The 144,179-nt window shown below is 33.8% G+C and overlaps 4 protein-coding genes across 10 annotated transcripts; all 4 read left to right on the top strand.

The window, feature by feature from the left end:
• The first annotated feature begins 23,184 nt into the window (after window positions 1–23,184).
• LOC126771851 (protein spaetzle 3) lies at window positions 23,185–68,130 on the top strand. 2 transcript variants are annotated; one of them, XM_050491991.1, is made up of 7 exons: window positions 23,185–23,539; window positions 34,473–35,457; window positions 41,985–42,106; window positions 61,213–61,337; window positions 61,732–61,929; window positions 62,574–62,699; window positions 67,676–68,130. In XM_050491991.1, exons 2-7 carry the CDS (start codon window positions 34,668–34,670, stop codon window positions 67,830–67,832), a joined length of 1,518 nt encoding a protein of 505 aa, XP_050347948.1. In that variant the 5' UTR covers window positions 23,185–23,539; window positions 34,473–34,667; the 3' UTR covers window positions 67,833–68,130. The 2 variants fall into 2 exon arrangements, with proteins under 2 accessions (XP_050347948.1, XP_050347947.1); XM_050491990.1 differs by having other exon boundaries at window positions 23,186–23,438.
• A 6,250-nt stretch (window positions 68,131–74,380) lies between these two features.
• LOC126771868 (NFU1 iron-sulfur cluster scaffold homolog, mitochondrial-like) lies at window positions 74,381–76,387 on the top strand. Its single transcript, XM_050492030.1, has 5 exons — window positions 74,381–74,540; window positions 74,642–74,868; window positions 74,941–75,126; window positions 75,328–75,515; window positions 76,131–76,387. Exons 1-5 carry the CDS (start codon window positions 74,473–74,475, stop codon window positions 76,260–76,262), a joined length of 801 nt encoding a protein of 266 aa, XP_050347987.1. The 5' UTR covers window positions 74,381–74,472; the 3' UTR covers window positions 76,263–76,387.
• An 873-nt stretch (window positions 76,388–77,260) lies between these two features.
• Window positions 77,261–96,874, top strand: LOC126771826 (piwi-like protein Ago3). The gene is made up of 17 exons (XM_050491946.1): window positions 77,261–77,264; window positions 77,342–77,485; window positions 77,646–77,727; window positions 77,862–77,949; window positions 78,335–78,473; window positions 79,748–79,919; window positions 80,254–80,381; window positions 80,915–81,078; window positions 82,051–82,248; window positions 84,240–84,389; window positions 84,585–84,762; window positions 85,157–85,414; window positions 86,696–86,923; window positions 87,701–87,884; window positions 94,626–94,791; window positions 95,221–95,439; window positions 96,433–96,874. Exons 2-17 carry the CDS (start codon window positions 77,348–77,350, stop codon window positions 96,695–96,697), a joined length of 2,757 nt encoding a protein of 918 aa, XP_050347903.1. The 5' UTR covers window positions 77,261–77,264; window positions 77,342–77,347; the 3' UTR covers window positions 96,698–96,874.
• A 17,953-nt stretch (window positions 96,875–114,827) lies between these two features.
• Window positions 114,828–142,620, top strand: LOC126771895 (protein drumstick). Of its 6 annotated transcripts, none has more exons than XR_007669572.1 (4): window positions 118,434–118,667; window positions 133,738–133,998; window positions 140,589–140,665; window positions 141,049–142,620. XR_007669572.1 is itself a non-coding variant. In XM_050492060.1 (3 exons), the coding sequence occupies exons 2-3, from the start codon at window positions 133,781–133,783 to the stop codon at window positions 141,095–141,097; spliced, it is 267 nt and encodes an 88-aa protein (XP_050348017.1). In that variant the 5' UTR covers window positions 114,828–115,153; window positions 133,738–133,780; the 3' UTR covers window positions 141,098–142,620. The 6 variants fall into 6 exon arrangements, 4 of the variants coding, with proteins under 4 accessions (XP_050348017.1, XP_050348016.1, XP_050348015.1 ...); XR_007669573.1 differs by lacking the exon at window positions 118,434–118,667 and adding an exon at window positions 118,747–118,997; XM_050492060.1 differs by lacking the exons at window positions 118,434–118,667; window positions 140,589–140,665 and adding an exon at window positions 114,828–115,153.
• The last annotated feature ends 1,559 nt before the right edge of the window (window positions 142,621–144,179 follow it).

Genomic DNA, 144,179 nt, shown 5'->3' with positions numbered 1-144,179 from the left:
TAGTCGTGATAACAAACAAACTGAATTACTATCTAGCGTTTATAATATTACTCTAAATATTTCAAGCACCCGCTCAATTGTCAATGTCTATTATTTTGAAACATATGTTAAACTAATCCTACCGTTAAATAAAATGTCTACACAATACCTTATAGAATTATCTGTTGTTTACTCGTGTTACATTTTATTTATTATAGTTATTTATAAAGGAGTTCGTTATAGATAATTTATAATATTTTACTAACAGAATCGACACTTAACAATATCGCCTTGCACTCTTTAAACAACGCACTTCAAAACTATGCGTCAATCAATTCTCCTGTATAATTTTACAATGATTCAGTAAGAAAATATGTTCAAGAAATTGATTTTGTATTTCATTAAATAGCCTGCAGCTATAAACGAAACGATTTATTAAACTGTATACATTTGCTCGGCTTACTGTGGTCCGATTAGGTAGGCGAGTGAGTCAGTCGAGTCTTTGATCTCGTTATTATCTGGGCATTGGGGTTCACCTTCCACCACCTGGTATAGGTAATTTGAAAAGAGAAGTCGTTGGGACGTCACATTTGTTTGCAAAACTGATCCAGGGAGACGTCTCACCATGACGACGTCATGATGACGTAGATGAATTAATTTAAGTAGTCTAAATGTATGCCAGGAGATGCACATGTACATCCCCGCACCTTTACAATACAGGAAGGATGTACGAATAATTTCCCATCCATGATCATAAGTTGGTTATATTGGTTCTTCGTGTTCTTTTTGTAACTGGCGAAGAAGACTTTCTATAACTATTTACAGTTCGTTTTCTATCTATAATACAAACAAAGTACCTATTTTGATTTAGTAGGAATTACATTTTTAAATCCTTACCTTAAACTATTTTAAATATATCATTTGTATATCTTTATACTCAAATAGATTTCATAAAATCATGTGCATATTTTTTAAATTAAGAAGAAAAAAATTTACAATAATTAATTTTTGTTATAGATGAAAAATTACTAATATTACGGTTTGATAATAATTAATATTTACTTTTAAATCGACACTTTTCCGATAATTATAACCATTCGATTATCGTTCAGATATAGATAAATTTATAATCAAAAGTCGTTTATAGTAAATAGAATGATTACAAGGATATTCATTTTTATAAATATTTCTGTTATCAGGTGATCTTATAAAAAATATGGATAAGCGTGAGTTTTACTGTAGCATAAAACATTCCGTACTACATCATGCTGCCGTCACGATATAAAAATATATAAATACAAACATTAACACATTTACAACTGAGATTATTTTCCATTTGTCCCACTAGAATCTACACAGCGAACCGACGGTAGTTTTACATTTTATATAACCTCGTAGATGACGACTCAAAAGTAGCTTGTAAGAACGAACTTGAATAAAATATATTTTCTTATTTTCAGCCAAACACACACAGTTATATTTTTAACTAATATAATTGCGGCTTCGTCAGAGTGGAACTGGCTTCGTGACTAGAATCTTTCAAAATCTGCCATTTTAATGTACACAATGCCTATTTGAATTATACATAAATTTAAATTATAAGACAGCAGTGGCAGTCTAAATTCCAAAAAAATGTTATAGTGATTCGAAAATAGCCATATTAACTTCAAAAATACATATTAATTTTATTTATTTTTATATAGCATATATAAGCCTAAAATAGGGTACAATAAAGATACGTACGTAAACTTTAAAGTTATTATAACTTTTGCTAGACTCAACTGATTTTGATGAAACAAAGACTAAGCAGTACCTTGAATACTCATTATATATATAATTCAGTTATTTGAGTTTGTAATGTTCAGCCACTTGAAGATTACTTAAGACACACAGACTGATAGAAACTTTAATGTATTTTTTGTATGGATGTATAAATTATATGTAAAAAAACAAAGGTAGTTGTGTACTTCACAGTGATAGTAATTAATAAATCTGTTTGAACATGGCAGCTTAACACAAGTTGGTGTTATTCGTTGCTATATACAAGTGTATAGTAAATAATAAAAAAATTTATTTATTTTATCAACGAAACTTTATGCTGAATATCTCCATATTTATTTATTGATTTTCTGTAATTACCACACATTTGCCGGGCGCACAATGACGGTTATATAAGAGAATGAAGCATTTATGAACATTATATGCACCTTTACTGAGTACCGACTATTGCGACTAATCTCAAGAACTACACAACTGCGATTGGAGATTTTATAGTGTTTAAGTGTGTGCGCAAATAAAGGCACTTACATGCATATTCCGATAGGACCGAGAAAGCAGAAACAACGAAAGAACGAAGACTGCTCCGCTGAGAATTTAATGACAATAAAACTAAATTTATTGTGGTCTGATTCTGCCCTGGGACTCAAAGAGTCTCGGGATCATAATAAACTAACAACTAGGCCTTCTACTTAAAATGGTTTTAGTCGACAAGTGTGCTAAATATCGAATTCTTAAAATTTGTAATTTTATAAAAAATTGATATTAATGTAAAGTTGTAGAACCTATGGTACTCAACATCATGCAACAAGGATTCATATACATAATAAAGGTGTAAATGAGTCATTGATAAAGTGGTTAAAACACGGAAATATTACCGAATATTGTGGGTGTAATCCCGGCAAAAGCACCACCAAATTTTAATTTAATCATTTCGACTTTATAATTTATTCATTCATTCATTCAAGCTCGATGGCGTAGAAAACATTTTTAGAAAACCTCCATGTGTGGTATTAAATGTGTATCCAACTCACTACATTGGAGCAGAGTGGTCGAATAGGCTACAATCACCTTAAAAGGAGAAGAGACACCAGTAAAATTCCAAGTCCTGTAGGAAGGCATACGTGAGAGCGGATGCACAGCGCATTGTACAGATTGGTCATGACCTTATTTCGCATCCTAGGGGCTCTCGTAGCTTCTGGCGTCTGACCAAGTCTGTGCAAAACAATTTCTGCCAACCTTCGCTGCCACCGCTCAGAAATCCGGACGGATCGCTAGCTCACAGTCCGCAGGAGAAAGCCGACCTCCTGGCTAAACTCTTTGCCGACAACTCTGTGATCGATGATTGTAGTGCGCAGCCACCAACAATACCTTCATGTGGCCACACGATGCCTGACATCAAAATCAGGCAACTTGATGTGCGTGCGGAGCTGCAATCACTCGATATACGGAAAGCTAGCGGTCCCGATGGAATACCAGCCATTGTGCTGAAGAAGTGCGCGGCGGAGCTGTCTCCTGTGTTAACGCGCCTGTTCCAACTTTCTCTCTCTTCGGGATGTGTGCCGGAGGCTTGGAGAAGAGCTAATGTGCAAGCGGTTCCCAAAAAAGGGGATCGGTCTGACCCGGCAAATTATCGGCCAATAGCTATCACCTCAGTACTTTGTAAGGTGATGGAACGGATTTTAAACAACCAACTGATCCATTACCTAGAAGATCACTGTCTAATTAATGATCGTCAGTACGGGTTTCGACCAAAACGGTCCACAGGTGATCTTCTAGCGTACGTAACGCACCTCTGGGGTGAAGCTATCGACAAGCATGGAGAATCGTTGACTGTCAGCCTCGATATCTCCAAGGCTTTCGACAGGGTCTGGCACAGAAGTCTTCTCTCCAAGCTACCGGCATATGGTCTGCCTGTTCAGCTATGCACCTGGATTGCCAGCTTCCTACACAAGCGTAGCCTTCGTGTTTTAGTAGATGGTTGCGCTTCACAATTCTGTGTAGTGAATGCTGGGGTCCCCCAGGGATCTGTGCTATCTCCCACACTCTTTCTTTTGCATATCAATGATATTCTCTCTTGGGAACATACATTGCTATGCAGATGATAGTACAGTGCATGGTGGATACCACGGACGCGCAGTAGCTGGGCGGGCGGAAACTGAGGAGAGGCGGGAGAATCTTGTCATTGAACTCGATAGGACATTAGAGCTCATCGCCAAATGGGGTTCTGATAATCTTGTTGAGTTTAATGCCAAGAAAACACAGGTGTGCGCTCTCACAGCGAAAAAGTCACCATTTTACCCTCATCCCTCCCTCTGTGGCACACCGCTGATGATACAAAGCAAAATCGCCATGCTGGGGATGGACGTTCGCTGCGACCTTAGTCCAAGGGATTACATCGAGGCTATTATAAAAACAGCTTCACGAAAACTCGGAGTTCTGAACAAGGTGCGGCGTTTTTTCACGCCACAACAACTGTGCCTGTTATACAAAACACAGGTACGGTCTTGCGTTGAATATTGCTCGCACCTTTGGGATGGCTCCTCTAAGTACTTAATGGAGGCCTTGGACCGGTTGCAGCGACGTGCAGTACGCATTATTGGCGACGTAAAGGTCACAAACACCCTTGAACCTTTACAATTGCGTCGCGAGATAGCAGCACTGAGCGCTTTCTATCGTCTGTATCACGGCGAGTGCTCTGAGGAATTATTCTCTCTAATTCCTGCTTCCCCCTTCCTTCTTAAGTCCACGCGAGCTGGTTCTCGATGTCACCGCCTAACTGTGACATCAATTCCATCGCGCACAAAGAAATTTGGCAACTGTTTTCTTTGCCGCACTACCAAAGAATGGAATTCCTTACCAGCTCACGTGTTCCCCTCCTCTTACAACCCGGGTTCCTTCAAACGAGGCGTGAAGAGGCATCTTGCGGGCCGGCAAGGCGGGGACGGCTAGTACAGAACATTCTTCCCGACTGTACTGGCCGTCGTCGCGTTTGGACTCTACTACCACTTACCATCAGGTGGAGTAGAGTCATTTGCCATCCCGGGGCATATAAAAAAATAAATAAATACGTATATATAAAGTTTTGAACAAGACCACGGAACCCTAAAAATAAGGAATGTAAGAAAAAATGCAGTTTAATCTATCAACTATATTATCGATGCCTTTATATCCAATCAGACGTCACTGGTTAAGTATGACGTGAAACGGCATAACCTTGAACATTTTCGATTACTGTTCTGCTAATACCGTGCCTTGGTGTAGTTCTAGGTATTGGTTTAATATCGTGTAATGTCGTGAAGTGAAAGGATTCAGTGTGTTAACATTCGTTAGGAATGTCGGTCCAGAATGAATGTCATGAACCATTGTTAGAAATTAAGGAAAATATAAGTGTTCTGTATTCTTTGTTTAAATATCTATTATTGGAAACCATGGCAAATATATGATTAAATAAATCTGATAGCATCAAAACCGTCAACAACCAATCGTTATAAAGTGTCTTAAACATACAGAATGCTCACTTTTTGTGTTTAACAATTTCTTTATAACTGACAAAACTATTTAATTAATTATTTATACTTTATATTAAGCAAGGTATTTTATAAAGAACATAGTTTCGTCATTCGGTTGCTCTTATTCTATAACACTGAAAGACACAGCCCGACAACAGCCCTCTTTGAGAATGCTCTTATTGGAGTTGCTGGACTTGCGGAGTTGTTTGTCCGCCAACATGGATTGTTGAAAGCTTGATGGTATTGACTTGGTCGGTCACCACGAAATCTCTATTTCAGATCCTATAACACGTGTTGACATATAGAGGTTTAGCTGCCATGGACACATGCATGCACATTCAGGCGTTTCTTAAGTTACCTTCTTAACTTTTTTTAAAAAAGGCTGTACTGTAAACGTAACTTTGATATTTTATGTTTGTTGTAAACTATTAATATTAAGTATTACTAAATAAACATAAATCCATAGCATCACTAAATGATGCGAAACTCGTACCAAATATGGCGACCTCATTCTATCAAGAGATTAAATTAATCGCTACAGTAAAGTTGCGAAACGATGTGATTTATTTTAAAATAAATAATAACGCCACAGTTTTATTACACTTTTAAATCTCTTAAACTATTTTTTTTATCATTTAAATGTTTAATTATTATATGTTTTATTTTAAAGACTGTATTATGTTTTAAAGATAATTTCCTGTTTAAATAACCACGAGTTAATCTCAGGCATCCTTATTGCAAGATATTAAATTACAATTAAAAAATCAGTAATTCAAAAAAGGATTAAGAACATGATATCGTTTAAAAGATAATGCATAATGGTTTTGACACTCATTAACGTAATTGTTTTCAATGAATGTTAAAAGGTCAAAGCTCTTAAATGTTAACTTTAATTTAAGGATAATTTTATGTGACATAAGACCGTTTGGATCTACAGTCTTTTATTGAATATTTTCAGTATGAAGCTATGTAAGGCATTTGAGATTTCTTGTTCACCAACCATATGACCTTAACTGTTGCCCTACTAACTATTATACAAAAAGTCTAATTCCTACATTATTTTTATAATTGCATAAGTGCATATATGAATAACTAGTTTTCGCTCGCGGCTTTATTGTAGTTGAAGAATTTTATGAATAAAGAAAACCAATAACTAAATAGGGATAAAAGCATACTTTCTTTTATAAAATAAATATATAATTATTATATGTAACAATGAAGTACAAAGAATACGCGTCACGTACACACAAGAGAGTATAGAGAGACGGCGGAGAGAGGCATGACGGCATGCCGTTTGCCAACACGGCACGATGGCAAATAATATCGTTTTAACAATAATTTGTACGATCATCAATCAAATTCTAAATTCTTTCATCAAAAAAGCTATTTAACTAAGGTAGCTAATCGTTAAAGTAAAAATTTATATTCCCATTCATATCAAATGGAGACTTACAATGAGTTGACTAGCAGTTTTCTATAAGCTCTCGTGATTTATGATCGCTGACTTATAGATATGTAGCTCTGTATACGTTTATATCTATGGTTTAAGAATTTATTTCTCAAAAAAAAAAAATACAATTCACTTTAAATATTTGAGAAAACAAGATTAACATACTTAAATATTATATATACAACATACGGACGGTACACAAAAATAAAGAACAACAAATTAGACTTTCACATATATGTATATGGTATGACAAAAACAAGATCTTAGTTACTTTATCTCATTTTAAAATCATATTATCGCTAGCTAGTCCTATATAATTAAAGGAAATAATTGAATAACGATAAATCATAAATATCATGAAAATATATTTTAAAATAGTTAGTTCATTAAATTTAAATAATAATATATTTTCGTTACGCTGATTAACAATTGTCAGTTTTAATAGTTTCAAAACTAGACCTCGATCAGTTAACAATTAAGCAATTAACTTACCGGATCAATTCCAATCGTGTTGATATTCATATGAGATATGATTAAATATTCATAACAGGCGGAAAACTGACTGACTGTCGCATTTAGAAGAGAGAAAACTTTGGAAGTGGGATATAAACTTTATGATGTGCAATTTTATTTATAAGTTTATTTTGTATATGTAGGCAGCATGGAATCTAGATAATGACTATTATGGAACATGGACTCCTCTGATAAAAGAACACAGTGTAATAACTGCGTAAAAAGTATCAGCCTGCAGGTTTCCCGCGATGAATTCCTTCATTGAGCACGAGATTAATTATAATCACAAATTATGCATATGAAAACTTATTGCTCGCAGTCTTCAATTACCGTATGACTACCATATAATTAATTTGTTATTGCGTGACTTTAATTCGAAAAGTCTAATACAATACGAAATTAAATTACAATTAGTTTTCATTATATGTTAATGTTAGGAATTATCATTATGCAGTATTACCCAACACAAGATGAAAGCGTAGAGTAGCATTGATTGATTTCCATACAATATATGTAAGTTTTATGATATTTAGTACGGTATTATATTTAATTTGAGAATCTAGTAAATATTAACGGCCTTACTTATAAACGCTGCTTAGCGAATAATTAATTAAACAATACTGTGTTTTCTTCTTTCAAATGTCAAATCAATAATGACAGAAAGAGCGAAATCAGAATTTAACTAAAATGCCAATAAGCAGCGTTTATAAGTAAAGCCGCAAATTTATTTTTAGTTTACGTCGAGAGTATCTAAAATTCGATGGTACCGATCGGCATCGGTGGTCCCTTAACCTTCAACTATATGTGAAACAAACTGACAGTTTACTAGACTTAATTTTATACTCAACACTTAAAATATACATATATATATGTATATTTTAAGTAAAATTTATAAAATTAAGAATGGTAATACATTGAAGTACAGTACAGGTAGTGGACTACCAAGTCCCACCGTCGGACAAAAGCCATTTATTTTTGAATTTCTTTCGACACATACATATTTCTTCTGAATAAAGCACACAGGCTCAAATATTCTTTCTTGATTTGAACTGAACGACTAAGCGGCTCTGAATCGTTGAGTAATCGTACTTATAGTAAAACGAAATAACCATAATTATTACATGAAATAGTGTCATTTAGTCGATGATATACCATCACTATTTCTTTTTTTATCACCTGTTTGTTCTAAGGTCGTTCGCGTAATGTCCATTGTTATGGACTCGAACGGGTTATGTAATCAGTCATTGTGTTGTATAATTAAACAAAGCTAACATGCCAAGAATAATATAAAAAAACAAGGAAGAGAAATAAGAGCAATGCCCAATTCGATGACAATCAAGAACTTTTTTAAAGGCTAAGAATATAAGACTCAATCGCTAAACCGTATGGCGATGAGCAATGAAAATGTCACAAATTAATCATTGCTTTTAAGATATTATTTGAGTCACAGATTTAATATTGATTCGGTATATTTAATACAGATTTTTGCTAGTAATATTTCGTTTTTATCTTAAGTGCCTCGCTGATTAAACCTTACGTATAAAAACTTAAGAAGTAAAAAGCTTAAAATGTACAATTTAATTAAAAGATATCAAATATAAAATAAGCTGTTAGCTTACATAAAAAGAAACTGTTAGCTTATATAATAAATTGTTTTGTCCTTTAATGATTATCATTAAAGGACAAAACAATATATTCCATTAACGATTATATAGATGATAAAAGCGTGTAATTAGTATTCGGTGATTGTCATACAGGATATATAAAATTAATTGTAAGTAAAAAAATATGTGTATTTAAATTATTAGCACAAAGAGTGACATTGAGGGCATTGTCCTCGGACTATGAGAGTGAGGGATTAGAGAATGCGCCTGTGCTCACACGCTTGTGCATTACAACTCCTGCTTAGAAGACTAGTCTGGGTCGTCTGCCATGGCCATAATTTTATGAGGAGGACATTATAACATAGTTATATTGCAGAATATCTCACCCATTTTTTTCAACATTACCTACATTCTAAGACGGTGGTGGCTGTACTAGGCATACTAAATGCTCGTCCCGAATTTGTGTTTTTGTTTACACCAAACCAAAAATTATTTGTCAGCGCATGCATTCATAACGTATATGAAATAAACCTATGTTTTTACTTTCTAGATTCAGTTGTTTTGTAGTATATAAAATAACCGGTCAAATTACATTTTTAATAATCTCCAACTTTGGAGTTATCTGCATACGTGCATGCGTACGTGATTGCTTACGGGCGTGTGTGTACACATACACACGTGTGTGCGTGTGTGTGTCTGTATGTGTGTGTGTGTGTACGTAAACGTATCCTTCATATCTTTAAAACAGATGATAATTGAACAGAATTGCTTTTTTTATGTTATTACGGGAGTCTAGTTAGAAATTGATAATACGCACAGAATAACTCATTGCGGATAATAAAACGAGTCATGAAAACTCGTTCCCGAACAGTCATTATATAGAAGTGAAAACCCAATAAAAAAGCACTGATAAATTGCCAATGAGTCATATAAATGTATTGGTTCTATTTTTAAAAGACGCAACTCGGCCGGTCTGACGACTTTTCAATTCTGGGAAACAATTTTCTTGCTTCAGGGACTCGGATGCTAATTACAATGCTTCGACGATTCGATCTTTAACACTATAATATGTTAATATTAAGTAATTAAAGTATCATTTCTTCAACTTTAAAAACAAATTCTAAAAAAGAGAGATATAAAACATTTTTAATATTTCATCGTTTTTTTTTTCATAAATACGCTTTAAAGTTTCTTGAATAAAGTAACCGGGCCTTATTAGTGATCGAACCGGGTATAAGAAAGCGAAAGATAGCGAAGAAAAGAGATAGAAATACATATATAAGCGTTTAATAACGCTTACTAATTAATATTAGTCGATTGACCAATTAATGTAATTCATTAAATTTCCGCATAAAAACTGTCACATTAGAATGACATAGATACATTTTTAATTGATTACTAATTTGACTTAATCATAAATGAAGATTATTGTACAATAGCCTATTATACATTAGGCTAAGCCACACTGTTAATTCAAACATGAATAATTTAGTTTTTGTATTTTGAATTCGAACAACAACGTGTATTTCTTTTTATAAAAGGCAGATTTTAATACTAAATAATACTGTGACCAATGAGTTACATAAATTTATTGGGAACTTGACACGTCAGTAATTGGGCGTTATTTAAGCTTCCTTACTATAGGTCTACTCTATACTTACCGAACTGATTTCGAGTATAAATTACTTTTTCCTAAATATATATGAATATAAAATGGGAGAAACTAAATGTATATCCCACTAGGATAGTTAGGCTATGGGGTTTTTCCTTTTAAATACAAAAACGTTTGCAGCTTATTTCATCACGCTGCTTCAATGCGAATGAAAACAATAAATATTTATCATAATTAATATAAAAGTTATCATAATTATTCAACATAAATTAAGCACATACAAAAACACAGTTGGGTTGCCTGAGTTTAAGCCTAATGTTTTCTTTTAAGATTCACCTTTTTTTCATTTGTTTGGCCACTGGACTATAAACCCAGAGTTCACACAATCGACTTCTTAAGACGACACGAATCGACTATTATTTGTGATAAAACATTCAGACCTACAAGTCACCAGCTTCGAAATTGACAAATTATGTTCAATGCTAAAATTTATTGGCTTATTTTATAAAATATCAATAAAATTTGTATACAAATAATGGTTTCTTTATATAAAATAAACCGCAAACAAACAGGATCATCGCATGCTTTATCCTACCATTAAAAATTTTCTACTATATTGATGGTTGATGAATGAAACTTTAAACTCAACTTACATAAAGCAAAAGGTCGAAGATTTTGTAATCCGCAGATTCATGTTCAATCGTTTTTTTTTCCTGAAAAGGCAACACAACACTATTAAATAAGGGATATTTTCCTTTTGAGAATTTAGAAATTCAAATTAATTACAATAGATCAGTCTATCAGAAATCCGAAGACAGGGCGAGGACACGATGACACTAGATGCCTGTCACTTACTCTACTTCCGAGAAGGACACCAACCATCCCAAGGTGGCGTCGGCTTTTTGATCCACAAGTCACTCAGATGCAATGTCGTGGAGGTTGGCAGTGTGTCGGCGAGGGTGGCATACCTTGTCTTAAAGATAACCGAGAAGTATGCCTTGAAGGTTATACAAGTGTATGCCCCAACGTCTACATGCACTGACGAAGAGGTCGAAGCCATGTATGAAGACATAGTGAAAGCTATGTCTCGTACCTTCTACACAATTGTTATGGGTGACTTCAATGCCAAAGTGGGAGTACCAGAAGATGGTGAATCGAGGGTAGGAAAATTCGGCTATGGGCGCAGAAATCATCGGGGACAAATGCTGGTAAACTTCCTCGAGGCTCAGCGATTATTTCTGATGAATTCATTTTTCCAGAAAAAGCCCCGAAGGAAGTGGACCTGGCGAAGCCCCGATAACATAGCGATGATTGAGATCGACTTCATTTTATCCAATAAGCGCCAAATATTTAGGGATGTCTCCGTGATCAACAGGGTAAACACTGGAAGTGATCACCGCCTGGTAAGAGGCACCCTGAATATTAACACTAAAATAGAACGATCGCGGTTAATGAAGTCGACTCTTAGACCAACTCTGCCTCAGGTCGAATCTGGTTGCGAAAGCTTCCAGCTGGAACTACAGAACCGATTTGCCATGTTGGAAACCAGGCAGGGCATTGACGACGCCACCAATGGTCTGGTGTCATCCGCGAGGTAGGCCAAAATTACTTTCGACAAAAGAGCAATGGACGTAAGTCGAAGCTCTCAGGCGAAACTCTGAACGAGATGACGAGGAGACGAGAACAGCAGAACATGACGCCATCTGAGTGTCAGGCACTTAACAGGAAGGTTAAAAAACAATTAAGGCGTGACACAAGACGAGCGAATACCCGGAATATTGAAGATGCTATAGCACTCAATAGGGGCTCAAAGGTTCTTGCAAAGTCACATACCTCCTGTTGTCACCTGACAAAACTCAGATCCATACAAGGCACAACCGTCACCTCAAAACCAGAGATTCTAGCTGAAGTCGAAAAGTACTATGGCGATTTATACTCATCACGAGTACCTCCACCTGTATCCCACAGTGCGGATGACCCACGAGCCAGACTAACACGCCATCTATCAGACGATCTTCCCGACATCGATTTGGGCGTGATTAGGATTGCTCTCGGGCAACTTGGAAACAACAAGGCTCCAGGATATGACGGAATTACCTCAGAGCTTCTCAACGCAGGAGGCACACCAGTTCTGAGAGAGCTGGCTAACATCTTTAATTCCGTCCTCCACACTGGTATAACACCGAAGACATGGAGCAGAACTGTGGTGGTGCTGTTTTTCAAGAAGGGCGATAAAGCTCTTCTGAAAAACTACCGCCCCATTTCACTTTTAAGCCATGTTTACAAGTTGTTTTCGAGGGTAATCACGAATCGTCTTGCCCGAAAATTCGATGACTTCCAACCCGTGGAACAGGCTGGGTTTCGAAAAGGCTTCAGTACCGTAGACCACATACACACACTAAGGCAAATAATCCAGAAGACCGAGGAATATAATCAGCCTCTATGCCTAGCGTTTGTGGACTACGAAAAAGCCTTCGATACCATCGAGACCTGGGCTGTTCTGGAATCCATGCAGAGATGCCTAATTGACTGTCGGTATGTCCAGGTGGTGAAGTGTTTGTACGAAGCCGCAACCATGACCGTCCAAGTACAAGATCAGAGCACAAGACCAATCCAATTGCATCGCGGGGTAAGACAGGGAGATGTAATATCACCGAAACTCTTTACCAATGCATTGGAGGACGTCTTCAAGACGCTCGATTGGAACGGACGCGGCATTAATATAAATGGCCAACACATTACACATCTGCGATTTGCCGACGACATTGTCATCATTGCGGAGACTCTGCAGGATTTGGAAGAGATGCTAAACAGCCTGAGCGATTCTTCAAGACAAGTAGGTCTCGGGATGAACATTGAAAAGACCAAAATTATGGCAAACCGTCATGTATCCCCGAGATCAGTGGTCGTAAATGGCTCTCCACTTGAAGTTGTGCAGGAATATATCTACCTGGGCCAAACTATACAACTTGGCCGGCACGACTTTGAGAAGGAGGCTAAAAGAAGAATACGTTTGGGCTGGGCGGCATTCGGGAGGTTACGTCATATTTTTGAATCGTCGATCCCACAGTCGCTTAAGACCAGGGTCTTCAATCAGTGCGTCCTACCTGTAATGGCTTACGGTGCCGAAACGTGGACACTTACCGTAGGACTGGTCCACCAATTTAGGGTCGCTCAGCGAGCAATGGAACGCGCGATGCTTGGGGTTTCTCTGGCAGATAGAATCCGAAATGAGGACATTCGCCAGAGAACTAAAGTCACCGACATCGCGCTTAGAATTAGCTCGCTGAAGTGGAAGTGGGCCGGTCATGTCTCCAGGCGCATTGATGGCCGATGGAGCCGACACGTGTTGTCGGCAGGCTTTTGTCCAGCAGTGGACGGCAAAAGGATGAAAAAAAAACAATAGATTCAAAAGGTAATAAGAGTATTTAATAGTATGAACACAAGTTACTTGTAACTGATAAAATACTAAGTCGCAAACAACGACATTATAATAAAAGTAATTAACGATTCCAAATTCCAGATTTGCACACGCGCGAACGGCGAAGGCGCCGCCCCGCCCTGTCAAGATACAACTCTACCGGTTTACTAACCATTATTAAGGTACAGTAATATTATATATTTCAATATGCTACTGATTTTTGTAACAAAAATAAATGATAAATCAGAATAAGCTAGGCTAATTTTGACGCAGGGGATACTCTTACAAGGCACTCGGAGTGGGGGGTTTACCGAGGCAGTCAATTTCAATGTAACAAAGCCAAAATTTTGCTCCAAGCCGAACTTAAACTGCTTGTTAAGCCGCGAGAAAATCCGTTCAATAGTGTCGAAGATTTGCGTGTACATACAGACAGACAAGACAGACGTTCAGACATGCAACATTGACAACTGTAACTATCCTTTTCAACTTTAGCGCTCACGATTGATTTTACAGTACAGTAACAGCCTGTTAATGTCCCACTGCTGGGCTAAGGCTTCCTCTCCCTTTTTAGGAGAAGGTTTAGAGCTTATTCCACTACGCTGCTCCAATGAGGGTTGGTAGAATACACATGTGGCATCATTTCAATGAAATTAGAGACATGCAGGTTTCCTCACGATGTTTTTCTTCACTGTAGAACGATATGAATTATAATCACCAATTAAGCACATGAAAATTCAGTGGGGCTTGCCCGGGTTTAAACCCACGATCATCGGTTAAGATTCACGCGTTCTTATCACTGGACCATCTCGGCTCCATAATCTCCATAAGTATCAAATTACTATTAATTATTTAACAGCAAATATATATATATACTGTAATGGTACCTTTTTAATCTTCTTAAAATGAAAACCTTACAACATTTTATACAACGTAGCATATATTATACCGCCAATCTACATACTGAGCCGGTGGGAGCTTTACATTTGATTCAATACTGTAAAATGATTCAAAATTACCCTTATGAGCCTACTCGAAAAAAGAATTTGACAACGTCTTAGTTCCCTAACATGTCGGCGCTTTGACCATGTAATAATTGGTATCAGCGTATCTATAGCTGTTGGTGACCATTTACCACCAGGCGGCCCACTTGTTAGTCTGCCTACGTGATACAATAAAAATATTATAATAAGAAATTATTAAATAGTCCTCATCTTAATATGTCACCTGTCATGTCTCAAGACTAGGCGTGACACAGTATACATAAGTTTTATAAACTCTTATATTACTACTATATTATAATAATTGTTATAAGCAAATAAATAACAGGAAATTATATTGCTTAAACGATGTTATGTTGTGTTATGTGTTATTTAAAAATGATTAAAAAAAAAGAATACGAATAGATCAATTTTATGGATAAATGATCGCCTTATTCTTATTAATAAAATTTTATTTAATCAATATAAAGATTTAAACGCATATTTTAAATTAATGAAATTGCGAAAACTGCTCTCTTTCTTAATCAATTGGAATTGTATCATCATCACCATATCAGCCGAAAGACATCCACTGCTGGACAAAGGCCTCTCCCAAAGATTTCCACGATGGCCGGTCTTGCGCTGCCTGCATCCAACGGTGTTGTTTAATTTATTATTTTCATATTCAGATTGTTTTTATTCTTATATAATTATTATATTCAGTCCTCATTAATCCACTACTGGGCAAAAACCAATTCTCACGGTCCTGTGCTAAGCACATAGATTGACCACCTGCCATTTTTTAAAGTGATTTGGCAAACTAGCTTCTTCGCTTCTATATACAGACAGATAAAACAGACAGTCAGAAAAATAATAAAAAATACATTTGTTTTCTATTTGGCTTTTTTTATCACACAAGCTCGTTTTATTGATAAATATATTCAATAAACAGATACACAGCTTTTACTGCTTTTTATTAAATTAAAAAACTTATTGATAGTTGGAAAAAAAATCTATTAATATTTTACAATTTAAAAATAATCAGAATTAAAAAGAATCAAATCAGATTTAAAAGACATTATAACACAGTAATATAGCAATTGTGTTAATTAAAAACAAAGCTAAAATACTTACGTCATAATGATACTCTGTCATCTTGCAAACAAAATATTTTAGGGAACCAGAATAATTAACCGTATTAAGTGTACGAATAATAATTGTGAATAAAGCTGCTGAGAATTTTCGACAAAAAAATCCAAAAACTTTTTATTGGTCCGATCTGGGATTGAAACCTTGGACCTCGGGATCTGCGGTCTTATATCTAGCATATCAACGAGGCAGTCAACCAAGTATAACAGCATGAATTATAAAATTAGATTATAAATCTAACTGTGATGTGATGGACGATAAACTTAAAATACCACAAAACAAATATACCAATTTAACTACTTCAATTCAATGAAATGTCAAGTACGCTGGCCGGTACGCATTGTCAAGTGGTATCGGAAGGTCACTGATGTTTACCAAGTCTCAAAATTCAAACACACTACCTTAGAAATGAATACCAAAAAGAAATGTAATCGGTGAATTATTCAGCGATTTTTCAATTTTTTGTTTTTTTTTTAATTTAAAATAGATTAGCATATTTTCAAATAAGCTACCTAATGGTAAGTGGACACCACCGCGCATATACAATGGCGCTATAAGAAATATCAACTATCCGTTACATCGCCAATACGCCTATTTAATACATTTACAGTAGACTTTTTCGAGTAAAAAGTATGTAATATATTTTGTTTCTATAAAAAAAGGCAAACGTGCCTTCCTTGGCACCTGATGGCATGTGGTTATTAAAATCCATAGACATTGCCACTGTATGAAATCAATGCGCCACCAGCCTTACGAACTAAGATTTTATCGTGCTTGTAGTTAAACTGGTCCACTCACCCTCCTAACCGGAACACAACAATACTAAGTATTGCTATTTTTGTAAGTAAATATTGTGTATGGGTAGTTCCTACCCAGGCGATCTTACACAAAGCTCTACCACCAAATTAAAAACAAAACGATTTTTCTTTGTTTTCAAATACAATCAATCAATCAACAGCCAATCGTTGTCCACTGCTGAACATAGGCCTCTCCCAAGGTGCGCCAAAGCTCCCTGTCCTCCGCCTTCCGCATCCAGTTGGTGCCCGCCACCTTCTTAAGGTCGTCGGTCCACCTGGCTGGAGGGCGCCCTACGCTGCGCTTGCCGATTCGCGGTCTCCACTCTAGGACTCGTCTGCTCCAACGGCCATCGGTCCTACGACATACGTGACCAGCCCACTGCCACTTCAGCCTGCTAATTTTGCAAGCTATGTCGGTGACTCCGGTTCTTTTCCGGATAATCTCATTTCTGATCTTATCCTTCAAAGATACTCCGAGCATAGCTCGCTCTATAGCATGCTTAGCGACTTTGAATTTGTGGACTAGTCCCGCAGTTAGTGTCCACGTTTCGGCACAGTATGTCATGACAGGTAAGACGCATTGGTTGAAGACTTTCGTCTTCAACCAATTTCAAATACAATGTGTTGTCAAAATTATTGCACAATCAAAGTTACTTAGAACGCATGGACTATGTAGATTTAATATACATATTTATAATAAATCAATATATGATTGATAGCATTTTTAACATATTTACTTTTCTGTGGATAACACGACAGAACAAATATGAACGTAGTGACATAACATCAGACATCATTTACGAAGTACGCCAGTCTCGATATCGTCGAAACGCATGAATATTTAATGTAATCTTAACATTTCGTATTTCTTGTTATTTAGATTAGTCGATATAAATTATAATTAATTAAAATCACAGTAATCTTGTTTGTGACACAAGTGAACGAACAATAGTATTCAATCTCGTTAACTCCATAACCAGCCATATTATTGAGGGATGTTGCCCGCAACTGGCCAAAGTCTCCTTCCTCTCTATAGGAAAAGGTGTGATGTAATTAAAAAATTAAATTAATAAAAAAACTTAAATGGTCAACACCAACCTTTTCACGTATCTATATAATTTCAATTAAAAGTATCACACAACCCTTTAAGAATAAATATAGCTCAAAACAAAATCACACATAATGTATATGAAACTATTAATATTCATAAAATTTACCTGACACTGGTTTTTGAAAATAATTCAAAACATGAAATATTTTTTTACTAACCAAGTTAATTTTGCAAATATTTATTATCTATTAACAAATACGAGCATATATTAAAATTCTCCAAGTACACCAATATTATCCAACATCCTATATGACTTTCCGTTAAGAGGATTAGATTATTTATAAACGCCTAGATTTAACATCCTGTTTAAATTAAGAATAAAAGCATAAAAAGTGTAACACGACAAAGAAAACCCCGGTTAGCGGAAATACGGAAATCCCAAACAATCAATTAATGTCATAACGAGATGTAACTAAAATGAACTAACGATTAATAATTCATCCAACCGCACGTTTTATGTATATTTGACATAAGGCATAATTAATCTGTGCTATGTAAAAAAATGTCGTGTTGACCAAGTACAAACAGTTGCAGTTCTAAAGAGTATTTAAAATGTTTGGTAATAATTTAATAAAGACATGATATAAGACTAAAATATTATAAGGTTAGTGTCGGTAATAATTTTATGTACACATAAATAGATTTGTGTTGCTGGAAATTTAATTATTTTATTGAAAAAAAATTGTTGTGCGAAATCACTTACTCCCCCGCGGGACTTCGTTCGTATAAAAAAAACAATAATAATTGTATATATTTTGTTCAATTCCGATATGGAGTATATAATATATCTCGTCCACCATGTTCTGTATATTATCCCCCCCTCTTAGTCTCTTCCTTTAGAAAAATAATTTACTCAAGATCCAATAATTTCTCAGCTAACATGTTTCTATAAATGAATACAAAGAAAGTAGATAGACCGACAGACGAATATTAAAGAACACTTTTTGTGTGGATTTGTTTTCTTACTATCAAGTCGTATATTTTATATATTTTTTCAATTAGCGTCTTTGTGAAAACTTACACGTTTTAAATATTTGCTTTTATTTTTTATGGAAACTTTTTTAAGGCAAATAAGAGGAAATTTTCAAGGGCCAACTAACGATAAGTGCAATAATAATCTATCGAATAAAAGTTAGTGTCAAAATCGAGAAAAAATGGTGCAAAAATAATCATCATCTGTCGCTTTATGCATAAGTGAGGGTGTGCACTTCCGGTTCTAAAATTAAATTCAATGAGTGACTTGTTAAAACCACCAATGGAATAGCGTAATGAAATACTCTCTAAAATCTTTTCCTAAACAGGATACAGAGATACAGATATCCTTTATATATATTTATTACCACAATGATAGCAACTTTCCATTATAATAAAGTAATTATTAATTAATTGAATGATTGAATTTTGCGTACATCCTGTATATTTGCGACTTATGACTCATTTTTTGCCACCACTCAATACTAAAAGAGGATTAAAAACCGACGTCAGCATAGAATGTTTTGAAATAAAACAAACGTTATAATCAAGAAAAAAACGTCATAGTTAGGGATTTTGAATTTAGATAATTAAATGCTAAGATACTAACGACAAAGAGCTCTTAGCTGTTTCCAGCCACAGCGACTATTCTCGTGACAGAAAATCTAAGGGCGTAGGACGTACTGTGTACGCGACAGTACACTATTTCCCTTCTCAATATCGAATTTTTATAAACTTTTAAATTAGAAAGAGAAAAAGAGAAAATATTCTAAGACCGTAAAATTCTGACAATAACAGAAAAAAACCAGAACGATTTTATGTTACCAACAAACATACCCTTTACGCAAACGTGCCCTTTACGCAATATCTGATTCTATATTTAAATCCAATGGCAAGCACCACTAAAATTTCATGAGGTTTATATGTTTTTAAAATTCATCTTTTGCTCGTCAAAAGAAAACATAATGAGTATATCGTCTGGTGAAAATCTGCCAAACATTTGTGTGGACCACCAAACTGCATTTGAGCGTAGTAGAATGAGTTCCAAGGCTTATCCACAAAAGACCTTAACTCAGTAATGGAACATCACAGTCTGGTACAGCAAAACTGAAGTTTCCCTACCCTTGAACTAGGCGGTTGTCAAGAACCTTGGATAGCCTTATATGTAGTGTGTTACAATTGTCTAATATACATGCATAATATTTATAAACCTTATATAATATATCGCAGCAAATAAGGTAGGCACTCCTGTTAACTTTGGTTTTCCCAATGTCACTATACGTCGCGGATGTCAAAGTCAACCTACAGTAAGGGTTGACACGTCTAGATTAATCAAATTATTATTTCTTCTAATACCAGTAGCCAAATTGCAAATTCATATTCATTTTAGTCATATCGAAACTGAACATCTGTAAAAGTCTAGTATATAGTCGTTAGCGAAGCGTTTTACTTGGTGGTAGGGCTTTTGTAGTATTGTTGTGTTTCGGTTTGGGTGAAGGGTGAGTGAACCAGTGCAATAACAGGCACAAAGTTCCCAAGGTTGGTGGCGCATGGGCGATGTACGTAATTCTTCTATATTTTCTATATGCTATATTTTCTATTTTCTTATCTTCTATATTCATATATTCTATATTTCTGACATCGCCAACATCTATGGACAGTAGATTAGTTTATTAGTATTAGTATACCATTGGTAGTGTAGTGGATTTTGAGCTAAAGTATATTTTAATTCAGAAGAAAGAAGCTTTTCTTTTCCGATAATTGATTACTCTTTTATATATATGTCGTGTTATGTAGTTAAAATATATATTTAGAGTAGTAAAATATATTCGACTAATAATTTGAAACTAGTGTCAGCCCTAGCAGTTAAAGTCTCTTGTATAACAACGGATCTGAAGCTTTTATGAGCGTCATTAACTGTTACAAATGCTTTAATTTTAGCCTAATGTTGTAAGCATATTAAATATGAATTCCAAAACTGTACATATGCTTAAATATATAGAGACAATTACTGGTTTTAATGTTGATTTGTTGTTTTAACTTTAATCAAACCACCGAACTCGATCAAAATAATAGAGAGATACATCAAAGTCACGGACCACATATTTTCAAAAAATTGTTAATTAAAGAAAAATAATATTAAAACGGGTGATTAATTGTTTTTATATTACTTCAGCGTTTTAGGTTTTATTTTTTGATTGATGGCTTTTTTGGATGATGATTATGTCCTCCTGATCAATTTCGGCCATATCTCGGCATATTAAAGTGCACAAGTGTGTGCGCAAACACAGATGCACTCTCTATGCCCTCACTCTCATAATCCGATGTGACGGCAAATTCGAAACGACCGGAGAGATTCATGTGCAGGACCAATGACATAACGTACTTTCACACATGTACAGGGTACAAGGAGGTTTACACACTTCAAATTTCCATACTCCGGGCTGCTAATGAGAATTTTTCACAGAAACACCCAATTTTTTTTTTACTGACCTGACCTGGAATTCAAACCCAGGACCTCGGGATCTGCGGCCTTATATCTACCGAATCAACGAGTGAAAGATCTCTCTCAGGAAATGGCCTTGGAGCAGATTATTGAAGTTATCGTTTAATATGGTTACATACATATTAATAATGGTTATCGTGAAAGAACATAATCATTGCATACTTTGTAAAGCATTAATGTATATAATACTAAGCAATACTAAACTTTGTACAAAATAATGATGTAACAAGTGTACAAAAATAAAAGGTAAGGCATCTATAATTCTATACTAATGTTATAAATGCGAAAGTAATTCTGTCTGTCTGTTGACGCTTTCACGGCTAAACCTACTTAAATTTGATTAAATTTTGTATGTGGCTGGTTTAACCCTAAGGAAGGACATATATATACATAGGCTACTTTTTTTAAACCTAACATCTACAAAAAACGCGAGCGAAGCAACGGGCGAGAACTACCATTACAATATTATTTCAGCAGAAATAATGTCATTCGACAGTGTTTAATGTACTGTTACGTTGTCCATTCGTTGATGAGTAAAACAATTCACTCTCTCATACCTTTATAAACAAAATATTTTATTAATATAATTATTTTTTTTAATTACTGAAGTCTTCGTGGCATTAAAACGAGAAAATATAGTCCTCGTGCGTATTGTAGTATAAAAAATAATAATTTCGAGTTTTTTATACGAACTGAACTTGTAACCTTGTAACCGCATTGGAGCAGCGTGGTGGAATAAGCTCCAAACCTTCTCCTCAAAAAGAGGAGAGGAGGCCTTTAGCCCAGCAGTGGGACATTCACAGGCTGTTACGGTTACGGTTACGGAACTTGTAAACTTTACATTTACAAGTTCAATTCGTATAAAAAACTCGAAATGATTATTTTGACCTTAAGCAATCAATTACTTTTGAATAAATAAAATTAAACTAAGGTTATAATTAAAGTACAAAATAAACTAAGTACGTACTTAATACATTTATTGTAAGGCTTTGCCTAAATAATAAACCAAATCTCATTGAGGGCGGGGAGAGAACACCCATTTGTCACATTTTTTTAAATTATATATTTAGGCTGACAGGCGAATGAGCCTCCTGATAGTAGGTATTCACCACTACCTATAGACGTTGGCGCTGTAAGAAATATAAACAGTTCCTTGCATCGCCAATACACTACCAACCTTGGTAACAACGATATTATATCCCTTCTGCCTGTAGTTATACAAGCTTACTCACGCTTAAAGCCGGAACACAACAATACTAAGTACTACTGTTTGAATAGGTGGTACCTACCCAGATAGGCTTGCACAAAGCCCTTCCACCAAGTCGTGTTATCAGGTTTAGTGTTTGAAAAATGTTCAGGCTGGCAGCCTTTTAAAATGGAATTATGACATTTAAACATTATTATAGTATTATGAAATAAAATGTTATCATTACGTCTCCGTAAATTATTTAATAAAAATATTTTTTTTATATATATTATTAATAGTGTAAATATAACTATTTATTAATAGTGTAAAGGTGTACTTTAACGGGTTGTGCGCATTGTGCATTACAGTTTAGGTATAGAGCGAACTGCAAGCGGATCACTGAGTCCGGGAAAATGTTCAGATGACCATAACGTAAAAAATAGCGTAATTCCCTGACAGCCATACATTCATAGCAATGCTAAAAAGAATTCGATCCGCTACAGTTTCCGCGTCCACAATGAAACAATTGATACCAGCCGGAACACATACATCATCGGAAGTTTGAAGGCTCTCTGTTGACTGTTGTACAACGTACAGCTGACTGCTGACCAGTGACAATAAGACAGTCAGAGTAAAAGGTACACGGTGAGCGTCATTCTAGTGTACGCGCGACCGGCTACCAGTACGCACGCGTTTACCATTAAAAATAAAGCCCGCCAAATTGTATATAACGTGAACTTATTCGAAATTCAAATTGAAAACATTCCTAAGAACAGTTACGTTCTCTTCATTATCTGTGGACAATTATTGTTTGTTAGGGTATATAAACATTAAGGTTTAACGATTGCGTGAAGGCGTAAACGAGGAATAAAGGTAAATATATAATTATGAGAATATAGTTTATTTAATTTGCCGGTGCTTTATATACTTGTTTCGTCACGTAGACTAGACGATCTTCTGTTTAATTTTATAAGGTAAGGTTTAATTTTATTCTCAATTTGAGGACAAAGTTTAGTTTGCAAACTTACGAAAAAAATTATTGTAATATTCTTAATATAAAATAACAAGTGATAAATATTATGCAATATCAAAAATGTATCCAAGCATTAATTTTACCTTAATTTAATGTCAAATGTTGTAATGCATAAACAAACTTACGTCTTAATAGCTATGGCCTTATGTCATTGGCGAAATTTGATTGGATCGGAGATTCGTGGTTTGCGTAAAAACATGTCATCAACACATCTCCAAGGCTGTTCTAAATTGATCGAAAGAGTTAATAAGTTCAAACGGATGATAAATTTGAAGTGATAGTTTTTGTTAGAATTTTTAATCAAGCTTAACAACGATCGTCATTTATTTACTGGTTAATGTAACAGTTTTTTATAATCTTATATAGATTAGATTGTATTAATCAACGTTTCTTTGTTTCTGTCATTGTTTATATTAAACTTATTATACATAATAATTTATGTCCCGCTGCTTAGGCATGGCGTTCTTTCCATAGCTCAAACCAAAACCCTACTCCAGTGTGGGGTGGCGAATTTCAACACAGGCAAGTTTTCCGAAGGATGCCTCACCGTCAAGCTTTTAATTATAAATACAAATTAGTCTCACGTGTACTCAGTGGCATTTGACAGAGAAACGATCCCAATTTATTATCCACTGATCTATATCACGGCTCACCCAAGCAAAGTATTTAAAAATAATTTAAATTTCATATACGACCTGATATGTACTAAATATTATATTCAATACATACATTTTTGTGGTCAAAACCATTTAAACAAATGCTTCGTATGTTTGCTCATAGGTAGGAATATCATATTTTATTTGTTCTTAACGAAACGATCGATGAGTTTTTTTATCTTCAAGATTGCTTAATAAATAATTATAAATCCATGTTTATTATACAAACATAAATTATAATATGGTAATTAATTTCAAGTAACCACATTTTTTGTAAGGATTACATAAAATAGTTTAATATTTTAAATATATATATATTGTATAACAGTAATTTGTACTCTAAGATATAACACTAAACTCTTGAAGGCTCTTATGTTCTATTTCAAGTTTTTATTTTTGTTCATTTTATATTTATTTGTGTAAGATTAGCAAGAGAATATGAGTACTGAATATTATTTTGTTTTTTAATTTTGAAAACATTACTCGTCTCTGAAATAATGATGTATTTAAATAGTATACAAATAGATTATAAGGTGTGTACCGTTATTTTAATGTTATTTGATAGAGAGCCTAGATAGATAGCATCATGTATAATATTCTTGTGAATCTGTACCAACAGCTGATGCATTTTTCATATAATTTACCTAAATTCCTTTACATTTACGATTACGTCTCCGCTTATTCGAGCCTGATGGCGTGGTCGGTAGACACTTTCGTTTCGCGCCGCAGTTCGTGGGTTCGATTCCCACCCAGGACCGACATTTGTGTCTATAATCATGTCTGTTTGTCCTGAGTTAGGGTGTAATTATCTATATAAGTATGTATTTAGAAAAGAAAAGTAATATATGTAGTATATCAGTTGTCTGGTTTCCATAGTACGAGCTCTGCTTAGTTTGGGATCAGATGGCCTTGTGTGAATATTGTCCCAGGATATTATTATTATTAGATTCGTATTATGTAGTCCATAACATTATTAGTTTTTCTCATAAAGAGACTGTCTAATGACTTTTTTTATTGAAATCGTACTTATCGTTCAAGAGTTCAACGCATCCAATCATAAAACTTTGTCTACAGATTATGTAAAAAAAAAATACGTTTTGTTAGTAGGTAAAATATTCATATGTATTAATAAATTAACGATTTACAAATATCATTTAAAACTATTTCTTAATAATTTAAAATATTTCCTAACAATCAGTATCTGATGACGTTGATTGATTTTACTTATTAATATTTCATCGCTTAATAATAAAACTATGCTGAGGACCAGGAGATATTCTGTAAGAATTAACTCGGAACTCACCGCAGAAAACAGTCGTGAAATAAGAAAGTGATATGCGACATTTATTCTAATAATTATATCATTTGAAGGATACTTGCATCAAAATAGCGTATTACTGAAATTCTGCTATACAAAGTAAGTTTATAGACCACTATTGATTATTTACACATAATAATGGTAATGGTAATGGTACGTCACCTATGTATACCTTTTGTCGTTTATGTCTATTTTTACCTCATGCCTGTTAAATAAAATATCAATGATATTTATATAAATGTTAAACCGTAAAGAGTTCATACGTTTCAAAGCGTACACGACGTCCATCGCTTTCGCGGTATTTTCCTTCGTGTTTCGTGTCCATTTTCGAGTACGAGCCTTTCGAAAATGAGGTCGGATATTTTTTTCACTCCACTTTCTCTGGCCAGTCTCCGCATTGGCTTCATGATGTCCTGATTGTTGTCTGAGCATTTACAATACGCGCCACCTCGTCCTTTCCCGCCATTACCACGACCTTTCATTTTGCTGGTAAATTTTGAATTGGCCTTTGTACCAAATCTTCGTATTAAAACAAAATCATTCGTGGCAATGGTGTTTGAGCATTAAATAATTTATTTTGACAATCTTATTAAGATCGCCAAATTTACAGATGGCTCTATAATTAATATACTTTGGGCTAAGATAAACGGGAGATGTCTATGTTAGTATAAAATTGAACTTTAACTTATAATAAGTCCATATATATATAATAAAGTCCATATATATATAATAAGCCGAGATGGCCTAGTGGTTAGAACGCGTGAATCTTAACCGATGATCGTGGGTTCAAACCCGGGTAAGCACCACTGAATTTTCATGTGCTTAATTTGTGATTAAAATTCATCTCGTGCTTGACGGTGAAGGAAAACATCGTGAGGAAACCTGCATGTGTCTAATTTCATTGAAATTATGTCACATGTGTATCTACCAACCCGCATTGGAGCAGCGTGGTGGAATAAGCTCTAAAATCTTCTCCTCAAAAAGGGAGAGGAGGCCTTAGCCCAGCAGTGGGACATTAACAGGCTGTTACTGTTACTGTATGTATAATAAAATGCTTAACATAAATTATTAACGGAGCATTTAATTTACAATAAAATGGCTAAATTTATTATTATTAAAATAAAATTGCTAAATGGCTTGTTACAATAAAAACAATTTGCGCTGTTCATAATTTTTCGACGGCTTACAATTATATTATATGTTTGTGTTATAATTAGTAATGATGATAATGACGTCCTTCTGACATAAATCGACCATAGCAGTCATGTTTTGTTGTCTCATCTGGGCAGGTTACGCTATCGTTCACAAGTATGGTTGTAAACATTGGAACACCGTTTGTTTTCAAACTTTTATAATCCCATGGGACGGGACTCTCTCCAGACAAGAGTTCTGGAGAAAGACCCGTTGGTATTTTATGTGAATTTTGACTGCCAATAAGAGTTTCTTAACAGAAAACTTCTTTCTTCGAGACTTCGAGATCTGTGGCTTTATAAGTTAGACCAACGAGAGAACGTTAAAGAGTTAAACTTAAATACTTTTATTTATACGTTGATTTCCATTCGGGATATATAACAATTCGATTGTATTTAATTATCTTTTATTACTTAATGGTCGAAAAATATTAGGTAACTAATCAGTTTCTTATTTATTTATACTGGGTTTTTAACAAAGAGTAACAACACCCTTACGAGTAAATTACATCGTGGATTAATGTTTTGAAATATATGTGCTCCTTTAATTTTCGGTGACCACATCAAGCACATTAAATAATGACTAAACAAAATTAAAAAAGAAATGTTACACAGTGGCACTCAATAAAATTAATATAGGAATTATAAAAAGGGTAAACAATGGTCACCTTTAGTAGTTCTTTTTGCAAAATGACAATAAAACAGTGATCGCAAGAATCTACTTGAATGAGTAAGTTTTGTCTCAAGTTGATATTAAAAAACAGTAAATATTTGATACATTATATTTTTGAAACAGTTGATAGTAAATAACAGGTAACAGTATTCCCTTTTCGAAGCATTCTTTTCGACAATTATCGGACTATAATTGTTTATAATGTTTTAAAAATTTTGCATTTCGCAATTTAATGATTACTATAAGGAAAACAAATATAAAAAAACACTGTTAAAAATTATCAACAAATTAAAATAAGAGAGAATGATAAATATTTTGGAAGGGATTATATGGATAATCGTTTTTAATAAAACAGATTTTAGCATTGCTAAATTGCCAAGAAAAAAGTCGTTTACTATCAATAAAATCCAATTCAAAAGTGACTAACATTTAACAATAAATAGTAAATATAAAGGGTAAATTATTTATCCTCAATTAATGAAATAACTTTTTGTGAAATAAAAAGTATTAGTAATGCTAGTAATAAAACGGATAGATAAAATAAGAATATAAGTAATTCTTTAAATTTATTATTATTACTGGAGTTAATTGTAAATGTTGTATTCGGAGTGGATCAGGACCGTCCGGATCAGGCCTCCGACTTCCATGACACGATTCCCCTATACTAGTTGAGCTTTAGGTGACATTGTTATTTTAAACTGTTCTTTATATGTTACATTAATAATATTATATAATGGTGAAATGTCAATTGTAAGTTCAAGAGAAATATTAACTAGGACAAGTGAGTCTTAACCGAATATTGCAGGTCACAAGTTCAAATCCCACACTGAGTTTTCATGTTTTTAATTAATCTCCTGCTCGGTGGTAAAGGAAAATAAAAGTATTGAATGAGATTTCGTCATATATGTATCCACCAACCCGTATTTTAGCAACGTAGTGGAATCAGCTGCAAACTTGTGTTTTACAGGTTTAACGTCTTTAAAGTAACGTCTTACTTTAGCAAAAACTAAACATATACATGGTATACAAAGTATTATATGTTATACTTTCCCATGAAAAGAGGAACAGTCGTAATCATCAATCGACTATTACGTGATTCTGATTGGCGGAACAGGGTCACAGCATACTTTGGCTCACGATCAGTCGAACTAAATTTAAAAAAAAAAGATTTATCTCCACAAAATCGAACGAACTTTCTAGATGTATTAATTGCATATAACACTTTTAATTTTAAAATACAGAAGTGTTTTATTTCGTTATACCATAGTTTTATAACATTATAAGTTTTAAGCAAAAGGAAAATTTAAGGTAGAAATATTTTTAATTGTTAAATAACGTTAAAAAAGCATGAGTAAGAAATTGAGCTTTTCTTTGTTGTCTGTTTTCTTTTATATATAATTATAATAAATAATGATAATATACTACACAATAAAAAAAATGATTTTTTTTTTTAATTTAAATTTCTAATTCACTGGTAGTAAAACCTTGTTCCAGTATTTTAATAACATAGCAGTCATCAAGTGATTCTCACCCACTTACATTTTACCCTACTTATTTTGTGTACAACGTAAATATCTAGAACTGGGTAGATTAATGCTCGTTCTTTTTTCAATGCAATCTATGAATAACTCCATAAAAATAAATTACTTATGTCTTATTACCGTTCTATACTACTTAGAAGAAATCAACATCATTTTGTGACGTCACGGGATTGCTTGCCCATATCAGTGACGATTCTACCTCTACAGACAACCTTAGGTAAGTCTCAGAGTAGTGGATTAACTGTTAAGGCTAATCATATATATACATAAACAATCTTTACTTTACTAAAGTCTTAAATCTTGAGAAACGCTCACACTATTTGAGCATGTGTCACATTAATTATAGTAACCGTATCCTTTCCAAATAGATCACACAATATTAAAAATTTTTAGTTTAGGTTTTATACACGAACAAATTCAAATTAATATGATTGGAACGCAGCTAGCTTACCATTTTATAAATGCGTTCCTGCATAGTCCTTTGTCTCACAAAATGTATTCTACAGATATTCTATAGTCACATTTTATTACCGTATAGTATTACAAGCAATAACTTATAATTTTTATGTCTGCAATAAAAAATATTTGAAGCATTCGTATTCACGGTCACTGTTACATTCCAATGAGTAAGTATTGCTCGAAATAAAGTGACGAGGTCGTTATCTGACTAAATTCTTGCTTATTCGTATAAAAAAAGTATGAATATTTATTTATTGCCCAGCTAAACATCACAACTTTACATAATTAAGGAGATATTTTTGACAAACTTAGACTATAATATTGTGAGAAAATTAAAATATTCACTTTCTACTCACAGTTTTATACAATACCACATAATCGGAGATACTACTCCTATTTCTTATAGGGACTTAAAACGAATGACAGTCTAGTAATGATTTACAACTCGCGTTAATTATTATCGTCCTTTGGAACCCATGCAACTCTTCAAGGTGGTATGATAAAATAATAAAATAAATAATACACTTAAAAAAAATTATGTATAAAGTGATTTATCTTTTATTTACTTTTAATAGCCTTTAATATATACAAATAAAAATAGCTACTGTACAAATCATGGCCGCGTGGAATGGTGAAAAAAATTAATGTTTATTGTACTTATCTCGATAAATTGTTCTTTAAAAAATTAAGTTAACATACTATTTACTTCTGGCAACACTGGGTGCTACTCCATTGTAGTAGTTCATTCATTCAGATACTATATCACGTTTCGTTATTTATCTAAATAATTGTGTTTAAATTTTTAAATCAATTGTTATATCTAATTTAATCCTAATAATGCCGTTGACTGCAATAAGGTACATTAGCTTTTTGTACTGATCAGGAACAAACGTTAATTAACGTTAACAAAAAATATCAAAGTTGACAATCTGGTTATTAATTGAGCTGTTCATAGTTGTGTCATTGTCTATTGTTGTATTTGTATTGTTAAAAATTTTAATTCAATTTTATTCGATTTTCAATTAATTTTAAAATCAAATCGAACACTTTTAAATGCATTTTTTGTACAATAATTATGTATTAATCACTTCAACGATATATTTTTCTTATAATTAAAATCATATTCACATCACAGCAAAAAGTTATTACTTGTAAACTACTACAGTAAATTTATATAATTATAAGCAATTACAACCTTCAGATTGTTCGTGGCGCTAAGAAAATACTACATGTAATAAAAGAATGACAGGCATTTTATTTATATATTAAATATTGTTATTAAATCAATTACCGAGGAAGTGTTTGGATTTGAGTAGAAGCGATATATATTTTTAAAGTTTTGCCTATCCCTTTGTCATGAAGTGCGTGAACACGTTAATTCTAACCAATAATTATAACCTTTGGTTGATCTAGACAAAGTGATTAACGTGTGTTTATATTTCATGTCTTGTTCAATGGTAAACATAAACATCGCGATGGATCGAATATGTTAAATGAAAATCTGACACAGTGTATTTCTCCAAGCTTTGGATTTGGATCGTGGTAGATAGGCTCCATTCCTCCTTCTTTCGTCTCAACAATCTCAAAGATATCGGGAAATTAGCTCACTAGCGAAATCATTCTAAATGTTTGGCAAGTCAGTTGATTAAAATTGTGTGAAAACATTTCCATACAGTTTACAATTTACAAAGATCTTGAATAAATTGAATATGGGCAAGTGAATGAACGCGACTATCTACAAGAAAATGAGATATACCTGCAATACTGGCATAACCCCTTTGTACGGCCAACCACAGACATTGGCCAAAGTAGCTCCTAGCTCTTAAATCATCTGTTGACTTGAAAAATTACTTTTTATAATAATATCAAAACAAAGTTATGGTTACAGACATAAGCCAACCATGGGACTTAGAACGTTATATATCTTGTTTTTTTTATTATAAATCGGTAGACGGACGGGCAAATGAGGTAAGTGTTCACAACCACAGATATTGGAGCCGTAAGAAATTTTAACCATTCCTTAGATCGTCAATGCTCCATTAGCGTTGGGATCTAAGATTTTATGTCCCTTGTGTCTTTTATACTAGCTCACTCAATCTTCAAACCGGAACGCAACCGGAATTGATATACTCAATAAGTATTGCTATTTGGTGGTATAATATGTGACTGATTTAAAATGGAACAACAGGTGGTAGGGCTTTGCGCAAGCCCCACCACAAATGTCCCCAAGTACACAGTATACAGCCATACAAAATAAGATAATAGAATAGTAAATGATTTGAGATACCAAACCGAATGGGCTTGCACAAAGCTCTACCAGTTTCAATCTAGCAAAAACTATATTACGCGGTATTGAATCTGAAATTTTCCCACTTAAATATAAATGAAAGAAGGTTATAAGGTAAAAAGTACGTATTCAGAATACTTTATAAACAATGTGATCGATTATGAAACACTATTGTTTTCTGTATTTGTCTGTTTATAACTTATATAAGTAAAATGTAAGACAGTTTTGATGTCACATTTTGAAATAAATCCTCGGTTTATAAAAATGTCTGTCAGAGCATAGAGAAAATAATTTTATTTTTATTTAAGAAGAACAAAATTTATCTTCTTAGAAATATGAAGCAAAATGTCGCAAAGTATTATAACAATTTTCATGAATATATTATATTATAAATAATGAATATATATTATAAATAATGAAATTACTGTCATAGTGTTATAACAAGAAAAATTTATAAATCATTTAAGGAATTTTAGGAAGCATTCTCGATTTAGATTCATTAGAAGATAATTTTATACCATTATAAATTGCTTACTTTATCTCAATATATAACGATGATATTGAAAACACATATACAACTAACTAAATAATGTCTAGTATGCTTTGCTTAAAATGTTTTAGAAAATTTTCGGTAAGCAATTATCCGAATTCGTGCGCCACCAATTGTCCTATTTATTTGTTTATAATTTTTGTACTATGCCAGAACTCACGACTGTACCGAATAACTGTTCAAAGTTTCGATTCAAATAGATGAATGGTATAATACCTAATAGAAACGCATAGAATACGAACATAGTCTGGGTATTGACATATAATATCCCGGGACATTTTTCACACACGGCCATCTGATCCCAAATTAAGCTTGTACAAAGCTTGTGCTATGGAAACCAGACAACTGATATACTACATATACTACTTTTTTTTTTTGTAAATACATACTTATATAGATAATTACACCCAGACTCAGGACAAACATTCATGTTCATGCACACAAACGTCTGTCCTGGGTGGGAATCGAACCCACAATCTTCGGCGTGAAAGGCAAGTGTTCTACCAACCACGCCAACCGGCTCGTCAATATATAAGGTAAAAAATTGTTTGACTAAATTTTATAGATACTCCCTTGAAATTAAATTAATTTCGGCGAAGTATCTATACAACAGTACAGTAACAGTAACAGTGTTAATGACCAACTGCTGGACTAAGGCGTCCTCTCCCTTTTGTGGAGAAGGTTTGGAGCTTATTCCACCACGCTGCTCCAATGCGGGTTGGTAGAATACACATGTGGCAGAATTTCAATGAAATTAGACACATGCAGGTTTCCTCACGGTGTTTTCCCTCACCGTCAAGCACGAGATGAATTATAAACACAAATTAAAAATTCAGTGGTGCTTGCCCGGGTTTGAACCCACGATCATCGGTTAAGATTCACGCGTTCTAACCACTAGGCCATCTCGACTAAAAAAGTATCTATAAAATTTAGTTAATTACATTTCCTTCACAATGGTTAAAGATAACGCCCTTATAAGTTTGTCAGCTAAACAAAAATAATTACTTTTTTAAATGGAAGGTTAAACACATCAAAAACAAAACAACAATTTCGTCTAAGTTTCCTTCAAAAAGTGTGCTACCGTGTCTATGACACATACATTTTGACAAGTACATGCCAAAACATGTACTGTCGTGAAGCTGATGCTCTTCGGTGATAGTGGTAGCGTCAGACGTGCGAGGACAACACGAATATTACACATACGAAAATTTATAACTATATGCGCTGTTCATATTATTGTCTTAGAAGACGTGCAAATTGTACATACGTGTTTGTAGATATTGTTCTTACAAACTCACTTTTCCATAATACAGGATTCTTATATTAAAATGCCTGTATGAACTATAAGACTTGAGGATATTGGCTTGATGCGTGCTTAGTACAACGAGGCAATAACAATTGAATAATTTATGTTTTATTGATGGAAAAAATCCTTTTAGGATCACAAATTTTGCAAATGATAGAAAGGTAGGTAGGTATATAGTTAAAAAGTTTGCTACAAATTAAAATGTGAGAAGTTATATTAAAAAAAAATTAAATACACTCGTAGTTAAAAATGATTGCATATCATACTATATTTACTTACAAAGCTTTTTACATGTAACTTTTCACTACTTTTTTCTAAATTAAACAAGCACAATAAACATGATGTTAAAATATTTAAAAAAATAAGTAACGTTAATGTCCAACTGCTGGGAAAGGTTCTCTTCTAAGGCTAATGTTTGGAGTCTATTGTATCGTACGTTTTTCAAAACGAGCTAGTAGGACAAAATATTGAAATCCATAAAATTGATAAAAAAATGTTTGGATTGATATATCAGTTCGTAACAAAAGCAAACGAAGCAACTGTCATAAGCATTGGTGAAAAATTAAGAGTAAGTGACTATTGTACGTACAAGGACAAAGGCGAATGTTTCGTCGTCTTAAGATCGGTTTTTCCCTATTTCGGTACCAAAAACATCTGCAATCGTCGTTCGTTGATCACGACTTGTGCCTTTAAATACGAATGCCATTTGTATCACGGAACGAGGGAAATCCAACCATAAACCTTTGTATACAAACTGGTTCAGTTGGCGCCGGTATCATAAGTTAAAATCTAGGTAATATTATCATTCAAGAATAGATTATAACAGAATTTAATTCGCAATACTATAATATTATAATATAAACTTTGTAAATAATATATATTAATTTGTTGCAGGTAAACGCGGTGCACGTATTTGAAAGTGATTCAGTGAAATATAGTGGCAGTGCAGTGTATTCTTTGTTTTTACAATGAGAAGACGCTCGCGCAGCTGACTATCCCACGCTGCTTACATTATTATGCAAGCGCGATCGTAATAGCGCATAAATATTTGAGTTGACATTTAAGGCAATGTCGAGCGAATATTGAATCATGGCTTTGGCAAATTTTACGGTGACCACTCTTAATGCTGCAACACCTGCGCTCGCGGCAATATCGTCTGAACCCTTGCGAGTACAACTAGATGATCTTCTTTATTCTCCTGAAGAACAACAACCAGAATATGCAGCACAGTACACTGGCAACGAACCCTTCATACCACCCCCTAATATACAACAGCCAAGAAAATCAAAAGTTAGAAAACGTGCTGGAACAGCGTATCTGCCCCCACCCAATCAATTCACACATTATCCACAACAAAATAATGTTCCTCAAAATCCTTTTAACAGTCAGCTACATACGCAAATATACCAACAAAATACGAGACTCAATCTACAGATAGACAATCAGCGAGTTCAAGAAATCAATGCAAATTATGATAATACGGGACAGTATGTTCATGATCCTGCAGGAGATTACGACTATGCGCAAAGAAAAAATGCAGCGCAGCGACCACCTTATAATCCAGGTTATGCGGATACACCTTTTCTGCCAGCGACCACAACTGGTCCGCCATCTAGTCGAAGGTTTGACGGCGTCTCAAACCAAAACTTTAATATTGTAAGTGGTCCTGCGACACCGCCAACTCAATCGGCATCGCGGAAGCAAAATGAGGCTGGAAATAATATTAGTGGTAATAGTGGTACAAATGGACAAACACCTCCAGATCGCCCTCGAGGCTTTACTAAAGTTGAAACAGGCGGTTCAGGAGGTAAAACACAACTACACGCTATACTCGACTACGACGACGAAGACGATTACTATGAAGACGTACCGGGATCAGGTAATTGTTAAAATAATTTCAGTCATTATATTTAAGTTATTAAGCGTTCATTTATGTCTTATTATAAGAATAGTGATTGATATAAATTGCTTATTTACATTACAATTAGATTGTTATCCGCTAAATGTTTTAAATACCTACCTACAAGACATTGAATTTGCACGATCGGTCCAATTACTTCCACTATCAGTCGATAGCAGGCAGCCTTCGGAAACGGCCTAAGATCAAAAATAAGAGCGAAACTTAAGATTTTGTTATATAATTATGATATAATATCGAATGCAAAAATGTATATTATACAAATTCATTAAAAGTTCGATCACTTACTATGTTTGCCCAAGCACTATTCTAAATCCAAGGCTATTGTAGTTAGACGGATCGCTAACTCTTTTGCCTTAACTTTTACTCAAAAGCCTTCAATCGTTTTAATACCGACTAGCCAATGCCACACAAACAATGGATAGTCTACCGTAGATGTTGATACATGATTGTTTACAATGTTCTAGAAAAGTAGTTAAGGCTACGAATTATATAACACGATAAATATTTTCCATATTGCTGATAACAAATGAGACGGTTGCAAGTTAGATTTACATAATTATGATTGGGTCTAGTGTGTCGGCGACTTTATTCTTATATTATTTAGAAAGAAAGAAAGAATTAAAGCTGTCTTAGTTTCATTACAATTCGTTTTTGGTCATAGCTTTGTACAAAGCTAATGTTTCGAGAAGGAAAAGTATCCATTATTATTTAGATATTGCTTAACCAGCAGCCAGTTTTCATCAACAGCACAAACGGCTATTAACATACGTGTTTATGTGTTAAATATTGCGTGTAAGCGTCTTTACTTTTAATACCGTGTGTGTAAAAACGTCAGTGCCGACCTTGGTTTCACTTTCAAACGTATTATCTTCGAGAGGACGGGTTAAATTTACGTCACTTTCACATGAAACTGTTAAGCTGGTTTCACACAAAGCATAATATAATATACAATTATAACAGTATAACGCTTTCAATCTTTATAAACGGTAAATTTCTTACATGTCTCATATTTAATCAAAGATCTATTCGATTATGTTAGGAGCTTAATTTTAATCTTTCAAAGTTATTTAAAACTAATGAATAATTAAACAACATATATTTCATATAACCTCTATTTATACATTTACAAATGCTTGAACCCTTGACATAGGCTACTTTTTTATATCTAACACCAACAAAACACGCGGATGAAACTTAGTATCTCATTTTTTTTGTATAAAGTACAGATACAGCTTAATTTACATAAGGCATATTCTACCACATTGATTCGCAGTAAATTGAGCAGACATTTATAGAATTTCACTATCACAACATGCAGAATTCCTCACGACTTTTTGTATAGAAAACATAAATATTTGTTATTTACTATTCAAAAACATTGCTATTGACTTGTCTATTTAAATTGTTAGCTCCGTGTGGAATATTAAAATATATTTTGTATTTTATTTGATACAAAACAATGGTTTGAATTTTTTATTATAAGACTTTCTTAGAAATGCGTTGTAGCTTTTGAATAACAATTTTTTTTTTAATTTAATTGATAATTAATAATTAAAAAAATGAATACGCACTTGGCGTATTCATTTTTTTAAAGTGCTTAAGATCAATTACCTCGTTGTAATGTCCGATAGCTTCGTGGAATCCTGGAGCCCTGACTTTTTAGACAGTTAACTTCCCTTTTATGATATGATGATATTTACGGTTAGAAAGATTTTATTTATTGAAATATAACTTCCATAGCAGCCTGTGAATGTCCCACTGCTGGGCTAAAGGCCTCCTCTCCTCTTTTTGAGGAGAAGGTTTGGAGCTTATTCCACCACGCTGCTCCAATGCGGGTTAGTAGAATTCACATGTGGCAGAATTTCAGTGAAATTAGACACATGCAGGTTTCCTCACGATGTTTTCCTTCACCGTAAAGCACGAGATGAATTATAATCACAAATTAAGCACATGAAAATTCAGTGGTGCTTGCCCGGGTTTGAACCCACGATCATCGGTTAAGATTCACGCGTTCTTACCACAGGGCCATCTCGGCTTTTTTTTAACTAATAAAATATAACTTATTATGTATATATTATGAAAATAAAAAATAAAAAAATATTGGGTTTTCTGTCGAAAAATTCTCAGTAACAGCCCGGAGTCTGGAAGTTGGAAGTGTGTACACTCCAGTGCCTCGGAAAGCACTCAAACTCTTTCCCATCGGATTATGAGACTTAGGGAATAGAGAGTGCACCTGTGTGCGCACACACTTGTGCACTTTAATATGGCCTGCGCAGTTGGCTAATCGCTCTTGAGCTTGGCCGCCGTGGCCGAAATCGGTCCGGAGGACATTATGAGAGAAAAGTGACAGTAACCGATATTATTTCCACTAACAATGACTTGATTGAAAGAAAGCGCAAATCCTATTACTTGTAAATATCTCAAAAATCATTTCTAAGATTTCGGCTATTCTCAACGAAAACTACAATACTGCACAAGATTGTGCATATGTGCGAAAATACATATGCTGTCTCTATGTCCTTACATATTTAATATTTTTTATGTGGCTTATTGAAATGTGCAAGACCATCTGGGTAAATACCATCCACTCATCAGAAATTTTATTGCCAAACAGCAATACGTAGTATTGTTGTGTTCTGGTTTGAAGGGTTTGTAAGTCAGTGTAACTACAGGTACAAGAGACATAACATTCTAGTTACCAAGGTTGGTTTCGTATTGGTGATGAAATGGATGGTCAATGTCTCTTACAGTGCTGAGGTCATTTAACGGTGGTGACCATTTACCATCAGGGAACCCATTTGAAACGTCTTTAGATTAAATTTTGATAACCAAAAGTCCAATGCGATAATTAATAGAAGCAAATAGGTAAAAATGCAGTACGCACAGACACCGCCTAGATACAGTTGTATTATATATATAGATTAAAATGTCATGACAACGAGAATAATAGTCTAATTTACTCACGAAAACCGAATGACCAACGAATACAAATAACTTATTTGACTAAGAGCCCTTTCAAATACCGACCTTACTGTTGGTGACTATACTGGACCTGTTTCTTTATGTATTATTATTCATTCCATACATATAGATACAAAATAAACCTAATTAATAAACATATTGATTTAAGTATTTCTATTATATTCTGCCATTCGTTTTAGAAATAAATAACATCTTTACCCGCAGTTTCGTTGGCCTCTTAATTAAGAATTGCTAAATACCATTTCATACAAACTTTTTCATTTTCATTTATATCCTCTACCTTAGGGGTATAATTTTCAAAATCCTTCCTTAGTTCTAACCTATTGCGTAAACACGTATGCAAATTTTCATTGTGCTAGCCCCAATAGTTTGGGTTGTTCGTTGATGTGTCAGTAAGTCAATTATTATTCTTTTATATATAATAATAGGATGCTAAAAAGTAATTAAATAAAAAATAACTGGAGTTCACGTTATTAATAATGTCACGTTATTAGTAATGTCATGACCATGTATGTGTATAACTCATAAACGGACCGAAACGATTCAGTTTCGGTTTGATCGAAGTAGAATCGGAATAGAATGAATACGATCCTCATTCTTACCGCTATATATTTGTAGAAGTGGTTCATTATAATCCTATCGTAAGTGTAATTAACTTTGCCGCACAGAAACATAGAAACCTTCAAGAAAAGACCGTTCTCATTCCATCTAATCTAGGCCGGCAACGTACCTGGCCAAGCCCTCGGGTGTTGCGGGTGTTCACGGTCGATGGTAGTCAATTTTCATCAGGTGAGCCTCCTGCTCTTTTCCCCGATTTACATATATATATATTATATTAAATATAGATAAGTCATACCCCATTTGTAATGTTTACCCTTTAACTCACAGCTTAAGATCGATGTTACAAATTAAATAATATATTACTATATTTTATATATCAGCTCGCTATACACACCGTCTTCACTTCGCGCTAATTCCAATATCTATTCCCGAGCTCCGCGATGTTGTCAGCCGAGGTGACAGATTGATAAATGCACAGATGATATATATTCATATAATAAAAAACTAATTAATATATTATTGTAGATGTGTAAACCCTACACCATTAAGTGTTTTTAATAAGATGCGAACTGCATTGATAGAAAATATATAATCATTAAAAATATCAAACCAATAGTCATAAATTAATTTCATATTATGTATCATTTAAGATCAGAAACGACCGATGTTGTTCTACGAATATCATAAGATTTCACTCTCATTTACATCATTATGATAATGAAATGTGTTGTAATATCAAATGGCATTGACCGGTGAATCGGAAGCTAGGTCATATAAATATCACACGACTTATAAGATTGATTTCGATATATATCCAATTTTATTTGTAAAACTAAATGTGATTAACAATGTATGACCATAGCAACAATATATTCGTCATACTAGAATTATAATATTGCCTTATATAAAGTGTATATTTACTTTAGCCTTTATACACATATTTAAATATTTAATTATGCTTTACCGTATATAGGCGTTAACTTTTATTAAAGGCTTCGGGTATATCAATTTAAATTTGAAGTTTTTAGTTCGCTTAATTTTCAACATTTTATTAAATTTGAGAATTTGAATGATAAAAATATTGAGGTTTTTTCTCTTGTGCATATATTCAAATATCTTTAAATATAAAGGCACTGGAAATTAGTAAATCGCATAGTGTTAACGGCAATTTTTGTTCAGAAAAATGCTTCAAATTAATTACTTATTTAATTGTTTATTTTTATACATGGTTTTTGTGATTTATTAAATTATGCTTACCATAAAATGCATTGTCATCTGAACTTGATGAACATGTTAAATTTCAATTCAATTAAGAGAGAGCGGGTTTTTTTTTCACGCAGTGGAAACCTTCAGAAAGGTACCCGGCTCCCATGAGGGGGGGGGGGGGATTGGGTTATGTGGGATTCTTAGCCACTAAAACCACCGCGATGGCCGTCCTCCGCACGGATCGGAGAGGCTGCGGGATCGTGTTGATATAATGCATCTGCGGCCCCTCCCGTACTGTCCTCCGCTCGTGGCTTGGCGGAGCTCTCCATAAGGGGCGAAGGTAATCTCGCCCCTTGCACTCCTTACTAGTGCGTATAGCAGGCCGAGGCCATCCTGGCTGCCGTCCTCATAAGGGCCGTCTGAAATAGAACACGCAAGACCCCCACCTCACGTATCCACAGCCCCAGGGCAGGGCCCGGGCGTCTGGGCTGTGGTCGTCTCCGCCAAGCAGGATCGGTCCTTTCCTGTTCCCGCTTCGCCGTCTCTTTCTGGATCATGACGGTCTTACAGAAGGAGGCTACTGCCTCCATGCCGATTCCCTGCGGAGCATCACTGACACAATGGCTCGCAAGGACAGGTCTTGTCCGACTTCACAGACCAGGGAGCAACTTGTAGATTTCGCTTAAGCTAACAAAGACTGCAAGTTAAATAAAAGCGTTAAAGAAAAGAACATACTACACGAGTTAGGAGGCCTTTCAATACTATATAATGCATAATACATCGTACACTTACCATTTATTTGAAATCGGCAGATGTATGTATGCTTTTGTGTGTGTGTGCGTGTTGGTTTGTGTTTGTGTGATTGAGTGTATGTGTTTATGTGGCATACTTATATACTTTTCGTTATAAATATTACCGCAAAAATAATGCAGACATTGACAACCGCCGCTTGCCTGGTGTCAACCTAGTTGGCAAAGCTTTTGCAATTTTTTTGGTTTCTAACCATCGTCCACTATAAAGATTTTTAAGCGCAGCTCTGATGTAAGGAACTAAGCTGGCGACTATGTATCCTAAACAAGATCTGGAACTTTCGTAACCTCTGACCACAATCTGACGCACCCATGTTACGAAACGTCTTCCAACCAATGACTAAGATGTCACACAATTTAGAAATAGCTTTTACTTATCGTCTAGATGTCTGTGATCTACTTAATCTGTCTAGCTTTATAGATTTCTAGTGTTTCATCATCGTAAAATCAGTATTAAACAACCTACATCGCCTTGAATATTATTCAGTTTGAATGTTATATGCATTTATTTTTAAGATTTTATTTTCTGCTAATAATTATGGAGAATTTAAATAAATAGTAATTGCAGTAAATTTAATTAACGAAGTAATTAAGATTAATTAATTAAATAATCTATTTTATTATCTATTCGACTGAATCTGATCTCTTTTTTTGTTTTTATGGTAGGTGGAAGAGCAAATGGGCCACCTGATGTTAAGTGGTCACCACCGCCTATAGATATTGGTGATGTCAGAAGTATTAACCATTCCTTACATCGCGAATACACCACCAACTTTGGGAACGAACATGTTATGTCCATTGGCGGTTATATATGTGATTGGTGGTACCCAGACGGGCATGCTCAAAGCCCTACGAGCAAGTTATTGTGTCCAATCGTAAAAATGTTTTTACAATAACCATTATTTATTGAATATCCATCATTTTCAGATTCTGGTCAGCCGGCAGTAACGCCTCTACAGGGCCCTATTTTATTACGCAATGGTTCCGTACCCGTCGTGCCTCTAACCTCCTACCCAACAGTCAACAATGGAACATTCTACCAAATACCTGTAAGCATTACACAGATTTTGTCACTTTAAATATTTTTAATAACATTTCAAAATCCCACCTAGACTAAGCATTTCCGAATGTTATATATGTATATAAGAAACAAAGGAAAATCTATCTAATCGACGCCAGGACGTCCTTTCGACCAAATCTTATACACTTTCTATGCAAGTCGCGATATGATGCTCGACTTAATATGAAAATATTGAATAATTAATATTATTGGAATAAAACAGCGCCTTCTAGGGACAATAATTAAAGTTCCATACAAAACGCAGTTAACGTCAACGCTATCGAACAAATAAAAGAACTCTCCTTAGGCAAATTGTTTCACGTTTATAGTGGTGGTGAAAAATTATCTAGCCTGTAACCTTTTGCAGCCAACGATCTCTCTTATTCAATAAAATAAAAATTAAATCATTATCAGTTTATAAAATTAATGCATTTAACTCTTCAGCCTTATATGTACAAATATTATTACTTCGCCCCTGTGGGTCATAGCGTGAAATTTATTTATTTATTATCATAGGTCATCAAACAGCTTGCAATTACCAATAACATTTTAGAATTGTATATAACATCAAATATTATTTTACTCATAAATAAAGCCAAAATAGGAATACACAAATTGTAAAAGCTAGTAACTAAAGTAATAAGCATAGTGATGTGTGGGTTTTTGTGTATGAGTGTATGTATTTTTGTTGTAGTAGTATTATGTTTTATTTTACTTTTTATTAATGATCACTTTTTTAAATGCTAGGTTAGCAATACAGAACAGATAATTATATAAATATTTTTTTTTTTTTATAGAATAGGAAGGCGGACGAGCATATGGGCCACCTGATGGTAAGTGGTCACCAACGCTCTTAGACATTGGCATTGTATGAAATGTCAACCATCGCTTACATATCCAATGCGCCACCAACCTTGGGAACTAAGATTTTATGTCCCTTGTGCCTGTAATTACACTGGCTCACTCACCCTTCAAACCGGAACACAACAATATCAAGTATTGCTGTTTTGCGGTAGAATATCTGATGAGTGGGTGGTACCTACCCAGACGAGCTTGCACAAAACCCTACCACGAGGAAAACTAGTATATTATACAGTTTTTAAAATATATCAATAAATAGACGATCTAACGTAAAAACAGTTTTCAAATCGGACCGGCAGGTCTTGAAAAAAGCACGCTCTAACAAACTCTTCAGCTTTATTAGTATAGGTTTTCCGAATAAACAAAACTACATTCCATTGTTCCATGTTATTGTCGCTCAATTAAATTTAAATTAATCTCATCAAGCATTACAATTCAATAATAATCTTTGAATCTGACAAAAGATTGCAAATTAATAATCTATAGCAACTAAGACACAAATAACTGTTAAAACATACGTAATTACTGCGCTAGTTAAAAACAAATTACCGTCTATAACAGAAGGTCTACTGCCTTATATCGGTCAATGAGTAATTTGCAGAATCGTTAAAGTAAATGAGAATTGTTTATGCTGGGCTTAAACAAACACCTGTGTTAAATAGAATTAACGTGAGCTCGTTACTACGTAAAACATATAAGACATTTCAAATGAAGTCTCGTGCCCAACAAATGTTATACTGTCTGGAAAATTGGTTGCATTTGGTTTACCTATAACATTAACAAACAATTAACGACCTTATCATAAGATCGTAATGACCATAATCGAATGAAACGAATGAACGAATGTGCTATTTTAATAGTGTACGTGTAACTGGTGGTATTTAAGTTATGATAAAAGTCACAGATCGAAGCCCAGTAGGCAAAATCGAAAGTAATGATTCGAAGTCACCTTTCAATATCACCCGAGCCCAAACGTAGTTGTACCCACTTCATGGGCAAGAATCATGGTGATACAAAGTCGAAATCAAAACGTTAGGAAACTCGTGTGGATACGTTATTATTTTAAATAGCAAATCAAGAAAATATCTAGTATTGCTATCTACAACTATCATCACAGTATATCATTATCGTTCTAATAAAATCAAAGTCAGACAAGGAAAGAAAGTTGAATTTATGAGGCGCGTTAACCACTTAACATCAGGTGGCCTATCTGCCCATCCGTCTACCTAAATAATAAAGTAAGTTAAACAAAAAATGTATTCAATTTACATCATTAAAACAAAATTAATTTTGACGATCTAAACAAAAAAATATAATATTATAGTCTATAGACTTAATAACACTCAATCACTTTACTTGTTATGTTCAAAATAGCAACCTCATACAGGCTAACTTGAGTTTAAGAGTAACGCTATCAATATCCCATAGCTAGGTATGGGATTTGTCAATGTAAATTTCCAAATTGGTGGCGGTTCCCTCCTTTTTTTCTTTATCTATGAAGATTGATTATAAGAATAAATTAAGCAAAGGAAACCTTGATACACGATATTCGGTTACATTAAAATTCACATAGTCTATCCTCTGGGCCCATTCGGCTCTTAATTTTAGTACCTATACTATTTTTCGCCTACCTTACTCTAAAATTTATGTCCGGAAGGACATTGACATTTTGGACATTGTCCCAAAAGTATTGGAGTTCAAGCTTGCTTCACATTAAATTTCATCAAAATCGGTTTAGTTGTTTAGCTGTAAAAGCATAACAGACACGCAGATGTGCTTTCGTATTTATAATATTATAGTATAGTATGCTATAACAATAGTTACATAGTATTGGTGTAGCGTAGGTGCTAATAATCGAGCGTTTAGAAAGCGCATTGACGGTGTTGCTAAATAATATTCGGTAATGTCACCAAAAAAACGCTTGTTTATATTATTATTACCAATTTTAAAATTACAGTAATGTTATTTATATATTGGTATGGTTTGCTCCGATTTTTTGGAAGTATGTGCAAATTATGACAAATTACAGTTTTGAGATTAACTGGAGTATGATTGTGTTCGTTAGAGAAATGTCTCTTGCTGTGAATTTGTGGTAGACAAGAATGAACCATATCTTAAGCCATGGCGTAAGAGCTAAGCAAGATATCCGTTTTGTTTCTCGATTAACTCAATAATATCGTCATGAACCATAACAACCCGTATTGAGAACCCAGAATGAAAAGTATGCCTGAGAAGTTTAATGTTAATTTACTGGCCGTAAAAACCGGCAAAATCTTTTTTTTTTTTTTGCAGTTTTATAAATATAAACCAACCGTGCTTACCAAATAAGGTCAGGCGAATGATGTTGGTGATGTGTCTGCTTGTGTATGCTATTGTACGCATGTTCCTGATTTAAAAAAAATACAGGTGGATTACCTGAGTGGCATAGCATGGGGGGGGGGCATTTGCGGTCCGTACCGGGCGGCACTTTACTTTACCAATACTATGCAATATTATATTATATGTAACTTTTTTTTTTATTTACAAATATAATATATTGTTCATATGTCAACAAATGTCATTTTCACTTATCTGGTTAGTGCTAACTAATAAGATTACTTATTTTATAATGCCCCAAATTTATTATATTAATTGCAAAAATAAGGGGGTGGCAAATTCGGGGCCCGCGACGGGTGTTAGTTACGCCTACCACCACTGCATTACCTACCTATTTTTTAATATTAATCCTGTAAAATTTCAAAAATATTCATAAGTACTTAATTTAAATGTATACCCATATAAAACTTATCTTATTATTCGATTACAATCGAGTTATTTACATAATGCACACAGATTTAATAAATTCGAATCAGCTTATTAAAGAGTAGATGAATAACAGTGTCAAAATAAAAGTTTATAGTGTCGTTCAATTGTATACGAACTTTAATACACCAAGAAAAACATGGCGTTGACCTAGTTATTTCCAGTTATTAACCTACTTAGTCTAGGGACAACCTTCAGGTCCCAAGTTGCTAGTTTCTTGGTTACACAAAAGGAAAACAATTGTTTTTTTTCTGTCAAGGAATTTCCAGTAGCTCACTGAAGTATAGTAAGTCTAGTAATTAGTAGTGTTTGCATTACCTCTTTTACGTTGTTATTGTATTTTTTTATATTTTTTTATTTATACATTTTTTTCTTTTACATATTTACGTTTTCACAGTGCCATGGAGGTAACGTCAGCTCCTGATATGTTGTCAGTCATATGGTTTTCTATCTATATTCTTAATCTAACGGCCAAATAGTGGTCCCCACCGTCCATAAACATTAGCGCTGTAAGAAATATTAACTATTCCTTCCATCGCCAATGCGCGACCAACCTTAGGAACTAAGATATTATGTCCCTTATGCATCTAGTTACACTCGCTAACTCACCCTGCAAACCGGAACACGACATTATTAAGTACTTCTTGGTGGTAGAATAGGTGATGATTGGTAGCTACCCAGACGGACTAACTTGAAGCCCTACCACAACGTTATTGCCCTTCTATTAGATAACGGAGTAAGGCAATAGATATATTTAAACCCCACGCATTTGCACTATATATCGCGTGCGCATTAGCTCAATCACCTATGAGAATGGCATCCATGGCCGATATCAATTACTAATATATTTAAATATATACATAACTATACTGGTCTAAAATAATACCGTTATTCTACTTCCAATGTAATAAAGCCTATGATATATAAAATCAATAAATCATTAGCGACCACTTATTATTCACCTTTTAAATGCTAACATGATCTATATTAACCATTTTAACGCTTAAGGAAAATCATTTATAGATTTATGTAAAATAAACAGATAGACGGGTCAATGCATTAATAGCTAATAAAATAACTACGACATTTAAAAATGGAATGAGATAAAACTATGTCATAGAAAAAATTGAAGGATTTTTTTTTAGTTTGAGGCAGAGACTAATGTATTAATGAGCTTACAACAATTGTGTTATTGCAATTCTGTTTTTGTTGTGTATTTACACTGGTAATCTGGTTGATTGATAGTATGATCTGTTATTCAGACCTTGCAACTAGAATGAAAGGTGTGGGTGTAGGTTAAACAAGAGTAAAATATAATTTATACCGGTTCGCCATAGCTCTAACGCGCCGCTTAGAATTACGATGGGCGTAGGACCGAAGGAAACGTCTGTTCGGACAACATCGACGACCACGCATTTTGTACGCTCTTTGAGTACATAATAATGAATCATATCAGTAGCCAGTACAATTATAAAATTACGAAATCTTCATATTTAAATCTATTCTTGCAAGAAAATTACTTTTTCATTCGCCTATACTGGCAACACCACTCCTAGCGTTCAACATTATTTATTCCGTTTTGGATATAATTGATTTGTGTGGTCATTTTATATTTAAAAATGTTGATCGTATATTGAATTTTTTTTATTTTTTTTTTTTTTTATAGAATAGGAAGGTGGACGAGCATATGGGCCACCTGATGGTAAGTGGTCACCAAACGCCCTTAGACATTGGCATTGTAAGAAATGTCAATCATCGCTAATAGCCAATGCGCCACCAACCTTGGGAACTAAGATTTTATGTCTCTTGTGCCTGTAATTACACTGGCTCACTCACCCTTCAAACCGGAACACAACAATATCAAGTATTGCTGTTTTGCGGTAGAATATCTGATGAGTGGGTGGTACCTACCCAGACGAGCTTGCACAAAGCCCTACCACCAGTAAATATATATTTTTTTATATATTTAGTAAATATATATTTTGATATATTTTTAGCAAGTTTTTTACATAAACATATTATTCTTAGAACAATATATCGGAACATGTGCATAAGTATATAGCTATAATTTAACTATACGACGTATATATAAGCCTTGATATTATGCAATTAATGTCAGTGAATCAACCTTAGTTACGATAATATTCTTAACAAACGTTTGACGCAATAATCACTGCACCTGGTTTCTGCGCTTACTGTCATAGGTTTGGTTCGTACTCGTGTCAAATATTTTTAAAGGTTACACATTATTGTAATATGATCTGGATGTATGTACACGCTATATGTAACACACTCATTATTCATGGTTATAATAACCGCATGTGTAGCAAGGCTTTAAAGATAACGATGTTGACACACATACAGCCTTGCCAGCCACATCTGCACTTTATCCGAACCGAGGCAGAAACTTGATTGTGGCGCGTTCCCATCCAGGATGTGTTCAAATGTCAACTAGGATGCATTTCAAATCAGATAAATATTAATCAATAGAACCGCTTGCGCGGGATGCTTAGCGCTTTGTGAAACATTTTTGTTTTCTTCAAACATTTGAATATTGAGACAGATAAACCGGATTGCCCGTCGAATTATAAGAGTGAGGGAATAGAGAGTACATCTGTGTTTGAGCACTCACTTGTGAACTATATATCCTGCGCAGTTAGTCTCAGGCTAGTCTATCTTGATAATGACCGCCGTGGCCAAAATAGATGAGTAGTACACCATCATACTTCAGCGGGATGTGCAGTTTTGAACAGGCATTGCATTATATGACTACAACCTGTCCAATTGATTATTCGCTTCTTGACAGTTGCCTTCGAACGTAACTATTCTTGATTATATAAAAGTAAACTTTAAATGCATAATAATAAATTATGTAAAATGCTTAATGTTATTTATGACTTCTTAGATACATTATAAAACCGTAAATGTATTACTTCCATTTTTTTAATGGGATAATTGCCATGATTCCTAAATATTATAACATTCTATGACACTTGTGGCGGGATCGAATTTACTTATTCGCTGTATTTGAATACATCGAAAATAATCGTTTTATTCGTAGGTAAATCATTATAGGAAAATCTTTTGCATTCACTAAAATATCAATGAAATATATAAATTAAACAATGCTAAATACATGCATTTATATATTAATGTTTTTAATGAAATTAAAAAAAATAAAACAATACGATATTATATTTTAATGTACCTATATGCTACGTATATGTATATACATATGTTACCTATTGGGTAACTAAACATTATAATCTAAGAATTATTTTAATACAAATTCTATTTGTGTTTTTATTTCATTGTGAAAAACGTGTGTCAGAAAGGAGTTATTCTTACTTTTTGCCCAATTAGCGTTGAGTTTGTTTGGCTAGCGTTGCGTAGGCAACTTTTAAAACGTGCAAGATTACGATACTAATATAAATGATATAATTTATCCTTATTAAGGTTTAATGATAGAGTGTTTACCTTGTTTCTCAAAGCCAAGGCGTTTATTAAGGCAGAGGCGAACTACGGTCATAATTTTCTTCACATTTTGTTTTTAAATGTACAAACTTGCTGGTCATTATCTGAGAACTATATTTTGGATAAAGATAATCTATTTGTGTAACGATATTTATTATCGTTGGTGCATTAAGTGACATAAATACTTGCTAGTAAAAGGCTTTGTGCAAGCTCGTCTGGGAAGGATCTATTCTACCGCCACGCAGCAATATTTACTACTGTTGAAAGTGAATGGTACCAGCACGAGGAAAATAACATCTCAGCTCCCAATATTGATGGCGCATTGACGATGTAAGGAATGATTAATATTGATTACAGCGCCAATGTATTTGGGCGATGGTGACCACTTACCATCAGATGGCCCATTTGCCCGTCCGCCTATTTTATAACAAAAAACAAACATTGCAACAGTAGTATTGACATGAACGACATAGATAGCACAGACGAATAATATTTTCAATAAATCAATTTATGTAATAATATTTCTTAACCATAAATCTTATAAAAAAACTCTACGTACAGATACGGTCAATTACATTCATAGTATATATTTATCACCAGTTTGCATCTAAGCGGAGGTATTTGCAAACCTTGAACTATATATTTACAGTGTAAATAAAGGCCTTTTTTAAACATCAAATTATATTTCGGGTGCTATGTTTTTGTAGGTTTGAGCACGTTTTAGTTTAAAAATCTACTTCCATCATTTGTTAGAATGTTTGACACAGTGGTCATAGTGAATGAATTTTGGGTTTCGGTTGGACATTTATTTAGAGGTTATCATAATAAGGCTTAAATTTTAACGATCGATTCATTGTTTAATGTGACAAAAGCATAGACAAAAATATATGTGTTACAAAAAAATATGAACATCGTAAATTATAATACTTGCTTAATGTCAGCTTAAACAGATGTTGAGCGCTTGTAGGAAAACAAATATCTTATATATTTTATTATAATATTATATAAAAAATAAACCAAATATATCGTCTTTTTTGTGTCAATGATATCAATTTAATTAATTCTGTTCATGAAGAAGTTATAAAGACATTAAAATAACATAGAACTAATAAGGAAATGAACTAATTAAAATATATTGCAACACGCGTGATAACAATCAATCAACTTTATTTACATACCTACACACGTCTACTATAAACAAAACATAAATATTCAAATAAAACGCTTTCTTCAATTATATAAAAATCTTTTGGTCTTGATATAAGGCCGCAGACTTGGAAGTCCTGGATTCAATTCCCAAGTCCAATAAAAAATTTTTGGGGTTTTCTGTCACAAAATTCTCAGTAGCAGCCCGGAGTCTGGAAGTTGCAAGTGTATACACTTTCGTGCCTCGGAAAGTACGTAAAGCCGTTGGTCCTGCGCCTGAACTTATTCCAGTCGTGTCAGATTGCCGTCCCATCGGAGTGCACCTGTTTTTGTGCACACACTTGTGCACTATAATATCTCCTGCGTAGTTGGCTAATCACTCTTGAGATTAGCCGCCGTGGCCAAAATCGGTCTGGAGGACATACTATCGAAATTTAATTTTTAACATAATTTAATATATATTTAACAAACTCACTGAAAATTACCGCAATTGGATTTTTGGTAAAAAAAATACTATACATAAATCTGTTACGGCGAGTATAGTAAATATATATATATAATTTTTTTAAGGTAATTACTATACAAGCTCACGCTGGTGTAAACTTTTTTGGTTAACTTAAACTTTTTCTGGGTTTTCTCATCAATACAAAAAGCATTCCTATTGATCTCTATTAAAATATCGTAAGGAAACCTGACGGTGCCACAACAAATTCTGACTCAATCGAACAAATCATGGAACGTTTTTTTGGGCAGAATTATTTCGAATTCATATTCATCGTAGGAAACATAACCCTGCTGTGGGACAGAAACGAACAATATTTGTATAAAAGGAAATGTTGGATGTAATGAACTTATATTAGGACCTATAGTCTTATAACTATAGTCTTGAACTTTTTTTTCTTACTTCTAAAAACCTTTAAATAATCTTAACTAATATTATTAATGCGAAAGTTTGTTTGTTACGCTGTAACGTCTTAACTAATCAACCGATCTTCATGCAAGTTTGCATCATGTAAGGGGTACAGAAAATAACATAAATCCCACCCATTCACACGTCGACGAAGCCGAAACTCACGCTGGTGTAAACTTTTTTGGTTAACTTAAACTTTTTCTGGGTTTTCTCATCAATACAAAAAGCATTCCTATTGATCTCTATTAAAATATCGTAAGGAAACGTGACGGTGCCACAACAAATTCTGACTCAATCGAACAAATCATGGAACGTTTTGTTGGGCAGAATTATTTCGAATTCATTGTAGGAAACATAACCCTGCTGTGGGACAGAAACGAGCAATATTTGTATAAAAGGAAATGTTGGATGTAATGAACTTATATTAGGACCTATAGTCTTATAACTATAGTCTTGAACTTTTTTTTCTTACTTCTAAAAACCTTTAAATAATCTTAACTAATATTATTAATGCGAAAGTTTGTTTGTTACGCTGTAACGTCTTAATCAACCGATCTTCATGCAAGTTTGCATCATGTAAGGGGTACAGAAAAGAACATAAATCCCACCCATTCACACGTCGACGAAGCCGCAGGCGGAATCTAGTAATATACAAATGATAATATGCCCGTATATTCAATTGAATTTATTGTGTTAGTTCAAACCAAGTTGTAGGTATATTTTAGTAAAACCTTATATGGATTTTTGTATAAATTGTATAATTTAAAATTTAATGTAAACGAACCCATTGTATTTATGAGTCACACACACGTTTTAAAAGCGTTTACGTGAATTGAATTGACACATAACAAGCTATCTACTCTGCTATACTATTCGCGAAAATAAACCATGTTTTTTTTAGTTAAATGTCAAAGTGGCTCAATTCGTTACGGATCGCCTTACTTTGTTTTAAATACTGTAATGTTTCGCCGATTCGCGGTCTGCATTTCAAAGAACTAATTACTAATAATGGAAAAGGATTGGTATACGTACAATATTTCAATTATATTTCTTTATATTTACTTAAAATATTGACGAGACATATGTAGACGAATAAGTAGATTATTTTAATTATAATGACGTGAAGTGATTTTTTTAGATAATAACTATAAAACAGAAAGTATATTTACACAAAGAATGAAGAAATAAGAAATAGAGATAAGAAGAATATAAAAATAGTAAATGTCATCTCGTCTGGGTAGGTACCACCCACTCATCAGATATTCTACCGCAAAACAGCAGTACTTGTTATTGTTGTGTTCCGGTTTGAAGGTTGAGTCGGCCAGTGTAATTACAGGCACAAGGGACATAAAATCTTAGTTCCCAAGGTTGATGGCGCATTGGCTATATAAGCGATAGTTGACATTTCTTACAATGCCAATGTCTAAGGGCGTTTGGTGACCACTTACCATCAGGTGGCCCATATGCTCGTCCGCTTTCCTATACTATAAAAAAAAATTGTTTTTTCTATATCTATATACAACTTGTCCTACAGCTGGACTAAGAGCTTTCGGTTCGAGGTGATGTTTCAGAGCTTATTCGAATGCTCTTCTCCAAAGCAAGTTGGTAAATACACATGTGGCAGAATTGCACCCGACACGTGCAAATTATATAAGAATGATAAACCCAAAATAAACACTTGAAAACTCAGAGATGCTTGCCCGTGTAATCTTCCTTTAAAGTTATATATTGTTTAATACAGTTGTATATATTGTATAATACAGTTGTATTTATTCTAAGAGTATTAAATCTTGCATTCATTATTTTATCTATACTCAATCACTAGAATATTGATATCGTACATTACGCTAGAATTAAATAATGGTCATTGGCATATATAAATATGATATTTTTATTGACTTTAACTATATTTCCGCTACTTTTTAAGTGATTTTCCTACCGGTTCTTCTAGGTAGAAGATTCTAGACAAGTCGTACGTACCTTTACGTATAATTTATCTTTTTAAATAATAATTTAAATAAAGTATATTTTTATTTATGGTTTTAAATATATTTTTTTTATATATATGCGCCGGGATGGCAAATGACTCTACTCCACCTGATGGTAAGTGGTAGTAGAGTCCAAACGTGACGACGGCCAGTACAGTCGGGAAGAATGTTCTGTACTAGCCGTCCCCGCCTTGCCGGCCCGCAAGATGCCTCTTCACGCCTCGTTTGAAGGAACCCGGGTTGTAAGAGGAGGGGAACACGTGAGCTGGTAAGGAATTCCATTTTTTGGTAGTGCGACAAAGAAAGGAGTTGCCAAATTTCTTTGTGCGCGATGGAATTGATGTCACACTTAGGCGGTGACATCGAGAACCAACTCGCGTGGACTTAAGAAGGAACGGGGAAGCAGGAATTAGAGAGAATAATTCCTCAGAGCACTCGCCGTGATACAGTCGATAGAAAGCGCTCAGTGCTGCTATCTCGCGACGCAATTGTAAAGGTTCAAGGGTGTTTGTGACCTTTACGTCGCCAATAATGCGTACTGCAACCGGTCCAAGGCCTCCAGTAGGTACTTAGCGGAGCCATCCCAAAGGTGCGAGCAATATTCAACGCAAGACCGTACCTGTGTTTTGTATAACAGGCACAGTTGTTGTGGCGTGAAAAAACGCCGCACCTTGTTCAGAACTCCGAGTTTCCGTGAAGCTGTTTTTATAATAGCCTCGATGTAATCCCTTCGAATAAGGTCGCAGCGAACGTCCATCCCCAGCATGGCGATTTTGCTCTGTATCATCAGCGGTGTGCCACAGAAGGAGGGATGAGGGTAAAATGGTGACTTGTACGCTGCGAGAGCGCAACCTGTGTTTTCTTGGCATTAAACTCAACAAGATTATCAGAACCCGATTTGGCGATGAGTTCTAACGTCCTATCGAGTTCAATGACAAGATCCTTCCGCCTCTCCTCAGTTTCCGCCCGCCCAGCCATTGCGCGTCCGTGGTATCCACCATGCACTGTACTATCATCTGCATAGCAATGTATGTTCCCAAGAGAGAGCATATCATTGATCTGCAAAAGAAAGAGTGTGGGAGATAGCACAGATCCCTGGGGGACCCCAGCATTCACTACATAGAATTGTGAAGCGCAACCATCTACTAAAACACGAAGGCTACGCTTGTGTAGGAAGCTGGCAATCCAAGTGCATAGCTGAGCAGGCAGACCATAGGCCGGTAGCTTGGAGAGAAGACTTCTGTGCCAGACCCTGTCGAAAGCCTTGGAGATATCGAGGCTGACAGCCAACGATTCTCCATGCTTGTCGATAGCTTCATCCCAGAGGTGTGTTACGTACGCTAGAAGATCACCTGTGGACCGTTTTGGTCGAAACCCGTACTGACGATCATTAATTAGACAGTGATCTTCTAGGTAATGGATCAGTTGGTTGTTTAGAATCCGTTCCATCACCTTACAAAGTACTGAGGTGATAGCTATTTGTCGATAATTTGCCGGGTCAGACCGATCCCCTTTTTTGGGAACCGCTTGCACATTAGCTCTTCTCCAAGCCTCCGGCACACATCCCGAAGAGAGAGAAAGTTGGAACAGGCGCGTTAACACAGGAGACAGCTCCGCCGCGCACTTCTTCAGCACTATGGCTGGTATTCCATCGGGACCGCTAGCTTTCCGTATATCAAGTGATTGCAGCTCCGCACGCACATCACGTTGCCTGATTTTAATGTCAGGCATCTTGTGGCCACATGAAGGTATTGTTGGTGGCAGCGCACTACAATCATCGATCACAGAGTTGTCGGCAAAGAGTTTAGCCAGGAGGTCGGCTTGCTCCTGCGCACTGTGAGCTTGCGATCCGTCCGAATTTCTGAGCGGTGGCAGCGAAGGTTGGCAGAAATTGTTTTGCACAGACTTGGTCAGACGCCAGAAGCTACGGGAGCCCCTAGGATGCGAAATAAGGTCATGACCAATCTGTACAATGCGCTGTGCATCCGCTCTCGTGTATTCCTACAGGACTTGGAATTTTTATTGTAGTTTGCTTTCAGTGAGTCAATGTTAGATGCCCCGCTAACGTAGACGTTGATCCACGCGCGATATGCCGCCTGCTTAGATGATACAGCGTCGGCACATTCACAAGTGAACCAACGGTTACGCGTACCCCTACTGATGAGATCTGAGCTAAGAATGTAGTATTCCATTCCTAACATGATCTCATCAGCAACAGCAGCGGCACTAGCTGTCGGGTCATTCCCACTGAAGCAACGTTCCTTTCAAGGGACTGACGCATAGTAATCGCGCATACCGTCCCAATCTGCCGACTTATAGTGCCAAACGCGACGTTTGCATACCGCTGATGGCGGCAGCTTGGCCTGTGACACTTTGGTAGATATAAGGCCGTGATCCGAAGAACCAAGTTACAGTAACCAATTTACAGTAGCTGTTTGTAAATATCCCACGGCTGGGCAATGGCTTACTCTCAAATTAAGGTTTTAGAGCTTTGTACTTATTCCACCACGCTGCACCAATACGGCTTGGTGGATACTCATGTGGCAGAAGCTCAATCAACACATGCGAGACGAGCTTGAACCCTTAATCTTCGGTTAAGATTCCAGTTTTCTAGCTACTTTAATCTTAACGTTTTTTTATTTCTATAGCAATCTCGGCTTCAACAAATAGATGTAGATATAAATGAATTTCAATAAATAGTATAGTGTCAAATTTTAACACAAGTAATCGATTTTATTAACGTTTCATACATACACTATTTACATATAATTAGTGCATGGTATATTGTATTTGATTAATTCTATACAATTCTGAACATAAAGGATAAATCATTAATCATTGATTTCCTTAACTGAATGGTCACACAATATTATATACAGTCATAACAAACAGTTAAATAAATAACTAAAGTAATACCTATTAGGAATACTAAAGAAACAGTATTTAATTTTAGGAGGAAAAATACTAACACTAAACTCAATTCACCTAAACTTTTATGATGTAGGTTTTATTTTTTTAAAGCATACTTTATATTTCTATTTCTCCCAATGTTCTCTCTATTTTGTTATGTGTTACTCTACTATTTTAAGAACATAAAAAGATAACATATTTTCCTGTTAATTTCGTAATTTATAGGCCAATATACTAATAAAGGCAACCTCCGTGGCATGTTCATTACAATCCGATCAGTGGTTATATCGCGAAGAGATATGATGATGAACAAATGTCGTCTGCATTACTTACTATAGCTGGCTAGGGCAGGCATTATTGATTTTTTTGTGTTTATAATTCCCGTGCTTCCCGTAAACGTAGAAGGAAGGAAGAGGGTGTCGTGAGGTAACCTTACTGTTGGATGAATTTCTGACATATAAGGCGTAGACGAATGGACATATGTATATATTACCAGTAACAGTAAATAGTTTGAAAATGTTTACTATTGTGCCATATGTTAATATCGTACTAAATAATAAAAAAACCTAAATTATATTCAGTCTGTTTAAATAATCTAAACTACATGTAATTGAAACGATCTCGTTTTTTATTCGCTCAGTGGCCAATGTTGAAGAATAATTGCGTTCCGTTCATTACGCGATCGTCACTGACAGGAATCGGCTACTATATTGCGTGTACACAAGTTGATATTTATCTCGAGATATACACAATTATGTGTTTGTGTTATATAATGCGGGTATTGAACTCTATTGGGATTTAATAGTATAAAGACGGTTGCACATGCTGAATACTTACTACAATACAAATAAATAATGGCGTGTTCGCAGTTTCTTCTGTCCACTTTAATTTCATTTGAAACCTTACGGCCTAAGGCTGCGGTTACATGTTACCTTAAATAGACAATACTATTTATTTTTATAGCGATTGTATTAGTTTAATTGAGAAAGTTTTGAAAAATGTAAACATATAAATGTTAAGTATAAAAAAAGACATCGACAAATGCTTTTTATTTTTATTAACTTTCAACAATTTTCAACTACCAAAGTATAACAAATTTAATGTAACATGCACTTGACTGTACATTAAGCTCTCTAAAGTTCTAAATGGGCGTCTAGAAATAATAAATATCATTAAATAATTAAAAAATATATACATACATATAACAATTAAGTATATAAAAAACATTTCCTCTACGCATAAGGTGACCGATGCAACCCCTAAACAAATAAACACTGCATGTTAGAAGCCTGTGGGTATAATTTGTTGGATTGTGATGTAAGCATCTATTAGGTGCGCTTTGGGGATAAGACTGACTCGTATATAATGACGTCAAAGTGTATAACGCTCTCATGCGCCCTCTTCGTCGCTGCATGATACCTATTTTAATATAAGTGAATAAATAAATATTTTTATTTCTTACTAATTGAATTGTATGTTTTTATTTATTTTACTTCGCATTTTCTTTCAATAATCATCAATGGTATTCGTATCGATCGGGCGTGTCGTTATGGCCACATTTCTTTGCTTATTTTTCTATGTAAATATACAAATAAAAAAGTGGTGGTAAAAAAAAATCGTTAACATTTTCTTTTAACACAACACACGAACATTAAACAGATAAGTAGTTTTATCTCGAACTAATTCCACTAATATAATATGAAAATTTATAATTGGTAGTTGAATACTTCTTAAAAATATAAATACATGAAACAAAATTATCATTAAGTGTGAAAAGGGTAAAATTTTTCATGCACACGTGTTTCCTTTAATGCAAACTCTTGATAAATTATTTATTGAACATATTTCCTTTGAAAAACAAATACGACACTTGAATATATTAAATTATTTTATTTTTATTACTTTGTAAAGTTTCTTTCCTTTAAAGAAGTGACGTCAGCGCATAGTTTGTTTTCTATTTTATTAATAGAAATAATTACAATTACGTAAAATCCATAAATGATAAAGTTAGTTAGATAATAAGTCTCTAAGCCACATTAAAGACTTTTTTCTAGTTATGTATGCAAATTTATTTTAGCAAGCAAGGTTATTCATAGACCTGACGCTAATAATATAGAGAATTGCTTTAAATTGCTACATAACAGCAACTTAACAAATAAATGGCTGGATCTAGTTTTTCATTTAAATTTCGATATCAAATATCAACAATATATTTAAAAAATGAGCACGAATTTAAATCTTGCAATCATTAATCATTTACGGCCATATTTATAAACGTTGTTTTGATAAAAACTGCTTTCGCTCTTTCTTTCATTATTGATTTGACATTCAAAATAAGAATACATCACTTTAACGAAACGACCGTCTATTGCGCACAAACCGTTGTTACAGTTCAATAAATCTTTATATGTATATATAATTCTTCAGTACACGTGTAGCTACTGTTGTCACTGAACTCCTTTCAAACGGCTGGACCGATTTTATAATAATAATAATAATATCCTGGGACTTTATTCACACACGGCCATCTGATCCCAAATTAAGCAGAGCTTGTGCCATGGAAACCAGACAACTGATATACTACATATACTACTTTTCTTTTGTAAATACATACTTATATAAATAATTACACCCAGACTCAGGACAAACAGACATGTTCATGCACACAAATGTCTGTCCTGGGTGGGAATCGAACCCACAACCTTCGGCGTGAAAGGCAGGTACCTACCAACCACGCTAAACGACTCGTCAAATTTTGATGTATCTTTCTGTATTTGAATGGGTCACTGTATGAGTTAGATTGGATTGAATGTGACGATCTTCGATTTTGCCCGTACGAAGTCGGGACGAGCAGCCGATTCATAAAATATATTTACATGCAATGTTGACGATATTTATATTGAGTAAGATATATCTATTATTTACGTATTCACTGTGTGTGTGTCCTGCTATTATAATTCTCAGCGCTTTAATGTTTCCTTCACACTGTTTTGATTTACAGTCCGATAGGAAGACGTATATGAATGTAAAAATCATTTTATATCAGTCCTTTTTGCGCAATAGCGATTCATATTTATTCAAATAGAGAAATACTTTGAAACTGTGCGAGTTAAAAAAACGTGAAATAAATAAAACTAACCTTTTTCTTTTATCTTATATTTAAATAGTTGCAAGCCTGTGAATCCCGTTAAACATATCAGAAGTAAACTTTTCTTCGAGCGTTACACATGAAAAGTTGCATTTAAATTAAAAAATTAAGTTACCTACAATACGACCTTGAAATTTAACTCGTGTCACTCAAACAAGTTTTTCTTTAAAACTATTTCTCGTAACTTTAAATATTAAATTCTTTAAACTAATTTCTGTAAATTAATTTATATTTAATAATATATAAGTGCAATCTAACAAAATAGAATGAACCGTAATTGCGTCACGGCGCGAATATCACCGGATGTGTCTTAGGATCTTAAGTTACTGTGTACAATGGCGCACAGCGAATAGCGTCTTTTTTTCGCGAGTTGCTTATGGCCGAATTGTTTTAGATTGTTTTATATAATTAGTACACTTTTAGGAAGCGAGACGTGTTAATTAAACAATAAAACCGGTAGCGAACATGGATAAACGTTATTTTACGTCGGTCAATGTGAGTATAGTTATATAATTTGAAATACTATAATAGACGACTGACTTACATTTTATTTGCTTATTTACGTGTTTATAGTCTTATTTAAATTATATTTATGAAAATGCGTGTCGAGTACTTGGTAAAATTAAACAGAAATCTTTCACGTCCCCACAGCTTAAATTCTCGAGATATAGTAAGTTCATACCCAGATTATGGATATATAAGCTATGTAGACAAGTGTTTATGAGCCCGGCGCTAAATTTTGTGTGTGGGTTGTGTCTTTCTCAGACAAGATTTTGATGACAAAATTTAATATACTACCTTTCATGAGCTATTTTATTGTATTAACGACGATATTTTTTTTGTTGGTTCCAAGTTTAAATTCTACCTACATGATATCTTTACAGACTTACTCATTAAATCTTACTAAATCTACCTACCTAAAGTGAGATTTGCATTGTCTGGTGATCTCTACTGGGCATAATCCGGCCCTGGTTATGGTCGCTATAGCTTAATATAAATTAAATTATATATACGCATATATTCAGTTATATGTTACCGACTTAATGAAAGAAAAACGTGCATTTGAACCGAAAGTATTGAGTTATGGTTCCAAGACCCCTTGGGAATTTTTGTGTAAAGAAAGTAAAGTTACCTCCTGTAAATATTACTATTGCTTGCCAAAAGCCTTTTCTCCTCTTGAGGAATAACTATCATTGAGCCTACATAGCTCGTGCGGGTTGATTCACATCTAGGATTTAACACATGCAGGTTTCCTCACGATGTTTTCCTTAACATTTACGAGACTAATTAATTATTAACATTAATTAAGCACCTGAAAGGTCAGTAGTGTTTGCCTGGGTAATGAGGTATTCCCGATGCTATTCCTTAATGTTTTCTTCTCCATTTAATTAATTAATTTACTTAGTTTAATTGGCAGAAAAGAGTACCTTACAACTGAGTTTCTTGCCGATTATTTTCTATATAAACCTTGCCAACGGATTAATTTAATCTTGTAATAAGTGACGATTTCAAAAGATTTTTTTTGTTATAAATACAATTTAAATTTATTTTAACTTATAATTTTTTTATGGCATAGTTTTAAGCTACTGTATTGAACATTGAGAAATATGGTACTGCTCTTTAATTTGCAATAATTAAATTGTGATAATTTATACGTGTACATAGGCAATATAAATGAGTATGTATGTATCAAAGACACCGCCGTCGTGCGTATTGTGCAAATTCTACTGTACTGTGTATAAATACCACATAAGTTCCACACGTACTACTCCATTCACAAATATCGAAATAAAATCATACTCTTTGATAGTTGTGCTAACTACATTGTATTTCACATAAATTACTGTTTTTTTTAGATCCTATGGACCGCCCTGTCACTAGCCTTGGGCTACGAGCTTCAAGGTCAAATTATCCGAGGAGTGCCTTGCGTGAAACGAAATTTTCAACTCTATTGTCCGACCGCCGGTAATACGTATCCTATGTAAGTATTGTTTCGCTAATTTATTTTAAAAAAATGATTAAAATAGGTAGATACTTAAGTATTTGGTAACTTTAAAATTAGATTAATTTGATTGTGTTTAAAAAGCTATTTATTTCTACCTTGATGTCGTAATTTTTATTAACTTGTCCTTAAAAATTTCTTAACACCCTATTTGCAAATTTTTCTTCCTCATCTTATCTATGAGTAGGGACAGATACTTAAAAAAAACATAAAGTTATTCGTTATACTACGCCTCTTATTCGACCATCAATTGGATCAAGTACAATCAAACAATGTTATTTTTTATATAAACATTTATACAAATTATATAAGACACACAATATAAAAACAAATTTACTGGCAGCGAGAACTCATTACCATTTTTTTTTTTCAGAGATAAAATCGAAACTTTCATAGATGAGAATAAAGCGTTAATAAAGCGAATGTACGGATCATTTACAATACCGGGGGGAAACAGAGTGCGTAGAGCTCCGGGTGTACCTGACATGCATTCTGGGGACTCCTACTTCCGACATGCTCGGCAGACAAAGCCTTCATTACCTGACACACAGTCAGTCAACAATACTGGGAGGTACGTAAACTAAATAAGTTTTTGCTCTCTAAACACACCTCACTCTAGAATCTAGAATCTTTCTTTTGTAATCAATCCCGCAAAACTATGACGTCACGCAGCACATGAGTCATTGTTAGTGACAATGAAAGATATTAAAAAGTATACCGTGTCCGTACGTGTTGTAAAAATAATTGGTATATGTATTTCAAATCATATCATGGTTAATGTCAAAATTCTTTCAAATTATAATAATATTGGTTCAAAGTTAAACGGAGATCTGAAAGAGAAGAAGCGACTCTTATTCCCAAAAACGGTTATGTGTGATGTCGGGAACATTAATTTTATTGCAGCTTGCAGGAAATAAATTGCTCAAAGTGATATCTCACGTGTTCTAAGTCCCAATGTCAAATCTATTTGTTGAGGCATTTCGCCGAGATATTTGAAAACACTTTGCTACTGATAGGTTCATAGAGAGGTATCACACAACCTCGGTTACTTTTACGCCAAACTGCAATATTATTTTCTCGTACTTATATTATCTGCCTAGCGATGTTATAAATCGCTGATTCGATCCCGTGCGCTTAATTGCAGGGGTAAATAGGAATATTAATCATTAAAAAAAAGTTAAACTGGAATCATAATATGAAAATATATTTTTGCAGGATAGACGCCTGCGAAAGTAAAACAGAAATAATGACACCGTATTGGGCGCTTAACTCGGCGAGGAAGTTACGAGCAATAGTCAACACTATGCATTTCGAACAAGCTATACATCAAGAAGTTTGCAGGTAAATCAGTCTCCTAAATATTACGTCCTGACGTATGAAATTGGCGTTTTGTACGGGAGGAATATTTTTTTTTTGTAAAATATATTTAATTATTCAAAGTATGCACCGTTGTTATCTATGCAGTTCTGCCGTCTCAAAGGTAGTTCATTGATCCCTTTACTAAAAAACCATGGGGGCGAGAATCAATAAACTCTATGAAGGTGGCTTGGACTGCCGCATCGGTGGCTGTCGCAGACATTCCAATTGAATCTCATCTAACTTAGTAGTTGTTTGTTGTGCAGTGTGTGGTCTTGCGTTTTTGTGAAGCAGCAGTGGCCTAGAAAGATTGACCAATCTCGGTTGTTTAGCGGCTAGTTCTTCCTTCATGGTTTACAGTTGCTGACAATAGACAGCTGTAGTGAACGACACCGGCGCTAGTCCACCAAACACTCACAAGTAACTTTTTCTGAGAATATTTTCGTTTAGGGCAGGATTTGGCTGGGTCTCCAGGGTTCAGCCATTGCGACGAGCGCTTCCGATTATCGTATAGTATCCACTTTTCATCACAAGTAATGATTGGATTTACAATCCCTTCATTATTGTGTCGGTTGAGCAAAGTAACACAGCAGTCGACGCGTGTTTGCAAGTTCGATTCACTCATGAGGTACCCATCGTTCAAGTTTTTTTACTTTCCCGATTTGCTTCTAGTGGATTTGAGGAGTGGACAGTTTTATCACTTACCCCGAAGCCTGCAGCTATATCTGAAGTGCTTTGTGATGGATCCGCTTCCACAATAGCCTTTAATTCTTCATTTTCCACTTTGGCCTCTGGCCGCCCACGGGGTTGGTTCTGAAGGTCAAAATTTCCAGAACGAAAACTTTGAAACCAAAAACGTAACGTTCTTTCTTTTGCAACACCAGCGCCGTACATATCATTAATCCTTCGAGCTGGTTCTGCAGCACTGGTGCGACGGTAGAACTCGTACTCGTAAATATACCGATATTTCATGTTTTCCATTGTGTGGTAATAAGCGACGCCAAAGAAAAAAATAATGAGGAAAAACAAATGAATGACTGTTTTCAAAACTCAAATGTACCAGCTAAATGAATTTATAAATTTGAATCTGAAACCAAAGAGGAGATATTTCAGATCAAAGTGGTCGGTACGACAGAACGCTAATTTCATATGTAAGGACCTAATATGACTGCCTCGTTAGTCTTGTGACTATATGTAAGACCACAGACTTGAAGGTCCTGGGTTCAATTCCCAAGTCGGGCCAATAAAAAGTTATTAGGTTTTTCTGTCAAAAATTCTCAGTAACAGCCCGAAGTCTGAAAATTGGAAGTGAGTACACTCCCTTAGCAGGGGGGTAAGGGAGTGTATCAGACGATCTTCCCGACATCGATTTGGGCGAGATTAGGATTGCTCTCGGGCAACTTGGAAACAAAAAGGCTCCAGGAGATGACGGAATTACCTCAGAGCTTCTCAAAGCAGGAGGCACACCAGTTCTGAGAGAGCTGGCTAACATCTTTAATTCCGTCCTCCACAATGGTATAACACCGAAGACATGGAGCAGAAGTGTGGTGGTGCTGTTTTTCAAGAAGGGCGATAAAGCTCTTCTGAAAAACTACCGCCCCATTTCACTTTTAAGCCATGTTTACAAATTGTTTTCGAGGGTAATCACGAATCGTCTTGCCCGAAAATTCGATGACTTCCAACCCGTGGAGCAGGCTGGGTTTCGAAAAGGCTTCAGTACCGTAGACCACATACACACACTAAGGCAAATAATACAGAAGACCGAGGAATATAATCAGCCTCTATGCCTAGCATTTGTGGACTACGAAAAAGCCTTCGATACCATCGAGACCTGGGCTGTTCTGGAATCCATGCAGAGATGCCTAATTGACTGTCGGTATGTCCAGGTGGTAAAGTGTTTGTACGAAGCCGCAACCATGACCGTCCAAGTACAAGATCAGAGCACAAGACCAATCCAATTGCATCGCGGGGTAAGACAGGGAGATGTAATATCACCGAAACTCTTTACCAATGCATTGGAGGACGTCTTCAAGACGCTCGATTGGAACGGACGCGGCATTGATATAAATGGCCAACACATTACACATCTGCGATTTGCCGACGACATTGTCATCATGGCGGAGACTCTGCAGGATTTGGAAGAGATGCTAAACAGCCTGAGCGATTCTTCAAGACAAGTAGGTCTCGGGATGAACATTGAAAAGACCAAAATTATGGCAAACCGTCATGTATTCCCGAGACCAGTGGTCGTAAATGGCTCTCCACTTAAAGTTGTGCAGGAATATATCTACCTGGACCAAACTATACAACTTGGCCGGCACAACTTTGAGAAGGAGGCTAAAAGAAGAATACGTTTGGGCTGGGCGGCATTCGGGAAGTTACGTCATATTTTTGAATCGTCGATCCCACAGTCGCTTAAGACCAGGGTCTTCAATCAGTGCGTCCTACCTGTAATGACTTACGGTGCCGAAACGTGGACACTTACCGTAGGACTGGTCCACCAATTTAGGGTCGCTCAGCGAGCAATGGAACGCGCGATGCTTGGGGTTTCTCTGGCAGATAGAATCCGAAATGAGGACATTCGCCAGAGAACTAAAGTCACCGACATCGCGCTTAGAATTAGCTCGCTGAAGTGGAAGTGGGCTTGTCATGTCTCCAGGCGCATTGATGGCCTATGGAGCCGACACGTGTTGGAGTGGAGACCACGCTTAGGCAAACGTAGTGTAGGACGCCCTGTGACAAGATGGGCCGACGATTTAAAAAAGGTGGCAGGTTCGGGATGGATGCGGACTGCCCAAGATCGGGATGGTTGGCGTTCTATGGGGGAGGCTTTCGTCCAGCAGTGGACGGCAAAAGGCTGAAAAAAAAAAACACTCCCTTGCCTCCGAAAGCACGTAAAGCCGTTGGTCTTTCGGCTGAACTTTTTCCGGTCGTGTCGAATTGCCGTCCCATCGGATTATAAGAGTTAGAGAATAGAGAGTTCACCTTTTGAAATTGAAATTTGGTATGAAGCATGTTCGAACATAGGCGCTGGCATATATAACAATACCTCAATTTAATATCGGTTGGTTTGTACGGCTACATATTACAATCTTAAAGACTTGAATTTGGTGCCAGCCAAAAAATTTCGTCAGGCTATGAAAGTGATATAGACACTGCTCCTGTACTTGTACATAGACAATTGCACTATTGCATGTTAAATATTGGTTAGTCTCTGTTAAATTTATAAGTATTATTTATAAAACTACGTCCATACATTATTTTGGGATAAGACGACAGCGTCGGAAATTTATATCGATATAAATGCCAGACATGTTCCCAATATCTTTTTTTTTATTTATTACATTCCACAACATATCCATTTGTATTTTTTATGCAAAATAAATTTAAAAAGTCATAGGTTTCTTTTTTAAAATGAGAATGCTTTGCTATAATCATACTTTTATAGTAACGATTTTAATTTATATACCCATAAATAGTTTTTGTCTATATATTAGTGCTAGGTATAAAAAATAGTCTTATGTTCTCCCTTGGCGTCCAACTTTGCTTCATACCAAATTTTATCAAAATCGACTCAGTGGTTTAACCGTGAAAGCGTAAGAGACAGACAAATTTCTCATTTATAATAATATTATAGATTTAAAAGTTTTTACCGAGAAATAAAATCTCATCTTAATCTCAGATATATAAATTATAATAACCAATAAATAAAAATAGAAGATTGAATAAGCGATGGTTGACATTTCTTACAATGCCAATGTCTAAGGGCGTTTGGTGACCACTTACCATCAGGTGGCCCATATGCTCGTCCACCTTCCTATTCTATAAAAAAAAGAATACGCACTAGTTCTTCTAAAGTTGAAATATTATAATCTATTCCAACGAAATACTACTTATAATGGCCTAGTGATAAAATGTATGACTAGATCAATTGGAATGCAGAATGTCAAATAAAACCAAATACGGTGAATATATTAGGTTTAGGATTATTTATATATTTAATGTCTCAAATACCAACATTGAAGTGTATTTTATTAAAGCTACCTAATGTAATTTGTTTTAACGATATGTATATTTTATTTTTATAATACTATTTAAGCTAAATGTTTTTTGTTTGTATCTAGAGCCCAAAGTTAACCATCAATTGATGTTATAAAACAAACCACCGCGTCTGTCTGTCTATCTAAACGCGATTAACTACCGAATGGATTTTCATACGGTTATCATCCATGGACGGAATGATTTGTGAGGAAGGTTTAGATGTCCTGATATATGACAATAAATGGTGAAGATGTCAGAAAAAATCATATAGAGTGGGCTGTGGAGCTTTACAGAGGTGTACCGCGTAAACCATTAATTACGATATAAACTTTTTTTACTAACAATTCTGCCCCCGTCAACTAGCTATCATTGTAATATCCTGGACGGTTAACTAGCTAGTATTGAAATATACGCAAGAATACATTTATTATTGCACCTATTTTGTTATTTTCACTTTCTTTAGACTTTCTCTTTGGTATAACCGGTTTATTTTAAGCAGGTCTGATTAAATGCTAAGAGCAACATTGTTTTCTGAAATGTCATTGCGTAAAATGTTTATGTTTAAGTGTACAAAAATTAAATTAAAAAATAATACTATGTCTGAATAATTTTATTTAACAATTACTAACTAGTTCGATTTTGATGCAGGCATTGCATATAATAAATAGCTATCGCGAATCCTTACATCAAATAGTGAATGCAGATAAAATATAATAATATATTTGTAATATTACATTTACTTTAAAATTTTTTCAAATGTGTTATATTATGATAATCACGAGATAACCTCTCAAACCTTTTTTTTTTAATAAATGATATGACGTAATATGTTAAAAGTGAAACGAGAATGTTAGGTGAACAATATAACACCAAATTATCTTAAAAATGTATTTTATATTAAAAATGTATTTTTTTAATAGCAAAAAATCTACCTCGAGATGTTCAGGCGATTGCGGGTGTGAACAGAAGTACAAATGGCATCGATTGCTGGCCTATGACCCCAATGACGACTGTGCTGGCATATTCATGGACTGGTTTTTATTCCCATCGTGCTGCGTGTGCCGATGCAAGCCATAGATTATAAATTATAGTAATATCAAATTATTTTTAATTATTGGTCAATATAATGTTAACATGATATTTTTTTTCTTGAAAAATAGGCATATGTTGAATAATATCTGCCGCCTTGTTTTAAAATTTAAAAAATATATAATGTATATTATATATATGAATTCTAAAATATTGACTTTATTAAACTGTTTTATTTGTAATTACTATATTAATGAGAGCTATTAATTAAATATTTATATTAAGTCTTAGATTTTTATAATTTTGTATACTTATTAAATAAATCCTTAAGAATATCTTAAAGAAATCTCCTATTGTTTAATTTAAATATATACTCCAGCTACCAATCGGTACCTATAGAATATATGAAAGTCCTAAATTTAATGTGTTCATTTACTATTAATGAAGCTATTTGATCAATGTTAAATATCTTATATATAATTTAATTTTAAACCCAATGTAGGTACGATGACTCCTTGATCAGGTAAAATAATAAAAATATGTTCAACAAAGAACACAATTTTTTCTGCTATGAGGTTAATTTTATTACTTAAAATAATATATTGCAATGACAGTGTAAAAAAAATTGACTTGTCGTATTATTCCTAACCTATATACACTGCCGTCTTGTTTTTTTTTTTAATTTTATTTAATCATAAGTAATACAAATATGAATCGTGATCGATATATATATTTAACTATAATAGCTACGATATATATAATTATCAGATTTAGGAGCATATTAAACAACGTATAAAAATATATAATATTTTTATATATTTGTGATAAATAAAAATGTTATAAATCCTTATTAATAATTTTCATTACAGAATTTATAAATGCAGCAAAGTTTCTATAATATTATGTGCAAATTATAGATTAACTAAATATATAACAAAATTATAACAGCATAGTTAATATTTTATATGTCATTCTTATTTCCGAATGGTACCTATTGTAAAAATATATATAATAGGCCTATTTAGTAAGATATATTCATATAAGATACTTTTTAGTTTGCTGTATTCTTCTTTGTAATTATAGACATCCAATTATAAAAAGTTGTTTTAATAAAACCCTATAAATATATTATGTTTATGACAAAACATGAATATATGATGGTATATGCTGGTTCTAAAATTTGACAAATTAGAATGGTTTATCAGTTACTCAAACTGTTAATATTTTTGATTAAAATTTTGAAATTTACTTATATAACTTCGTTCCATGTTACAAAAGAATTAAGTCATGATTAAAATTCTTTTTTGTTCTGATAAAATTGAATTCCACCTTTTATAATATTTTATAATTCACCTGCTCTACAAAACTTCAGTGTATAGTAATTAAGCGTATCCTAAGAGTGTTTACTTCCCTTACTTATTGTCTGAAGATTTCCTGGTATAAAATCGATATCAACTAAAATTTTAAAGTCGATAAAGACATCGATATATTTTCAGATTTGTTGAAGTAATTAATTATAGGTAAAATTCATTCCAACCTTAACTTTTTTACTTTGTTTTTTAGTAAGTCCCTCTGTGTAGGAACCCACTCATCACATATTCTACCACCAAACAGCAATATGCATTTCCCCCACATGAAATGGGGGAATGTAGGAAATGAAGGTATGTAGGACTTGCAGGTGTCAAACGTTGCATTGGATTTTCTACTTAAAAACCAGCGGTATCCTTTCCGTCACATCACAGGATCGCTTGCGCATACTACTGTAACGTTATTGAAGATTATCTGCACCAAACACAATTGCTACCCTGCAGTTTTTGATTTGATAGTTCTGGTTTAATTTGTTTCTCCATAACTGGCCATTGACGTAAGGTTGGCTGTACCGTGTCTCCCCCACCGTACATAACATTACCTTCCATCATGAGGAATATGTGATTTTTCACTTATGTCTTTAATTTCTATATTTAAATACAAAGTGCATAAAAATATGTCATGAAAAAAGACGATTTCAAATAGTTTGAGGTTTTATGTTTTTTAGTTGATTATTCGTGTACATAGGCCATTTTTAAAACATGAGAGCTGAAGGTACCATTACTTATTATGTAAATGATGTAACACATTCAAAAAGTTTAAAAATGTGACATAAAACGTTCATCTCTTCATCATTATGTCTTCTATTATACTACCCAAAACTTATCATGATAAATTCTTGATTCATTTTTCTCCAGGCCTTCGGGCAGTGCATGAGAAAGCCTTTGTAAGAGTTATACTTGGCAACAAAGACATTAGAATTACCATCACTGTATCTTATAATGCTTTTATGACTCCTTCGTCAAAATTTATAATTCGTGTAACACAAACCCAACATTTGTAACAGAATAATGCTCCACTTGGAATCTAAAAAAAACTCTTAACAGCAAATTAATACACATAAATATGTATACAAATTAAAAAATAATAAATTAATATTATATATATATATATATATATATATATATATATATATATATATATATGTGTGTGTGTAATGTTAAATACTTGACTAATAAAATATAAAAACAGATTTTCTATAATAAAAAATATATGCGCATTGAAATATGGTCGTCAAGTTCAAAATCATAGGTGAAATATATTGTTATACCAAGTCAAGATTAAATATTTAACAAACAAAAATCAAAAAGAAAGCCGGGTCAACAAACATAAAAACAAATAATCATAAGTTGATCTATAACAACGTATAGTTCACAAGTTAGAGTTAAACTAATAAAAATTTGAGGTTGGTTATGTTTTACTTCTCTACCTCTTCCTTTCTTATAAAATTAGACCTCCTAGAGCTAAACCTAGAATTCTCCTGCAACGCAATTTCGGAAGAATGTGTGTGAAGCAATTGCGAGAGGATGCTGCTAAAATAAAGTGGCTAGAATAGAATAGAAGCTTTGTACGGTGTTACGGTTAATGAGTGGGTTAATATTTTTAACTCTCTTCTGACTCAATTGTACGACGTACATGCTCCTATTAGGCGTATACGTATAAAGCACTTACCAGCAGATTACTCCCAAAATTAAAGAACTCCAGCATAAGAAAAATTTGGCAAAAGTGAAATATAAGTCTAATCCATCTGATAAGAACAAATTAAATTATAAAAAATATCAAAGGCACATTTTTAAATCTGTTGTTGAGGACGACAACGCTTCCAGAGTCTGGAAATTTCTCAAGTCTCTTGGAGTTGGCAAGTCACATATCGATACCTCCACTAGTACCCTGGATCTCAACCAACTTAACCATCAATTTGCATCTTCAGTTACCATAAATAGTACAACTAAATCTAATACATTAATTCAACTTTCTGCATCATCATCTCCGACTTTTTTTCCCTTTATTTTTCCTGATTTTACCGAATGTGATGTTAAGAAGAATATCTTAGCTATAAATTCTGATGCCGTTGGTTCTGACTGCATTAGCCGTAAAATGATCCTGCCTATTATTGATTATTTAACTCCGGCTATAACATGCATATTCAATAATTCCATTAATTCCTGTACCTTTCCTGACTCCTGGAAAGATGCTCAAATAATCCCTCTATCTAAAAAAAATAATCCTTCGTTTTATGGTGATTATCGTTCTATTTCCATCCTTCCCTTTCTTCCAAAAGTTCTTGAGCGTCTTGTACATCAACAACTTAACCTCTTCCTGTCTTCCTACAACCTGTTAAATCTTTTTCAATCTGGTTTTAGATCCTGCCATAGTACGGTTACTGCATTAGTCAAGATTACTAATGACATCAGATTAGCTATGGATAACCAGGAAGTTACAATTTTATCATTGCTTGATTTTAGTAATGCTTTCAATACTGTAGATTTCGACATACTCCTGGCTATACTAAATTCTCTTAATATATCTCCATCGGTAATTAATTGGTTTTATAATTATCTTAATGGTCGCCGTCAACGTATTCGAATCCAGGATTCTTACTCGGACTGGTTGGCGGTAAGTGCCGGTGTTCCCCAAGGCGGTGTCTTATCTCCTCTTCTATTCTCAATTTTCATTAGCTCTGTAAGTCAACATATCTCTTCTTCCTATCACCTGTATGCCGACGATCTCCAAATTTATGCCCATTCCAAAATTACTGACCTACCACATACTATTCAATTAATTAATTCTGATTTAGACAAAATTTTAAAGTGGAGTCTTTCTTTTGGTCTCAGAGTAAATCCTATTAAAAGCCAGGGTATTATAATTGGCAGTTATAAATTATTACCTCGTGTAGACTATTCTTGTTTGCCACCTGTTGTCTTTAACAATACTGTAATCCCATTAAGCAGCAAAGTTAAAAATTTAGGAATATATATAGATGAAAATTTCTCATGGATGTCACAATAAGTGAAGTGAGCAGGAAGATGTTTCACTCAATTGGGTCCATTCGTAGATTACGTAAATTTCTACCTATTCCTACCAAAATTGCGTTAGCTCAAGCCATCCTCCTGCCCATCCTTGATTACGCTGACACCTGCTATGTCGACCTAAGAGAGGAGCAATTAAATAAACTCGAGCGTATTCAAAATCTCTGTATTGGGTTTATATTCGGACTCCGCAAATTTGACCACATTTCTGAATTTCGCAAAAAACTCGAGTGGCTTCCAATCCGTCTTCGCAGGAATACTCATATTCTTTCTCTTCTTTACTGTATACTTTTTCATCCAAATTCTCCGCACTATCTTAAACACCGTTTTGAATTCCTTAAGGACTCGCACGGCCGCACTCTACGATCTGACAATAATCTAATTCTTAAAATTCCTTCTCACTCTTCTTCTTTTTATACCAATTCTTTCTCTGTCCAAGCAGTTCGCCTATGGAATTCTTTACCACTCCACTTAAGACAATCTCAAACTATTAACACATTTAAAATCAGACTCAAGGCATATTATTTGTCTTTATAATTATCAGGCAGTGTTGTTTTATTATCTGCCGCACTTTATTGCTATTTATTATTCAGTAACAGCCTGTTAATGTCCCACCGCTGGGCTAAGGCCTCCTCTCCCTTTTTGAGGAGAAGGTTTGGAGCTTATTCCACCACGCTGCTCCAATGCGGGTTGGTGGAATACACATGTGGCAGAATTTCGATGAAATTAGACACATGCAGGTTTCCTCACGATGTTTTTCTTCACCGTCAAGCACGAGATGAATTATAATCACAAATTAAGCACATGAAAATTCAGTGGTGCCAGCCCGGGTTTGAACCTGCGATCATCGGTTAAGATTCACGCGTTCTTACCACTGGGCCATCTCGACTTTTTAATTATTATTATTATCATAATAACATTTTTTTTTAATGTTGTGTATTATATATTATATGTGTATGTTTATGTATATATTATTTATTTATATGTATGTATAAATAGCTATAGTACTGTGTATATATATATTTATATTTATTTAAAAAATAAAAATTGAAATGATTAGTACACCTCCTTACCGCTTTATTCATTTATTTATTTCATGTCCTTCACCCAAAGGTTGTCTGGAAGAGATCGCTCTTTTAGCGATAAGATCGCCTTTTGTACAAAATAGTTTTCGTTTCTTTTGTGTTTGTGTTTAAAATGTTTCTGTAACTCTTTTGGTGTACAATAAAGCATATTCTATTCTATTCTACTTTATTGTGTTAATAAATATTTATTATTATTTTAAACAATTGACAACCCATTTGGTTATTCACTTTATGAATTATTATGAAAGATTGAACTAACGAAAGACCTAATAAACAAAGTAACATTTTGGTTGTCGATTCGATTATAGGCACAAATTGATATTTAGTATCGATTACCGATATTTGCTGTTGAGAAAAAAAACTTTGTTTTGTTGGCGATTTTTATGCATCATGTTTATTATTATTAAATGTAAAATGATGTTTGTTGCTTTGTCAATGCCAACGCCAGCCAACAAAAAGTCAGACATCTTAAACTGGCTTCTCAGACTTCCATCATAGCACTGCCAATAAAATGTAATAATGAATTAATAGGTGCACAAAACATTGAAAATAATACAAGTACACCATTTTACAGCTAACGAATTGCTCAAATTATTAAATGATTCTTGTAATAAAGTGCGCGACGTCTCAAATTTGGCCAAACTTGTGAAAAGGGCTATAGAAGGCTATAGAGTGCCACGTATGATACATTTAACAATAATAAAAAATATTTTTGAACATTGTAAACAATAAAGAAAAAATTGAAAAATATTTTTACTAAGTTGAATGCTTTACACATTTCCTTAAAAACAATATATTTTATAGTCTCTCATACGGATGGCAGCCCTAATCTTCATTGTAAAATTTAATTAAAATCAATGTCACTTTGACTGCTCTTTAGTATTATCGACTATAAAAAAAAAACTACAATTGTGGTAAAACAGTCACTATTTTATTTTATGAACGAAATGATTTCATTCGTGTTAAAGAAATATAATATAAGCAACAACTCATTTATGTCCCACTGAATAACAAAGCCTCCTGTCTCGTTAGGGAGACGGTATTTTTTTGAGCTTTAAATCCAAAAAGTTTAATTTAAAAGAAAATGACTGGCAACATTACTTTTTGATATGTCATTTCAATTTGAAATATTTTTCTCGAGTTCATGAATTTTGTCACTAAGCGAAAAATAAATATCAGTGTAACGTCGCAATTTAGAAAATAAATATGTTACGAAATTCAATGCGATTTATTAGAATTTCGAATCAATGTAAGAAGTTATATGTTGTATATAAGTAAGTTTTACTAATAAATTAGCAGTAGATTTTCTCAATATTTTTAGTACCCATTACCGAATATATTTTTTATTTTTATTAATCAAGTTTTAATTTTTCAGTTATAATGATAATAAATTCTTTAGCAGCTTATCTCAGCTGCCTTTTTCCTCGAAAGAATATCAAAAAAGGCCTTCCTTAAATAAATGTAGTCATCGTACAATGTTTATTCAGACACAAGAAACACCAAATCCTAATAGCTTGAAATTCTTACCTGGCACAAAAGTCTTGGAGCCTGGTCAAACTATGGATTTTCCTAACATAGGAGCTGCACAATGTAGTCCTTTAGGTAAAAAAAATATTACTGCATATATCTTATGCTGAAATAATATGTATATTTTAATTTAATTTACCATTTCAGCTAAAATGCTATTTCGCATCGACGGAGTTAAGGGCATATTCTTTGGATCAGACTTTATTACAGTCACAAAACAGGATGATGATGTAGATTGGAAACTTATGAAACCAGATATATATGCAACAATTATGGATTTCTTTGCCAGTGGACTGCCCGTTGTCACTGATGTTAAACCTTCGGGCGATACACGTAAAGATTATTAATATTGAAATATTACTGTTATAATTTCTTAGTTTTTGATAGTATCAATTATATAAAGATTATTGATCACATTCTTATTAAATATTTCTTATTTACTTTAGTTTAAAAGAGTGAAGAATTAAAATTTTCCATATAAATTTTAATATTATAACAATTTAAAACAAAAAATATCCAAAATCCTATTTTCAGAAATCAATGAAGATGATGATGAAATTGTACAAATGATCAAAGAACTGCTCGATACTCGCATTAGGCCCACAGTACAGGAAGATGGAGGGGATGTCCTTTTTGTCGATTTCAAAGATGGTGTACTTCGCCTAAAAATGCAAGGCTCTTGTTCATCATGCCCAAGTTCAATTGTAACCCTTAAGAATGGTGTAAGTTATATAGTACTTATAACATATTAGTAATAATTCTGTACTTTTATAAACAATGGGATGTTAAAAATACATATTATACATGTTAAAATTTAAGTACTAATTTTGGTATAAATATTATAATTGGAATGCAATGTATCAGGCAATGTATTAGGCCCCAGGTCATATGGTTCGCTTGATGATCTGGTCATCTTTGCTAAAATACATTGCCACTAAACGAAATATAGACCATTCCTTACAGTTTTTTAATTTTGACCTTGTGTACACTCTCTCTCTTTTATCCTTGAAGGTGTTGGTCCAAGAGAAAACTTGAAATTTATTTCTTAAAGAGCTTACGCAATTAATTAATATTAATCTCACAAAGAACACATACACTTCATTTTGTATTCAAATTTGTGTATACATTGTTGAAGTCTATAAATTCCCCATATAAAGTATCTCTTTCATTTTTACCAGCATTTTCCAAAAATGGGACTATGCTAACAATGTTCTCTCTGTCTACAATTACGTCACATGTAAATATTAATTATATTAACATAGCCTATATTAATCTTCAAATTATAAGCTTGTCAATAAAATAATGTCTTACATAAATTTTTACTATCAAAATTTTAGGTTCAAAATATGATGCAGTTTTATATACCAGAAGTTTTGGCAGTTGAACAAATTGATAACGAAGATGAACAGTTGAGTGAGAAAATTTTCAAGGAATTTGAGCAACTCAAAACCAAAGAAAAACAGGAATAATATGAGAATCATTTGATATAAGAAATATTTAAGAAAAAATCTGTATTTTATTTATTACTTAACAAAGTTATTGATTTAGTAAATAAATAGATGAATTTAGAAATAAGTCGACTTAAATATTTCAATCCATTTTTTTATTGACCTTATTATCTTATTTTTTCACTCAGCCCGATTTAATTCCGTAATACGAAATAGCAGAAACGAAATTTTTCTAGATTATATAAACATTGATATTGTTCAATATAAATAATGAAATTCTAATTTATAAATTGTGTAGACAAAGTAAGTTTAATAAGTTACGTTAGACGGACTTAAATTAATTATCAGTGGTTTATTGGTTTTGCAGTTAGTTTTTAACTTTTTAGAAACAAAATTATATCAAGGTACAAGGTACACAATGATACATTTTTGTTAAGAGTTAGGAATAAGTATACAGTATCCCTTATAATCGAATCTAGATTTGCATTTTATGTTTTTTGTAATATTGTACAAACTTGTTTTGCAACAAATCTGTAAAACTATATTTTTTTAATATTTTCGTAGCTACAATATTTTTAATATAATCATACTGCTTAAATATTTATGTCGTCTGTGGAGTAAATAAAGTTTATAGTGTAGAATAGGATTTATGAACGAAGTTTGTGTATTTTATCTATGCGAATGTTATTCTAATTTTATTTATCGCGGGCTAAAATATTAACTTTGTTTTTTGCATTAACTCTAATTTTTTTTACGGTAAGTTAATTAAAAAATATTCAGAGAAGTGTATCGATATAGTTATTATTATTTTTTACAGTATACATTAATAAGGTAATCTGGTATTTCATTTACAAGCAAGCTAAGCATTTTGTTTTCAATAAGTGAAATGTTAAAAGTATATATGAAGGTATTCAAAGTTTGACTCCAAAAGTACCTACAAAGAGTAATACTAACCACCAATTTCTTAAATTCTATTTCTCGTTCTATATAGTTTCTCTTAAAAAGTTTAATACCAAGAACGACGTAAGTATAATTTACAAATATGTTATTTTAAACCATAACGTATAAGATATATCTGAATATTCTTATTTTATTTATAGATAATAATGGCAGACCCAGGAAAGGGTCGAGGTCGAGGCTTGGCCTTGCTTCAGGCCCTTAAGTCACAAATGATGGAATCGCCACTAGCATCTGAAGAGCCAACTTCAAAACCTGCACCAGCGCCAAGTATTGATCCTAGTCAAGTACGTTTTTAAAAATATATACTTAATTCCAAGTGATGTAGTTCTATATTTACTATCTTCAGATTATGCTATAGATATTAATAGATGCTATTATTTTAATTCATATTGTAATAAGCTTAAATACAAAAAGGCTAAGCTTAAAGTACTTATTCTCACGCAGGTTGGTTCACCAAGTCCTAGCTTAGGTGGGAGGGGTAAGATGGCAGCTATGTTACTTTCTAAAATACAGCAGAAACCTGGAGGTTAGTTTACTTCATAAATTTTTTTTTTTTTAAATTATAACTATTTAAATTAATTCAAATCATGCATGTGTGAATCTATAAACAGAAATCCATTTCAATATAATTTGATTTAAGTTCTAAATATTAATTTATAGAACCCACATTCACCCCAGCATCAGATGTAAGTCCCACCCCAGTTCCAGGAAGGGGTGTTGGACGTGGATTAAGCCTTCTAAAAAGTTTGTGAGTATATTTAAATAAAATTATTGCTAAAACTTTCATAAACCTAAAATGAATGTAAAAAATAATGTAATGTGTAGCTATAATACCCAGATAAGCTTAATTGCTTGTTATATTAGTAACAACATTAAGTATTATTGTTATTATAATTTGATACAAATCATATACCTTGTAACACAAATAATTTTCCCAATAATTACAAAGAAAATTTAAAAAAACATTACAGTCATGTCTCAGTAACATGCATTACTGAAAACGAAAGTATTGTTTCAATTTTTATAGTTATTTAGTTATAAAATATATAGTAGTAAAGTAATTTACATGTGTATAATGTTTCAATCGAACAAGTTATACAGCAATGTTTTACTAAATAATATTTATGTTGTAGGAAAGCTTCACAAGCTGCAAAACCAACAGCAAATCTTGGCAATAGCAGTGTTGATAGTTTGACAAAAAAAATGGCTTCTAGTACAGTATCAACTGAAGCAAATTCCTCACAAGCTTTAGTGGGGAAAAATAAATACTTTGTAAGTAATTATATTATTAGTTAACACTTTCAAATGCATATAATACCACATATGTAATTGGATCTATCCTACTACACACTATCTTGTATTTGCTGATCAAAACATATTTTCTGCAATACCAAAGGCAATAAGTATGAACATATTAGCACTAATGCACCGAGATGGCCTAGTGGTTCGAACATGTGAATCGTAACCAATGATCGTGAGTTCAAACCCGGGTAAGCACCACTGAATTGTCATGTGCTTAATTTGTGAATATAATTCATCTCGTGCTTTACGGTGAAGGAAAACATTGTGAGGAAACCTGCATGTGTCTAATGTCATTGAAATTATGTCACATGTGTATCCTACCAAACCGTATTGGAGCAGCATGGTGGAATAAGCTCTAAATCTTCTTCTCAAAAAGGGAGAGGAAGCCTTAGCCCAGCAGTGAGACATTAACAGGCTGTTACTGTACTGTATATTAGCACTACATATGAACATACTAGTTTTCGGCTGTGTGTTATGAGGGGTGTTAGGTAGAAAAAAATAGCGAATGTATTCCTCCTTGGGTTCTTGATACCAAATTTCATCAAAATCAGTTCAGTGGTTTAGCTGTGGAAGCATAATATAAAGACAGCCATTTTCATATTTATAATATTAGGGTAGATAATCATTACTAAAGAAATAGCTAAATGTTAGTACTGAACTGTCTATCTACCTCCATGACAGAACACAACAAGCTTAGTACTTAGTTTTTTTTAATATATATATCCTGTATATAAGTCACTATCATACTCGTATCCTTCATAAGCAATAGCTCTATACCTCTTTCGAAATCTAGAAATGACCAAAATTTGTATGTAAATTTTTATTATTCCAAAAAATATATTGGATTAATAGCATTTTTGATATCTACTAATTTCCTGTACAAATGATAGCAGTAGTAATTATTATAATTTGTTTATGTTAACTGCAAAAGCTTCTGTACTGACGATAATTACTATGTAGTTACATAATTAGAGATAACTCTTAAAACATACATACATAACATTACTTAACATTAAATTGCAACAGTTATTTTTTGTTAAAACTGTTGATTATTATTATGCCCAAATTCCATATAAATTAAAGTTTGTTTCAAATAAAATACTTTCTGAAATATATATGTATAATATTTATATTAAATACTACTGCTAAATTTGTATCTTCTATTTTAAAAAGTAGTAGCAGTATGTCACTTCATTGCGGTATAATAATTATTTTTTGTTTAATTTCTTGTTTTTATGTTATAGAAAGAAGTGAAAGATACTCCACCAGTGGTTAAGAAGGGTGAAACAGGGACGCCTTGCGAAGTAACAGCTAATTTCATCTATTTGAACTTTGAAGAGAACAATGTTTTCGAATACGAAGTCAGATATGATCCAGATCAAGATTATAAGCATCTGCGCTTTAAACTTTTAAATGGTATGTTATTTTCAATGAATCATTTTATAACCTATACATATTATATACCTTACTCTTCTTCACACTGGCGGGTTAAGCACCAGTCGGAATCTAGTTATTTTTAATATCTTAAATAGGATTTTTCTATATTTTGTTTATTTAAAATAAGGTATTTTAACAGTCTAAAATATATACTTAAAATTAAAAAAAACAACTGCCCCAATTGAATAAATGAATGAATAAGTTAGTGACATTTGATTCTAACAATACCCCATACAGCCAAATCTGTTCAGGCAGTTAGAAATATGTAGTCATTTAAAAAAAAACATGTTAAAAAATTATTTGATTTTTTCAGAACATAACCACTTCTTCAAAGAAAAGGCATTTGATGGTACAACATTGTATGTACCGCATATGCTGCCAGATGAAGCACTTAACCTCGTTTCAACTAACCCTTTTGATGAAAGTAAAGTGAATATAAATGTAAGTATGGAAAATCTTTTTAAGAATTATTTAATCTAACGTTCTCAACCAGTTAAAATTATAAGTATAGTTAATGTTTCTATTATACTCTATAATGAGGGGCGTATTACATTACTAATTATATATGAACTCTTTTTAATAGATATTGATATATTTATTAATCATAACATTTGTTGTACTGTCAGGCTTGGGATTATCGTTAGAGTTCCAAGGCTAGGGGCTCTTCATTGAAAAAGAGTGGTTAGATTAAAATTATATTTTTTTTTCTGGGTCTAGGGTCTAGGCCGGTGCCATGTAAGCCTAAGCATATGTTCGGCGCTGCGCCATACACGAATTGGTATCAGTGACTCTGGCGCAAAAAGAGCTGTTCTAAGCCCAGAAACTAATTCTCTACTGCTAGTAATTACTCACCTTTATTGGCTTAATATGTTGAAACCAAAAATAAGACTTGTTTATCTCGGAAATTGTAAAGGGTTCTTTTGTAATGGGAAAATGTAAATTGAAATGAGTGTAAATATTTTTTGTCATTTTAGATAATATTCCGCCGTACGCGACGCCTGAGCGAGATGATACAAATATACAATGTGCTGTTCAAACATATAATGAAAGATTTACAACTTGTTCGCTTCGGACGGCAGCACTTCAACGAGCACGCTGCGATACAGATACCACAGTATAAGCTAGAAGTATGGCCAGGGTAAAGCTTTTTTTTTTAATGCTGGAAAAACGTATTACTCGTTTCCCCCACGGGAACAGTTGGAGAGTATGTAGGGCTCGCCGGTGTCCAAGCCGCCGAGTGCGCTCCGAACATAGGAATACCCACTAAAAAAACCAGAGGTACCCTTTCCGTCTTAACTAGGACCGCCACGGGATCGCTTGTGCATTTTTTTTTATAGAATAGGAAGATGGACAAGCATATGGGCCACGTGATGGTAAGTGGTCACCAACGCCCATAGACATTTTCATTGTAAGAATTTTTAACCATCGCTTACATCACCAAATCGCCACCAACCTTGGGAACTAAGATGTTATGTCCCTTGTGCCTGTTATTACACTGGCTCACTCACCCTTCAAACCGGAACACAACAATACCAAGTACTTTTTTTTTTTATAGAATAGGAAGGCGGACGAGCATATGGGCCACCTGATGGTAAGTGGTCACCAAACGCCCTTAGACATTGGCATTGTAAGAAATGTCAACCATCGCTTACATAGCCAATGCGCCACCAACCTTGGGAACTAAGATTTTATGTCCCTTGTGCCTGTAATTACACTGGCTCACTCATCCTTCAAACCGGAACACAACAATAACAAGTACTGCTGTTTTGTGGTAGAATATCTGATGAGTGGGTGGTACCTACCCAGACGAGCTTGCACAAAGCTCTACCACCAGTAAACAACTACAATGACGCTCTGACGAAAGTGAAGCTACTTCCTAACTTAATGTATACAACACAATGTTTTGTTTTGAACATGATATCTTGCAGTCAGTTTAAATAATCTTTTATCTTTATTGGCTGACTTGTTTTATTAGTTCATTTTAATATCCATTCATAATCCACCAACTCACATTAGAGCAGGTCGGTGAAATAGGCTCCCAAATTGTTCTTTCTCTATTTACCATAGACGTTGTAGAATTCCAAGTTACATTTAAAATAATCTATTTCAGCTATGTGACAGCGGTAGATGAATACGAAGGTGGTCTCATGTTGACACTGGACTCCACCCATCGCGTGCTTAGGACGCAGTCAGTGCTCTCGCTGATCAAGGAGACCGTTCAAGCTGAAGGCGCTAACTGGAAGAGGGCAATGTCAGACAAGTTGATAGGCTGTTCAGTTATGACCATGTATAACAAGAAACTCTTTAGGTGAGTGTTTTTTTTTAGAAATACTAACCTACCCTCCTGTTACCAATGCGCCACCAACCTTAGAAGCTAAGTATTATCTATCTCATGCTGTAATAAGCCGAGATGGCCCAGTGGTAAGAACGCGTGAATCTTAATAACATCTTAACGTGGGTTGAAACCCAGGCAAGCACCTTTGAATTTACATGTGCTTAATTTCTGTTTATAATTCATCTCGTGCTTTTCGGTGAAGGAAAACATCGTGAGGAAACCTGCATGTGTCTAATTTCATCAAAATTCTGCCACATGTGTATTCCACCAACCCGCACTGGAGCAGCGTGGTGGAATAAGCTCCAAAATTTCTCCTCAAAAAAAAAAAAAAAGGGAGAGGAGGCTGCTGTAATTACACTAGAATAATTTGTAGGTAGTACCTACCGCCAATCTCTAAATCCTCTGATTTAATTAAATAAACAATTAACTTAATGTTCATACTGATGTTTATCGGAGAGCTAATATGATATTCTTTTACAAATGTAACACTGTCTTTAACGTGGGGCGGTTTTTTTTTGTTTCTTATTAATTTAAGACCAAAGAAACATCGTAATGAAAATTAAAATTTTTGCCTTTATTCAATTATTATTTGAAAAATTGAAATTTCTATTAATATATAAATAGGTTTTTTTTTTAAATGAACAATAAGCTATTGTAACACATTGAATGCTATGCCCTCTAGTCTCAATTTGAAACGTATTTCGTCCAGATGCCGAGGACTCGCCTTCGAGTCTTAACTTATATTAGAAATATGTAGCTCGAATCGAAATAAATATATTGTATAACCTTTCACGATTACATTACTTAGTTGTTTAATAAATACAGAATGATTATATAATTTTAAATTATTATAGTTACTATTTACATTGTATATAAATAATTAAGTTATTTATTAGAAGATTTTTATTTTATTTTGAAAAGTAAATGTAGCGTTATTTTTTTTTTAAGTGTGTAAATAAATTCACTTTAAATTAAATTATATTGCGCCCAGCATTGCGAAGTAAATAATTAAATAGTAACCCGTACCATGTAATAATAAATACTATTATAATATGGATTGTTTTATCTTTAAACTATATCGAATATTACTTCATACATTATTTCTAGATATTTTGAAAAATAGTATAACATAATAATATATATTTTTATTATTGTTAATAAATATAACTAACATAATATTAATTTATTGTTTTCATTATTGGAAACTCAGTAGATAACATGGGATAATGTTGTTACAGTAAAACTCTAAATAACAGAATAAAACGATAAAATTCTAGTAAGTAATTTTGGCAACCCGCCTCGCTGGGTCCGTCTCACGGGTCCTGTGGTGAGTGTTAAGTATATTCGTCAAATTTTCGGCATTAGTAGGGCTATCGTGTAAGAACTCGAAACTTACAGCATAAAACGGTCGTGAAATGTCAGAGAGTGATATACGGTTGTATATTTTTAAAAGTATTTAATTTGTCGATTATTTTTACTTTGTAACGAAGCAACGTCAATAGCGAAGCGCAATAATAGAGTAATAATAATAATAATAATGTCCTCCAGACCGATTTCGGCCACGGCGGCCGATCTCAAGAGAGATTAACCAACTACGCAGGAGATATTATAGTGCACAAGTATGTACGCAAACACATGTGCACTCTCTATTCCCTAACTCTCATAATCCGATGGGACGGCAATCCGACAAGACCGGAAAGAGTTCAGGCGCAGGATCAACGGCTTTACTTGCTTTCCGAGGCACGGGAGTGAAAACACTTCCAACTTCCAGACTCCGGGCTGCTACTGGGAATTTTCTGACAGAAAAACCCAATAACTATTATTGGCCCGATCTGGGAATTGAACCCAGGACCTCCCGGTGCGGCCTTACATCAAGCCACTAGACCAACGAGGCAATCAAATAATAGAATAATTATATCTATATTTAATATTGACTTATGTCGCTTATTATTATTATTTTACAGAGTCGACAGCATAGATGACACAATGAATCCAAGATCGACTTTCGAAAAGAATGAAAAGGGTGTAATGGTGAAACTCAGCTACATGGAGTACTACAAGAAGAATTACGGAATTGATATTTTGGACGTTGATCAACCGATGCTTATTTCGAGGTACGCTAGTTTTTGTTAAAAATTTTGCTAAAATTGTCAGTGAACTTTATACTAAATGTTTTATTTATAAATTATGCTGTCAGGCTATTAAGTATTTTTTATTATATTACTCTTTGAATTTTAATATTATATTAAAAATTTACATTTCGAATAACACATTAAAGGTACACATTTTCATAATAAACTACATTTTAGAGATTCTAAACGAATGCCAGGGTCAGAAAAGCCAACTGACTTCATGATATGTCTCGTGCCAGAACTCTGCCAGCTCACAGGACTCACTGATGACCAGAGGAGCAACTTCAGACTTATGAAAGATGTTGCCACATATACGCGTATAACTCCCAGTCAACGGCACGCAGCTTTCAAAAAGGTACTTGCTTAATTATTAGTATTAACCCATAATCATGTATGACTCAATAGGCAAATGCTAATCATTTATGTATGTGATAAAACTAAAAGAATTGAGAAATGTTAGTTAATGAAATTTATTAAAGCCTCTCATGTTTTAAACTATTAGTTTGACTTTTTTATTTTAATACGAAGCCAACGTTGCATACATTAACATAGTCGTATAGGTAACTTGTATATTAAAAAAAAAACATATTGTGCGCCCCACTTGAAGGTTAACACAGCATGCATAATCTTACAAATATACGTTAGTTGTGTTTGAAGATACTTTTTTACCCATTTAGTCAAGAATCTGATTCACCTGACAGCAATATAACAGCCATTTAATATTAATATGCAACAATTATTTTTATTAGTACATCCAAAACGTTCTTAGTAACGAGACAGCGAAAAATCGACTTAAAGGATGGGGTCTCAGCATAGCTCCGGAGACTATCAATTTGACCGCCAGAATTTTACCGCCAGAGCCATTGTATTTTGGCAATGAAGTTAAAGTGCCTGGCAAGACTAATGCCGATTGGAACGTAGATATCTCAAGGAATGCAGTGATGCAGGCTGTTGATATAATGAGATGGGTGGTCTTGTATACTGACAGGGATACACAAGTTGCAACGGTAAGTTTATTGATGGTTTTTAATATTTATCATGCTTCATGTTCGTTTAGATTATCACATCACATATGCAAACACCAAACACCTACTGGAGGCAGTAGATCGGTTGGAGCGACGTGCGGTCCGTATTATTGGCGACGTAAAGGTCACAAACACCCTCGAGCCTTTACAATTGCGTCGAGAGATAGCACCGCTGAGCGCTTTCTATCGACTGTATCATGGCGAGTGCTCTGAGGAATTATTCTCTCTAATTCCTGCTTCCCCCTTCCTTCATAAGTCTACGCAAGCTGGCTCTCGATGTCACCGCCTAATTGTGACATCAATTCCATCGCGCACAAAGAAATTTGGCAACTCCTTTCTTTGTCGCACTTCCAAAAAATGGAATTCCTTACCAACTCACGTGTTCCCCTCCTCTTACAACCCGGGTTCCTTCAAACGAGGCGTGAAGAGGCATCTTGCGGGCCGGCAAGGCGAAGGCGGCTAGTACAGAACATTCTTCCCGACTGTACTGGCCGTCGTCGCGTTTGGACTCTATTACCACTTACCACCAGGTGCTGTAGAGTCATTTGCCCTTCCGGAAAATATAAAAAAAATAACCAAACAGAAGTATTGTTTTGTTCCTGTTTAAATGGTGAGTGAGGCAGTGTAACTACAAGGCACAAGGGACATTACATCTTTCCAAGATTGGTGGCGCATTGTCGATGTAAGTCATTGTCATTTATCCGTCCGCCTTCTTATTTTATAAAAAAAAAATGCATGACTTTCCCATAGTAGTATCAGATATATTATCTATCTTTTAATATGATATGAATTTTAAAGTGAAAACATTAAACTGAATTGTTGTAAAAAAATTATAAAGGTGAATAGTCTTAAATTATCTTGACTAAGATGTATCTCCATAAATTACTATGTTTTGTAGTTCTTGTTGCTGGTATAAAAAAAAAAACAAATATGTGTTGTATAGAAGGTAACAAAACAATAGTAAAATATTCATGTGATTTAATTGCGTTGAAATTGAAAATGGAATTATACATTTACATATTTAATTTAACTGTTGTAGTTGTAATAAATGTGAATACATTGTGAATTGATTTTTGAAATTTTTAAATTGTATTTCACAACATCTCTGTTCAATAGTTCAAAATAGAGTATTTTTTCTTATTTAAAAGATGTTTGGACTATGACATTCTTAATTTAAAATAGGAATTTTGTTATATTATATGAATTTAAAAATTTATTTTTTTTTATTTTAAAATTTATATAGATAAACGTGCTTACTTTTAGGATTTCGTTGAAACTTTAAAGCGGTGTAGTCGCCCAATGGGTATAACCGTATCCAAACCGGACATGATCCGCCTGCCCAATGACCGAACAGACACCTATGTCATGGCTCTGAAGAAATGTATCACGACACATTTACAATTAGTTGTCGCCATATCGCCGACCATGAGAGACGATCGCTACGCTGCCATTAAAAAAATATGCTGTGCAGATAACCCAGTGCCCTCGCAGGTATGAATGATACAGCCAGTAAATTAAAAAAAAAAAAAAAAACAAAAATGTTCCACTTTTTTTATTTAAGAGATAAAAAAGCAAACGAGCAAGAGGCTCACCTGATGGAAAGTGACTACCGCCCATGGATATTTGCAACACCGGAGCTCTTAAGCACCACGATGTTTATGGGTTGGTGATTACAAATGTGACAGTATTGCAGGTTTCCTTACGATATTTTACTTAACTGTCGAACACGAAATGAATTATAACTAAAAATGTAGAAATTAAGTACTGGGTTGGTACCAGTAATACAAAATTAACGTTATTTTGTATCTGTTACCTACAGTTATAAAATTATTATGAGATACACGATACGATTTTATTGTTTTTTTTTTGAGTTTTTTAAAGTACTGTATATTTAATAATTCGTGGATGTATTCCTCAATGAACGTATTCGTTTTTTAAACGTAACATTTTTTATAAATGTTAAATTTGAATTAATTTTTGTGATTAAAATAATGTCTAAAAAAAAATTGGTGGTAGGGCGTTGTTTTTCGGTTTGAAAAGTGACTGAGCTAATGTAAAGTGTAAAGCACAAGGGGCTTAACGTCTTAGTTTTCAAGGTTCGTGGCGCAGTCGTTATGTAAAGGATAGTAAAGAATTGCAGCACCAATAGCTATAGGCAATGGTGACCCATTTGCCAATCTGCCTACCTATTTGAAATAAAAAAAAAATATCTCAAAACGAATTCAATTTTAAAACATTTTTAATGTCAGTATTTATAATTTCAATTAGGTCATCAACGCCCGAACTCTCATGAACAGTCAGAAGATTCGCTCGATAACCCAGAAGATCCTGCTCCAGATGAACTGCAAGCTGGGCGGTACGCTGTGGAACATCAGCATCCCGTTCAAGTCGGCCATGGTGGTCGGCATCGACGCCTACCACGACGCCGCCCGCAAGCGCCGCAGTGTGTGCTGTGAGTACTGATTGACCTTAACATTAAACGTCTAATAACATTAGAATTGAAGCTAAGAGAATTTAGAGCTATATTGCCATTAATGTGACCTATACATCAAATATATCGTCATGTCATCGAAGAATTTTCTGTAGATCACCTATGGACCAAAACGGTCCACAGGTGATCTTCTAGCGTACGTAACACACCTCTGGGGTGAAGCTATCGACAAGCTTGGAGAATCGTTGGCTGTCAGCCTCGATATCTCCAAGGCTTTCGACAGGGTCTGGCACAGAAGTCTTCTCTCTAAGCTACCGGCCTATGGTCTGCCTGCTCAGCTATGCACCTGGATTGCCAGCTTCCTACACAAGCGTAGCCTTCGTGTTTTAGTAGATGGTTGCACTTCACAATTCTATGTAGTGAATGCTGGGGTCTCCCAGGGATCTGTGCTATCTCCCACACTCTTTCTTTTGCATATCAATGATATGCTCTCTCTTGGGAACATACATTGCTATGCAGATGATAGTACAGTGCATGGTGGATACCACGGACGCGCAGTGGCTGGGCGGGCGGAAACTGAGGAGAGGCGGGAGAATCTTGTCATTGAACTCGATAGGACGTTAGAGCTCATCGCCAAATGGGGTTCTGATAATCTTGTTGAGTTTAATGCCAAGAAAACACAGATATGCGCTCTCACAGCAAAAAAAAACACCATTTTACCCTCATCCCTCCCTCTGTGGCACACCGCTGATGATACAAAGCAAAATCGCCATGCTGGGGATGGACGTTCGCTGCGACCTTAGTCCAAGGGATTACATCGAGGCTATTATAAAAACAGTTTCACGGAAACTCGGAGTTCTGAACAAGGTGCGGCGTTTTTTCACGCCACAACAACTGTGCCTATTATACAAAACACAGGTACGGTCTTGCGTTGAATATTGCTCGCACCTTTGGGATGACTCCGCTAAGTACCTACTGGAGGCCTTGGACCGGTTGCAGCGACGTGCAGTACGCATTATTGGCGACGTAAAGGTCACAAACATCCTTGAACCTTTACAATTGCGTCGCGAGATAGCAGCACTGAGCGCTTTCTATCGACTGTATCACGGCGTGTGCTCTGAGGAATTATTCTCTCTAATTCCTGCTTCCCCCTTCCTTCTTAAGTCCACGCGAGTTGGTTCTCGATGTCACCGCCTAACTGTGACATCAATTCCATCGCGCACAAAGAAATTTGGCAACTCCTTTCTTTGTCGCACTACCAAAAAATGGAATTCCTTACCAGCTCACGTGTTCCCCTCCTCTTACAACCCGGGTTCCTTCAAACGAGGCGTGAAGAGGCATCTTGCGGGCCGGCAAGGCGGGGACGGCTAGTACAGAACATTCTTCCCGACTGTACTGGCCGTCGTCGCGTTTGGACTCTACTACCACTTACCATCAGGTGGAGTAGAGTCATTTGCCATCCCGGGGCATATATAAAAAAAAAAAAAGATTATGTTAACACCTTCAAGCTCATTTACTTAAATCTCTGGTGGTAGAGCTTTGTGCAAGCCCGTCTGGGTAGGTACCCACTCACCAGATATTCTACCGCAAAACAGCAGTACATGGTATTGTTGTGTTCCGGTTTGAAGGGTAAGTGAGCCAGTGTAATTACAAACATCTTAGTTCCCAAGGTTGCTATCTCATTGGCGATGTAAGCGATGGTGACCACTTACCATCAGGTGGTCTATATGCTCGTCCGCCAATCTATACTATAAAAAAAAATTAAGCCGTATACCCCAAGAAATTTGACGTATGTATATTTTGTTAGAGTACACGAAGCGATGAACAATATTTAATATAACTCTATTATTTAATATAACTCTTGTAATATTCACCCGTGCAGTGACGGAGAAAGAATACATTTCACTGCCCCTCTCTTTCCCATGGGTGTCGTAAGAGGCGACTAAGGGATATCTGAGCGACCATCTGCTCATCTGGTGGTAGGATGCTAACATCCGCCTGGCTTGTTACCACCGTACGCATGGTGAAAAACTCGTGAAGTGGCTTGCAGCCGCGTTTCGAGGTCAGCCAGCGTACAGCCAGTGCCCGAGCGAGTATTGCCGCGATGGGTGTTGGTCCAGTGGAGACGGCTGTTGAACCAATGCCGGGGGAAACTGTATTGACCTGCCGGACAGGGAGACCCGAAGAAACGGCTGTTCCGCTGGCCGCCCGTGGCATAGTACAGGGGCCCGAGCGTGCCTAACCAGCTCTCGAGGCTGCCCCACCAGGCCACGCATAATCTCGGGGTGGACCGTCGTGCCGGTTGGTGACCGGAAGGTGGGGTCCCGGCGGCCACTTCCGGGGGGGTTCGGGGGCCCTTCCGTCCGGCGGATCAGTATATTTTCCTTTTTGGCAAACATTTGGGAAAACACGCCTCCATACTTTGCCCATCCCTATCGTGGCGATACGTCGCTCGCCTCACGTCTCTTTTCCTAATTTCCAAATGGTAGCGCAAATAAGAAATAACGGTCGTTCAGCGATGCACACCCCCACCATACCCACGCTGTTTGAGGTCGAGTTCTCTAACATCCGAGGACTCCATGCTAACCTCAACGCTGTCCACCACCATCTCGAGACAGCACGGCCAGCAATGTTGTTTCTCACGGAGACGCAAATACTCCGCCCTGCCGACACCAGCTACCTTAACTATCCCGGCTACATGCTGGAAGAATCTTTTAAAGCGAAAGCCGGAGTATGCTTGTTCGTCAGGGCGGATGTTTGTTGTCACCGATTGCGCTGCTTGGAGGACCCCTCCTTCTCCATGTTGGTGGTACGTGTGGACCTGATTCGTCAGAGTCGAGTCTACGTGTGCCTCTACAGATCCCACAATGGTGAGTTGGAGACAAGCCGATTATTCGACCATCTTAGTCGGGTGGCAGATGCTGCGCAAGAGCAGTTTCCTAACGCGGAATTGGTGTTTTTGGGGGATTTTAATGCTCACCATGAATCATGGTTGAAATCCCTCAAAACTGACCATGCTGGAAGAACTGCTCATGCTTTTGCTCTCACACACGACTTGACCCAACTGGTTGATCAGCCCACCAGGATCCCGGACATTGATGGGCAAGCGCCTTCTCTACTGGATCTTCTGCTGACTTCTCACCCGGTGAAATATCAGGTTGTGGTTCAAGCTCCACTTGGTTCTTCGGATCACGGCCTTATATCTACCAAAGTGCCACAGGCCAAGCTGCCGCCATCAGCGGTATGCAAACGTCGCGTTTGGCACTATAAGTCGGCAGATTGGGACGGTATGCGCGATTACTATGCGTCAGTCCCTTGGAAGGAACGTTGCTTCAGTGGGAATGATCCGACAGCTAGTGCCGCTGCTGTTGCTGATGAGATCATGTTAGGAATGGAATACTACATTCCTAGCTCAGATCTCATCAATAGGGGTACGCGTAACCGTTGGTTCACGCGTGAATGTGCCGACGCTGTATCATCTAAGCAGGCGGCATATCGCGCGTGGATCAACGGCTGCATTAGCGGGGCATCTAACATTGACTCACTGAAAGCAAACTACAATAAAAATTCCAAGTCCTGTAGGAATACACGAGAGCGGATGCACAGCGCATTGTACAGATTGGTCATGACCTTATTTCGCATCCTAGGGGCTCCCGTAGCTTCTGGCGTCTGACCAAGTCTGTGCAAAACAATTTCTGCCAACCTTCGCTGCCACCGCTCAGAAATCCGGACGGATCGCTAGCTCACAGTCCGCAGGAGAAAGCCGACCTCCTGGCTAAACTCTTTGCCGACAACTCTGTGATCGATGATTGTAGTGCGCAGCCACCAACAATACCTTCATGTGGCCACACGATGCCTGACATCAAAATCAGGCAACGTGATGTGCGTGCGGAGCTGCAATCACTCGATATACGGAAAGCTAGCGGTCCCGATGGAATACCAGCCATTGTGCTGAAGAAGTGCGCGGCGGAGCTGTCTCCTGTGTTAACGCGCCTGTTCCAACTTTCTCTCTCTTCGGGATGTGTGCCGGAGGCTTGGAGAAGAGCTAATGTGCAAGCGGTTCCCAAAAAAGGGGATCGGTCTGACCCGGCAAATTATCGGCCAATAGCTATCACCTCAGTACTTTGTAAGGTGATGGAACGGATTTTAAACAACCAACTGATCCATTACCTAGAAGATCACTGCCTATTAATGATCGTCAGTACGGGTTTCGACCAAAACGGTCCACAGGTGATCTTCTAGCGTACGTAACGCACCTCTGGGGTGAAGCTATCGACAAGCATGGAGAATCGTTGGCTGTCAGCCTCGATATCTCCAAGGCTTTCGACAGGGTCTGGCACAAAAGTCTTCTCTCCAAGCTACCGGCATATGGTCTGCCTGCTCAGCTATGCACCTGGATTGCCAGCTTCCTACACAAGCGTAGCCTTCGTGTTTTAGTAGATGGTTGCGCTTCACAATTCTATGTAGTGAATGCTGGGGTCCCCCAGGGATCTGTGCTATCTCCCACACTCTTTCTTTTGCATATCAATGATATGCTCTCTCTTGGGAACATACATTGCTATGCAGATGATAGTACAGGCATGGAGAATCGTTGGCTGTCAGCCTCGATATCTCCAAGGCTTTCGACAGGGTCTGGCACAGAAGTCTTCTCTCCAAGCTACCGGCATATGGTCTGCCTGCTCAGCTATGCACCTGGATTGCCAGCTTCCTACACAAGCGTAGCCTTCGTGTTTTAGTAGATGGTTGCGCTTCACAATTCTATGTAGTGAATGCTGGGGTCCCCCAGGGATCTGTGCTATCTCCCACACTCTTTCTTTTGCATATCAATGATATGCTCTCTCTTGGGAACATACATTGCTATGCAGATGATATTACAGTGCATGGTGGATACCACGGACGCGCAGTGGCTGGGCGGGCGGAAACTGAGGAGAGGCGGGAGAATCTTGTCATTGAACTCGATAGGACATTAGAGCTCATCGCCAAATGGGGTTCTGATAATCTTGTTGAGTTTAATGCCAAGAAAACACAGGTGTGCGCTCTCACAGCGAAAAAGTCACCATTTTACCCTCATCCCTCCCTCTGTGGCACACCGCTGATGATACAAAGCAAAATCGCCATGCTGGGGATGGACGTTCGCTGCGACCTTAGTCCAAGGGATTACATCGAGGCTATTATAAAAACAGCTTCACGAAAACTCGGAGTTCTGAACAAGGTGCGGCGTTTTTTCACGCCACAACAACTGTGCCTGTTATACAAAACACAGGTACGGTCTTGCGTTGAATATTGCTCGCACCTTTGGGATGGCTCCGCTAAGTACCTAATGGAGGCCTTGGACCGTTTGCAGCGACGTGCAGTACGCATTATTGGCGACGTAAAGGTCACAAACACCCTTGAACCTTTACAATTGCGTCGCGAGATAGCAGCACTGAGCGCTTTCTATCGACTGTATCACGGCGAGTGCTCTGAGGAATTATTCTCTCTAATTCCTGCTTCCCCCTTCCTTCTTAAGTCCACGCGAGCTGGTTCTCGATGTCACCGCCTAACTGTGACATCAATTCCATCGCGCACAAAAAAATTTGGCAACTCCTTTCTTTGCCGCACTACGAAAGAATGGAATTCCTTACCAGCTCACGTGTTCCCCTCCTCTTACAACCCGGGTTCCTTCAAACGAGGCGTGAAGAGGCATCTTGCGGGCCGGTAAGGCGGGGACGGCTAGTACAGAACATTCTTCCCGACTGTACTGGCCGTCGTCGCGTTTGGACTCTACTACCACTTACCATCAGGTGGAGTGGAGTCATTTGCCATCCCGGGGCATATAAAAAAAAAAAAAAAAAACTAGAAACAAGCGATTTTGTCTTACGAGTAACTTTTATATGAAAACATTTGCCTACATTAAGAGTCATATTGTTGAGATGACACCATGCAATAATATTGTTGAGGTCGTATTGTATTAAATCTATGTCTGAATTGGATTTTACTGTTTTGTATATTTTGAAATCGTCTGCAAACAATGAACACTTACAATACTTTTATCTCAGTTATATCGTTAAAAAAAAACGAAAAACAAGAGAGGACCCAAATGTGAGCCCTGGGGAACTCCACTTTTAGCAAAATTTATCTGAGATTCAAACCCAGTTACGGCAACTGTAAGAGATCTTTTTGTCAAATATGACTGATACCATCTAAGTAGAGTAGTTCCAAGGCCATACTGATGTAATTTTTTAAAAAGTATTTGATGGTTTACTTTGTCAAATGCGTTGCTGAAATCAGTATATGTCTGGTCCTCCCTGTTAGATTAGTTTGAAGTGATAACCCGTATCTAAAACCGTGTTGCGAATGTGTGATGATGTTTTTTTATTAAGCAAGGGATACACAAGGCTCTCAAACAGCTTAGGAAGACAGGAAAGGATGGAGATTGGACGGTAGTTCTTAATGTCCGATCGGTCTCCTTTTTTATAAACTGGTACTATTCGAGCTTTTTTCCATTCCTCGGGGAAAATACCGTTTTTTATAGAATTATTAAAAATTAACGTTACCCTACCAACCCTAAAGCGTCATTAAAAGACTTGATATTTTCTATTTCAAATTAAATATGTATAAATGTATTATAATTATGCAAATATCTTTATAAAAAAATCTTAAATAGTGGATAATAAAACTCATTGACGCAGTATAGAAATTACCGAAAAAATGCGAAACTCACTGTCAGTGTCCACGTCTCGTCTCCATAGATCATAATATTTAAACTTATTGTTTGTTTAGCCTTCATTGCTTCGTACAATCAGACCATGACCCACTGGTACTCGAAGGCCGTTTTCCAAGAGCGCGGTCAGGAAATCGTGGACAGTCTCAAGTCCTGCCTCATCGAATCGCTCAAACACTATCTACGAGTCAACGGAAGATTACCTGACCGAATCATTATATACAGGTGTGTATTGAAGTATTTTCTTTTAAATTTAAATGGAGGTAGGCTGTGCCTATGCGCTACCAGATAGGTCGTATAGACTTTGTCACTGTATGTGAAATATTAACAATCCTTTATTTCGTCAATGCGCCTCCAAGTTTGAAGAGTGCGTGGTACCTACACTAACCAGACGGGCTTGCACAAATCAAGCAAATAGTTAATTACACCTATTTGTAGTAATTTGTGTAACTACTTTAGTGTAACTACATAGGGGATAAGGCACAAGAGACATAAAATCTCAGTTCACAAGGTTGGTGGCCACTTAACATCAGGTGTTCCATTTGCTCGTCCGCCTGCCTATAACATAAAAAAAATACATATGGATATAGTAGTTTTACAAATTGCGGTAAGATTTTAGAATTATAAAATTATCCGATGATATTCTATACACAGAGACGGAGTCGGAGATGGCCAGTTGAAGCTCGTCCAGCAGTATGAGATACCTCAGATGCAGATCAGCTTCTCCCTCGTCGGGGAGACTTACAAACCGACTCTTACCTACATTATCGTGCAGAAGAGAATCAACACGCGTTTATTCATGAAGGCTGGACAAGAATTTGCTAATCCCCACCCGGGTACTGTCGTTGATCACGATGTTACTAGACGAGATTGGTGAGCTAACAATAAAAATAAAATATTTTTCAAAGGAAACAATTAAGGAAAAAAACTAGAGAGTTTGTAGATGTATAATGAAATGATATAAAACAAATTAATAAAAAAATGTGCGCTCGGGGGACTCCCGTCAGGAACGATGTTCTTTGCGATATTATTTCGAATTTTTGGCATTCGAAACACTGGGAATCAAATACCAAAAGGAATTCATGAAAAAATCCAAAAAGATAGTTTTCTTTGACATGACAAATATTTGCATTAATCTAAGAAAGAATTAAAATATTATACGTTATAATATCATATTAACCTACAAGAAAAGAGGCAAAGTTTTTTAGTATCTTGTTTATTTTTTTAGTGTCTAGAAGTTTAGATATAATATTTATTTTATATTAATGAATTTTGCTAGTTATACATGAAAAGAATATATTTTGTTACATTTCGCAATTTTTTTAATGTATAAGTAAAAAGTATTGATCATATACAATAGTTTGAATTTCTGCAAAGTACCAATATGCAAAAAAAATAATTATCATTTATATGGCTTGTTGATGTGTAGTTGTTAAGAAATATCTTGCAATTACAAAGTAGTATTATTGCCGCCGGAAATATAACGATATTATTGAATTTTATAAAACTTTAAAAACATTATAAATTTATCCATTACTTCGGTTTCTCTTATTTTGAGTATTTTTTTAAAGTTTGATATGCTTTTATCACTTTTTTATTAATTTTACTTTTGTTCACACATCAACCGTATAAAATAGAAAGAGAGTAATAAAGAGAAAGAGAAGAGTAGTCTCGCATATACAATCTCTGCCATTTCACTCTACTGTAAGCAGAGTAAATGTACATCGTTCCAAAAAATAAAAACAATATAATAATCATATCCATCTTTTTTCGGTTTTAAATTTTAATAATAGAAATCCATACCCAACTGTAATGTTATAAATATTAAAATAATGTTCTTTATATATCTATCTATATATATTCCAGGTATGATTTCCTGATAGTTTCACAAAAGGTCAACCAAGGAACAGTCACTCCAACCCACTATGTTGTAGTCCACGATGACAGTGGAATGACTCCAGATCAGTGCCAACGACTGACATACAAAATGTGCCATTTGTATTACAATTGGCCTGGCACGGTTCGAGTGCCGGCTCCATGCCAGTATGCACACAAACTGGCATACCTCGTGGGTCAGAACCTACACCAGCAGCCGTCTGAAGCACTTGCCGACAAGTTATTCTTCTTGTAGATTTTATTGACATTTTTTAGTAAGTAAGTATTGCATTTAATTATGTCGCTGTTATTGACATTATCAATACAAATTATTATGCCAAGTAAGAAAAGGTCTATAGTTCTTTCAACGTATGTCTAGAAATGTTATCTCAACAATGATTATAAAAGTTTTTGTTCTAAAAAATTTAATACAATTTAATATATTTCTGACCCTATAATATTATTTTTGTTAGTTTGAAATTGTTTTAGTTCTTAAAACTTTATTATTAAAGTTGAGATTTTTATTTGATATTGATTTATAATACAATTCGAATAACTATTATATAATTACTTAAATATATAGTAAGAAATCTGTCAGATTTTATATAGTAAATATATAAAGATATTTATATGTAGAAATGGTTAAAGCAAACCTTTATATTATTTATATGATTGATTTGTCAATAACAGGGAATAAAAACTAAGTGCAAATATATTGTATGTACCGAGAGTATTATATTTTTTATATAAATATTTCAAATAACAATTGTAGATAAGTATTTTATAGACAATATATTTGTAGATTAGCTGGTGTTTAGTTAAACATATCTCTATCTCTTTCTGTCACCATTGTGTTGACATTCTAAAGAAGAAGACAGCATTTGTTTATATAATGAAACGTAAACAACATTCAGAATTAAAGAAGTAACTATAGGGTGAATGATTGATGCATAATAGGCATGATGACTGATTTTGAAATAACCTTCTATAATGTATACGTCTACTATTACTGAAAATAATTTTATTTCAGTAATATACTAACTGTTTACGCAAATAATTTCATTTTAATTTATTTATTTTGAATTTCGCTCGAAAACACCCGCAGGTGTCATGGCGCCTGCACGTGACGTCACGCCTCAATAAACGACAGTAAATGTTGTATTATGTCTATACTCAACGAAGAAAAGCAAAAAAAATTGCGTATTTCCTAAGGTTAAATATTAATTCCAAAGTATACAAGTGGTGTGCGGTCCCTCTGGGTAAAAATACATTCGAATGCCAACCAGATCGAAGAACAATCTACAGAAGCAGAACGACCATATATAAGTAATCAACGAAAGATGATGGTTCTTGAATAATGTGAAAAGCAATTAAAAGAAAATATGGTTACAAAACATTTTGAAGAAATTGCAAATTGAGGCACAGATTCATAAAGATTTATTATATATTTATGATATATTTAGATTTATAAAAGTATTCGTAAATATGTAAATTTACAAATTCAGTATTAGTATAGCTAAATGAAATATTCTAAAAAAGTTAGTCTTAAAAGTTCTTACTGCTAAAAATATTAGGGCTCTTCATATGCGAGTAATACTATATGGCTAACAGAAAAAAACATATGATATCACTAAAGATAAATAAAAATGTACTTACTTACAAGTAAGTTTTCACATTTCGAAATTCAGATGAGCAAAAGTCTTTATTTGATGAAAGAAACTCTCCTAACATCAACAAATCCTGGGCAAATTAGAGGAATTTGCCTTAACGAAACCTTGTTCCATCATTGATAGACCTTGGATGTTTTATTTTCTTCACGAAAACGCGAATAATCAACGACTCAACTAATTAAATGATGCAAAATAATTTTGAAACGCGTAAACACAACAACTGTTCAAGAGAAACGGTTTTAGATACAGAGGCGTGACGTCATTCGCTCTTATTGGTGTTTCAAATAAAATGGCCGATTGCAGAATTTTATACTATTATTTTATTAAAAATCTTATTAATCTCAATGTGTATATTAAAATGGGAGAATTTTTTAGAATCCTTTTAAAAAAGTTTCTTCTCTAAAATCATTTATTTTTTAATTCTTTAATACTGTAATCATGCCTATTAAATATGGTATGTAAGTGAATAAATTACTTTCATTTTTGTTATAATATCATAAATGGCAACACTTAATACATAAATTGAAACTAGATATAAAATAATGGGACCCTTCTTATTCATTTTTTTCAAAATTCTTTAGTTTTCACTTTGTTTTTTTTTTTTTCATTTTAAACAGACGTAAACGCCAAATAACGTCACATACGGCATAATGATGCCTATACCTTTGATGCCTTTATTTGCCTGATGATATGATGCCTTATTATGAAGCATTTTTAAAATTTGAAATGTTGTCAATTGTTAACAGCAGTATAGCATTATCGTGAGAACTCGAGAAATTAATTTCTCCAAATAAATAACTTTCTGATGTTTTTCGATCGTGATTTGTGGTGTTTTTCGTGTTTGTTCTTAAATAGCTTTACTGAATTGTGGTATGCCTGAATAGTTTACCACACATTCATTAGCTATACTACTGAATACCAAATTTTTTGTAATGTTGTGTTTCATTTGGAAGGGTGAGTCAGCCAATTTCCCACATTACGTGACGTGTCGGCCATGTTAGGGATGGTTAATACTATAATGGCGACCACTTCACCATCGGTGTCCATAGGCTTTTCTATTTCTCCAAGGCTGTCTATTTATGTTAGTTGTATGTCACCAGCCCACCATTGATTTTTTTTTTTATTAGCAGTCAATTTTTTTTTTTTGTGCTGAAAAAGGGTGATATTTTAGTATCTACTAATTGGCTTGATAGATCGAATACAAAATAGTAAAATTTAATGTAGATAACGTTCGATGTCGTTACATCACTGTGAATTATTTTTGGTATTGTTATTATTATTAACGGGACGTTTTATCTTAATTGTTATGTGAGGCCGTAGCCTCACTGTTGATATATATACTAAGGTCCAGACTCGAATTAAGACGTTTTATGAAAAAAACATGGAAATAAAAAGATAAATAAAATAGAACGTCTTAGTTTTATGTTTAAATCAAGAATGTTGCCACAATTATAAATTTTGAATTACAATGTTGTTTCGTTATGCCATATTATCGAGAATCTACTGTAGACCAATATCAAATTGAAAATCGTGCTTAGAGTTCGTATATTTTGATGGTATTAGGAAGATAAGCGTTTGCTTAGTGATATGTATGGCGCCAAATAACAATAGTTACTATCGGCGCCGGAGCTGGTCCTTGATCATAGTAGAGCGGGATTGTCCTTCAGTGCCCTTTGGTCGATGCATTCACTTCAAATAAATTGCATTTCAATTTATGTTATACAATTTTTATAAAAATTTGTTTTTTACAAATAACACATGTACCCCCTGGATATTGTTTTTGACATTTTCGCGCCCCTTGCTTGGTGCCTGGAGAGATCTCTCCTCTCGCTTTACCCCAGGACTGGCTGCTTACTATTGTTGCGTTCCGGTTTGAAGGGTGAGTGAGCCAGTAAAATAATAGAAATCAAAAGAGGAAACATCATCATCCCATGGTTGTCGCATTGACGGAGCAAAGATTGATTTATTCTTACAGTGAAAACAGCTACGTGCGAAGGTGACCTAGTAATTTATTTGTCAATCTGCTTCCCTTCTAGAATTTTAAAATTATATAATTAACAAAATTAAAATTTCCAAAACAATAATGTCAAGTTTTTCCTCTATGTTTTAAAGTATAAGAAGTTTTATATTGTAATTTTAGGAATTATAAAAACGGACTGTGATTTTAAATCTTTTTTGTGTACTTGTTTGCTAGTAGGATGCTGGTCTCATGTATTTATTATATGTTCGTCTTAATAATAGCATCTTTACAGCGAATAAATGACAATTTGTTACATGAAGCCAGATTTGTTTTACTTATTCCTTAACCACATTTATTTACTTTTAAGTCCTTATGGTTAAAATTTATTTTAAGTTTGTGAAGTTATAGATTTTTTGTCAAAGAATTGTAATATTCAGTTACAGAGAAAACAATAATTATTTGTATTACATTCGTCTTAATCGGTAGTTACAAAATTATTGTGTGGTATTTTAAGTTACACATACACACTGGAATCACTACAATCACTCGTTCTCAAACATTATCCAAATGTTTGAGATGAAACGCATATTTGGTAACTATCCTGTATCAAACTATATTCGATATTTATTCTTATTAAAAACTCGAAATTCTTAATAGTTAACCTCTTTAATGATTTAAATGAATAAGACCTTTAAAAGCCTCAAAAAAAAAATTCGTGTTCAAAATTAAGTGCAAAATTTCCCGCTAACTTCTATATCATATCGATTTTTAATCAAAATTCATAATTATTCGATCAATTATTGAAATGATTATTACCTAGACTCTAATGGTTAATTTATACTTAGGTTACCTACCTACCTCTAACGATAGTTTAAGTTTTTAAATAGGATATATGTTCGTCCATTTAGTTTTTACGGGGTGAATGCAATCGGTTACGATTTTCCAGATGAACAAAATCATTTAGATAGAGTATAAAGCCAGAACCGTCGGATTTTGCTATTTTTAATAAAAGCAATGTAATTATATGAAACGGTATTTTTATTTCGTAAAAAAACAGCGTTACATTTCGTTTTTGTTCAATAATGAATAGTATAAAATGAGTTTAGAGATATTGCACAGTATAAAAACAGACAACATAAATTATGAATAATTAAATATACCATAATAAATTATATATATAAGAGAAATATATAATTGTGCGTGTATACGTGTATGAGACTAATTATAATTTTGTACTAGAGGTTAATAACACTAATTTATTTCGTTATTAACAAAATGAAATTATAAAAAAAAATCATGCCATCATAGGCGTGAAATCCAAGCAATTATGCAAATATAAAAACCAAAGTTTAGCGTTCCTACATAATTCGATAAAATAGCGGAAAAAAAATGTCTGACGTAAAAATAACTGCAATTACACCGAAGGTTAATCCTTAGACTAATCGCTTGTCGTGTCCGAAATATCCCTAATTGGGTGCAATAGAGTTAGCGCCCGCAGCGTTATTTGACAGAAGACGGGCTGTGCACGAGCTTTAGACGTTCAGGAATTAGACAACGCTTTACTGTGTCTGTCTGGAGATGTACTTACATATTTGAAAATCGCTCATACCTACAGTCTTAACAAATACTCACAAAGCAACATTAATAGATAATATAGGATTGTCATTATTTATACAATATCACCCACTGATTCATTTTATAATTTTAGTTAGGTATTAAAATTTATATTGTTGATACATAAAAAATTCTGGTTCAAAGTAACCACAGAAGCTCTTAATTATAAATTAGATTAGATATCTTAAAAAAACGAAATAAGTATTTATCAATGTTTTCTTTGTTTTAATTTGATTTAATGTTAACAATTGGAATTGATGCAGAAGAATGATCACAAGTCCACTTTGAATTTAAGCAGAATCCATACATTATAACATAAAGTTCATACATTTAAGAATGTTCTAGCTCACCCGTAAGCTGACGAAGCTAATCTATGTCGGTCTACCTCGGAATAATCTGAAATACCGACACCGTGTGTGGGTGTGCTTCGTTTAACGAAAGAGCGGCAGTCCATCAGGGGGAACGAGGACGGCGCTATACAGTGTGAGCGAGATAGAAATATTCGTAGCCCGTGGGAAATGCACAGTAGTGGTCAGATCAGACTGCGCGCGCGCCGGCCCAGTGCACGTATTATTGTAGTTGAATCTCCTTTGCTTACAACAGCTTATGCGATTATGCTACGTTATATGAGCTCGATTTTATTCGTATGGGTATAAGTCTCAATTTCTGTTATAATGCGTGGGCGGGTTGGTTGTTGTTTTCGGTTCAGAAGACATATAGACACGCGGCAAGCTTAATGCGATGGATTTTTTAGCGATCGATTGAGTCGGATTCTGCGGCGGGCTTTGGCTGGATGCAAATGCGATGTTTACGGAGAACGGCACACGCCTAGTCTCTATCATGAATATCTTCATGCTTTAATGAATGTGTATTCGTAAATTGAGGTCGTCTGCTTCTACTACATATTGTATAACACGATATTATATTCCCGTCAGAAAATATCTCTTAAAAGTATATAGGCTTATATAGGTTTTATTTATTCCTAATTCAATATTATTAATAATTACAATATATACCAATGTATGAATCGTGTTATTCAAAAATGTACAGAATGAAAATGAATTATAGAGCTATACCTAGTATTACAGAGTTGATACAAAATAATTTTAATAAAATAGTTGTAGTAGAAGTAGTAGTAGTAACGTAGTGGTTGGTTGACAAGTGTTTTTTTTATGTAATTCAAATATAATGAAAGCAAATAAAAGTAATATGTAGGTAAATAGGTATATTTCGTAGACTATATGTCGAAATATACCGTACAATATATTTTGTATAAAATATTTAGATATCACAACATATCTACGGATATCTAATATATTTTAATATATTTACAGGAAAACAAGTTAAATCTTACACCCCAATTCCGTTGTCATCACTTCTAAGTTGTCCAATATACCTTAAACGTAATATGTGACTTAATTTATTAAGTAGCTAGTGTATTTACATTAATTTGGACGAGAAACAATCGACAGGTGTTTAATATAGTATTATTTGCAATACGTAAAACTGCCCACCCATATCCAAATCACAATGGCCTATAATTCGTATCGCCGTCCCACGCTCGACGCCGGCTTCGACACATTCAATTAAAGAAAACCCGAATATTTATTCGTATTTACCTCACCATATATCCACTCACAAATGCATTTTAATCACACTTTTTTTACCAAACACTCCTGTGGTAGGTATCATGGCATTTTATGTGGGTTAAAGTTTTGTATATGTTACATCAAGAATATTTTATTTCCAATAAAAAAAAAAATGTAACATGAGCAATCGGATTTACAGCGATTGTCGTTTATGAGGTGTTTATCTTAATATATGAGAATTTTATTAGGTATAAATGAAAAAATATTTAGGTAGGTAGGTACATGTTGTGTCGCGTTTTAACGAAAATAAAAATAACATTAGGTAGACTATATTAGATAACATACATACGTACATTACTTTAGAATATATTCATCAAAAAATACTGGACAGCCGTGATGGTTTATTAAAAACATAAAAGTGTTTCATAATAAACTCAAGAACATACTGGGGTAAATATTAGAAAAAAATACTACTCACACAAAGCTCTACTTGGTGGTAGGCATTTGTGTAAGTCCGTCTGGGTTGGTACCACCCATTCATAACATATTCTACCGTCAAACTTCAATACTTAGTATGTATTTATTATTTATATTATATTTATTTATTTATATTAGTATTGTTGTATTCCAGTTGGAAAGGCGAGTGATCATTATAGTAACGATTCGTTATATAAAGGAACAACAATGTTATGAATCAAATGAATAATCGAACGATATATTATGATGTAATCATATAAAATGTAGGTACGTACGTATAAACGTTTTCATGGCTAGATGAAGAAAACAAGTTGATGTTTCGCAGATTGAAGTAAGTTCCTATGTATAAAAAGAGTAAAATATCATAGCGTAAAAATTTTAAATATAATTTTATGCTTGCGTCAGATTACTTTATAATAAATTAAATCATAATTATATCTCATAGAAATTGCTATGACATACTGTTATATTGCTATTTATTGAGTGTTGAAATGTATAATAGTTATTTAAACACATTTAACGATTTTATTAGATTTTTATTCCAGAGAATATTTTAAAACTTCATACTACGTATACAAAAAATTTTTATTTAAATAAATTATTCTCTAGCATATCTTCAACAAAAGATCAAAGTGGTTGAAATTATTTCAAAGAAAGCCTAACCGTCAGGGCTGAACCTGTAGTAGGTTTTATATACCTATTGTTTTTAACTTTATACCTATTTTTTTAATAATATAATAAATATATTAATATACAATAAAAAACAAAAACAAAATAAAGTAGTAGTAATGATATAATCCTGTATAGAAGTTCAGTTGTATTTAAACAATAAAACAACGGCTGTGCAAATAAAGATATACACAGAGGCAGTTCATTTTATAAGAACTCTGCAGGATATCTCACGTTTCAGATTTTATGGCTGCCTAGACTAGATCCTGTCTAAACATTGTCATTGAATACTAGTTCATATTGCAATTACAATTAATAACATATTCGCATAATAATTTTATTAAAGTAGATATATAAATAATGTTGAAAGTGATCAGCGTTTTATCATCTTCAGTTTGGAGATCAGCTTCTGATAATATCGTATGGAAATTATCTAAACATTTAAATAATATCGATTTATATAGTTATACATATAAAACGTTAACATTGTTAATTCGGTATGTTGGTAACATGACTGATTAATTCAATTTTCGTTAAGTATATAAGCTATGGTTTTAATTCGCTTCAAGTAACTAGACTTGTTCGAAGTCAAAAATTATTTTATGCGTATTTTCACAAAGCAATTCCTGACCAGATCTTAATTCATACCTTAACGAGTTTATTCATTCATAACTCTGTCATTAGTATCGAGCCAATAGCACGCGATTCAAACTTACAACGAGTCATTCGATATGTTTCTACTTGTTAAATTTGGACAAGCCATCTTTATATTTATTACCATATCGTATAGGCTATAATTGTTTGAGGAGTTTCAACATAATATGTCAGTTATGAATGTTACTCAGACATGGAAAAGGGAACAAGCTTGTCAGCGTTACTTCTAATTACAAGCGCATCTTTATCGCCAAGGCTTTTACGGTTCCATTTACAAATTTTGGTCTTTACTCCCACTAAATACGCATTAGAAACTGTTTTTCTTTTGATTATTTTATTTGTCCGTCTATACAAATATTCGTCACGGTCGCAGGCGGGCGGATGTAAAAAAATGAATCGACGGCCGCCTTGTGCGGCCTAATTAAGATATGTAAGCGATATCAACGGCTCACCGTTGTTAGTCGCACTATTGTCCCGGCAACACATTGTGTTCAATACATAATGTAAAGGTTTGATCGAAGATACGACTCTTATTTAGTAAAATTATTGTGTAATCTTATTCATGTTGAATATGTACTTTTATATAAATCTACATATCTATAAGAACTACCAACATAACCAAATATAAGACTGCAATTTTAACTCAGAAAGCGTTCAATTTGCTTCAGTTGATAAATAAAAAAGAAATTGAAATGGCACGTTTGCAAAATATTAATTTATTATATAAATAATGAGTTCATGGATGATATAAGTACCTACCTTAGGAATGAAACGATCTCCTCCAGGCTGTTTCTTAAATACATTGAAAATTATAAACATAGGTACACCTCCATTATTTTACGAAAAAAAAAACATCCGCTAAGTTTCTTTCTCTGGTTCTCAGGTTAAGGAATTTCCTTTACCGAACCGGTAATAGTTTTTACTTTATCTATCAATAAGTAATGCTTCATCGAATAAATACATACATTTGAAATTGATATATTAATTGATATCTACTTACCTGGTACATTATTAATAGTGGGATCATAGGATGACCTACCTACATTTTATATGATTACATCATAATATATCGTTAGCGAGCTTAAAGTAATAAAAAAGGATAAATGTAACTAAAGTTAAAAACAAATTGCTTGCGTGAGAATAGTTTTACTCAAACATTACACATGAAGTTCCAAAATTTGACCTTGAAATGTTATTTCCAAGAAAGCAAAAACAGTCTTACTTCGAAAACATTTTTATTTATAAATGTATAAGAAGGATTTGCTGATCTAGCTCAAGCATACCTACCAATAAGCATACCATACCTAGTTACTTATTTTAGTTTATAGCTCGCTTGGTTTCAGTGTCGGTTTGTCGGACACGTTTTCAGTCCGGCTCGTCGCCTCAGGCGTGGCGTGGGAACTAACTTACAACTCACTGCAGAGGTATCTATACATCAACTTGGAACGCAGCTCATTTTGATCTTTATATGTATAGGTTTATTTAATACAAAGTTTGCAAAACTAATTAACTAAGACAAGACACAGTTTTTACTGGCATATTTATTTCCCGCGCTGTCATTAACCTTTTTTTTAATTAAAAGAATGTAGGTAAATATATTAAATATTCTGTCCAGAGTGTAATCACACTTAAAATCAGTCGTTCGGCAGTACAAGCTTAAGATAATTAATAAGTATGATTGGAAATCACGTTAAATAATTTTCAGTCGGGGACGCCAATGACCAAAAAATGTCTGAAATCCATTTTCAGTGAAATCTATAAATTGCTTCGACCCTCAATGATGTGGAATGTCGATGATGAGGATAATGCTGATAGAAGAAGCTTTAAAACCCTTTCGTTGAACGATACGAGAGAGAGAACCAGCTGTGGGACATTAATGGGATAAAACTCGAATTTACTTTAATGGATTAAATATAAATGGGTAACTTGGTGGTACTCTACTTGATGATAGGGATTTGTGTAAGCCTGTCTACCGCCAAACGGCAATGCTTAAGATGGTTGTGTTACTAAGGGTGAGACAGGCAACGTAACTACATGCACAAGGTACAACATTTTAGTTCTTAGTTTGGAGGCGCATTGACGATGTAGTAAATAGTTAATATTTCATACAATGGCTATGTCTATGTGTTTTTTTCTGACATACCATCAGGTGCACATCTATCTATTTATTTCATACAAAAAACTCTTCATTTATATAAAATTTCGACAACTAAAAATCAGACCCATTGCTATAGCATATACTTGTAGAATGCAAAAATGGTGAAAATACGCATTCGGACGACGCATTTTCATATCAAAATAAATAAATATAATATCTATACTTTTTATTCGAATAAGTCCTACTGTAAATGTATTAAATCGGTTTTATCTTCAGGAACGTTGAGGAAGAAATTATTATTATAGTATGAGTATCGTTCTTCAAGAACCAACCTGAGATGAATGGTCGCTATATGCTCCGTACAATGGCGACCTACTATAGAGGCGGTTCGCTTTACAGACGTCAATATACAGGGGGCATAAATAAGTGAGCATGTCATGTATAGAGGACGGACGGCAACGTCAATGCTCGCCGTTATGAGCGTTTATTATTAAGTGTCTTGCATACCTTTAAGGCTTTTAGGTTCAATTTTAAGGTTAGATATTTTTCATTCCTGATTAATAAAAAATATTAAAAAAAAACAAACACATTAATGGCATAAAATGATTAAACAGTTACATAAAGTAAAAATAGATAGAGAAGGAATTTGAGTATTTTAATTAAAATAAATAATTAACGATAAATATATACTCAAAAAATGCATTAAATATGATTTTAAAACGATAAAACTCCATTACTAATTTGTTACATAAGAAATATGAGTTGGTAAATAAGATTACGAATGCATTTTTTGTCTGATAACGATCTATGTTGTATTGCTTTGATTGTTATAGATATTGATGTATTCGGAACGGACCGCCCGCAATCGACTAATGAAAGCCGACGGAGCGATCTACATGCGCACTTATTTGCAAAGTGTCACCAACTTACCACCAACGACGAACCATATACATCATATAAATTAAAACGCTATAAACTATTCTAAAAACAATCTTAAAAGCCAAAATAATAGGGCCCAGTTTCCTTTAACACGTAGCACATTTGAAACTCAAGTTTGAATTGAGGTTTTTACTTACGTAAAGTCATAAAGGCACCCTATAGTTTTTCCGCAGTGTTCCGAGAAAAAGTATTGATTCTGTATGTATTCCAATGGTTTGTTTCGTAAATGTCTTGTATCTTTGTCGGCGACAAATAAAGACTTCCTGTGTGTTTGAACAAACGTTTATCGTCGTTATACTTAGGGAACATCCTCTTGACATTAGGTACATATATGTATCTATAACAGTCAAGCCTTTCATATTTTTAAGTAACACTATACAAACCTTGCAGATTGAGCAATTTGTAGAATTAAAAATAAAATGTGTGTAATTATATATATTATATACTACATGACAAATTATAACTTTAATTGCATAAGGAACATTTTATTTAAACCCTTATTATAGAAACGCATTAAAAATCTATTTTTAAATTTTATTCTGAACGCACTCGGTGAAGTGAATCTCTTTAATTTTATATATATATGTATTTGCGGGTAAATCACCATATAGAAGTGAAATAGCGTATCTGTCGGTCTTCTATAGATTATCCTTCCGAGAATGTGGAGGAGCTACATGACTTAATACTTTCTTCGCCCTTCTACCATTGGACAAAGAGGCACCGTGAAAGCCCACACCCCTGCACCATTATCGTGTACCCATTCGCACAATGCGTTTTGTTCACCCATTTCTTACTGGTTGTAGGGCTTTGTGCAAGCTCGTCTGGGTAGGTACCACCCACTCTTCAGATATTCCACCGCAAAACAACAGTACTTGGTATTGTTTTGTTCCGGGTGAGCCAATGTAATTACAGACACAACAAGGGACATAAGATCTTAGTTCCCAAGGTTGGTGGCGCATTGGCGGTGTACGCGATGGTTAACGTTTCTTACAATGCCAATGTCTATGGGCGACCACTTACTTTACTTTCATATTCTATAACAAAACAGAAAAAAAACGCAGTTAGCGCAGATATGATATGACCTTCGAGCGTCTGTGTTTCCTGAACATTACAATCCATCAAATAATTAAAAGCAAGAATGAATAGTCATCTTCTAGAATCTAGACAAACGCTTACCATCTAAGACTGCATAAGTACTTACTATTAGATATGCTTACTTGAGAAAAATAATTGTAAATATACTAAAAGATATTTATAACACGAAAATAGACTGCTCTTTTTTAAAATATATATTCTTTTCGTAATCGTACCAATGTGTACTGAGACTTGTAACTGACATACAATGGTGTAACCTCGCTAGTATTACAAGACATTCTAGAAAGGAAATTGAAACTACAGTAGAACTTGCTGGTTGCGTGAAGGTAACGTCTGGTTGACATGTAATCTGATACTCTCTTTAAATAGGCGTTGTTGGCCTCTAATAGAATAGTAAACGATGTATAACACAATAAGTTACTCCAGTGTAAATATTAAACATGGCAGTAACTGTTTTGAGTCGTTTATTTTTCAACATTATTTCGCAAATCAGAATATTAATACTTTGGACTCTTTCATTTACCGTCTAGTGTACTATATTTTGTCTATGTCTTGTCAATTTTACCGTGCTTTCAAAGTTAAAAGTAATATAACATTCTTTAAATGTTCATATATCCGTTTGAGGAGAATGTTTAGAAATCATTCCTTCAAGCAGCTCCATTGCGGGTTGGAAGATACATATATCGTAGAAATTCATCAATCCATCCTCGCGATGGTTTACAGATAAGCTCGAAATGAATAATAAAAAAATGATAATCCACAATCTTCGGTTAAAATTCACGTGTTCTGACCACTGGGCTATCGCAATAGAGTTGCGATAGCCCAGCCCATATTTACTTTATTTGCCCATTTGTTAGATACATTTGTTTTTTTTTTTTAATTTTTTTATTCATTTGTTGGGTACTTTATATCACACCAAGAATCGAAATTCTGAATTGTTTAATGGTGTTAAAAAACTTCATGTATTATCTTAGAAGCACTTTCAATCGTCATTTTAAAGGTTAAATGATTGTAACGCTACCGCCCGTAAGAGAGTAGATTCTATGCAGAATAATAGACAAGATTTATCGACAATTATGTAACCATAAAATACGTAATATTCACAATATTATTCATTTTATTTGAGTACCTAAAGGTATACCTAATATACATATTGTTACTTTTAAAATTTGAAAGTTCACTATTACTTTTAAACTATAAAATAAATTGTAACTACAAAAATACATAATATTATAATATTATTATCAACAGTAAAATAAATAATGAGTTTATATTTAATATAATATTTGAATAATCGTGTAGGTGTGACAATATCGGATTACAAACCGATGAAATGTGTTTTACAACACCTAAACTTTACGTCTCAATGACCATCCAGGCTCGTTATTGCAAACAAATTATTATAAAATTTATAAAAATCAATAATATTGCATATTAAGAATCGGTCGAAAGAAGAAGCCTAATTAGTCTCGATTTGTCATAAAAATTCTGAGGGTTTTCTGCGGGAGATTTTGTATAATCTGACACCAATTTATTTAATTTTTGAATAATTCAGTAACTTACAACATAACGTGTCAGTTTTGGAGTTCCCCAAGGTAATGTTGTTGATCCAAATTTATATATATAACACATACATCAATGGCCACTTAAATAAACATTTTAAAAAAACGTCTTTATTGGATTAAAAATACTGTCTTTATCTAGGTTCAATGCTTTAAATTGAAAATATACAGCATACAGATTATTTCTACTATTATAATGTAATTTACAAAAACTTTACATTAAGTAAAATTGTGTTTAGAAATTTTAATAAAATTTTTATTAGAGCTTTTTAGAGCTGGCCTAAAGCTCTTAGAATGCATATTATATAACTTTTGTTTTAAAAGTATTGTTATCGTAAGTTTTAAAACGGTTTAATTTATGCCAAAATGTGTTCATAGACAAGTCAAGTCCAGTCAAGTATTTAGCTTCTATTTTTCAAGATATAAAAGAAAACTTGATGGATAAGAAAAATGAATAGAAATTAGTATTACCGGAATTTCTAAGAAAAACCTAGAACGGTAGAAACCTGTAACTATATACTTCCTATACACAAATACAATATTCAAAGAAGGTTGTACATTATAATTGCTACGGAACACCTTAATACGTTAATAAAAAAAATATCTTTCAATGGTCTTTTTTTGAAATTGCAATCCAATAATATTTCCATAACGCTTTTGGGTAAGGATCGAGGTGTTCGCAACGACGAAATAAAGCGTCAAACTGGTCTAAAACACGGCCACTAAAACGGATTTTTTTTATTTCACAACAAGTTGATTCCTGCATCGATATTCAAAATATAAATATTTTGGCCTTGTCCTTACCAAGTTTTCCAATGTTATGACTTATTTGTCTCGCTTTTATAGATTTATCGATATTCGAAAAACTAAATCGATGAAATCTGCATAATACATTCATTAAATAACTTGTAAATTGATTTTTTGGCATCTCGTTCTGATGTAGCCAATGGAAATAGAAACATCTGGGGTTATAGATTGATAAGGAAGGAAATAAGACAACAAAAAACGACTTTATAACGTTCTTGGTGACATTTCAATTATAATTTATGTAAGCAAAAAACATACGTGTCACTCGGTCTTTCGTTCGTTTCATAGATAAAATATCTATTCTTGTGCGGTATTAAAATAAATATATTGATGTTTGATATTATTAAAAAAAAAAAGGTTTTTGTACGTCTCGTTTGTTGTATAAAATATGTCAAGAGACACTTAACTTTATAAAACAAACGGCAACATCAAAAGGTGATAAAAATTGATACCTAAATGGTTCTGTTTTGTATCTTTACTCAATACCTATATATTTATTGCGTAATACTTTAACCGTGATAATATGTACACAACTTTTAATAATATGAGATATTCTGAAAGTGACGAGAATGGAATATATACAGGATTTTGTTTGTTTGTTGATAAAGGAAATGTTTAACTGAATTTGTTGTTTTGGTTTCCCGTATGTAGGTACCTACCTAAGTATTGTATTAAGATAATTCTCAAAATAGAAAGAATTAACTTTTATATTCTATGTTTAATTCTCATAACGACCAAATGTATTTTTTAATAGAAGAAAATATTGTAATACGTTACAAATATTATTCGTATTAAATTCAGACTGAGGTATTATTTTATTGATTTTTATATTGATAAAATGTGATTAAGTTAACAAGAACTTTAACGAAGGCTTGGCAAAATGAATCATCTAGGTATTACATTTTTTAATTATCTGTACCTTTAGGTACGTTTGTTTCTTGGAAACATACAAACCATAGACAGTCTGTGATGTCAGTGTATTTTTCTTTCTTTGTTACAAAAGAAAAAAAGCGACTTGGATTTTATAAATCGATATAGGTACCTAAGTTTAGAATTTAATGATTGTAATTTTTTAAAGTTAAACTTTTTTAAATGTAATTTGTAAGTGAAATTTTCTTTAGATACCTACCGTAACAGCCTGTGAATGTCCCACTGCTGGGCTAAAAGCCTCCTCTCTTTTTGAGGAGAAGGTTTGGAGCTTATTCCTACGTATAGAATATATTTATTTTATCTTCCGTTTGTTTTATCAAACAACCAATTGCAATTTATATACTAACACATTACTTAGGTATATTTTAAAATTTAGATTTTAATTTACAGTTACTGACGGACACTTCTATTTATTTTCTATATAATGATTTAGAAGACAGAGTAATCTGCTAATGATATATAGTACATAATAAAACAGGTTAATAAGCATACGATGTGTAGGTGTGATAGAGAATCATTAAGTATTCAATACACATGCCTGACCAAGCGAAGCGATAGATATCGCGATATCTATATAGTTGTTCGTAAAGCTGTCGTTATCACTTATAAGACAGGCGTTATAAGTGTTAATAGATACTTAATAGCTATTAAATATCACACCACTAGAGTCTTCTACTCATAAATAGAAAAATATGAAAGTTAATCTTCTCGGTATTTGACTTTGTGTTGGCGGATATAAATCCAAGTCTAATAATTTTTTCTGACACACTTACGATATTGTACCTTTTTTATATAGAGGGTATATGGGACTCGCCAGTGTCCAAGGCGCCAAGTGCGCCCCGAACATCGGAATACCTACTAAAAACCAACGGTACCCTTGCCGTCTTAACGATGAGAGCCACGGGATCGCTTACACATGCTACCGTGACTACGATATTGTACCTAGTCGAGCATGAGATGAATTTTACAAAAGTAAGTCAAATGCAGTTCTTGCTTGAAATAATCAAGCGACTAACATTTGAGAACACTTTAGTGGGGCTGACCAATAGCAATTTCAACATCTGCAAATGTTCAATAATATCAATTATCTAACTTTCATCTTTTCCCAATTTAATATCAGCATTGGTTTGTTTTACTTTTAACACCAAAAGAATGAGGAACATGCGTGGGTTTAATACAACCACAAATTGCCAATTCTACTAACAAATTGTCACTTTATCACAATCGAATTGAAGCGTAATCGTTGCCGTTTATCCGTTTTTCTATTCTTTCATTTGATAATAGACTATTGGCATAAAAGTTAACAATTAAGTTTGGTTTTGGCGTAAAGGTATATAGTGACACAATATCGATTCGGTTCTGATCCGAATAAATACAGAATAGTCAGCGTTGGATTGGAATTGAATCGGGAACGTAACGTAACCGTTATAGCTTAGTAGAATTGGATCCCAGTATATTAAGTGACGTTGAAGTTTTCTAGCTTCATAGTTCATGTGTGGCCTTATCTTTAGAAGTTCGCTTGCTGCTTCTGCTTCACTTCGCACAGGTGTGTCATGGGGACATTAATATGATTCTTCGTTTTATTTAATATTAATGTAATTAATATTGAATGATAAAATATATTTAATAATGTATGTTTATCATTCATTAAATAACGGCCTTACTCATAAAGTTCTTTAGCGAGTGATTAGTTAAACAATTCTGTGTCTTCTTCGTTCGAATGTCAAATTAATAATGACAGAAAGAGATAAATAAGTTTTTAACTAAACAACTAGTTTATGATGAAGTGTATCATATTATGTTAGTTTTCAATTATCCTTATATTTCCTAATAGTTAATCACTGAAGGTTTTGTAGTTAATTTGGCAATTGCGTGGTATTAAAACGACAACAATCTCAAATTATAAACGTATTTAAGAATTAAAAACAGAACAAATGGAACATGTAGGTCTACATATTAACGATAAAATATATACGGCAGCTATATCTCAATATGAAAGCAAAGAAAAACTGTTAGAAACGGTAAAGATGGATTTCTTCTTCAGCCGTTAATAATGTTAATAACAACTGCCAAGTGTTCGAATCTGAAGAGTGACGTCATAAAAATGTACAAACTAAATAGGTGTTTTATATAATAACTTAAAATATAATAATTCGTTCACCATCACGAACGGAGCCACAGCTAAGAACATGTATGAAATAAAAAGAATGGCAGCAGCCGGACAGCCGATTGTTTCAATGTCTCAACACCGTAAATAACAGCATCGTTGGTCGTCATTTGCATTTTTATTGTCGCCTGCATCATACGGAATGGATAAAGGCTGTAATTTAATCGCCGGACCGCAAAATTGAATTATTTATTATTCGCTCCGTTTGTAAAACACAATTATTCGGCGGCCGAATGTCAACTGTCGATGTCTTTTTTGTATCAGTCCGAATCGGTTCGGTCCCGTAAATTCACATATTTAAAGCTAAAAAAATCGCTATCATACTTTCCTGATTTCTTTTACAAGCAGTTGTGTCGCAGCGCTGATATTGTTCGGTCTCATTTATACGTTTTAGAGAATTTTTATTTTAACGCGGGGCCTTCGACGGTCGTGTGGTAATTTTTTTTTTCGACGGCAGCTGATAGCAAATCTGTACAAATGGGTAAGCGCTATGTTTTATTAAGCTTTTAATTAAAATGTTTTTCTGTACTAATTGAAATTGAAAACATTTTTTTTTTATAAAACATGAGCACGATATTATAAATTAGCAACTACAAGATTATAAAAGGCGATACTGTCGTATAATTTACTGGTTATGCGTAAAACCTCTTCTAAGGAATGTAGCGTGGAATTCAGTGGCAGATTGCAGATTAGTAGCATTAATCATTCGAAAATATTTGCATCGAAATACCATATTCTTTTTAATTGATTTTAATACGATAGAGATTTCTTAAGAATAATATTTTATTATTCATTTTTGGGTATATCAATAATTGAATTTTGTTTTTATTGAGATGTATCTCGTGTGCATATTTTTAAATATGTGCAACACCGTCTTTCGTTTAAGAGGAATCCTTTGAATATGTATTTTTAAAATTAATTTAATCCTAAGTCTTTATTATCCTTTTTTAATGAACGCTGTCATTTTATAACCTTATAATGTTTTAATTTTATTGTAACTTATAATTTTAAATCATAAATTAGTTATTTTAATATATATTTCTTATCCTAAATAGACGATGCAGCAACAAGTTAACTGCCATTATGGTCTTACAAGGCTTCGACTCATTTTAGATCGTCATACACTGAGCCGACGGGAAAATATCTGATAATCTCTTACGCTTCCTCCGATCCGCATTGTACCTTCGCGTTCGAAATTAACTACGAGTGTTTGACAAGCTAACTAGTAACTCCAAAGCTGAAATATTGACACAAAGACGGCTGATAGAATGCTCTGAATAGGCTAAAGAATTTAAGGCGCGACTGTACTCGCGGCTCGAAAGTTCTCACAGCATCATGAGAATGCTTTTTACAATCGATATTCAAAAAAGAATAGCATCGATGTCTCTGTTGTCAACGAACAAGCCTTTCTGAGATCAACAGTTGTCGTGTACAAGAAAGTTGCTACTCTAAAACTTCAAGTGTAAGTTTTATAATCGTGTGATGGGGTACTTTATTTTATTGTTCCGTTTCGGTATGAATTGCGTCACCGACTAAAAAGACAAAGCACGAAGCGATCGCGGCGCATTGTGGAGTTAATGATGAGCCAAAACATTATTTTTAGAAGAGGTTCGGCTAGCAAGCTCCGCTTTGTCGCTCGTCTGGGTAGGTACCACCCACTCATCAGATATTCTACCGCAAAACAGCAATACTTGATATTGTTGTGTTCCGGTTTGAAGGGTGAGTGAGCCAGTGTAATTACAGGCACAAGGGACATAAAATCTTAGTTCCCAAGGTTGGTGGCGCATTGGATATGTAAGCGATGGTTGACATTTCTTACAATGCCAATGTCTAAGAGCGTTAGTGACCACTTACCATCAGGTGGCCCATATGCTCGTCCGCCTTCCTATTCTATAAAAAAAAAAAAAAAAAAAAAAAAAAAAAAAAAAAAAAAAAAAAAAAAAAAAAAAAAAAAAAAAAAAAAAAAAAAAAAAATAAGGTATACAGACGATCTCAGTGAAGATACAATTCGCTTTTATGGTGCCGGTAGCACGCTAGTTTTTTTTTATACGAGTCAATAAAACAGAATAAACATCAAACGTTAACATTTCCTTGCCTACTTCAAATATTTTTTGTTTGATTTAATATCTATAATAATTATTCAGCAAGTATTCAGTGCTTGAGTAGAAACTTTTGAAATATTATTTAAAGTAAAGAGAAAAATAACAGCCTGTAAACTTCCCGCTGCTCGGCTATGGTCTGTTTTCCTTTTGAGGAGGTGGTGGAGCACATTCCACCATGCTGCTTCAAAGCGGGTTGAATACACAAGTGGTTGTGGTACGCCGGCTTCTTCATGATGTTTTTATTCATAGCCACGCACGCAAATTAAGCGCCTGAAAATTTAGAGGTGCTTGCATGATCTTGTAACCGCAATCTTCTTTTAAAGGTTCAAATTTTCTTAACACTGGGCAATATCGACTCAACAAAAATTATGAACTAAAATATAATTATAAGTAAATTTTAAATTACAATTCTATTTCGTTCGACGGAATTTGAATTAGGAAATTAGCAACGCCCGTCAACTCGGTGTGGTCGAATTTGGCATTCATTTTGTCAACAAAAGCATCTCTGATATCTTTTTGTGTTGCCATAAAAGTTGCCGATTGTTTCTGGTCATTGTGAGCAAACATTGTGTATTTGAGCGACAGCATTGTCTATGCTCGTGCGCAGTGACACTTTGCAGTCCATAATATAGGACAATGAGTGTATAAGCTTCCCGTAGTTTCGTATAATGAATTCCAATTTCGTACACAATAAATCCCTTAATATGTTTTGATGTTTTTGGTCATTGTCGCGTTTTGTCACCGTCCACGCTTGATTAGAAGTTAATAGTGATGTTTCTAAATGGAACATTTATTTGTAAGACCTTTTTTTTGGAAAAGCCTCCTTTGTTTGTTCAATTTTGTCTAACTGGATGTGTCATGCGTGTCGCGTGGTACCGTTATGTTAGATTTGTTGCCTTTTGATTGGTAACATTAAAAAAAATTTTGTTCTATGTAAGTTGTTTTAATTTTTTTAAATATATTTATTTATAGACATAACGCAATATTTTTACTTAAATTGTTATTTAATGCAGTTCATGAAAAAAACATAAATAAGTGTATGTGGTATAATTTATTTGTAACTTCAGTAAGTATGCAAATTAAAAACAAAAAATACTTAAATATGACGTCATAAATAAATGAAATTATAACTTTTTATATGTCCTTTAATATTAAAGAATACTATTTTTATTCCTGTCGGTTCTTATATACCTTACCCTTTAGGTATGATTGATGAATATCGAGTGGGAAGTAAATCGTAAGAGGCGGCGCGTAGCGCGGTAGCCGCGGGCGCACATAAATAACCGGCTTCACCGCAAACAAGCGACGTATTTACTACATTATTATATTTTATACATGCGCAGGCGCAATACACGGAGGCTCTAATGCGCGGGCAACCTACATAATAACGAGAACGCGCGGAAGGCGTAACTCGGTGGCAATCTGCCTTCTCGCTTCATGACGCCCCGGGCGCGCGCCTAAGCGAGACGAACAACCACAAATTTATTAAAACGAAAAAAACCTTTAACTGCTACTGCAATCCGCGTCGCCTCCACAGAACTAGATACATTTTTCCACGTCGATGTGCGTGAGCGAGAGGCAATTTCCTTGAGCAGGCGAGAGCGAGATGGATAGTGTTTCGCGAGGATCGCGCGCAGTTAAACGGCCGGTCATGTGGGCGCTGCCGGTGTTGCGCACGCGCAGCTACTTCGGCGCGGTCGAGTTCTACGCTCACGCTGCGTCGTCCGGCTCGCTTAGCCCGTGTGACCTTTACTCGGTGAACTTAGGAAGCGTCGTTCGGTGTAAAACGTTCATTAGACCCCCTTCATCCCGCATAATCGTGGTCTTCCAACGCAACAGCAACGGCAAAAGAGTGAAAAAGATGGCAGGTGATCGCCAGCGCCGTAGCTAAAGGTATTCGTAGAATGCGTGATCTGTATCGAGCGGGCGGTACGAGGTGCGGGGCGCGGGGTGCGTTCGGAAGCGGTGGCAGCTCCCATCGACTCCTGGGGTTATTCTTCCTCAGGCCACTGCTGCTCGAGCTACGTACCAAGCAAGCTAGTTTTTTCTTACCACCGCACCGCACGCCACACACTCGTTAAGCCCGTGCCAACACGAGAAGTCGCCACTAATAAATTACTGTTTTTTACTGCACTCGACCAGTCTACGCCGCGCAGCCGACTAATTTATACGTAAAAATAAACATTAATCAGCAATAAACGCCGCTGTTAGCGCCCGAACACAGTGAGTACTCTATCGCCTTCTTACTTATTCTTAATCTAATCGAAGCTCTCTTAAATTGCGTACTGTCGATTGCGAAGATACAAGTTAAGCCTCAACAGCTGCAGCCTTAAAATATATAGGTATCTATAAAACAAAATCTATTACATCCGACGAAGCGATTAAGGGAGAAAACGATTAGTGTTGTAAATGTATTTCTTAATAAGTGTTATGTTCGCCATAATTAAATATATCGCAATAATGTAATTGATTCGTCTCGAATTGTACGTCGAAATACTTTATATTATCTTTATGTATCTACGATAAATAATGTATTAACAAGCAAGCAATAAGGTGTGAACCACAATCATTCAAGTTTCGTCTGTATAAATAATAACCAAACATTCTTATTAGCATTTATGATTTTATGCAAATATTGTCTAATAGAACAGTAGGTGTAGAATTTGTCATGTTAATTTAGTTCGTATGTATGTTGAAAGAAAGACGTTTAAAGTAATTTTATTTGTATTGTAAATATAAATTCGTTTCGATATTTATAATTTATTATAATATTGTATTTAAGTTAGGTTCCGATGATCGAGTACCTATAATTAAAAATATCCAATCTTTTCTTTATTTGAATAGATAGGACTATTATCATGCAAATGGTGCTTAGCGCCTCGGCGCTTGAAAAAAATTATTAGATTTTTTTTTTTTTAAATCACGAGCACCCAACTTGAGCACCATTGACTGTCTGATCGCAACCATTTTATAAAGATTTATAGTTTATTTAACAATGGTTTCTTAAAAACGTTTCCCTAACGTTATTAGATATTTTGGAATTGTCCGATTTGTATTGTTGTTTATGAATGATTTGAAGTGCACGCATCATTAGGCACGGCTTTAGACGCTATTTTCTTGGTTCCCATGAGATTAAAAAAAATATATTTGACGATTCGATGATAACTTATCAAGATTTTGCCGCCAAATATTTGTGTGATATATTAAATAAAATGTCATTTAAAACTGCATAAAATTAATTTGAATAAAAATAATATTAATAAGGAATTTAAAATAGGAAAAGCTCTTTTATCTGTACAGAAAATCAATATTATTGGAATTTGAATAGATTAAAAAACGCAAAGTATCGTACCAAAACCTCTGTAAATGTAATAAAAAAAAGATACTTAAAAAAAACGATGGTGTTAATTTTTTAGTCATAAAGGCGAATAAAGATTATCGATAATTTATTAATCAATTTGATGGGTGCGCGTGTTTTATCCGTACACAAAAATTAACAATAAGGAAAATTACTTTAAACCTTTAATGTCAGACTAATTCACATACTTATACAATGCCGAAGGCTGAAAAACATACATTCGTAATTACTGACTTGCCTTTATAGACTGAGAGTCGGCGATTTTCAATAATGTTTTTGTAAATGAAAACTTTAATATACTGTTATTATAGGTTAGCTATATTTTTTTTAAATATAGAAATACCTAATAGGCAAGAGTAAAAATCACAAGTCTAAGTAACTCCTAAGAAATCTTCGAAAATACTTGTTAATTAATAAAATAAATGAATTTATTTCTTTAAATGGCATTGTCGTGGCAATTTTGATTTATACTTTAATAAAAGGAATATTAATTTTATCATATTAAAATTATATTTAAAAAAAAGTTAGTTAGTAATAAAAGTTATAAAAAACAAATACCACAATATTAATATTTATACGTGTATTGATTAAACTTGGTGTCGAGCTCTTTAATATGAGCGTAACTCGGTAGCATGCGATTATGCCGCTCGTTGCCAATTCAGTTTTAGAACGCAAATTATATGCTAAACGATTTCAAATCGCTTTTTTTATTGCAAAATTTGCAACATAAACGGTTTCCAGAACATAATAACTTATTTTATAAATATTTGCTTAAAATTAAAATTAGTATCAGAGATTTGGTACATTAAAAGTGAATTGGGAATACTTATTTATTTCAATTAGAACAATCGTTGTTTTTAAACAGTTAGTGTGATTTCTGAATAAATGTTTGTTCAGACCACAACGGGAAATGAAAATTTGCATTTAAGAAAACAAACGTTCGAAGTTTAAAATTTGAAATTGTGTTGGAATATTTTTGGAATGTCGAGGACGCGCGACGGGGCGTACTGCGCGCCACTTTCTTTTAACTTTGCCGAACGAACTCGTACCACAGACTAAAAAGACAAATGTCACATACGCGACCAGTAATAATCGAATGTAATATACCATGCTCCTAAGATTTTATTTTTGAAACGTGTGCAGTTTAAGTTTTTAAAGTAGAATTGATATTGCCTCGAATATGTATGATCTTGAAGCTATAGGTTTTTTAATATCAATGGCAGCAAAGTAGAGTTCATTGTTTTTCAATGATGAAAAACAATGAACTTCTTTGCAGTAATTAATTATAAGTAGGCAGTAAAAATAGTTAGTACTTGATACCGATATCAGTTTTACTAGGGTTGTTTTACATTAAATGTTTTTTATCTTTTGACTGTGTAGAACAAGCTATTCCCCATATTAACACACAACGTCGAGTTTATGAGCCACGGGGTGGAATAATATCCAAGACAATGATTATTTATGGTCAGAAACGCTTTTGTCATAACGCCGACCGAATCGACCGAAGTTGCATCCATTAATTTTCGAACGATGTTTAAACATTGAACGAGGACAGAATATTGATTATAGTCCAACAGGACAGACGATACTTCATATAAATTTTATTTACCATTATCTAATATACCTACTTAGGTATGGTACACTACAACAGAAGTCTAAATAAACGTTAAGTTATATATTTAATTATATATACTTATACAGGTACTTATGCTATTCCATTTATTTTAACTGTTTGTGTAGCGGATAGTTTATAAAGCCTTATAAGAGCAGATCTTGGGATCTGGTTCTGGTTGAAACCTCAACGAAAACGGTAATGGGTATTTTGGCAAAAAAAGTCTTAGTAGGGACAACTCGATGATTGTAGGCAGAAGTGGCTGAAAAGGCAGCCTGCTTTTCGTCCAGAGTTTGAGTTCTATCTAGATGGGTGTCAGTTTGTTCTTCTGATGGCTAATGGGAGTGAAGGAATACAGAATAAATGCACCTGTGTTTGTATATATGTGTAGGCATATCTCCTATACTAGTCACTCACTAGTCTCCGTTTGAGAGTTTCCACTCTGTCTAAAATCATTCAGAAGACCATCGGCATTTCGGTAGTAAAGTTACGGTTTATAAAATATAAATCGTATTTTACGATAGGTATATTCATTTTATACCTTTATGTATAAAATGAATTAAAATAGATATATAAGACACCCAGTGGAATTGGCTAGATTTTAAACCTACCACATTTAACTAAACTCCAAATTCCCTTAACTAACATTCCACAGCTACATAAATATTATGGTGATATGAATGTGGTTAGAATGCGTGAATTTCTATATAATTGCGGGCTCAAACCCAGGCAAGCACCACTGAATTTTCTTGTGCTTATATTGTTGTATTTCATCTTATGCTCGCTCTACCACACATATATATATATCCACCGACCCGCATTGTGGTGTGGTGGAATAAGGTCCAAACCTCCTCAAAGAGAGATTTACATGTTACTATTTATACATAAATGTATTTAAAAAAACATTACCTTTCAACAAGTTGCCAATATGTTTTACATACAGGAAACGAATACAAGATCAAACAATCATATGTAAATAATATGCTTTATTTGTATATAGCGTCCTTTTGACACATAATTTGTCAGTCGCAAGAATATGACAGGAAACTTTTATTTGTAGGAGATAAAAGACAATAGTCTGACGAACTTGGGCAGCGCTTATCTGACTCCGACCATAATAGATAAACGAATTCCTTTAGGTGTTAAATATTAACAAATAACGTTTGAAGTTTTCATTCTTGTTAACATTTCAAATTGCTTATATTCATAATAGGTACTTAATAGGTTTTTACTAAATTCGCAATAAGCCGATTGAAACAAAGTCTAAAACAAACAAAAACTCAAAAAAAAAAAATACGGATACATGACAAGTCTTACAAACAAATGTAACTAGGTACCGTTAGAAGAAAAATCAATCAATGACATTTATCTTAATCTAATATCAGAAAATTCCCGATAACTAAGTTCCATGGATATATGTTATTTTGTTATTTGTTTTTATTACTTTAAATAAAAATGTTAATATACCTTGTCTTATTATTATATTGGAGTAGAAAAAATAAAACCTTTGTATTTTGCCATATAATCCATATCTACTATGGAAATTCATTGTACAATAATAATCACTGCAAATTAACAGAAGAATACGTACGTACGTGACTATTGTGTTTTTTTTTTTATTTTATTATTCCTTCTTGGTAGGTGTGTTTCAGACATTGTTAACTAATAACGATAACATTATCTGTGCAAAACAATTACGTTACAACATTATGAAAGATAACAAAAGCTGTGCTATTCGAATTAACACACGCTTTTTAAAATTTTATCTGTATTTGGTATTATTGCGCTTCGTTTGCGCACGGGCCATTGCATAGTACGAGCTCTTTCAATATACCGCCACCTTACTTTGTTCAACGATAAACTTTACTGCAAACAATAAATTCACTTACCTAAACACTGGCCTTATCACATGTTTTTATGGTATACGTAAACGCGACCGTGAATTGATACGATTGTGTCCTGAAGATAATAGTGTTTATATTTGTATTGCAAATGCAATACAGCAACACATGTATTCACTCCTAACCGTCTGTAATTAAAGTAACTATAGTTTAGTTTGAGGTAATTTAAAAGTATGTTTTAATAGCTATTTTCATAATGAGTAAGAAGATAAATTGGTCACTAATTTAAATATTCTATTTAAATAATCGGAAAATTTTGAACCTTTTATCTAGATCGGCATCGGCTTAGCCATTAAAGCAAAAACAGACTCGCATTTATATTTTGTCATATTAGTATGGATTATTTAACGTTAATTTATACTTAAGTATTATGATTGAACGCATTTAATATATATGCACATGATATACAAGATGCGTCGCTTTTGTTTATGATTTTAAAATTGAAAGTAGGTTTTAAATATCGAATACCTATACAACGGCTTTAAAATGCTGGCAGCTTTCCGTTGCATCATAATTTCGCATCGACTCGGACTCCGATATTCAGGGGGCTAAAATATAAGCTTACCTAACATTTAATACATTTGAGCAAATAAATGGACAAAATTAAAAGTCTATTGTTTTTAATCGTCCATTTAAATTTTTACAATCTTTTAATTCAACACAATTTGATCTAATTCGACATGGTTTGTAATTAAGGGTATCCGCCACATTGCTTATAACTTTTTTATAGTCTGTGGTTGCGAAATTATCGTTGATGGTTCAAACTAACCATGAATTTTAAACGATCTATTCATTTACCTGATATTACCACTTAACACGCTCATTCAACATGTTTTACGTCCATTGAGAGATGTTTGTAAAGGCCAGTTCACACCGGCGCTTTCGTCTAACACATCCCATAGCGCCACAGGTGACTATACCTGACTTTTTATAGACATAGTGATCTCGATGCTTAGACGTGGTCTGTTTGCGGTCAGATTTAGAAGTGTTTAATGTTTACTCGTAGACTTTTTCAAAGCGATTAAGATTTTTGTTGATTTTATTTCCAAGCGAACGAAATACGCCCCAAAATAGGCCTTTGTTAATATTGTTTGCTGTATTTATAAATATTTTGGTAGGTAATATTTGTACAAAAAATTAAATAGATGGATGTTATTGTTTTTTTAATTAAATATAATAATAAAAGCATGACGTATCGATTCTTCTACAAATAATGTCACCAAGTAATCCAAACTTAATTGAACTCTGAAATAGTTAAGAGAATATTCGAAATAATAAATAACAAACATAAATGTTTCAGTTGAACAGCTATAAGCTGTATATTAAAAAGCTTATGAAGTTATATCAGCGTCCCACGTGAAAAAACCTTCCGGCTGTAGAAAGTTCCTCCCACGCTTCACTCGTTTGTAAATAAAAAAGTAAGAATTCGTTTTTTGAATGCTTCCCCAATCGGCCACCGAGTTACGCGCCACGCCCTCCGCGCTGATTGGTGAACAGTAGCCGGATTAAAATTTTTCACTGCGCACGCACATATCATTCGACTCTTGATAAATATTAAATCGCGTTAAAAACAATGTAACTCTTTTTTTTAAAATGAATTATTATTGTCCACAAAAAAGGTATTATTTTAAATATCATTGTCAGTTTTGTTAGGCACCGTTTAATCGATTGTAATCATCGATCATAAAACACTAGAGTGCAAAGCTGTAACGTTAAATACCATGAGATAAAGCCCTTAGGGCGAAGCCATGTTTTAATTATGTGTGTTTGGTCACGAACTCTAATAAAGCGACCTCCTTTGAGCCGATTGAGATTGAGACCCTCGAGTATTTTTAATCTGTATTCTGATTGTCTTTTTTCTTAAAGTAATAAATAAATCATAAATTGCTTACAAATACTAACGAAATTTAGATTTCGAATAGGAGGGGTACATAAAACAATTTTAAACTAAGCATTTAAATTGAACGATTCGAATTCTATTTTCAAATCGACCAATCACAAGTAATCAATTCGAAAGAGTTCACGAACTGTTATTAAAGATTTCTCCTTCGTCTTTGATTGGCCGCCGCGTAAACCAGTAGCGACACCCACACGTGAACACATGCACATAAATATGCATATGTTACCAGAGGGCATAAATATATAAAGGGAGTTAGGGTGGCGAGAAGAGAATTATTTTGAAGATGTTATTATTATACCTAGTTTATTTCTTGATTCGATTTTTAAATTGTTATGGAACTAAGTAAAAATATTTTTATTCGTTTTGAATTTTGAGAACAAAAATTATATTTTTTTAGATAATTATTTCAAAATTTATATAAGATTCCAATTTCAAATTGTTTGACGTTGACCATTCATTGTAAAGTAAAGTTTTAAATATAATTCTTGTACCTAAATAACTAATGAACTTACATGGTACAAAATTGTGTACGTAATAAATACATAATACATAAGTATATGTGTAGGTATCGCGGTTAAAAGTTGAAACATAGGCAATCAGCTAAAATGTACGGGGAGGCACTCGCCGGGGGCTACGGGCAAGCGCCCAATATATCAGTCGGCACAGTGAAACAGTGGAGTTGATATTGTTATGTATTTTTTTGTATCATATAATTAATTACAGTCGTTCGATATTACCATTATATTCGCGTTGAGCGTATCGAGGAAGTATCTCATAATGTCCTATGAATAAATAGGCAATTAAAGAAAAAAATATATATATACGTATATTTATCTAAATTATTTTTGTATAAATGAATGTTATCGTTATGTTACTTATAATTCAATTTACCAACATTTTCTTTTTCACAAGATTAAGACACCTAATATTAAGTACATAAACATAGGTACTTTTGTATATAACAATGAATCGAAGAAAAAAATTTAGATTTCCGGGGTGAAAGATATTAATCGACAGCTTCTCGTAACAGCTAACATAATATTAGCTTGTTATACGGTTACTTACTAAAATAAATAATTATTTGTTATTACCTAATGAATACATTAAGTAAATATAAATATTTATTTGTATTTTGACTTAATTATTTTAGTATTCGTATTCTGTTGTCGATAACAATAATAAACGATTAAACATGCGCTTATTTTTTTTGTTAAGGAATTAAGAATACAATATTTTTATGATTAACAGTCGTCTCCATTCGTTCCACTATTCCAGCTCGCGCATACCGTTCCTGTGGGAACGCGCAAGACGTTAACTGTTTCGTTATATCTGCTCACTCGCTCATTTGTATATTATAATTTGGCTGCGGAACCTGTTTCAATTTAAATCGATATAACTCGGATTATACGCTTTAAATAATATGTCCAAGTGATTGACTTATGAGGAATTTAAATAATTCTCTTCATTTGCTTCATCTAAGTTATGTAACTTAATTTAAAAAAAAAAAAAAAACCAACGATGACTTTATTTTTAGGTCCATTACTGTTACTCCCGCGCCACGTTAAACTGTAGCCCTAGAATCATTAAAATATGAGCGGGAGAAAAGAAATAGCGCGGACTTGAGCCGTAACCTAAATCTCGTAAATGGTCCTTGTGTGTGCTCTGGTATGTGTTAGAGATGTAGTGTTTTTTAAAGCCACAATTAGGTATAGAAAAAATCGCACAGTGCCCACAGAATTGGCATGCCCTTTAGATTCAATGTTAATGTCTAAATCGTTCTGACCTGAGCTAAGCTGACAAGCATGTACTTCAAAGTAGGTATTGATTAAATAAGTGTGAAAACTATAGATACCAAAAAAATATTCAATAAACTTTTCAATATTTTTATTTATCCAAAGTCTTTGCTCATACAGCCTTAATTTTTTGTTATAGTAACACTTCATTTTTATAAATAATTTGATTCATGAATTTGTACTCGCAATTTTATTAATATTTAAACTGCCACCATAACAAGGATCACCGACCATTACTAAAGATTTATTCATAAACGAAACCACATCAAGGTAATTATAAGAGCATGATTCAGCTCATACCAAGCATTTTATACTCATAACTTAAAGGACAAGCCAACAATTGCATTCCATCCCTTTCTATATTTCGTCGATTTTAATCGGTGGGAAAGAGACGAATGATTCATTGTTCGTAAAAATGTCAAACAGAATGATAAACATAATTTCGTGTTGAAATATAGAGACACGAGTTGAACAATATGAAATTAATGTTTTTTATTTATTTTCGAACGAACTTCAGCGCCTTATTTTTATTGTTGTACGTAATTATTATACATAATTACCATAGATTTAAAAGCCATACACAACGATAGTCATCCAAATAAATATTGCACTTTCATAACATAAATGTGTAATTAAGTCGACATTAAAATTACATTAAATCATATGATTATTATTTGTTTCACTGTACTTATAGTACGGATACATACAATACTTTAAAACAAATATAAAAAAGCACAATTATAAAAAATAACAATTGACAATTGCACAAATAAGACAAGGGATACAAGAATTCTTAGTAAGCCGACGCCGAAAGCCGTAATACGAATTGACTCACGCTGACTTGCATTCGGTCTCGTGAAAGACGCACAATAGTAACAAAGCTCAGTAATAGACCGTATTAGATGTGACTATAAAGGCATTGACACAATAACATGATAAATACTGCTTTTGAAATGTTTAAATCGTTACGAATGAACTTCAAGTGTTGTACAGTATCGTTCAATCGTTTTCAGGTTTTAATTAGAAGCTTCTTCATTCGTTACTTTCGGGTCTGAGGTGTGATCACAACCCCAATGCTATTCTGAAAGACCTCACTTGTTATGTCACTCGTGAAATGATGAAAATCGACTTAAGTGATACGCTATTTTGATCTGTGTACCTATTCTTTAAATTACATAATTAGTATTATAGTCAATGTCGCATATCACTTTCTGACATTTTAAGATCGTGTTCTGATTTAGATTTTGACAATAAGAAGAACACAGATATTCGCTTTTATGATCCATCCTACTTTATATTGAATAAAAAATATTTTTCTAGTATCAACATTTAAGGATTTAAAAATGGAACGTAGTACAAACATCATATTCGAATTAAATTGTATTTAAAAATAAATATCATAATTATTTAAGTATATTTAATGTACAACGAAAGAAATTGGTTTCTCCTAAAACATGTCCATAACACTTTATTTATAAAAAAGAACATTCAATCTCCTAAAAAGATTCAAAAGTAAAAAATAAAACAGTTGTTAAGTTGAAAACATTTAATAATTAAGACGGTAAAGTATAAAATAAAAAATACAATTTCTATAAATTACATCGGTGCGTAAAACATATTTTATTATTTACTCATATTTAATCTGTAATGTAAATGTGGTCTGTGGGAACAAACTAAGAGTCGTTTTCAATTTGTTAACAAAATGAAAAATAAAATCTCATAAACGTTATGCAAAAGCCACGACTAATAAAATAGTTGTTCAACTTATGAATAGAACTAAATTAGTAATTATTAACGATTTCTCTTTAACATGCGAGTGATAAAATTTAACAACGATATTCATATGAAAACGGCCATTACGTTTATAGCTTTGATCCTCGTTTTAATTGTTCAATACTCGAAGTGAAAATGTAAAGATAGATCGCCTGACTTTGTTGTCCATTTAAGTTCTTAACTAAATGTATGATGTACATTAACCGTGGTAACTTAATTTAAATGAATTTTAGACTTTAGTTCAACTTTATTCATAGTGAAATTGGTGCTCATTATATATTCGTAACTACCTCAATCCCTTTAAATGTTTTTTTACTAGCTCATTTACCATTCAAATTGAAATATTTTTGGATTAAATAATTGATGTGAGTTGCATCCCAGACAGGGTTGCAAAACCCTATCACCAAGTATTTTTCGTTTATGTTATTCCCCCGATTGCATCATCATGAAGCGTCAGACCATATATGACCAAGAAACATGGTGAGTTTTCAATATAATTCAGATATTATTATATATATTTTTTTGATTAATTTTTAATTACAATATTGTTGATTAATTTAGAATTTATGTGTTCAATCAAAATCCATCTACAAAGAAACAATAAACAAATAAAAATAATAATTGATGTACGATTAGCGAAATATTATATTAAACAATCAACTAAATTATTTATAGCGATAGTTACAAACATTTACGTGCATACATTAATGTTACAGTTTTTATATATGTATATTATTTGTGATGTCCAACGAAACGCGCAGTGTAAGGCAAACATTTGCAGACTATGTTGCTAACAATTGAATCTTTTACGCAGTTACTTATTCGTTTGTGGAATTTTACGTAATTAACTTTAAAGTGGCACTTTTTGTAGTGATCATTAAGGTGTATTATGAAGCTATGTTTACAATGATTATATTGAGGCCGGATAGGTACTATACAATGTTCTTTTTATTATTTGGATGAACGGATTGCATCCTTGGCAAGATCGAGTTAAAAAATGAAAAGTAGCTGGCCATGAATGTTCATAATATCGACGAGAAAGTATTTGATTATCCCACATTTTGGTGTTACTTATATGTAGTTTACTTTGACTAGAAATTAAAAAAAAATCACCTCGTTTAAAGTGTCATACATTAAACGCTTTTATTTAAGTTCAAGTATTTGTATGTGTAGCTAAAACCGTGTTTCTGAATTTAAACATCGATTGAGCCTAAAATGTTATGCTACTTATATATACTGTTATGCAATTAGACAGACAAATGAGAAATTATAAATATAACGCGATGTGTTTTTTTTAAATTTCGAAGGGAGAAGCAGTGACATGTTGTTAAATTATGTTAATTCCGGTTAACAGTTTAACCACACTATCGGCTCTGTGACGCATGAGTTGTCGAATGACGAATATTGTATGCTTATACTAAATAAACCTTTACAACATTTTTACGTACTGCAGTATATTTCGAACGCTCTTTTACATATTTATTTTTAGTTAGGCGGAAGAAATGGGCCGTCTGATGGTTAGTGGTCACAACCTTTCATAGATATTGTCACTGTTAGAGTAACCATTCCTCACATCACCAATGCCTCACCAACCTTGGGAATTAAAATGTTATGTCTTGTGGTTGTAGTTACACTGGCTCACTTACTTATCAAAGCGGAACACAACAATACTAAGAATTGTTGTTTGAGGGTAGAATTAATGATGTAAAATATTGTATTTATGCTTATTACTGTTTTACGAAGTAAAGTAAACGCTATGGCTTCTATGCTTTATTATAGCTCCTATTGTAATCCTCCATGTAAACAGATATTTTAACATATCGATAACATAACGATAATTTCGTTACTTAGAGTCGATCTCTCGCTGGTGCCAGTAGAGCTATTTTTGTAAGACCAAACTCGAAGCTCACCGCAGAAAACGGTCGTGATATGTCAGAAAGTGACAAGCGACATTGACCATTGTAATAATGATAACATTTCAAAAACACACGCATCAAAATAGTATATCACCATAAGTCCGTTGTCAATATTTCACGGGTGAGTAATGAAGTGAGTTCTTACAGAATAGCACTGTAGGAGTTGGTGGAACTATAAAGATATTAGGTATCCACTACAATACAATCACGTTTTTTTTTACTTATTTAAACTATTTCGATTTCAGCGACTGTTTAGTAAAACACTGATTTATCTCTTTCTATCATTTTTGATTTGTCATTGGGAAGAAGAAGACAAATAATCGTTTAAATAATCATAATTGCTACTTTAAAAAGTCACGAGTATTTGATCATTGTTATTATTCATTTAATACAAATTAGATGCGCTTAGTAATGTTAAACTTAATTAATACCGATATTATAAATATCTAATAAAATTGAGTAGGAATAATTAAACGCTTATTATGCGTAATCGCTCATTAGTTTCGAATTACCCGTGACGAATTATTTCGTCAAAATATTGAACGATGTTGTTATAATAATTCATTATTTCATTTTAATTAACACACAGCTATATTGCGTATGCTTCTATGAATCTTGGGGTCAGTAGTTCAAGACGTGTTATTTATGAATCATAAATACGTAGAAAATCTAATACGTAACTTAAGGTGTGCCTTGATTCATACGCAGATCCGCGTCTTTAAAACAAATAAATTGACACAGATGTTTATCTGGATGATACAGCAATTCGGCAACGGCGATCAGTCATTACATTAGCTGTCATAAATTTTTATCGTCGCTCTCTTTTACCCCATTAATATAACAATACAATAAAAAAATTTAATTACATAATATACATCATAAAGACAATTGATATTAATTAACAATTTTTAAAGTTATATTTGTTTATTTGATATAATATTTTTTTTTTCTATATTACAATTATTAAAAACCTTAAACTAAAACCATTGCCTTCTGATAATTCAACGACAAAATTTCGAGATTTGAACAAATTTAACATTACATGTACCCGCTATTTGTGAACATAGAATGACGATAATTTCTTCAAGATGAGCAGTAAATTCGAGATAAACTCGGGAACATCTTTCATACCATAAGAGGTATTTATTTTGCTACTAAAGAGGAAACTTCGTGACTATCAGATGTTTATCAAAAAGTACCGGCGCAGAAGGCTAACCCTAAATGGTAGCTAAGTATGTCGAAATATATACTACAGAGCTTCTTTCGCTTGCCATCTTTTCGTGATACCACAGTTAAATATAAAATTCTTATCGCGAACGACGGTAAAAAAACTGCGCTCCGTTAATAGAGTCATGCTGAGAATACACATTAAAAATACATTTCTGTAACCGAGATCATCACCGCGATAATCTTTAAGTTTTGTTTCGACTTGTAATGGCAATTAAAAATATAAATATGGCTTCTTTATTACGTTAAACTTCAAAACGACTTGTATATATGTTATAATTCGTAGCGATAATTTATAAGGGGATATATTGAACGGAAAACGCAACTTGATAATAACAGAAGCCGAATGCAAACGGTAATTTAGCGGGTGGCAATGCAAGCGCCGGTGCCGAAATAAGTAATATCGTGAGTGGAACGCACGCACGGTAGCGCCGCGAGCACCCGCGGCTTTCCCACCGTGACCTGTACTGTACTGTAATCGTTGCCATTTTAATGCTTGTTTCTGTAATTATCCTTAGCTTACCGAGGTTTAATAGTGTTTGGGGGATAGCAAGAAACGCTTAATTTCAACATAGTATTTATTATATACATTTATTAAATGAATATATAACTATAACAATATAAAAATAAATATATTTAATTTGTGTATGTATGTATGTAGTAAAATGTTTTTTTTTTTTTTAGAAAATATCCGTTCAATATCTTGTATATTTATTATAACACCGGCACACCATGTGTTATGACTTATGTACTTATGAATAATTCCCTCTATGCCGCACCAGCCACCAGCCTACCGTCCCGCTACCTGTTCATTCAGGCGAGCGCACATGGTGGGGGCTACGCGCCTTCCGCGTAATGTTATCAGTAGTTTCCGCACCCTCTCGCCAGCGCAGTTGCCAAACGCACCCGGTCTACGTCGCACGTCTACCGTGTCACTTCTAGTCACTCTGCTATTTATGCTATTAACTCTGTAAATTTTAACTTCATTTTTGTTATTGAAACTAAGGGAGTTTCGTACGCTGTGTTACTAAAACGAATTGCAGTGACAGTGTTAAGAATTTACGAGTTTTATATAAAAAAATTAAGGTGCGTATTACTCACTAACTATTATAATAAAGATACGTTTATTAACGCATATAATCGTATAATATAATAGTCATGAACATATCCATAGTTAATTTATACGTGTTGACTGCGAAGTTTCATCGATAATAATCATAAAAAAAAAACATTAAAAATCGCATATTTATTTACGAAAAACAATCCTAATCGTTATAACAGAACACAAATAATATTCAGACTTTAATTTATAGCATATGTTATACATGTGTGTTACCTCCCTTAAACAAATACAGAGTTAAAACAAATGAAGAAATTACCTTTATCTTTGTCAAGTGTTAGATGATTTTCAGCTCTATTACAATACCGTAAAGTATCGTTTTCGTTTGATAAATGTGTCTGATAAGTTATCATTGTTACACAGGCGCCCAAGCCCCGCCCGTAGCGAGCACCATAGATCAGACAAAATGTTCGCCGTGATGCAAATCGACGAAGATCACTCCAGGGATTTTAGGCGTAAACTGCGCCCAAAGTGTGAATTTGTCTGCAAGTATTGCCAACGTCGGTTCACGAAGTCCTATAACCTGATGATTCACGAACGCACACACAAGAGCCCGGAGCTGTCATTCAGCTGCGAGGTCTGCGGGAAGAGTTTCAAAAGGCAGGACAATTTGCGTCAGCACAGGTTAGTTATCATTTTGTATAAACACATTCTGGAACAGACGCCTATATATGAAACAATTACTTAGCTATTGTATCCAGTGTACTGTCCCTGAAGGTGTTACGTGTGTTATATATATTATAGACATATGATAAATTACATATAATTAGTACCGAAACAAATTGTAAATAATAATTAATGTGTAGGTGCATTGGTGAAAAAGAGTTTCTCAATTCCTTGAGGGTTCTTTGTGGAATTCTCCCTTCGAACCGGTTGTAGCTTCATTCGTAAAATCACTATTCAAAAGTGCTCGTGAGAGCCTACTCACTATAGTGAACGATATTTATACAAATACATTAATAGAATATATTAATTTTGTATTAAATTATTAAAAACGTTTAATTGCTGTTTATGTATATGTAGGTATGTTATATAAATTAGAAATTATTGTCTGTAATTATTAACTTAGTTTTAAAATTATAGAAAACATCATCCTTAATTACTTGCATATTTAACTAGTAACTTGTTTATTTGCAACTAATTAAGGAATTTCGGATCGTTTTGGTTAATCGATCTACTTAACGATTTAATAAATTAACTAATTTAAAATTAGAATATTAAAATAAATCAATATATAAAGGTATAACTTTCATATTGTAAGTAAGAAAGTAACAGCCTGTAAACGTCCCACTGCTGGGCTAAGGCCTCCTCTCCCTTTTTGAGGGGAAGGTTTGGAGCTTATTCCGCCACGCTGCTCCAATGCAACCCGCATACTTTCATATGTACCTATGAAATTTATTTACTTTGATATAAAATGTTTTTATCATATTGTTCTATTAATATGAGAAATTTAATTAGAAGATAAGTTATACTTTGTACTATTTGTTCATATGTTTTAATCTGGTTTATTTTAAATGTACGTTAATTAGTAATAATTGTGGTAATTAATAAATAGCTATTTTATCATGCAATAGAATTGATTTCTATGCCGAGATGATTGAGAAAATGATTAAGAATGAGAATCTTAACCGTTGTTGGCGGGTTCAGGGTTTCGGTTAAGTAGGCAAGCACCACTGAATTTTGACGTGCTTAATTTGTGTTTATAATATTAATAGTATCCTGGGACATTTTTCATACACGGCCATCTGATCCCAAATTAAGCCTGTACAAACCTTTGCTATGGAAACCAGACAACTGATATACTACATATACTACTTTTCTTTTGTAAATACATACGTATATAGAAAATTACACCCAGACTCAGGACAAACAGACATGTTCGTGCACACAAATGTATGTCCTGGGTGGGAATCGAACCCACAACCTTCGGCGTGAAAAGGCAAGTATCTACCAACCACGCCAACCGGCTCGTCAAAATAATTCATTACGTGCTCGGCGAAACCTGTATGTGTCTAATTTCACTGAAATTCCGCATTGGAGTAGAGTGATGGTATTAGCACCAATCTTCTCCTCAAAAAGAGAGGAGGCCTTAGCCTAGCAGAGCGACATTCGCACTGTTATTTTACTTTTTTTTAAATCAAAAACACATAAATGCGAAAGTCCGTCGGAAAATTCATATAAAAACATATATTTAAAAAGTATAATTTGATTTTCATATACTTTAATTAACGAAACTTCATTATTAATTTCAAAATCAGTTTCTACTAAGAAATTAAATGAGGAATATTTTTTTAAATATCCTTAAACAATACTGAAAAAAAAAAACAACAACAAAGTAGTAATCAGATTAAAATTAATAGGATCCAAACTTTTTACGTAATAGACATTTTAGATGGCCTACATAATCTGTGGTCGTAACACCACGGGATGCAAGGCCGCGGCTACACTTGTCGTTCTGTATTAGGGTCTAGTTTTTCGCATGAGCAATGAGCGGTTCTAGTGTCCTATACTGAGATGTCAGGCGTCAGTTCCTACTGTTACAAAGACCGCAATGACCAATATATGATTAGATATAAAGTTTTATGATGAAAACATTTCACATAGTACTGTGAGTACTTACATTAACTACGTAAGGCTTAGTCAATACCTTATTACGCTATTAAAATTCAATTATATTTAAAATTAAATTTAATGTTCTCTGCACTTCAAAACGAATTCGAATGTGTTCTTTTTTTAAAAATATGTATTAGGATTAAGGAGGACAATCCTTTATGACAAGAACTTAGTGATTTACAACGAAATAATAAACATTTTAAAAACAATTAATTTATTGGTAATAATAAATGATCCGAGCAATTAAATCGAATGTTTGTAACGCCTTATCTATATTAATGCTTTTAGAACATGCAATTTGTAATTTACATACAACGTCGATTACTGACGAACGTAAAAAGCGGGACTATAAAAACTTATGCTTAGCATTATCTGTCATATTGAGTTCGTTAAACTTTTGACATAAGGGACTCGTTTACATGTGTGTCAACGACAGGCGACATTGTCCCAATTAGTGAAGACGTATTTACACGACAGTGACAGAACACCCTCGCCCACAGATAATTAACATACAATGTAAATGGTAGCGACGAGTTGACAGGGTCACAGTGCAAATCTCAGAATATCTTCTAAGCATTGATACAACTTCTAGTTAGAAACTTGAATACCCGTCCAGCATCTAAAACGCGTATCTTTGGTAAGAGCTTATGTTTTCGCATTTGCTAACTGATATAAATAAAAGTAAAATTGTCGTTTCGAATTGAATTCACAGTAACGTAACAAAGAGGTTGAATTCGAAATTTAAAAAGGTTTCCTTTATCGAGGACATTACGTTGGTACTAAAACGGCTTTCTTTTGCAAATGGGACAATATACGCGTACATTTGTTTCCGTGTGAAAACCGAGCCCCGTATCCGCTACTGAGATCGTCGATAGATCGCTCACGATGCGAGTCGTGAGCTCGTGACGAGCCCGTGTGTTAACGGTGCTTAATAGCCCCTAATGCTTCCGAAACTGTGCGAACGCGGTAGCCCCACACGTGAACGTATAATTTGCAGTTGCCGTACAAGGAACAGTGTGCACGCCGCTTAACCCGCCGAACCCGAATTGCGGTGGTTAAGCGATGGGCTTGCCTATTCAGTGGGTTACGGTAAATTGTTAAATAATGCCGGGAAAACAAACTTTATAACGTAATATTTTACGTAGTTTATTATGACGTTTCATGTATATAACTCATTCGGACATAATATTATATACGTTGGGAGTAAGTAAAAAGTAAATGTCTCACTATTGGGCAAAAATTGTTGTCCTGTTAATGAGAATATTTTGAAGGTTATTCCATCATGATGGTCCAATGCAGATTATATAAAATATATGCGTCAGAAATGCGTTGCGTTGCGTTTGACTTATGCGGTTTTCATCAATAGGTTTTCGTTCACCGCTTAGGACGAGATGATTTTTATACGAAATATCAGGTCATGATTAAAATTATCGAGCAACTCTGCTCTTAAAAAATACCTACCCACAATAATTATGAAGTAGGTAGCGTTCAATTGCGAAAGCTAAAACTTTCGTCTCGTATTTCGAAATTTAGTCATTAACTTTTATCCTTACTTACAATGACTTGATCCTTTACACACATATCGCATTTAATCATTCTGTAGAATAAAAAAAAAAAAACAAGACTATAGCTATGTTTACTAGATGTGGCTCAGCTCGTGTGAATACTTCAAGAGAGACGTGAGTGCCGATGGCGGCGGAGTACCGCTACTGATTATTTTACTAAATAAGTATGTAGCAGTTGAGACCTGAAGGTTTACGCGGAAACGCTAACATCCGAGGCGGCCATAGATTATACAATCAATATAATATTATATCAACATCAACATAATATACTATACTCACAGATAATAAAAATTTATAAAATCAATTTTTAAAATAAACACGTTCTAAATTTAAATTATAGTATTAATTATTTATCATTAAAAAATAGCTTGGAAATTCACATCTATTCGCGTTAATACGCAATTCAAAGCGAATTTTCAAGCGACTTCGATTAAACTATGTAAATAGTGACATTTATGCAAACTTAATTAAACGAACATCTGAACTATAATTTATCGATGGCGCGAATCCAGAAATCGTAATTAAGGCTAGCCTTTGACGTATCGATAACAAAGGGTCCCTTACTTAGCTTAATTACGATTGGAAATCGAGAGATGCTCTACTGAGTTAGCGGAGTGGGTCATCGGTGCGATCGGGCTTAGATAGGTCGTTCTCTACTTAAATATATTAATAAGATTCAATAAATTTATATTTAATATAAATTGGTGATTGTGTTTTTTTTTTAATTTCGATCATGTAATTGTATCTCATAAACAAAGGCGAAATTTATACAGCCTACTTAAAAAAAAAGTATCAATAGAATTTGTGTGTAATTTTTTTTATCATAATATATTTTTTAATTTGATATTTATCATCAAGGATTTAAACCTAAATTCTATGTGGTTTAATGCATTACCATTTAAAACAGCTGGTCGCTAGCACACAATTGTATACAATTGTTCGCGTCCGAGGTGGCAACGCTAATTAGCCGCGCTTGGAAATATCGTTCACGATACAGGACGTCCCTTTGAATCGTCTCATGCTACTTTAGCATTTCTTTAAATATTTTACTCATTAACATATGATATAAAACAATTGATATCATTTTTTTTTAAAAACGAGTTTAAAAAAATGTATTAGTAACATGAATTCGTAATACAAATGTATATTACTTTAGTCCATTTAGTTGCACCATGCAACAGTTGCATACAAGAACAACAACGCAATTCATTTCGCAATCACACTGTATACAGAAACAAAACGTTTCGTTCCCACAGTCGCACATACGGGGTGTTCGCACGAACTCACCCGGTGTTGTATCGCGCGGAAGTATAAGAGCCGCCTGTCACCTACGCCCTTTAACTGTTGCCGTGGCGAGATTCGGCGAGAACGATCGTTGTTACGATTACGTAAATTGCACTATCGAATGCGACTCGAATAGTTCAACATTGTACAATCTACCGCACAGGTCGCGTATATTGTCCTTAGTATTAAATACGCTATTGCGCTAACCTGCGTCGCCTTTAATGTATCGTTTTCTCACTACGTTTGCCATTTTGTTATTTCGAATAGGTGCGTGTTCAAATTAAATGTTATTATATAAATAATTTAGTATAGTCTATGTGATATAAACAGCTATACAGCGAATTCGTATAATTACTTTTTATTTTTTTTATTATAATATACGTTATGATCGAATATTTAAATAATTTAACGAATAGAAGACATTAATATTGTGTTACTTAAAAACTTTTCGTGAGTATTTAGTTAAACAATGCTGTCTCCTTCTTTCGAATATCAAACCAAATATAACAGAATAAGATGAACAGATGCTAATCAACGTTTATAAGATCGTTATATTTTATACAGTTCACGGAATTTTTGTATGTCTTCATTACAGTTACTCATATATAGGCGAAGATTATTACGTTAACATGGAGCAATTATTCACTCGATTTAAAATTGCTTTTGAAATGATCGACGATTTGTTTGATATCATATTCTTATTTCTAAGGTTATATTATTTATGTTAAATCATGATTTATATACATTTTATTTATATATTCAGTGTTCAGTTTCAGAACCGTTTTGATGGATGCTTAAAAGGATACCCGTATATGACAAATACATTTAAATACTATACAGCTGTATATTTATCTTCCATGTTTGTATTCCACGAACTGTTTATTATTAATTTTTCTATGGAAAATAAACGATTTTTTTTTTAAATCAATTTTCATTGAATGAAGCAGATGTAAAGCACTGTAGTTTTAATGTTTTTGTAAAGATTAAGAATGTATAGAAAATTACAACAATTTTAAAAGGATAAAAGCGCTTCTTTGTTACAAGGGATAGGAATTAAGACAAACCTCGCTCGGATGTCGTAATCTTATTTAGGATACTAACTGTTTTATTTTTTAACGAACAAATTGTTTGTTTTTTTTTTTTACGGTTTTTGTTTATTATTGTTTTGGTAACGGTATTTAATCCTAAGTTAAATTAACTAACAATAAATAAGTTTCTTGTACACTTTTTTTTTGGGATTATGATGCACTTTTTAATTTCAAACTAACGGTTTGTCTTGATGAATATTTATACTAATATTATAAATGCGAATGTAACTCCCGTCTGTTACGCTTTCAAAGTTAAAGCCCTAAATCGATTTTGATGAAATTTGGCCTAAAGCAAGAACCCTATGGAAAGGGTCATGGACTGTATTTTCATAACAACGTGATTTGTTAAAAAACACCAATATTTTTCATATTGTTACACCTTACCTAACATGCGGCCAAAGCCGAGGGCGAAATTGTTTTTTTTTTTTAAGAATTTAAAAACTTGTCGATGAATTCTAAAATGAATTATTATTAATCATTGAAATCTTAATTTAACATTGTGTTTTTTTTTTAAATATATATACAAATAATATATGTCAATAATAAAATACATATCAAATTCTGTATAAAAAATATTCTGAGACTTATAAAACCGAGGTGTGTTTGTATTAACCATATACATATTTAACATTGTTGTTAATAATTTTTTTTTCGATTGTTGTAGATGTAGTCAATGCTTGTGGCGGTGAAGGTGATGGAGATAGCACGATCCAACAACAACGGTCTCTCTTACACAATAGAGTAAGGTTCTACACGTTACTAATTCATGTCTATACATATAAAATAAGTGTTAAGTTTGGTTGATGTTAAATGTTAAACCATTTTAACAGAACAATTTAACATGTTCAATGTTAATATTGTGATTTTTATATGTAATTAAGCACATGTTCCTGAAATAGTTTCGTTATTGAATACATATGAGACCGCATTGTGATAACAGACGAACGACAATTATTTATGTCGTTCATCATATTAATGATCGTGCTAAAATTTAACATTCCACAAGCATACCGATTGAATGTTAACATTGGGTTTACTATGTGGACTTAATTTCGACTAACACTATGTAATTGATCGATGAGGTTTGATGACGTTTTTAATTAATATATAACAATTTGTTGCAGGGATATACACTACAATTCCAATAAGGAGACCATGAACGTACGGTGGTAATACAAACATAATACGATCACTGGAAAACCATTGAGATCAAATAACGTCTGGGAATTTAAACAGTATTTATTCTTCTATTGTTGACACCAGAATGGGATTTTGCAATCTTAAAATAAATTTAAGTTTTCGTTTAATTTAACCTATTCTCCAGTAGCACGATTGTTAACACATCGTGTTAAAATTGATACTTAGTAAGTATCATTTTTAACATTAACAAGTTGACGATTATTAACCTTAACATTCGATTTCATGAAATAGTAAAAATAAAAACTATGTTTCTTTACAATAATCATCTTTCAAATTGAGTGCTATTGGATTTTAGGTAATTTTTAACTGTTTGTAGCTAAACTGAATTTAAACTGTTTGTTGTTAGAATATCAAGTCAGAAGAAATATCTCATTTGAAATTATTTCAGCAAATACATACATTAATTTGAAATATATCAATAATATATCAATTAGTTTCGATTTTCAACAAAATTAACAAGCATTCTGGTGATTTGTACATAGTAATTTATTAGAATAAGTAATGTTAGCATCTAATCGGCTTAACTGCTTAGCTATTTTATGTAAAATAATATTTATATACTATTTAAAATATTGTTACTAATATAATCTTCTACGTAGAACGTACCTTATATTCGATCGGTTTGTTTTGGAAATCTTTAAGAAGTATGTTTAGAAAAGATAAGAAGATGAACAAAAAATTATTTTGGCTTTTAAAATATATTTCTAATTCTTTCATTTATATATCAGGCTTCTATATAACATTCTCTGTCGCTTTATGTACATTATAAGGGTTGTTCCTAATGCTTAGAAATATGGGTATATTTGTTTAATTTTAACAATGACTTGGCTTGGCCTTAAATATGTGCCTTCGAACAGAATGCTTGAGAATAATTTTCAGGTTTTCATTAAGCTTTGAAAATGATTCTGTGTTCTAGTTTTGTTCGCGAGAGCATTAAATTTAGATTAAATGAGTAAATACAGTAATAATTTTAAGTTAATACGTGTTTTTTTTTGCTGTTATAATTGAATAATGACTCATGTGAATGATAATATTTAATATTTTATATATTTTCTCTTTGTAAATTCGTTAACATTTCGGTATTAAAAAGTTATTAAAATGAAAATAAATATCTATAAAATTATATGTAAAAATTTAAAAGAAAAAATATTTGCAAATTATTACCCAAAACTACCATCGTTTCGCTTAAATAGCGAAATAGTAATGGCAAAGTTTTATTTTTTCATATTATGTCTTTACAAAATATATAAATACAGTTTATATATCAAATGTCATAAGACAAATGCTTAAACAGAATATGCTTTAAAATATTATACTGACAAGTTGTGATGGTAAGTAAAATATTCCATGTGCCAATATTTGACAGGACTCTGTCATTTAGCCATATTTTATATAGATTTAGTTGTAAAAAAATATTAAATTTTTTATAGTTACGATTATGTATGTATTCCATTACAATGTGTAGATTGATGATAATAAATATTGTGTAATGATAATCATTGTTTCATTTTTATGTCATAAATAATGTTTTTGTAGGTTACCTGTTCAATTTTTACCTTTTATATATCCAAGTCACAGAAAATCACATGTAGTATACATATAGTCTATGTTTAATTACTGATTTTTAGTTTTTAAAGTCCTAATTGATTCAAAGTACCTACTTAGTGTTATAAATAAATTATAAATAAAGTAAACAGCAATTACATGTATTTAGTATGATTATTATAAAAAAAAAGAAAGACACATTTAAATCCATCTATTATTTTAGCAAACCCAATATAATCCACAGCATAGTATTAATAAAAAAAAACAAAACGTCACCGTCAATCCATAAAGCAAATGTCATTATAAATTTTTAATCTGTATAAAGGCGTGTATCAGCTATTTTTGCGCGGGACCGGTTCTCTGCGTAACGCGGTGGCTGTACCCGCGTTAGTCATCGTTTGTCCGCCGCTAATCTAAGAACGGCTATAATATCGAATGATCTTGGCTATCATATTGAACAGAAATTGATACGATATTTTGATTTTTTTTTTAAATCATTTTAGCAAATAATTTAGGTTTAATTCGTAAATATTTACTTAATTTATATTCTTTGGCCATGATTAATATAAGTCTGAATCAATATATTATATGAATATTATATTCCTTATATGTAGTATGGAATGTAATTTATATCTTAGAATATAATATTGTATAGTAAATATTATGGTGGCTTAAAACTAGTTTCATTTATGGAGTAACCATATATATCTAGATTTGATATAAATTATTATGTGTTTAGGATATCGTTCGGCTATTAATCTTTTCATTTATATTATCTTAATTTGTCTAGTATATTTATTGTAATTGAGCATAAAGTTTACACTCCGAGTGGGCGAACCTGAGCTACATCGGCGATGCGGACGTTATAACCGTTGAACGAAATAGCTTCATCGATCAACCTATTGACATTTAAAACAAAATCTTATTGCAAAATTCAATAATATTATCTAAACATATTTATTACTTGTACTTCAGATACTTATGTATACACATTATATAATAAAGTACCCCTGTGTCTGTCTGTCTATGTGAACGCAATAAACTCAAAAACAACTGAACAGATTTTCATATGGTTTTCACCTAAAACAAGCGAAGTGTTTTACGCGGAGGGTTTGAGTCTATATAATACGTTAAGGTTTTGTTTAAATTCAATGACGATGATTGTTGAATATGTCGAAACAAATCATGCCGACTGGAAGCTTTTCTAGCGTGCGCTGCATAAACCTATGTTATATGTATTACATTATAAACGTTCTATGTACACACAATAAAATTGTACCCGTGCGAAGCCGGGGCGGGTAGGTAGTATATATAATATAACAGGCATATCTGATGATGATGTAATATTGGTCTTTTTAATTTTGGCCATGGCCGCCTTTTTCAAAAGAGACTAGCTGCTCTGGAATTATTATAGAGATTCCTTTTCTTCTCCCTATCTTTGCTTGGCAATACGAGGCACGAGTATAATACTGGTAAGTTTCTGGTAAGTAATCCCAGGATTTAATAATTG

The sequence above is a fragment of the Nymphalis io genome, chromosome 11, assembly GCF_905147045.1.
Source record: "Nymphalis io chromosome 11, ilAglIoxx1.1, whole genome shotgun sequence".
In the NCBI taxonomy this organism is placed as follows: domain Eukaryota; kingdom Metazoa; phylum Arthropoda; class Insecta; order Lepidoptera; family Nymphalidae; genus Nymphalis; species Nymphalis io.
Note: the sequence above shows the minus strand (reverse complement) of the source record. Positions and strands in the feature narration are given on the sequence as shown.

What these genes read in the sequence shown, in the direction of transcription:
- LOC126771851 (XM_050491991.1), top strand. Translation starts at nt 34,668, where the DNA reads ATGGCTTTGGCAAATTTTACGGTGACCACTCTTAATGCTGCAACACCT. An exon ending in GAACATTCTACCAAATACCT is followed by an intron (nt 42,107 to 61,212) that starts GTAAGCATTACA and finishes TGTTTTTTTTAG; the next exon opens with ATCCTATGGACCGCCCTGTC. An exon ending in TCAGTCAACAATACTGGGAG is followed by an intron (nt 61,930 to 62,573) that starts GTACGTAAACTA and finishes ATATTTTTGCAG; the next exon opens with GATAGACGCCTGCGAAAGTA.
- LOC126771868 (XM_050492030.1), top strand. Translation starts at nt 74,473, where the DNA reads ATGTTACGAAATTCAATGCGATTTATTAGAATTTCGAATCAATGTAAG. An exon ending in TGCACAATGTAGTCCTTTAG is followed by an intron (nt 74,869 to 74,940) that starts GTAAAAAAAATA and finishes TTACCATTTCAG; the next exon opens with CTAAAATGCTATTTCGCATC. An exon ending in TAAACCTTCGGGCGATACAC is followed by an intron (nt 75,127 to 75,327) that starts GTAAAGATTATT and finishes TCCTATTTTCAG; the next exon opens with AAATCAATGAAGATGATGAT.
- LOC126771826 (XM_050491946.1), top strand. Translation starts at nt 77,348, where the DNA reads ATGGCAGACCCAGGAAAGGGTCGAGGTCGAGGCTTGGCCTTGCTTCAG. An exon ending in AAGCTAGAAGTATGGCCAGG is followed by an intron (nt 81,079 to 82,050) that starts GTAAAGCTTTTT and finishes AATCTATTTCAG; the next exon opens with CTATGTGACAGCGGTAGATG. An exon ending in GATGTTACTAGACGAGATTG is followed by an intron (nt 95,440 to 96,432) that starts GTGAGCTAACAA and finishes TATATATTCCAG; the next exon opens with GTATGATTTCCTGATAGTTT.
- LOC126771895 (XM_050492060.1), top strand. Translation starts at nt 133,781, where the DNA reads ATGTTCGCCGTGATGCAAATCGACGAAGATCACTCCAGGGATTTTAGG. An exon ending in GACAATTTGCGTCAGCACAG is followed by an intron (nt 133,999 to 141,048) that starts GTTAGTTATCAT and finishes AATTTGTTGCAG; the next exon opens with GGATATACACTACAATTCCA.